Below are 144179 nucleotides of genomic sequence, written 5' to 3' on the forward strand. Positions count from 1 at the left end.
CCTTAGATAGATAATAAGTTAAAAGGCTCAAGCTACAGGAGAAGCCAAGCAAGAGCATATAATGCAATTTCTTGCTAATTGTAGCACTTTTGGAATTACTATTCAAGGGATGAGTTTCACTTGGATTACTCATTATGACAACACCTATAATGATTGTCCAAAGATTGATCCCTTGTGTAGGGAAATTCCACTAGAACAGCATAACTATAAGTGTGCTCTTACTTACAGTATTTGCAAAGCCAACATTGACTTAGACAGTTACATGTCGGTAATCATCAAGTTCAACAGTGAATCAATAAAGTTAAATCCTGCTCTCCTCATGGATTATGGATTACTATATCAACTAATTTTCTCTCAACCAGATCAAACCGATAGATTTGGAAGAAAATTAGCAGTTTGTGTGTTAAATGCCTTCACTAGTGACATTAAATCTATTGAACTCATTATTGAAAGCAAGCCTCCTGAATGGTCAAATGATGGAGGAGTTTATCCTGCTCAACACTTGATCCTTCTCAAAGCCAATCAAAGAAAACATCAATTGTTTGGTACAGAGATCCCTTGGCCATGTACTAAATTCAACCTCAATAAACAAATCAGACATTAGAGGTCAAGAATGATTACAAGAATCTTGATTCTGAGATTTATAGTTCTTCTAACTACAATCTCATTGTTGAAGACAATATTCAAAAGATCATCTCTACAACCGATTTTCTAAAAGTCCCTCGTTTGTTTCAAACTCAATTTACTTATCTTGTTGATAAGTACAAAAAAGAATACGTCATTGAAAAAGAAGCTCAAAAAAGTTTTGAAAATATCTCTTAGAAATGCTCAATTAAGAGATATCAAGAATCTTTTGTACATTTGTATCTTTGTACATTTGTTTCCTTATATTTATCCAATAAAAAAATTGTGAAAAGTATGTAAATAAATAATTATGAAAATATATATAAATCAAAAAGTCATGAATAGTGGTGAATAGTGGTTTTTGTCTACCACTATAACTTTTAAAACAACGTGGAGAAAGGGAAAAGAAAGAGAATTTATTCTCTTCAAAAGCCACCTGAGAAGGAAAAGAAAACTCTTCTCCTTCTGCAGACTTCAAGAAACAAGGCTCCAATTGTCTCTACATGTGGTGATGGATTTCAAAATTTTCTTAAGTATGAAGACTCAAACTCGACTCAAGTCCGAATTTTCATCTATAAATAGAGTTGCAACCCTTTTCATCGGGCAGAACTAGAGAGAACTCAAGAGCCCAAGAGTGCAAGCATAGAGTGTTAAAAAATAAAAAAAAATAAAAAAAATCTTTCTCTTGTAATCTCCTCTTTAAAAAATTCTATTCCTTTGTATTCATCTCTTTAAGTCATCCATTTGTTGTCAACAAGCTTGTATTCAACAACTCTCTGTAATCAAGGTATATTTTCAATAAACAATATTTTTAATTCAAATGTCTATGTTTTATGTTTAAATTTCTACAATAAATTAGACAGATTAGACAGTAATTATTTCTATTTTTATGCTTGGAGATCATTAGACACAATTAATTTGTTGTGTGTATGAACTGTTATATGTCCAAAAAAAAAAAATTCTCTCTTTTGTAATCTCCTCTTTCAAAAATTCTAGTCCTTTGTATTCATCTCTTTGAGTCATCTCTTTGCTATCAACAAGCTTGTATTCAACAACTCTTTGTAATCAAGGTATATTTTCAATAAATAATATTTTTATATTCAAATATCTATGTTTTTATGTTTAAATTTCTACAATAAATTAGAAATATTAGACATTAATTATTTTTGTTTTTATGCTCGAAGATCATTAGACATAATTAATTTGTTGTGTGCATGAACTGCTATATGTCCTGAGTGTGAATGGTATTAGAGCCACATTCTACTTGAGAACCGAGTGGTGTTACAAGTTGGAATAGTAATTAATCACTAATTTAGTCCTAACTTAGTTTGAATTGAATTTCCTGTGAATGGCTTGGTCAGCCTAGATAGCTGTGTTTGAGGGTAGAAGGAGCGTAAGTCCCATGTTGATCCGCTTGTGGTGGTCCCTATTCAGGAAATTATTTGACTTGATTAAGGACAAGGTTGTGATTATTTTATGTGACAATGAGTAACATTATAAGGAAATTAAGTAGAGTTAGTTTTTCCAGATCTCTTAGGTCTAATGATAGTTCTACATCTTCATCAGATAATTCTGCACACACATCACTTACTCAAAATATTATTAATAGTCAAGAAATAAATATAGTACAAATAGAAAATCAATTACATAATTGGTCTATTCCACACATGAAAATTAATACAATATATCAACAAGGAAATTTTGAATTTAATCAAAATTATTCAATTAAAACTGAAGAAAAAACTATCTCTCTTAATCAAAATTTAGAAAGTCTTCAATTATTGAGTCAAAACACTATTAATCATCATAGGAAGAAATTTAATTATATTCATATAGGATTAGTTCAAGTTGCCATAAAACCTTTGTTTCGTTTAAGTCTAGATATTCCTATTTTTGTCTGTTTAAGAGACGCTAGGTCAACAAAATTTACTGATTCCATCCTTAGCATGATTGATTGAAACCTTACAAATGATCCCGTTTATTTTAATTTTTTTCCAAACTTTTCCATGAACATAAATGATCCTAGTATTCTTTCAAGCTTAACTTTAAACATTAAAACCAAAAATATGAATTTTGTAGAAGAAGCCCAAACCATAGCAATAATTTATAGGATATATTATAAAGTCATGACAACTCAATTAAATCTTAGAGTTGTGTGTCAATCTGTCAAAGATGAAACATTATTATTAGAATATAATCATTCAAACCCTTAAACAGTTTGGAGATCATCAAGAAAATAAAGAAACTGAAGACAGCTTTATCAGATGATTCATACATAGACCCTGAGTTAATCCTTTACAGAGGACCTATGGGTCAATCCCGATAAAAGATTTCAAGAATCTTTTGTACAACTATATCTTTGTACATTTGTTCTCTTGTATTTATCTAGTAAAAGAAAAAAAAATTGAAAAGTATGTAAAGAAAGAATTGTGAAGAATATATATATATAATCATCAAAAGTCATGAATAGTGGTGAATAGTGGTTTGTCTACCACTATAACTTTTAAAAAAACATGGACAAATGGGAAAAAAAAAAAAGTTTATTCTCTTCTGAAGCCACCTGACAAGGAAAAGAAAACTCTTCTCCTTCTACAGACTTCAAGAAATAAGGCTCCGGTTGTCTCAACACATGGTGATAGATTTCAAAATTTTCTCAAGTATGAAGACTCTTTTTGAAGGGGTTATTATTGTATCATAACCATAATATGAACAAAATTTTCCTAATTCCTTTTTTTCTATCTTGTTTTTCTTTTTTCATTTGACTCTTTAATTTGAGATTTGTACAAAGAGCTAAACCTTGATTATTGATGAAAGTAATTAATTCTCCACATGTTAATGATTCATAGGGAATTCTTCAATTATGAATATTTCTTATTCTTTGTCTAACATTTTCTGCAAATAAAGTTGGTAAACCAGATATAAATTTTTCTTTCCAATAATGACTTCCACAATCATGTCTTGACATAATTTTGACTAAAAACATATCTTTATACCACTTGCAATCTCAAAGTTTTGGACATCTAAGATTATTAAGGATTTTAGAAGTTCTTTTTGAAAATAAACAGAATCTCCTATAAAATGTTTTGTTATTGCAAATATTAACGTATTGACAACATCTTCTTCATAAGATTAGACTAGTGTTCTTTCTTCTTTTATTATTGTATTTTTTGCATTTAATATATATTCTCTATCATTTTGACTCAAATAATGATCCCACCAACCTTTAAGTGAACCAATGAATCCTATGACTAAGGCACCAACAACATGAAAGTCATAATTACTAGTCTTGATTCTATAAACATTAGTAGCCTCATCATTTCATGAAGTAAATTAATTATTTGATGTTCACTCATTCCATCTATATTCCATTCATAAAAACTACTACTATCATAACTAGCAGCTAATTGATAATTTCTTTCTTCTAATTGAATATAAGGAAAAGAGGGTTTTGAATACTATTTTTTTCTATTTACAAACTTATTAGAAATTGCATTGATTATTGAGGGGTATGAGTCTAGAGACATTTTGAATTGTTCTTCTATTTTATTGATTTCTGATTTTTCTTTAGTTATAGTTTGAATTTGATTCTTATTTTGATTAATGCCGTTAATATTAAGTTTATCTAATCTAAGTTGCATTTCTTTTAACATTGTTTCTGTTGGTGTTGCTAATTGAATATTTGATTTTGCAACATTTATAGGAATAATAAAAGGTTGTTGTAAAATCTTGACAAATGATGATGATAAAGTTGAAGAAAAGTTTGAAGAATATTTTGCATTTGATGTTTCTCCTATCTTCCCTCTTGGGGCATAAGAAAACAAAAATTGAGAAATTTTTTTTTTTGTTGATTTAAATGTTGAAGAGAATGATTTGTAATTTAATTATTACTGAACTTGTGTAATATCTTTGTAAATTATGGGACTTTGTTCATCTTTGGTTCTTGGAATTTTGAAGGGCGAAACAGAAATTGAATTGTTATCAAAATTAAATTGATGATTATTTAAGGGTGGTTGGGAACCTAATTCTAAGGTTATTGTTAAAAAAAAAATGAACATTTTCTGAGTGTTTTATTGCTAATTGATGTCCTTCTTCATTTCTTAAAGTTATAATTTGTTTTCTTTGTTTTCTAAGTAGAAAAAAACCAATAGAAAAAAGGAATTGTCATTTTCTTTTGATTCATATATTTTTCATATTGTTTTCTTAATGCATTTCTAGCTTGAGGAGGAAGTGTTTGAAAATAAGCTCTTTTAGTATTATTATGAGAGGCAAAATAATCTGATTTTATCCATTCTACATTAGGAGTAAAATGAGTCTTTTTATAAATTTTCTTATGAATAATGTTAACTTGATTAGGATACATATCCGAATGAGTAGGTGACACAAGAGGAGATTCTTGTTGTTGATATACAGGAATAGGAATTTTTGGAGTAAAATCGACACCATTTAAATTTGCATTTGAAGTGAAAGGTCTTGCAGACATAAAATCTTGAGTAAATGAATATCTAGAAGTTGGACTAAATTCTATTTGAACAGTACCATCTGTATGTTGTATAATTTTTGAAGGAGTTGTTAAAGGTTTAATTGGTTTTGGATGGGTTAAATCTTTTAATTCCCATTGACCTCCTTAAGTAATTTCATTCCATTGTAATTTTTTAGGAACAAAAGCTTGAGTATTGTTAGGATTATATTGTAATAATAATGTTTCATCTTTGACAGATTGACACACTGCTCTACGTTTTAATTGAGTTGTCATGACTTTATAATATATCCTATAAATTATTGCTATGGTTTGGGCTTCTTCTAATATATTCATATTTTTGGTTTTAATGTTTAAAGTTAAACTTGAAAGAATACTTCGGTCATTTATGTTCATGGAAAAGTTTGGAAAACAATTAAAATAAACGGGACCATTTGCAAGGTTTGAATCAATTTGCTAAGAATGGAATCAGTAAATTTTGTTGACCTAGCATCTCTTAAATAAACAAAAACAAGAATATCTAGACCTAAACGAAACAAAGGTTTTATGAAAACTTGAACTAATCCTATATGAATATAATTAAATTTCTTCCTGTGATGATTAATAGTGTTTTGACTTAATAATTGAAGACTTTCTAAATGTTGATTAAGAGATATAGTTTTTTCTTCTGTTTTAATTGAATAATTTTGATTAAATTCGAAATTTCCTTGTTAACATATTGTATTAATTTTTATGTGTGGAATAGACCAGTTATGTAATTGATTTTCTATTTGTGCTATATTTATTTCTTGACTATTAACAATATTTTGAGTAAGTGATGTGTGTGCAAAATTATCTGATGAAGATGTTGAACTATCATTAGACCTAGGAGATCTAGAAGAACTAGCTCTAGTTAATTTCCTTATAATATTAATCATTGTAACAGGAAGTAATCATAACCTTGTCCTTAATCAATTCAAATAATTTCCTTAATAGGGACCACCACAAGCAGATCAACATGGGACTTACGCTCCTTCTGCCCTCAAACACCGCTATCTAGGCTAACCAAGCCGTTCATAGCAAATTCAATTCGAACTAAGTCAAGACTAAATTAGTGATTAATTATTGTTCCAACTCGTAACACCACTCGGTTTTCAAGCAGAACGTGGCTTTGATACCATTCACACCTAGGACATATAACAGTTCATGCACGCAACAATTTAATTCTGTCTAATGAACTCCAAGCATAAAAATATAAATAATTATTGTCTAATCTGTCTAATTTATTGTGGAAATTTGAACATAAAAACACAGATATTTGAATCTGAAAATATTGTTTATTTAAAATATACCTTGATTACAGAAAGTTGTTGAATACAAGCTTGTTGATAGCAGAAGGATGACTCAAAGAGATGAATACAAAGGACTAGAATTTTTTTAAGAGGAGATTACAAAAGAGAGAATTTTTTAGAACATTGTATGCTTGCACTCTTAGGCTCTTGAGTTCTCTCAAGTTCTATCAGGATTTCTAACTCTGTTGATGAAGAGGGTTACAACCCTATTTATAGATGAAAATTCGGACTTGAGTCTTCATTCTTGAAAATTTTTGAAATTCGTCACCACGTGTTAGGACAACTGGAGTTGAAGTCTACAGAAGAAGGTAAGAATTCATTTCTCATGTCAGAAGCCTTTAGAGGAAAGTAAATTTTCTTCCTCTTCTTTTCCATCACTTTGCTTTTTGAAAGTAGACAAAAACCACTATTCACCACTATTCATGGCTTTTTATTTTTTTTTTTTCTTTTTGCGTTTTATACGCATTCTTCACAATCTCTTCTGTACATATTTTTTTTTTTACTAGATAAATATAAGGAGACAAATGTACAAAGATACAATTGTACAAAAGATTCTTGAAATATTTTATCTGGATTGACCCATAAGTCCTCCGTAAATGATTAACTCAGGATCTACGTCTGAATCATCTGATAAAGCTATGTCTTCAGTTTCTTCATTTTCTTGATGATCTCCAAACTGTTTGAGGGTTTGAATGAGTCCTTGACGATATTGCTCTAAATCAGTAGCGGCTGCTAAGAAGCTTGACATTTGCTTTTCAGAGTTAGGAATTCTTCTTGAGTCGACCCTTGAGAAGAGCTTGTTGAATCTTTTGAATTTGATGATTCTGGCCCTAAAATTATTTGCAAAATCTTTTGTTGACATACAAAATCATGGTTGAATTTGTGATTCATACCTAATTGGTGTCTCAGCTGGTTCGTGTCCAGCTGGTGCTCCTTGATGGCGAGAGTAATCAACAATATTTATAACCTATAACACCATGAACTAGGGTAGCAAATACAAAGCTACTATAGCATAGTGGCTCTAGGATCGTTCCACTGGGAAGGGTACTCAAGTTGAAAATGATACCAATTCAAAGTGAATTGGTGCTGTTTCATTTCAAGATTAGCTTAAGAAATAAAACACAAACTTTGGTTGAAAAAGGTTTGAACTTAGATTAACAACACAACAAGTGATGAAAATAACTTAAGAAGAAAAACATTCCTTGGAGATTCAGGTATACAGGGAGGTTCCTCATGCAAAAGCATAGCTCCGGTCAGTTGGTTCACTTCCTCACATTAGAGAATTAACATAAAGTCAATTCTCTAACAGGTGCTGTACAAATACATCCCTCAATTGGATTTCAGCTTTAATTCTCTCACTGATGCAACTTGCAATGGTTTGAGCCTCTCACTAGCCTTTACTAGTCAAGGTGATCTTTAACCTTGGATTACCCGTCAAAAGCTCGCAAGAGGTAACTAATGGATGTCTCCTAAGAGTCCAAAAGCTTACCAAGTGTTGGCTATTCTAGAAAATCCTACCTTCAAGTCACCTACCAGAGGCTCGCAAGGGGTAAACTAGTGCATCTCCATGGTTAGAGATCACTTGCCTTACCAAGTGTTGGCCCAGGTGACTCCAAGGTGTTTTAAGTTAACTAAAAACATTATAAACCATTCACGGGACACACTTACTCTTCATTCATAACTGAAACCACAAAGCTTCTGATTCTTGCACTTGGAACCTTTCCCGGCAACCTTAACTCCAAGGAACTAAAAAGCTTAGCTACTCATTCTCTGGGGAAAACTCCTCAGAGAGTGCATAACTTAGTAAAATAAGTAAAAACACAATCAAAGAGAGAAGGTAAAGTAGAGCTCAAGCTCAAGCTCTGTGTATTTCTTCCTTTGAAACTTACAAAAGGTTCATCAACCAACACCCTCAGAACAGGCTCCTCAGGCTCCCTTTTAAACCAAAATTACATAATCAACTATTACCTGGATATTTTAGCCAAATTTCTAACTTAAAAACTAAGGAATCCTATCATTGGTGACTTACAAGGAGAATTTGGGCATTTAGGCAACAAAAATCTAATGAAAAATATCTCCAAGTGTCGGTTACAAATATCGGGAAGCATTGAGGACCACTTCGCAAGTGAAAAGTGAGGTTTGCGAAATTTCGCAGGTGCACAAGAAGAGCTGCGAAATTTCTTCATAGCATCCTGCTGATTCAACACCTTTGCAAAGTGGACTTCCATCTTGTGGTGTTTGGCTTCCATCACGGCGTGAAGCTTCAGGGGAAATCCATGGCACTGTGCAAAAAGGCTGCGAAACCATTCCGCAACAAAAGGCTGATTCCGCAGCACTTTTCTGAAGCCTTCCTTTAGCTTGGAGCAGTTGTCTTCCAAAGGCTGTAACTTCCTCATTTCAAATCCAAATTGCATACGGTTTGAGGCATTGGATTTTTGACTTCCTAAGCTTTCAAATGACATATTGTATGCATAAATTGGACATCAGGAAGTGCTCCAAAAGTAGCTGCAGTGACTGTCATCAAGAATGCTTCATGGCTGGATTCTCTTTGCTTCCCCTTTTGCATTTCCACTTTGCTTATGGCAAAAGATGCTTCAAAGCTTTGATTCTTCATGCCTCTAAGCTTCCCATTGCTTGCCAAGGATTCCATATAACTCTCCTCAATCTCATAATGCTTTGGTGATCAAAATACTAACAAAAACACCAAAACTTACACATTTTGATTAGAATTAATTGAAAGGGGCCTTAACATGCTAATTGGGTTAAAAGGCACTAACTACTACTCAAAAGTGTTTAAAAGGATTAATTAAAATCTATCAAATAGCACTTTTTGAGTAGTAATCACTCCCCCCAACCGACATATTGCTAGTCCCTTAGCAATGAAGGAGAGAAAAATAAAACAAAATTATCATAATTTACAAAAACTCCCAAGTAAGGAAGTCAGGAAGGGAATTCAACTCACCTTTGATAAATTCAATTTCAAAATCAAAATTTGAAAGTAAAGCTTGCCATCTTACAAAAATTTGTTTTGAAACTAAATTTTTAACATTATTTTGTAAAATATCTTTTTCAATTTTGCAATCAATTTTTAAAAGAAATTTTTTGTTTATCAAATCACTTTGAAACTATGAAATACATAAGACTATAGATAAAACTTCTTTTTTGACAGTTGAATAATTTATCTGAGCGCCCAACCAAATCCCTGAATGATATCTAACTATATGCATTTGATTGTTATATTCTTGTTTTTATATACCTCCATATCCTAAATTAGATGCATCTGATACTACAATGAGCAATGCATTAGGATGAGGGATGTAAATGCATGGTAAATGTTTGACTCTTGTTTAATTTCTTTGACCAAATTAGAATGATGCTCAGTCCATGCAGGAGCATTTTTCTAAGTCTTTTATATAAAGGTTCACAAATGATCCTCAAATTTTTAAATAATCAGAAACATAATTTAAACAACCTAGAAATCTTTGCCATTGTTCTTCATATTTTATTTCATCAGGAAATTTATCAACAAATTCTATTGACCTTTGAATTGGTTTTGTTTTTCCTTGAAAATTTTCATGTCCTAAAAATCTAATCTTTGTTTGAAATAATTTCATTTTTGGAGCGGGACAAGCCATTTCATTTGCTTTAATGACATTGAAAAACTTTTTTAAATGAACAAAATGTTTTTCTAATGAATCAGAAAATGCTAAAACATCATCAATGTATACAATTATGAACTAAAAATGAGGGTTAAAAATATCATTCATAATATTTTGAAATTCAAAAGGGGCATTTTTGAGACCAAAAGGCATGATATTCCATTCATAATGACTAAAAGGGACGGTAAAAGAAGTTTTGTATCTATCTTCTTCTTTGATTTAAACCTGCCAAAATCTTGATTTCATATCAAATTTTGAATAAATTACAATACTATGAAGTCTTTTGAGTAAATCTTGCTTATTAGGAATAGGGTATCTTATCCATTGTAATACTTTATTTAAAAGTTTATAATTAATGACTAATCTAGGTGCACCTCTTTCTATTTCAGTAGCATTTTGAACATAAAAAGCGGCACAACTCCAAGGAGATTTTGAGGGTTTGATTAATTTCTTTTTTATTAATGAATCAATTCCTTGTTTACAATATTCTAAAAAAAATTCATTCATTTGAATAGGTCTAGCTTTAGTGGGAATTTTAGACTCATCAAAATTTTGAATGTAAGGCAAACTTATCTCATGTTTCTTTCTGGACCGAAAAGCATTTGGAATATCAAAACAAATTTCTTTTTGAAAAAGATCTTGAATCTTTTCTATTTTTTTTTTTTAACTTTATCTTCTAGAAGTTGTTCTTCTACCTTTTTATATTGAATTTCTTTTGATAGAAAATTTATATGAGCTTGTTTTCTTTGAATTAAATTTACCCTTTTATTTATTGAATCACTTTGGACTTGATGTATTTCCTTTTTAGTTAATGGATATATAAAAGGAAAAATTATGGCATTTCCTAATATTGTAGTTTTGACACCTTCATCATTTACTTGAAAATGGTAAAGTATTGTAATAAAAGGAGTTCCTAATATTAAAGGTTTAGTCATATTTTGTACTAATATAAATTGAGTTCTAAAACAATAATTATTTTGACATTTATGAACATTTTGAAGTTTAAACTCTATCTCTAATTTTCCTTTATTTGCAGTAAAAAGTTCTTATCCTATTTTTTCATAATATTTAATAGGAATTAATCCTTCTTGAATACAATTCATATCTACTCCTCAGTCTATTAATGCTACTATTTCCATTTCAAAATCTTCAACTATGATTTTTACATTTGTATACCAGCTTTCAAAATCTATTTTTGATATTGTATTTATAAATGATTCTATCGGGGTTTGTTTATTAGGTATTATTATTCTTGGATCTTGATTATCAGTTGTTTCAGCAAAATCTTGTTTATATTGTATTATATTTATGATTTGTTCATTTTCTAGTTTTATTTGTTTATTTTCTTGTTTTAATTGATCTATTTGCTTTTTTATTTTTTGTATTTATTCTTTCAAGTCTTCAATAGTTATAGGTTTTTGAATCTATTAAAAATTTCATCCATTAAATATTGTTTAGGCTTAATTTCTTGAGTTTTATTTAAATTTTCTGTGAGAATTAAATTTTTTAAGTTTTGTAAATAATTTCTTTGTGTTTCCTCATCTTGTATTTTGTCCATAACATAAAAAAAAAATACTTGCTTATCTACCTTTGAAGATATTACATTTAATGTTTAATTATTATTATTTTTTTTTCTGTATTTTCTACTTTTGGTGTTTCATTAATTTCTCTTGTTGCTTTTTCTATCTTTGATGTTGTTGATTTTGTTGATGTTTCCCCCACCTCTCTTGGGGTAGAAGAAAACAAAATTTGATTAAATTTTGTTTCACTTGACTCTTCTTTTAAATTTTTACTTGACTCTTCTTGATTTAAGTTTTGTTGATCTAATAATTTTTTATTATGTGGAGAATTATCTATTACTTTTCTTGAGGTTACTATTGCAATTCTTTTAATGGGTTTCCTAAATTTGAAAAACCAAAGGAAAAAAGGAATTGTAATCCTTACTTGTTGCATATATTTTTCATATTATTTTCTTAAAGCATTTCTAACTTGAGGAGGAAGTTATTGAAAATATTTTTTTTTTTTTTTTTTGCATTATTTTGAGAATAAAAATAATCTAATATAATCCATTCTACATCAGGAACAAAAGGATTTCTTTTAATATATCTTTTTCTAATGATATTTATGTTTAAAGGAGGTTTATCATGAGAGAAAATATTTGACTCAGACTCTTCTTCAAAAAAAGGAATTTCTAAATCAAAGTTTAACATATTTTTTAGTTGATTTTCTATTTGATTCAATTCTTCATCTAACTTAGAATTATTAAATTTTATGTGATGATGCGGTTGATGATGTAGGTGATGATGTAGATAATGATGCAACTAATGATGCAGGTAATGACTTTGTAAATCTGATTATCTCATATGAAGAACTTTTTAAATTATATGCAGAACTATTTGATGCAGATGTAGAACTATCATGAGACCTAAGAGATCTAGAAGAACTAGCTCTACTTAATTTCCTTCTAATATCACTCATTGTCAGATAAAACAATCACCACTTTGTCCTTAATCAATTCAAATAATTTCCTAAACAAGGACCACCACAAACGGATCAACACAGGACTTACGCTCTTTCTGCCCTTAAACACCGCTAAGAGGCTGACCAGGCCGTTCACAGGAAATTCAATTCGAACTAAGTCAAGACTAAATTAGTGATTAATTATTGTTCCAACTCGTAACACCACTCAGTTATTAAACAAAACGTGGCTCTGATACCATTTATCTCCTTGTATTTATCCAGTAAAAAAAAAGTATGTAAAGAAGAGATTGTGAAGAATGCATATAAAACGCAACAAAAAAAAATTAAAAAAATATTATTATTATTATTATTATTATTATTATTATAAAGGTGAGAAAACTTACAATAGAAGCAAGATAAGACATGGAATGGGAAAAAAAAAAGATTTCCAAAGGGTTTCTACATAGGAAAGAGAGACTGTGATTTTTGAGGGGACAAAGAGAAACCTTTAGGATGAAGGATTTTGAAGAGGATAAGAAGGTAAAAGAAAAGGAAAAAAAAAATTCAAGTGGGTTTTGAGAGAGAAAGAACTAGGCAGAAGACTAGTTTGAGGTTGAGAGAAAAAGAGAGAGAGAGAGCTAAAGAGAAAGTAAGTGAAAAAAAAAAATCTAGAAGGGAATGAAAAAACATAGAGAAGAGAGAACCTGAATTTTCTTCTGGGGGTTTTAAGAAAAGCAGAGGAAAAGAAATAAGGGGAAGGCTTCAGGACATGGTCTCCAGAACGAGAAAAAAAGGTCTTTGGATCTTTGGGAGAAGGATAATAGGGAAAGAAGAAAAAACAAAAATTAGGTTTGAGAGTGGGAAAAATGCAGAGAGAGAAAGACATAACAGGAAGAAAGAAAGAACTGGCATGGGTAGTGGCTTTGATTATTAATTTTTTTAATGGTGAATTCATGGATGCGTAGTGGCTTTGTATCTTAAATCTCCATGGCAGAATTTTTGTGGAGAATCATACATATAATGATCGTGTGTTAGTGCATAAATTCTGTGGAGAAACAAGTTGTAGACATGCTGCTCCATTTGCCACATTGGTGTTGTGTTGATGCTTGATTTTTTGAGGAATTTCAACCACTTTAGTGCGTGTTTTCATGACTGTGAGGAGAAAAGCAACAAGCACATGATCACACCATCAGATTTTAAGACCACCAAGTTGCCACTATGAACACACACACACACACATCAACCACACTTCCACTCTCATCACACATAACTCAGCATGCTTCACTCACATTCAGCACACACTACTTTGTTTCCTTAGGAATTTTTTTATTCTTTTGGTTGTGTGATTTTATGTGATTATTTGTGTTTGTTAGTGATTTCAAAATTCTTATCAATCTACCTTTCTAAAAATTAATTCTCAAAATTTCAAATTTATTTTGGACAATGTTAGGTTATGAAAATTCATGTAAACAATTTTATTCGATATGCATATTTGAAAATAGCTTTAAAATGAATTTTGATTTTGAATATACATGAATTAAATTTCATAGCTCTAATTAATGGAGTAAATGGATAAATTCATAGGTTTTAATAGATCCCTACACACAAAGTTTCTTTTTTTTTCAAAAACATAGTTTTTCGTTGAAATTGTGGATAATTCATTGTACTTTGTATTTGTAAATTGGAATTTGACAACTTAGAAACCATTTAAAATTTCTATCACTATTTCATGACATTCTAGACTCCTTGAACTTATAGAATCTTGCTTGGATCAAATATGGTTTTCTAATTAGAAGATATAAATCAATCTTTCAGAAAGTTCAATTTTCATTCTATTTTTGGCACTCAGTCTTGTTTTGCAAAATTAAATTACTAAATGATCTCTTTAATCTCTTTGAATATTTTTATCTTAATCTAGACTCCTCAAATTTAATTTTTGACACATAAAATATTAAAAAAATATGCTTTCTAGAGAGAGATATGATTTTTCAAATTCATACGTATTGTACATGACTGAAATATGGACAACTGATCAAGTATGGTTTTTTTAAAATTCTTTTGAATGCTTTCTGACCTTAGATTTATTTTTAGTACAATCTAGGCATTTTAAATGACTTGTGTGATTTTTTTTGTATGAATTTAGGTCTCTAGGAATTATTTTTTAAAAAAAATTGAGTTTACATTAATTACTATTTTCTGCCTACTTCTAGACCTTTTGGAACTTTTGGATATTTGGAATTGAATATGTTGTTTAATTGAATGCTTGGATTTTTGTATGCTATTATAGACATCGACGAGAAGTCTTTTGTGATTTAGTATGATCAAATTCCTTTTTTGTGCATTTTCTTGGGATTTATTCTAAAAGATGCCTTATACTAATTGTATACTAGAAGTTTTGCATCATGCCTGCTTTGATGTTTAATTCTAAACTATTTGACATCCCATGAATTTTTGTTGGTTGTTGTATTGTGATATAGACATAATAGAGAGGTTTGTCCTAATTTTTCATGACCAAATGATGTTCCTAGGTATTAATCTATAAATTTTCTTTTAGTAATAGTATGCCACACTTCTTGCTGCATGTTTTAATCACAACCCTTGATTTTTGGAGTTGTATATATGACTTGTGCGAATATTGATGACTCTACATACTCTAATCATTTTTTATGCTATTTAGATACCAATCATGCTGTGATTTCTTTCTTTCATTATTTATTACTATAATTTTGATCTAACCTTCCATGTCTTGTGAAAGCGCATTATGAGTTATCTATTCTATCTAGATACGGTTCTATCCCTTTTTATCCTTTTAGTTTCATAAATAGATATGCTTTGTGCACAAAAATACCCTTACGTGTGGACCCCGCATTTCGACTCATGCGTTTTCCACTCGATGGCGAGCTTGATTTTACTTTGAAAATGATTTTATTCTTTGAAAAATGACTTGGAGTCGCCACTTATTTTTGTTTTATTTTTAAAAGGGTAAACAAAATAAGAAAGAAAAACCCTAAGTGCGACTCTTGGTTTTGGAAAAGGCGATCTACGAAAAACCGGATCGGGCTCGGAGGTCAGGTTACTTATCGGGAAGGTACGATAAAGACCATAGCACCCCTTTAAGTCCCTAAAGTCGAGTCTCTACTGATAAAATGAAGCTGATGTGACAATTGATGAGTAAATCAATGAATATCCTGAGTGATCAAGCACATATGAGAATTGGAACATGTATAGTGAATTATCAGAATGAGAGTGTATGCGTACCTGGGCCATGAGCCATAATGCTCTATCAAGAAACGAAGTTAGCACACAATTAATGAATACGGAATATAGCTCATACATATCGAAGTACAAAATGAAGATCAGACAAAATACATTAAGTACAACAGTTGATAATCAAAAGGGATTCAAACATCGGGCCCCCACCAAAACCCAATTTATTGTTCATGAATTAGTCTTATAAATTTTGTGTTTTGGATTTGTGAAGAATTCATTTTTGCTTATGTAGAATCAAGAAGATCAGAAGTTTATTTAAGAATCGAAATGGAACTAAAACTATTCGAGTGAAAACTGGATTCTTGGAGTTTATTTGAAAATTGGAGTGTTCGAAATTAAATTTAAGAATTGAAATTTTGGATGTCAAATTTGGAAGGGATTAGAATTTTAGAAATTGGAAATTAAATTCAGAAGTCGAAAATTTTAAAGAATTGTTTAAAAATAGAATTTTAAAATAAATAAATAAACTATTAGGATTAAATAAATTAATATGAATATGGAAATTTTCAAGATTAAAAATTTAATTTGTAAATATGAAGTTTTAAAGAATTTGATTCAAAATGGAGTTTTGAAATAAATAAATATATGAAATACTAATAATTAAATAAATTATTGGGAATACGAGAATTTTCGGGATTAGGAATTTAATTCGGAAATCAGAAGTTTTAAAGAATTTGAGTTACAATGGAGTTTTGGAATAAACAAATAAAATAATAGTAATTAAATAGATTAATGTGAATATTGGAATTTTTGGACATAGAAATTAAAATCGGAAGTCGGAAATTTTAATGAATTATTTAAAATGGAATTTTAAAGATCAGAATTTTGAAGTGCCATTTTAAAGATTGAATTTTTGTAGATAAACGAATAAATAAATGAATAAGACGATAATGATAGTGATAAAATTTAAAGTTTGAATTTTCAGAAATAAATAAACAAATAATAATGGAGGATTAAACCTTGATGATAAGAATGAGAAATTGGAATGAATGAATAGATATACAAATGAATAACGTGGTACGAATATGCATGGGAATGAAATGATAAGGAGAAATAATGGGCTTTGAAGATGGGTTCAGGATAGAGGCTACGTGAATTGGGGCCTTTAGGAATGGGCTTAGGTTGAAGAAACCTCAAGGATTGCTTGTGGGCTTGGGGCGACTGGGTGGTGCATGGTGAGAAGACCAAATTCCATTCTATTGGGTTGTATCCTTAGCCTCCCTTTCACATTTCAGGCCTGGAGGTATGCCCCCCAGCATGCATTACCCCTAAACAACCTCCATTTGCCCACTCGAGGATGGCGGAGAACGAGTTAGACGAAAGAAGGCGTCCCGAGATAGCAACGTAAGAGGTGGCAGTAGATTCGACGACGTGAGGGGCGGGTTCGACGGGATCATGGTGGCAGAAACGACGATGGTAGTGGCAGTGGCAGTGGCAGTTTGATCCAATGGAGCAACCGCGGCCATGACTGGCGCCACCCCGGATGCTGCTATCCCTGTGGTGGGATCTCATCACGCGATGTATAGGCTGAAGCCTTACGCTTGCTGGGAAATCTTTCAGGGCTTCGATCACATAACGCACCATATGGATGGAAACCTCTCGTCGCTGCTCCACCCAAGTCTATACCGCCGGGGCTGCTTCACCTAGTACCGCGACATGAGAGCCACAATTCCCGTGGAGCCTCTCAGAATCCCACGCGCTTGCCACTCCGAAAAATTCTGTACTATGAAATGCCTCGCCCTCATCCACTCAAAGACGGAGGAGTCGCTGTTCGGAGACCTGGAGCATTGCCGGCAAGCCTTGGTCGGAGACCAAATCGAAAGTCGTTTCTACAATGAGTTGGGGAGCTGACTTCCATCTTGAGTGTATGGAAAGCATCATCAGATTATCCGATGGCGGGGTTCCAGAGGATCAGATAGTTGGAATCCTAGTGAGTCCCAGGTTCAAGTTTTAGAAATGGGTCAGTCAGAGTCTGTTCCGTTTAAATTATCTCCATCGCGTATAAGAGATAGTATCCTTTTTCCTGGTAAGGTTAGCAACCTACGAGCTGTCAAAATATTGTGTGAATGACTGAATACCTTGGCCTTGAGTTTTGTATATTATATATAGACTTTACAAGGATGCTTTACATGGAAAGCAAATAAAAACAAATAAATTACAGCATGATTCTAGCCCTATACATGTAAACTATAATCTATCAAATAATATATGCTAACTGTACAGAATAATCAATGGAGAAATAAGGAAACAATTGTGGGCTAAAATAAGGAAAGAAGGGTGGACTAAATTAAGGAAGGTGTGGACAGCAAGTGTGGGCTAAAATATGGAAGGTGTGGAGGGCTAAAATAAGGAAGGTGTGAACAGTAAAATAAGGAAGGTGTGGACAGCAAGTGTGGGCTAAAATATGGAAGGTGTGGAGGGCTAAAATAAGGAACGTGTGGACAGCAAGCTGTCCTTTGACACGAGCATCTTGTGAGGGTGCATAGAAGGTGATCCGTTCATGAAGTCACTTCCCCAGTTTCGATAACTTGGCCATCAATGACGTCATTCCCACAACCAACGAGGAACAAAGCAACAAACAGAGGGAAGAAACCACAAGAAACAAAACATGATTTTTATATAATCAAGCTCAGGGATGAATTCATGCATCAGGTGCTTATGGAAGGAGTTAGGGAAACCAGAATAGAGTCAAACAGAGCACATTCGCACACGGACAAGTTCAGCAAAATAAACCAATAATCCATGACATCCAAACCGACCAACAAATCACATCCCGGAATCGATAGAAGAAGTTAGTATAATAATGTCATAACGAAGAAACATGGAGTTCACAGAAAATTTTACCTGAAAGTTTTCTCCTTGAGCAAGGTATCCTCGTCCTCCAACACTTTTCCTCCTCCTCCTTCTGCTCTGGTCCCGCCTGCTCGAATATCTCCCCCCCAAAATATCTCACTCAAGCTAAATATCTACCTCACTGTGCGTCCTCGGAGGGTGGTGTCACCATCCACCTACTCTCTGTCCCCATTGTCCCATCTGGCCGCCCCATTAGCTTAATTTTGGGGTGGTCAGAAAAATAATAAAATAACCCCTTTCACTGTAAAGAGGGATCTACATTACGCTTGATTGTGTTTTCAATTGCTTTGACTAGTGCTTGGTCTCTTAAATAGAATAAAATGCATTTTGTATGATATATATATATATAGATATATCTTACTGTTTGAACTAACTTTGGTGTCTTATGATAGCGCTTAAGTTACGGTTCAAGTACGCATACTATCATTCCTTTATGATTGTGTTGTGAATTCTTGTTTGGCATGCAAGAATAATAGAGTTTTGAAATCACCTTAGCCCATCTAGGTATCCTTAATTAACTGACTAATTGTCATATTTCCCCTCAACTTAGCTAGTAAAGACTTTTTTAGGGCTTAGATGGGTGCTAGCTCTTAGGAGGTACTTTCCCAATAGCTAACTTGATCCCCGAACCCAGACTCGAGTTTTTTAGAAATAAGTTCCAAAAGTCAGGAGTCATTTTAGGGGTTTTGTTCTTACTTGATTTCCCATTTAAAAATAAATAAATAAATAAAAGTAAATGGAGACTCCAAATTTTAATGAAAATATATTTTTTTTCACAAGTAAAAAGTGAGTCTCGCCAGTCGAGTGGGAACGCATCGTGAAAAATATAGGTCCACAGTCGAATGTCTCAAATACCTAAGATCTTATACTAAATGACTCTTCCTTTATCATGACACATAATTAGTGGGAAGGAAGGGCGAGTGGAGACCATTACTCTCTCTTACTTTAGAGGTGGAAAATGACTCACTTAAAAGTAATGGAAATCCTTACCTTTAAGGGGGTATTTCCAAGGTTCCCTATCTAGGCTTAAGTCAATACCAAGGGCTTAGGTTAATTTAGTCCAAAATTGGTCATACTTGATTAATTAACCTCATAGGATCATCTAATTAATTAATTAACCTAATCCAAAGACCTTGTTCACTATCCCCCGTGCAACCTTACGTAATTACCAAAATGCCTTTATACACAAAAGTAAACCAAAAGCCAATCCAACCCTCATAAATCATACCATCAAGGTATATGAGCTCAAGCGAGGACCATTAGGACTCATAGGAGTATTGACTCCCTCAAAATCTATTTCTGAAGTTGATTCAACATCCTACTACAAAGAATCAACTACACTCTAATATCTTATGTAAATAACAAGAAAGTGAAGCTCAGGTTCATGACTTGCTATCTACTACATGGTGACTCCCCATGAACTAGTGTCCATAATCTAACAATGTAATGTTATCACCTATCAAGATTTTCTCTCCAATCCTTGAGTTATAGATTCTCATTTATTATGTTATCAATTAATATATTCTAGCTTAAACAAGTATATGTCAAAATTTCATTAAAGGAAATGTTATAGTCATAGTCTTCTAGATCACATATCCTTTGGATCACCCAAAGGGACACATTGTTTCAAGCCCATGAGATATCATGATGCCTCTATTGAGAATGCGTGTTGCCACCATCTATCAATAGTGACCCAATCCACAAGGATATGTGACCACCTTTGGGTCTCACCCTCGATATCCTCTTAAGGTTGAGAGTCCATGTAAATTAGTTTGGTGAATCACGATACTTGATAACCTTATGTTAGAATTCACCGTAAGTTCTATCTAAAGTGCACCTATGGACAAGAATTTTCACATGTCTCCCCACTTGATGGTTAGACTCGTTTTTTTTAGTGGAAAACTTATTTTTATAAAAATTGGAGTCAGCACTTATTTTAATTTATTTTTAAAATGGAAAATAAAATAAAAAATAAAACCCTAAAGAATGACTCCTTATTTTTAGAAAAGCATGCCTTTGAAAACTGAAGTCTAAGTCCAAAGGTTAAGTTACCTATCAGAAAGGTGCCATAAATATAACATCCCTCTAAGCCTTCAAAACAGGTTTCTACTAAATAGGTTGAGGCAAGCATGACAATTAATCAATAAATCAATACCAAGGATAGTAAAGATGATTATATCTAAAACCAAACAATATTATATTCATATCAAAATATTCATATTAAATGAATCAAGAACACAAGAAATAAAGATAAGTGTACTTGAACTGCAACCCAAAGCGTTTTCATGAAGACATTTAAAATTTAGTTTGACCAATAATACAACATACAATACACATTTCATCCCATTCATGAAATCAAGCATTAATCAACATAATGAAGCAAATATCATGTATAAAGATGTTCAAACACAAAGCATGTCTATTTACATAACAAAAGGGATAGAAAGTGTAATGGACGTACTTGGATATCATACATAACTTACAATGTGTTTACATATAGTTAAAGAGGGTTAGAGCAATTATAATAACAAAATTGTATATCAATCTATAATATACATGACATATATACAACCCAAATGAAATGACAAGAACTCAATATTAAATATCAAGAAAAATCTAAATAAAAAATTGTATATTTCATGCAACCACTATCATAAGTCAAGTCCTCATAAAATGTCAAAAATTAGTTAAGATTTAAAGAAACATTAGGTATCACATAGGGCATACATATATGCGCTAAGAAGGGTACGAAGAATGTTAGGAACCCTCACATTCTTTGTCATTTACTAATTTTTTAGTATTTTTGGATTTTTATTTTTTTGGGCATCAACTCCATACCCCTTAAGTGTAATTAACACTATTTAAACAATATCAAAATCATATAAGGTCCAAAAAAAAAGTGGAGATTTAGAAGAGTATAAAGTAGTATTTTTGGATTTTGATTTTTCCTACCATCAATTTCACACTTTCTAAGTGTAATTAACCTATTTATCCAACATTGAAACCATATGAGGTCCAATTTTTAAATAAAAAAATTCAAAGAGGTGGAGATTTGGGAAGGTACGAAGAGTGTGAGGATTCCTCACATTCTTCATACCCTTACTAATTTTTTTAGTATTTTTGGATTTCAATTTTTCTAGACATTAATTTCACACCCCCTAAGTGCTATTAACTTATTTAAACGATATCCAAGCCACGTGAAATTCAAAAAAATTCAAAGTGGAGATTAGAAGGGTATGAAGAATGTGAAATTGCTAATTTTTTAATATTTTTGGATTTCATTTTATTTTTGGGCATCAACGCCACACCCTTTAAGTGTAATTAACCTATTTAAATAATTTGCAAGCCATATGAGGTCCAATTTTTTTAATTTTTATTTTTAAATATTCAAAGAAGTGGAGATTTGGAAGAGTACAATGAATATGGGGAGTCCTCATATTTTTTGTACATTTGCTAATTTTTTAGTATATTTTCATTTTTATTTTTTCCAGACATCAATTCAACACCCCCTAAGTGTAATTAACCTATTTAAACAATCAAAAATATTTTTTTTACATTCAAAGAAGTGGAGGCTTTGAAGGATACGAAGAATGTGAGGACTTCGTAGCCTTACTAATATTTTAGTATTTATTGATTTTGATTTTTCTAGGCATCAATGTCACAACCCTATAAGTTTAATTAACCCATTTAAACAGTATTGAAACCATATGAGGTCCAAATTTTTTAAAACAAAAATCAAAGAAGTGGAGATTTGGAAGAATTCTCACATTTTTCATACCATTGCTAATTTTTCAATATTTTTGGATTTTGATTTTTTGGGGCATCAATTCCACACCCCTTATATGTAATTAACTTATTTAAACAATATTCAAGTCATATGAGTTCTAAAAAAATTTAAAGAAGTGGAGATTTGTAAGGATACAAAGAATGTGAGCCCTTTTTAATTTTTTAGTATTTTTGGATTTCGATTTTTTCAGGTATTAATTCCATACCCCGTAAGTGTAATTAACCTATTTAAAAAATATTCAAGCCATATGAGATCTAAAATTTAAAAAATAAAAAAATCATAGAAATAGAGATTTGGAATGATACAAAGAATATGAGGAATCCTTACATTTTTCATATTTTTGTTAATTTTTTAGTATTTTTGGATTTTGATTTTTTTTGGGTATTAATTCCAAACCTCCTAAGTGTATATAATTAATCTATTTAAACAATATTCAAGTAATATGAGATCAAAAAAATAATAATAATAATTCAAAGAAGTAGAGATTTGGAAGAATACAAAGAATACGAGGAATCCCCACATTCTTTGTACCCTTACTAATTTTTTTAGTATTTTTGGATTTTGATTTTTTTGGCAATCAATCCAAAAACCTTGAAGTGTAATTATTAACCTACTTAAACATTATCCAAGCTATATGAGGTTCAAAAAAATTTGTAAAACTTCAATCAAATGGAGATGAAGCAACAATATATGAAGAACGCGGTGATGTACCGATGGACTGCCGGGGATAATTGGTTGAGTTATGTCTTTGTTGCTAGTCACTGCCACTTTATGTGGAGGATGAGCACAATACTGATCGACTACCTATGAGCAGCAGTTGAATGATTTCTTTGCCGCTAGCCACTGCCACTATATTTGGAGAATGATGATTTTCCCTTACCGCATGCCACTGCCATTGCAAGGAGAAAACATCAATTCCTCACCTGTTGACAGCCACAATGGAGCCACTCGCACTTTGTAGGGTGGGGCAACTGTAAATGTAGCTACATAAGCAAAATGAAATCAATGAAATGGATGCATTCTCATTGAACTAAAAAACTTACCATTTCTAGAAAAGTCGAAGCAGTAGACACTGATCCCTTTATTTTCTAAAACAACTACAAGGTTTAACATAATATTGTTTCCCTGGAGATTGAAACAAAGAGTTGTAGCATCATTCCTCTCAAAAGCACTAAATGATTAGATAATCACATTATAAGTGCAGAAGAATCCTATAAGAGATATCCTGCCAATCAATAAGTAGACTTCATAAAGCTCTACTCACACTAAAGGCAATTAAAGTACAGAGAAATTCACAATCAGCTTTGGGTATGTAACACGGAATAGATTTTGATTTAAGCAAATTCATAACTTTTGTAGTCATCAAATTATTGTATTGTTGAACCTTTACAAGCCCTTTAAAGGAGTAACATAAATGGTCTATAGGAACATTAAAGGTTCGAAGGTCCACTAACAAGTTGGATAACACTGAGATAAAAAAAAAATGATTTGTTTACATCATAGATATTTCTTGTCACACCCAAGTTAATTGGAGTCCACCAATCCCCTACATATCATCAATTGAACAAATTCACGATTTATAACATTTTTATTAACACAAACGGTATACCTATCATAGAACAACAAAAATCACAAGTTCTGCAATCTAACCAAGTAACAAGAAGTAGAGGCAAACAAGGATGACCTTCATTCATGATAAAGACCAATTAAATTAAAAAAGCACTTGGTTGAGACCTATATCATAGTGATCAAGTTTATACAAATAATTCTAATGATTAACAAAAATAATAACAAAACCAATTGAACTTACCAACAGACATCCACACATGACAAGGTTAGGGCTACACTTGTTTTTTTGGCATGAGATAGTATCTTGAGAACTACGTCGGGTGAAAAGCTATAGGCTGAAAAGGAAAATAAAAAGGCAAAATATAAATTATCAATATTTAGAAAAATTATTTTTCACTATCTAAGAGTTGCTTATATATGTGCTTCTTTTTCTTGTCACATTCTTATGTATCGTGACAAGAAGAATTGTGTTAAGATAGGACACAATTCCATCTTTCATGAAAATACCAAGCATATTGAGACTGATTGTCATCTCACTAGTCATCACGTTCAGCATGACACTCTTTACGCCTTTTGTTCCTTGTTCCATACAAATTGTAGACTTGTTTACCAAGTTGCATCTACTTCTGTGTTTTGAATTTTTAGTTAACCAACTCTTGATGCTTCTTTTAACCGCATTGTAAGTTTGTGGGGGAATATTGGAGTTATTTATTTCTTATATTAGAATTATTATCTTTCCTTTTAGGAGTAATGGTAAAATAGTCCTTTTATTATTATTTTTTTATTGTAAAATATTTAAACTCTATTTGTATTGTACAATTTTTCAATAGATCATAATAAGAAAATCTAAAGTTTCGTTTTCTTCCTTTTCTCTTTGCTTTGATGTTGTACTTTCAACCATGGTCAATAACGATTTTAAACACAAAGGTGGAACCAAAACCATTGTCACTACTGTGATTTTGACTAAAAAAAAAACAATCGTGACATGATGGGTAACCATTAATTTGGTAAATATTTTGGGAAGACATTTAGATTCATAACCTTGTTTCCTTTTATCCAATTACATTGTGCCAAACTCACTTATTTTCCACGCTTGTATCTTCCCATTGAAGACGACATTTAGTTTTTCCTTGACATACAAAATCACGGAGGTTGCCCTTTTTCACCTGCACTTAAACATTAAAACATTGAAACACTATTTTTATTTCATTATATCATAGTCTAGTCCATAAAATACAAGCATAGGCATGTTCAGATTGTATCAGCTAAATATGATTATTGTTATTGTTCCAATGCAAATCACCCATTCAGGTGTATCGCTCAGCCTTGTATTTAACTTCTGGGTGGCGAATGTCATCCTGGCTCTGAACCAATCGAATCTCCAAGCTGCTTGACTGTGGAGCAAATCCAGCTTTTACATAGTCAGCCAATGTCCTCTGCAGAAGCGCCTGCAAAATATTGATAACAATATGATCACAAGTTTTTTAGTTCAAAATCTGTTTCTGAAATAAAATCCCAAATTCATATTTACAATTTCAGCATTCATGGTTCTTGTCTGTCAAATTCTATGCAGTAATAATCCCATTCAGGCACTCAAGGAGAATTTAGATCAGCTTGAAGTTCCAGCAACTAGTTTCCTCCAGTTTGAATTCAGATGAAAGGCTATCAAGAGCTATGGAATATAAATGTACAACCTTTGACAATATGATATGGGTCTGTATCATGTTCTAACAAAAATGCTGAAACAGGATATTAGGAAAGATGGGCCCAAACATGCTTTGGATAAGGAACATAAAGATGATGATTGTAGCACATCATAGTACATGTATTGGTCCTTAATATCATGCTCTAAATAGATTTTTGTTGAAAGCAAGTCAACATGAGTGTAATGCCTGGAGTGTGTTTGGCATCTTTGTCAAGGTAGTAATAAAATTCCAAGATTTTAAATTTCTTTTAAATGTCATCCATACACTTGAATGTTAAACCTATATAAGGAAAGCACATTCGAAATCTTGTGAACATTTCTGCCTAACTGCTAAAAGCTTTTGCATTTAGTGTTACATCACATCACAGATTTTTAACCATGAAAGTTATGAAGAAATAAAGAAAACAGAAGAAGCACAAAGACAATAAAATAAGTCGAAAAAAATTCCACCCTAGCCATTGTCATCAATCAAACTATTTCCTCCTCCAAGGCTTTAGAACAACAATTTAACCTTGTCCTTGAACTCAAGATCCCAATGAATCAGCGAGACCATCAAGAACCTCACAACTAAGGTGAGAATATTACTTAAGTAGGTATAGGAAAGGCCAAATAGATAGCACCATAGATATCTCAACCCATGAGGAATGAGAAATTTACTAGTCTGCCTAAAAACACAAACTGAGTGCATGAACCGTAGACAGAACTAGACAACATTGAGACATTTCTCAGAAATGTTCAAATGCTTCTTTTGAATCTTTTCAATTCATGGATCTCCTGTATTTTCGATTCAAGAACTACAAGCAACTGATTAGTGGGTTGTTTCATAAAATGGTCAGTAGTTTTCATATAAGAGTCAGCAACACTCCCTCCCCATCCCATCAGGAGCCTTTTTTTCGTTGCTAGGAATGTAAATTCTTCTAAGAGAAGGTTCCTCAAACCACACTTCAACAGACTTCTAGAAAAACTCAAGAGATTCCTTCATCCACACTCTTGCTTAACATTGAGGTCTAGAAATCTTCAAAGAAAATGATGTTCTACTTAGATGACTTCTCAATCATAGAGAAACAAAGGAGAAGAAAACCATATTGTTTATCGTTACAGAAGCACTGAGCTCCTAAACTGCCCCTTGCAAATCTTCCCTTGACATATGGTTATAAAATTTCCGATATGGTTTATCAGCAGGATGGCAACATAAACACCAATTTATACAGTGGCAACCTTACAACAATACTTCAGAACCAACCCCTGGGTTTGCAAGCTATAGGAACTTTCACTTCCATTCTGCCCCACAACATGCACACACATACAAACGCTTGTCTTAGTATATCCTTCAACAACCATCTTAATGCCTTATGATCTCCGCTTCATTTTATTGCACAAACAAGTCAAAGCTGAAAGCAATTAGACACCAGGAACTTTGTGCATAAAAAACATGACTATGTTTGTCAATATTGAATTATAACTGAGAAATTTCTGGTCCAAACTTACCACATTTTCTGGTCCAACAAGATAACTGAGAAATTTGATAAAAATAAGATTTAACTTCCCAGAGAGTTTATCCCTTGCTTAACCACCACCTTAAATCAAGGCCCAAAGTATTGCCTAAGTTGTATGCGGAATGATCATTACTGAGATGATTTTGAGACCCAATTTTTTTCAGTTACAGAAATGAATTGGCTGATAGAGCCAAGTTATGGACACTAAGATCAAGCCATTGTCAAGTTGGACCATTCTGTCAAGCTCGTAGAACCTCCAAAGCCAATGTGAAATGCCTATATATTTATGTGAAAAATCATAAAACATGTGGGAGATTTGATTTAATGCTATAAATGGGATTTTGTGATCTGATTTAGTGGAGTAAATTGGGGGATAGAATCAGCTGAATCAATGTTTCTAATTTAGTTTTTGTTTTTTTATTTTTCCTCTTGCATATACTCAAGAGTAGCCCTATATATATATATATATGTTGTAATCCTAAACTTCAGAGATATAGATGGAGGAATGATTTTTTTCTCTAAACTTTCATGGTATCAGAGTCAATTTCCTACTGGAAGTGATACATTTATTTTTTGGTTTCAAGCATCAGAATTTTTTTATTTTTTATTTTATTTTTTATTTTTTATTTTTTATTTTCTGGAATTATGAGGCTGCTGGTTGGAGGATTTGATGTCAAGAATCAGAAAGGAGGAAAATTTTAGATATTCTTCATAATAGGTATCAATGCCTCCATATCAAGTCTCACCTCATGGAACCAGTGATAATCCTTCACTGCACATCACCACTCATAAACTATATGGACTGAATTTTCTTAGATGGTCTCAGTCCATTAAATTGTTTATTCGTGGGAAAGGGGAACTAGGTTATTTGACTGGTACAACAAAGGCCCCAAAAGAGGATGACCCAAGTTTTCAAACATGGGACTCAAAAAATTCCATGATCATGGCCAAGTTAGTGAATTATATGGAGCCGAAGATAGGTCAGACTTAACATGTTTTTACCAACAGCAAAAGAGCTCTAGGAAGCAGTTATGGAAACTTACTCTGATCTTAGGAATTCAGCACAAATCTTTAAGTCGAAATCAAAGATCTGTGAGATAAAGTAAGGAGATCAAGGTGTGACTAAATATTACAACATTTTGAAAGGTCTTTGGCAAGAATGGGACTTATTTTATGGATTTGAATGGGCATGTGCTGCAGACAGTGCCTGTTTTAAGATGATAGAGAAGGAACGAGTGTTTAACTCCCTTGCTGGATTGAATAAAGAATTAGATGAAGTCCGTAGATGAGTCCTAGGTAAAGAGCCCTTACCCTCTATCCAAGAAGTGTTTGTTGAGGTTTGAAAGGAAGAAAGCCACAAATCAGTCATGATGGGAGGCTCTTCTTCAATCCTTCAGAACTCAGCACTTGTTGCAATTGAAGCTGCTGCCAGTGCTGCGGCCAATGCTGGTGATCAAGGGATCTCAAAGAAAGCATGAGGTAAAGGGAAAATAAGGTGTGATCATTGTAACAAACAAAGGCACACCAGATACACCTGCTGGAAGCTGCATGGGAAGACACAAAATCTGAAAAACAGTGGCAGATTTCATGAGAGAAATGGCCAAGGCATGCAGACTGCAACTGAGAGTCCAAAACCATAACTGAAGCATCTCCATTCAGTAAAGAAGAACTGCAACTGAGAGTCCAAAATCCTTTAATGTTTCAATGTGAGGTATACCAACTATTTAAACATCATCATGTCTACTTTCCTACACAACCTTATAAAGAATCTAGGACTTTTGCATTGATAAATACTGACATTTGGGGACCCTCATGCATGGTGACCTTAACCGGAACTAGGTGGTTTATCACTTTCATAGACGACCACACTAGAGTTTGCTAGATTTATTTATTAAAGGAAAAATCATAGGCAAAAAGGGTTTTTTAAATTTTCCATACAATGATAAAAACACAATTTCAAACTCAAATCCAAGTACTTCAAATTGATAATGGAAAGGAATATTTTAACTCTATTCTTAGAAATTATTTACTTACAAATGGGATCATACATCAATCTAGTTGTTTTGATACCTTATAACAAAATGGGATTGCGAAGAGGAAAAACTGTCACTTAATAGAGGTTGCTAAAGCCATCATGTTTACATCGAGGGTTCTTAAAAATTTTTAGGGAGAAGTTGTACTTACAACTTCTTATCTAATTAACAGAATCCCGACTAAAATTTTTGGTTTAAAACCCCTCTTAATCATTTTTCTAAGGTTTATCCTCATTGAAAAATATTTTCTTCAATTCCTCTAAAATTTTTGGATGTACAACATTTGTTCATATTTGCGGGCAGATTCTAAATACAGTAGAATATATATAAAGTGCTGGTAGATTCTAAATAATTTTATATTTATTTCTTTCCTTTTTCTTTCTTAAGTAAAATATGATTTATGTGAGAGATTATATGATAATACGTGGTAGGTGAATAAGATCCCTAATTTATGAGAGATATTTTAGGGGAATCTAATCCCCAATAGTGTATAAATAGGATGTACATATCGTATTCTAATACAATTTTTAACGAAAGTAGAATTTATTTCAAATTTATTACATGGTATCAGAGTTAAGACTCTCTTTTGCATCCTAAGTTTTTTCTTTTCTTAGCCTTAATTGCTGCTGAATTTCACAGCAGTTATATGACCTTCATTGCTAGCATCAGAAATTGTTGATGCACATCTCCTTCCATTGAATTTTATATGACCTCATAAAATTTTCCCCCCTCTCAAATTTACAAAATTATTTTTGATTTGCTCCAATGTGTTCGATAGATCATAAATCATCCGATCTCCAAACTTTGCTCCCAACTTGACTAGCGATAACCCTTCTACAAAATATTAAAATCTGCAAAATCCATTCAAACTCAATGGTCACAATTATTTGGTGTGGCTCAAGTAGTGCGAACACTTTTGAAGGGAAAAGGAAAACTGAATCATCTAATTGGACCTGTTCCAAGTGAAGACGATCCAAAGTTCATTGCATGAGATGAAGAGGATTCAATGATAATGTCATGGTTGTGGAATTCAATGCAACCAGAGACCAGCGGCACATGCATGTTCTTGACGACGACTAGAGATATTTGGGAGACTATTAGGCAAACATACTCGAAAGTGAGGGATGCTCCCCACATCCACAAAATAAAGACCAAGATTGGTGCTACCAAGCAAGATACTTTTGTTGTTACCAAATACAATAATATCATGAAAAGCTTATGGTTAGAATTAGATTACTATCAGAATATTAAGATGAAGTGCAGCGAAGATGCTGCCATGATGCTCAAATTTGTTCAAAGTGAAAGGATATTTGAATTTTTGGTGGGTCTTAATGTGGAATATGATCAAGTCAAGGTTCAAGTCCTTGGAAAGGAAGATCTCCCTCACCTAAATGAAGTCCTCTCCATCATAAGAGCAGAAGAAGGAAGGAATGCTATGCTTGACACTCCAACAACAGAAAGTCCAGGTCTTGTCACCACGAAGCCAAACTCCACACTATTAAACAACAATTGTGGAGGAAGTGAAGTGTCTAGATCACCAATCAACAAAAATGCCTTGTGGTGTGTATATTGCAAAAAACCAAGGCATACCAAGGAGACTTGTTGGAAACTCCATGGAAAGCTGCAATCATTTGGTAGAGGGAATAGAAATCGATATGCTAATCTAGATAGTGAAATGGTCAAGCCCATATTGCTCAATCTAAAGAGAATTCCCAACTAGAAATCTTAACTTCTAATGATTCAAATGATGGTAGACTGAACAAAGAAGAGATTGAGAGGCTTCGTAGCCTTCTAACTTCAATGGATAAGCCTATTGCTTCATACACATCATCTTCGTTTAGGGCATCCATCTTCTTCTTTGCTAAAAAATATGTTTCCTATATTATTCAATAAATCGGATGTTAACGGTTTTCATTGTGAGGTTTGTCAATTAGCTAAATATCATCATGTTCTGTTTCCTTTAAGTAATACAAAATCAATATTCCTTTTCTTGTTAATTCATACCGATAATTGGATCCCTCTTGAGTCCGAAGTCTTTTTAGAGCAATGTGGTTTGTGTCCTTTATTGATGATTGTACTAGGGAATTGGTTATGCCTCATGAAAAACAAGTCAAATGACAGTTTTGTGTTTTTTGTCTTTCCCAAAATGGTTAGCACATAGTTTGGAGTTAAAATTAAAGCCATTAGATCATATAATGGGAAAGAGCACTTTGATCAGGTGTTATCTTCTTTTCTTGAAAAAGAAGGGATAATACACCAATTTTCATGTATTAATTCCCCACAGAAAGAGGTGTGGCTGAACAGAAAAATAAACATCTATTGAAAATCACTCAAGCCTTACTTTTTCAGACAAATATGCCTAAATCATATTAGGGAGAGGTTATCTTAACTGTAGCTCATTAAATTAACCGACTATCCCCAAAAGTGCTTGAAGATAAAACCACTTAAAAATTTTCCACATTTCAATAACTTCAGTAAACTTCCTCCCAAAGTTGTTAGTTTTGTGTCGTTTGTCCATGTCTATCCTCTAAATTGCAACAAACTTGATCCCTGAGTTTTAAAATGCATGTTTGTGGGATACTCTCCAACTCAAAAATGAATGTCACTTTTGCTAAAATCAATCATTTTTTCCTAATACTTGTTTTTGGGGGAAATCTTAGGTGAAGATAAGTTTCTCTCTTATGGGTTGCTTGATTTGCCTAGACTTTCTAAATCCATGCCTCTTTCACCTAAGGCTCACCTATAGGTTCTACCTCCTTGTCACCTAGTCAAGAACCCTCATCAAAAATGGTCAAGGGGGAGTTAATGCGACTGACATGCCATTAGAGGTTTACTCTAGGTGAAAATAGTCTCAATCTAATTTAATGCAAGCTCAACAATCTAAACCTAAGCCAGGTAATAAACACACAAACTCCATTTGTTCTATTGTTAGTGTCATTTCTCCTGCTTCAAATTTGTTACCCTCACGATAACCTCGGGATCAATTTGTTCAAAACGAAGATTCAAAAGAGTTTCCTGATCTCCATTTACCAATTACCCTTAGGAAAGCTACCATAAAATGCACTCAACACCCGATCTCCAATTTTATTTCATTTGAAAACCTATCCCCATCACATAGAGCCTTCCTTACCCAATTAACTCCTATTGAAATCCCTCAAACAGTTCAAGAAGTACTTAGAAGTGAGAATTGGAGGAAAGCCATGGAAGAGGAGATGTTAGCTCTTAAAAAAAAACCAAACTTGGGAAATAGTTGAATCACCAAAGGGAAAAAAACCAGTTTGATGTAAATGGGTGTTCACTGTTAAATATAGAGCTAACGAGACATTGAAGAAATATAAGGCTAGGTTGTGGCAAAGGGGTATACACAAACTTATGGGGTAGACTACCAAGAAACATTTACTTCAATAGCAAAGATGAATACCATTGGTATATTACTATCCTTGGAACTAACTTTGGTTGGTCTTTGCAGCAACTTGATGTTAAGAATGCATTCTTGCATGGTGATCTAGAATAAGAAATGTATATGGAAACACTATCAAGTTTCAATGGAGACTTCAAAAACAAACAATGTGTACAAACTAACAAAGGGCAGTTTATGACCTTAAACAATATACTCAAGCATGGTTTGAAAGATTTGCAAAAGCTATGAATAACATAGAGTCTCGATAAAGCCAAGAGATCATACACTCTTAATCAAACGTTCACATATGGGTAAACTTACCATTGCCATGAACAATAAAGTTATACTGTGACAAGAAATCGACAATCAATATTGCTCACAATTTAGTACAATATGATCAAACAAAGCATGTAGAAGTAGATTAACACTTCGTCAAAGAAAAACTTGATGGTGATTACAACAAAACGGCAGCTTATAGATGTGTTGACTAATGGATCGACTAGTCACCAGTTTCAAATAATTACGTGCAAGCTAGGAATGAACAACATGTATTCTCTAGCTTGAGAAGGAGTGCTGGCAAATTCTAAATATAGCAAAATATATTGTGTATAAAGTGTTGGCAAATTCTAAATAATTTTGTATTTATTTCTTTCCTTTTCTTTCTTTGGTAAAATATGATTTATCTGAGAGATTATAGGATAATAGATGATAGGTGAATAAGATCCTTGATTTATGGAAGAGATTTAAGGGGAATCCAATCCCCAATTGTGTATAAATAGGATGTACATATTGTATTCTAATACAATTTTTAAGGAAAGCAAAAAAAAATTCAAATTTATTTCAATATTCATCAAAAAATAAGAACTGAGCTTGATCTCCATGCACTAAAGTGTATTTTTGTGGGATATTCACATCTAAAAAAGGGGTATAAGTGTTATGATCTTATCTCTAGGAAAATTTTTGTTAGCATGGATGTAACCTTCTTTGAAAATCAACCCTACTTAACCAAAAACACTCTTCAAGGGGAAAGTGTGGTTGAGGAAGATTTGATGACAATGTTTTTGGGAAATGTCTTTACCCATGTGAACATTTGATGACAATGTGAGTCCTAGTCTTTCACATTCTTCTGGTTTGGGTCCTGTTGGGTCAAAAAACTTAAGTTCAAGTTCAACCCCTCAACCAAGTTCTATTGTACTAAACAATGAAGAATTGTTGATAAGAGGAGAATCACTACAGACAAAATCTCAAACTGAGCTTAGTATCTACACAAGGAGGAGAAATAATCAAGGTAATCCAAAAAGTCACGCTCTTGCCACTATCCAAGCGTTAAAACTAGTCATAAGGACCTAGGAAGGTATAGTTCTTGTTCTCTCTTCAAATATAAATACTAATGCTTCTAATGACCTTGATATTATCATTACCCTTAGGAAAGGAACTAGATCATGTGCCATGAATCCTATTTCTAAATATGTGTCATATCATAGGTTATTTAATTCCTTTAGAGACTTTACCACTAACATGTCTTCTGTGGAGATTCCAAAATCTATATAGGATGTTTTAGTTGTTCCTAAGTAAAGAAAAGCAATCATGGAAGAAATGAGAGCTCTTGAAATGAATAGAACTTGAGATTTGGTAAGTTTGCCAAGAGGGAAGACACCAGTAGGATGCAAGTGGGTATAGAAGTTGCAAGGTCTTGAAGTGGTATATTTGTTTCTCAGTGAAAATATACTCTAGACTTGCTTAAACAAACAGGAATGTTGGGTTGTAAACCAACTAAAACACCAATGGATCCCAATAGGAAACTGGGGCAAACAGAGTTAAGCTCAAGTGTGGATAAAGAACGCTATCAATGTTTGTGGGTAAACTGATATACTTATCACATACACGTCCTGATATAGCATTTGCGGTTATTATGGTTGGTTAGTTTATGCACTCACCTATTAAAGAATGTTTTGAAGTTGTGTATCAAGTTTTGAAGTATCTGAAAGGAAACCCGAGGAAAGGATTAATGTTCAAGAAAAAAGGGCATATGCAGATTGAGGCGTATACTAACGCTAATTAGGCAGGAGATAACAACGATAGAACATAGAAGATCAACTTCAAGTTATTGCACACCTTTGTTGGAAGGAATTTAATAACTTGGAGAAACACGAAACAAAATGTTGTAGCTTGAAGTGGTGCAAAAGCTAAGTTTCAAGCCGTTGCTCATGGAATTTGTAAAATCATTTGGTTAAAGAGGATATTAGAAGAATTAAGGATTCCTTATAAGAAACCTATGAAATTATACTGTGACAATAAGTCAACAATTAACACAGCTCACAATCCAGTTCAACATGATAGAACTAAGCATGTTGAAGTGGATAATCATTTCATTGAGGAAAGACTTGAGGGAGGCTTAGTCTATATGCCATATGTTCCTAAAGAAAAACAACTAGCAGATATCCTAACTAGAAGCCTTCAAAAGCAATTATTTGAAGTTCTAGTAAAAAAGCTAGGAATGTTAAACATCTTAAAACTAACTTGAGGGATGTTGTGACTTGATTTAGTGGAGCAAATTAGGGGATAGAATAAGCTAAGTCAATGTTTCTAATTTAGTAATTTTTTTTTTTTAGGGTAGGTAGTGATTATTTGCACAGTAGTATTTATTTTTTTCCTTTTGCATGTACTCAAGAGTAGTCCCATATATATGTTGTAATCCTAGACTTCAAAGGTATAGAGGAACGCTTTTTTTTTTTCTCTAAACTTTCAATTTATGTGTTTTTTAGCAAAAAAAAAATAAAAAATAAAAAAATGTGTACTTAAAAACAATAAAATTTTGAATTTTTAGTATTATCACATACCAAACTAAATGTGTGTTTTTATCAATATTTAAACAATTTCAATTGTGATTTATGTTTTTATTAATTTTTGAAGCCCATCTAACTGTATTTATTTTTCTATAAATGCTCCTTTTTTTTAGAATTTTTGAACTTTTTAACTATTATAATATAATTTTCATGTCACCAATACCAATCCAAGATGTCACAATCTACCATTCCTTCCAAATAATGACTAAAATTGCAACTTGGAGCCATGCCTTAAATATCATAATCCAATGTCATCCTGCAATGTTACTGTTGAGAGAGAGAGAAAGAAGAAAGACCTTGATTCTCATTAATGTAATGATCTACTTACAATTGAGAAATATATATATACAAGGCTAGGAGTCCTAACTACCATACATGTGTCCTACCATATATGTGTCCTATATTAACAAGGAAAGGTTATACACTATAAATACATTATATTCAACACTCCCCCTCAAGCTGGAGCATATACGTCATATGCACCAAGCTTGTTACAAATATATTTAATCCTAGGACCTCTGAGAGATTTAGTGAAGATGTCAGCTAGTTGATCATTTGAATTAACGAAACTTGTAGCAACACATCCTGATGCGATCTTCTCTCTAATGAAATGACAGTCAACTTCAATATGTTTGGTCCTTTCATGAAAGACTGGATTGGATGCAATATGTAATGCGGCCTGGTTATCACATATGAGTTTCATCTGTTCATCCTTTCCAAGTGTCATTAGAGTGCAGAGCAGTCATTTCATCCACCATTACCTGTCGCCAGCCTGGATGGGAAAGAGCTTCATGGGTGCTCTTTGGAAGAGAAACAGAGGATATAGCAGAAACAAAAGCAGAATAGGGTGAAGATAATCGATAATAACTCAAAAAATTGTAAATAGGATGAGGATTACGAGTAGAGCGAGTACCTTTCCGAACAGCAATGGGTAAGTCATGAGGAGAAGGTAGAGTCGGGGTAGGTGAAGCCGAAGGGATAGGAAGTGAGTCAGCAGGTGCCTCAGCAAAAGGGAGAGGAGCAACGACACGAGGGCGACGATAAACCTGAAGTGGTCAAGGAGGCATAGCATCAGGTGGGGAGACAATGGGAATAGGCAAGACTTCAGAAACAGGTTGAGACTCAGAAGTGGTGGAAAAGAATGGTGAGTCCTCAAAGAAGGTGACATCAGCGGAGATAAAGTATCGATGAGTCTCAAGGGAATAACAACGATAACCCTTCTGAAGTCTGGAGTATCCCAAGAAGAGACACTTCATGGCTTTGGCGGAAAGCTTGTCCTGTCCAAGAGTGAGAATATGAACAAAGCAAGTACAACCAAAGACACGAGGAGGAAGGATATAAAGTGGTTGGTCAGGGAAGAGAAGGGAGTGAAGAATCTGATCATGTAAGACAGAGGAGGGCATACGATTAATCAAATAACAAGCGGTAAGAACAGCGTCCCCCCAAAAACGAAAAGGAACATTACTATGGAGGAGGAGAGTACGAGCTGTCTCAACAAGATGTCGATTCTTGCGTTCAGCTACCTCATTTTGTTGAGGAGTATGAGCACAAGAAGACTGATGAAGAATCCCATGATGGGACATAAACGAAGTAAATGGGGCTGAAAAATATTCCCTGGCATTGTCACTGCGTAACACACGAATAGAAATATTGAACTGGGTTTGGATTTCAGCATAAAATTTCTGGAAAATAGAGAATAACTCAGCTCGATTTTTCATTAAAAATAACCAAGTACATCGAGAATAGTCATCAATGAAAGTGACAAAATACTGAAATCCTAAAGTAGACGCAGTCCGACAAGGACCCCAAACATCAGTGTGGACAAGCTCAAAAGGAGACTTTGCCCGATTATTCAAACGCTTTGGGAACGAGACACGAGTATGTTTCCCAAGCTGACATGACTCACACGGAAGCGGCGATAAAGTGGAAAAACGAGGGACCATCTTCTGGAACTTGGAGAGACTAGGGTGGCCCAGACGATGGTGAATGAGGATAGGAGCATCAGTGGAAATGCAAACTGCAGGAGATGAATCCGAGGTGAGGTGATAGAGGCCTTGAGACTCACGTCCTATGCCAATCGTCTTCCCCGTACTCCGGTCCTGCAAGGTCACAAATTTATCAGAAAAGGTAATAGAGCAATTAAGAGTACGAGTGATTTTGCTGATGGAAATAAGATTAAAAGGACATTCAGAAGTATAAAGGACAGAAGTGAGAGGTAGAGAAGGCAGAGGAAGGGCCAAACCAATACCTTTAGCCACAGTTTGAGAACCATTAGCTAAGGTAACAGTAGGTAAAGCAGAGGTAGTAGTAATAGAGGAGAAAAGATCCTTATTACCAGATAAGTGATCAGAAGCTCCAGAATCTAGAATCCAGGGTCCAAGAGAAGATGTGTGGGTAAGGCAGGCAGAGGCATTACCAGGCTGGGCAACAGAGGCAACAGAAGCCTGAGATGCGGAAGAGCTCGGAGGCTGAGGCAGCGGAGAATCAGAGGACTGGGCCACATGGGCAGTGCGAGGAGGTCATCCATGTAACTGATAGCAACGATCGCAAGTGTGGCCAAGTTTATTGCAATAGGTGCAATGAGGACGTTAACCTCTACCTCGGGTACCACTACGGCCTCCTCGAGAGCTAGTTTGAGAAACTAACACAGAAGAATCTGAAGTGCTATCAAATGGCAAAGTCTGAGTGGAGGAGATACGGAGGAGGCGAGCAAACACATCATCCAAGGACGGAACTGATGAACTACCAAGAATCTGATCGCGGACAGGCTCAAGATCCGGACGGAGGCCAATAAGAGTAAGAACCATGAAGAACTTGTCAAGCTGTGTTTGTTGAGCCCCAACATCAGGAGTAAGAGGCATCACAGTCAAGAACTCCTCCTTAAGAGAGGCAATCTGGCCAAGATGACTATTCTCGATGTACTTGGTTATTTTTAATGAAAAATCAAGCTGAGTTATTCTCTATTTTCCAGAAATTTTATGCTGAAATCCAAACCCAGTTCAATATTTCTATTCGTGTGTTACGCAGTGATAATGCTAGGGAATATTTTTCAGCCCCATTTACTTCGTTTATGTCTCATCATGGGATTCTTCATCAGTCTTCTTGTGCTCATACTCCTCAACAAAATGGGGTAGTTGAACGCAAGAATCGACATCTTGTTGAGACAGCTCGTACTATCCTCCTTCATAGTAATGTTCCTTTTCGTTTTTGGGGGAACGTTGTTCTTACCGCTTGTTATTTGATTAATCGTATGCCCTCCTCTGTCTTACACGATCAGATTCCTCACTCCTTTCTCTTCCCTCACTCCAAGTCCTGTTGGCTAAGATGGACAATAGCAGAAGCCACCTTATAAAGACGCTGGATATCATTCGTATATAATCCTTTGGCCTGAGTCCAAAATTTAAAACAAGTTTTGTAGGCCCGAAGATGAAGAAGAATCTTGGGATCAACCGATTGCCATAATACACTACATAACTGTGCATCTATCTTCCTCCACTGTACGCGGTCAACCTCAGGGATATCTGCCTCCTGTGTAATCAAGTGATCCTCATATCCTTGACCCATAAACCAAAGTTCAACAGAGGCAGACCAGGAAAGATAATTGTCACTGCCAACCAATTTCTCCGAAGTAATCATAGGAGATCCAGATATAACAGCGGAAAAAATGGAATTTTTAGTAGTCATATCTACTTATCTGGAGAATGAAGTATGTTTGGATCGAAGAGAGCCCTAATACGGCTTCAAATTGCGGCGTGGCACCACCGAAAAAGGGAGACGGCCTCAGATCGCGGCGTGGTACCACCAGAAAGGTAGAAGAACACTTCCCAAGGCACGTGCAGGGATTGGAGTGGAGAAAAAGTAGTCGAAGCTTCGTCGAAAAGACTGTTTGGAGGGCTGACGGAGACAAAAATCCCCAAAAGAGGTACGTGCAGGGCTCGGATGGGAGAACCAGGGAGGTAGGGAGGCTGGTCGGCGTCAGGCGAAGCTAGAGGAGGAGGCGCGTCGTCGGAAAAAGCCTCACGCGCCGGCGCCTGAGATGCAGCCGCCGGCCGGAAAATTGCGCGTGGACGGCGCGTGGAGGCTCTTTTGGTGTCGATGCCTTCACAAAAGTTGGAGATCTCCTCCAGACGCTCCTTCTGGTATGGTCGGTGTCGGAAAAATACGTTGCCGGGAAGTTCACCGGAAAAGTTCACCGGAAAAGTTCGCCGGAAAATTTCGCCGGCGGTGAGTGGTTTCTGTCGACGATCCGAATGACCGGAAAGTATTGGGAGATGGGGAAGGTGACCGGAATGAAACACGGTTACCGGAAGGTTTCCCGGAGTTGATGACACGGGAAACAGGAAAGAATTAGGTTTTCTTCCTTGGCTCTGATACCATGTTGAGAGAGAGAGAAAGAAGAAAGACCTTAATTCTCATTAATGTAATGATCTACTTACAATTGAGAAATATATATATACAAGGCTAGGAGTCCTAACTACCATACATGTGTCCTACCATATATGTGTCCTATATTAACAAGGAAATGTTATACACTATAAATACATTATATTCAACAGTTACCAATACCTTGTAGGTTCCAAATTTCAAGTCAATCCTCTTATCCTTTTATCTTAATAGGTAAATGCAAATAATATTAATAAAGCGCTAAAGTACTTATCAAAAAAAAAAAAATTAATAAAGCGCTAAAAAGGCACACCAAAGTACACAGGATGATGCAACACTCACCAAAAGGCACCAAAAAGGGCAAGGGAAACAAAAAACTACTCCTTCCCTCAACAAGAACCCAACCAATCAATGAAGTCGAATAAGGACAATGGTCCTTCACCCATATACAACTTGGTCCAATACTTCAAGTTATAAGGAAACCTGGTTCTTAGCCCTTGGTCCAAAAGCTCTTTATTATCAAAGGATCTTCTATTTCTCTCCTTCCAAATTGTCCAAAAAAAGCCCCATACTTTTTTTGTTTCCTTCCAATAAAGGAGTCACACCACCCTAGCAAAGTCTCTTTCACATAAGAAGGCAACACCCAATAAACACCAAAAAGGAACAACAAAAGCACTCATAAAATCCTCACCTTGTCACAATGTAGCAAAATGTGGTCAATATACATCCTCTACTCTAAAGTTGACCTAGTGTCAGAGTTTTTCCCCAAGATGTCTCTTAAGCAAAAAAAACTTGCCTTAGGAGGAACCCACACATTTCAAACAACCCATATTGGAAAAAGCACTAATCTCTTAAGCTCTAGAATAAAGTAAAAAGACTTAACAAAGAAAGTTCCACCTTTTGTCTTCAACCAAATCACATTATCCTTTATGTCTCCAATAACCACCTTACCTTGCAGCCTAAACAAGAAACCCTCCAAACCCTCAATCTGCAAATCATTTAAACGCCTAGAGTACCTAGGGGTCCAAACACATCTCTCATTTGATTGAGTCCACATATCCACCACCCATGCCTATTTTGAGCTACCTATGGAAAATAAGAAAGGAAAAGAAACTCTCAAAGGCTCACCCCTATGTTAAATATCCTTTCAAATTTTACCCTCCTCCCATTACCAATAGAGAAGGAGACTCTACTATTAATGAACTCCCCCAGTCTCCTTATGGCCCTCCATAACACAACCTCGTGCACATCTCTCACTTCCTTAGAAGACCAATCCCCTGCATCCTCCCCGTATTTCCCACAAACAACCTACCTCCAAAAAACCTCCCTTATCGTAACAAAACACCAATTCCGTTACAAAGAAGAGCCTTGTTGAGTGACGAGAGACGCCTAACTCCCAGGCCCTCCTTCCACTTATCTAAACAAACAATAGCCTAATGAGGCTTTTTTTCTAAAGATCCACCACCCCAAAGGAAGTCCTTTTGATCTGTTCAAACTTCAAACTCACTATCCTCGACATCTGAAACGACGACATAAAAGTAGATAAGCAAGCTAGACAAGGTGCTTCAAATCAAAGTGAGTCTCCCCCCTATAGAAATATACTATCTTCAATCCTCTTATCCTCTGTTAGTATAACAACACATTTGACAAGTAAAAAAAATATATATGATTCTCAATAATTTTTCTTTTTATTTATTCCTTTCGATTGACCCCCAAAAGTCGAACTTAGCCACATTGAATTGTTTCAAAATTCCAACTGCATATGTAGGTCCATTCAAACATGAAATTTGGTTGAGTAATTGCCAAGTGAAAGTGAATATACAAAAAGCTAGCACTTTCCCTTGTTGCAAGATTTGCAAAATCTTAAGCTAATTTTGTTAGTTTTTAGGAACATATTTGGACTTAATATCAATGTTGGCAAGAGTACTATCTTTAGCATCAACATGAGTCAGGATCAGATCACTAGGTTAGCCTTGTTGCTTGATTGCAAGGTCTTTGATTTGGCCTCTCCCCTGTCTGGGTCTCCCACTAGGAGAAACTCAAAGGCATGTGTTTTCTAGAATCCGATGATTGAGAAAATTTCACAAAAATTAGATGGATGGGAAAAAGTCTTTTTGTCATTAGGTGGAAGGATAACTCTTATGATCTTATCCAATCATGTTTGTCTCATATCCCTAACCTATTTTCTCTCCCTTTTTAAGATACCTTCTTCAGTGGTGTTAAAGATCAAGAAAATGCAAAGAGATTTCTTTAGTCAAGGGCTAGATGATGCAATACCACATACAGTCCCAAAAGCTTCAGTTAATGGGGGGTAGAGTTAGCCCCATATATGAGACCCAATCAATATTAGTAATTAGCCGATGTGGGACACTGGATTTCCATTTGTCCTTATGTTAGACACCCTAACTTAATTGTTGATGGCCATGTCAACACGTATAGGGTAATCTATAGGCTAAACCTCACACTCTGATACCAAATGATGTAGGACCACATACGCTACCAAGAGCTTAAGCTAATGGAGGCTAAGAGATAGCCTCACATATAAGGCCTAACCAATGTTATTAATCTGTCAATATGGGACATTGGGCTTCTATCCATCCTACGTCACTGAGGAGCACAAGTGAGACCATCTCATTAGTTGGGACCTAGTGTGCGAGTCTAAGGTGGAAGGGGGTTTGGGGTTTGAGAAGATTTCTCTAAGGAAACATGCTCTTTGGCATCAGGTTATTTTTAGTGGCTGGCAAGAATGATCCAACCTTAACACCTATAAATAAGTCAAAGGTAAAGAAATAAAAATAAATAAATAATAAATTAAAATTAAAAAAAAAAAAAAAATATTGAAAAAGGAGACTTTCAGCACTCAAGCAGTTGTATTGATGGTGAAAATTACTAAATAAAAAACCAAAACAGAAAAAGGAATACCTGCAAGCTTGATACTGCAAGCTCTGCTGCTTTGTCAAGATTGTCAGGATATTTCTGGATATCAAAAGAGCAATTATGATTAGAATAATAACATTATAGACAAAACCATTTCAGGAGTTTGCTTTATCTCACAATAGAATTTAGAAGCATTACATTGCTCCATCCAAGTAAAAGTGCAGTCATTAGATCTCCTGTTCCCTACAGGTATACACACATATGAATAAGTGTAAAGCATCTTGTAAAAATAATAAGTGGGAAAAAAGATTGTAGGTTTGGCATAAGATCATTGTGTGATTTCTAGGATAACAGTACAATAGATAATTTCAGGTGCACTTCATATGCACCTCTAGCTAGTACTATTAAATCCTGGGTTAGAGCATAATAGAAATGGTAAATTCCTTCTTTTAATGCAAAAAAAGGTAATTTTAATATATAAATAAGATCTTGCCATCCCATAGAAACAACCATAAAAGTCCCACAAGTGGGAGGAATAAGGAAGAATATGCATACCGTGAAATATGCAGGAATTTTGGGCATCACAATCTTGAATTGGTCAGGAGAATGACCCTATCACACATTTAAGCGTTCAGTGAACATAACCATTAACATGAGAAGCAAATAAGCAACATATATATTTGAGTCATAAAAAAATTGAAACATTAAAATAAGAGTAAATAATCCTGAAATGGCTCCTGAGAAACACACCCGCCCAGAAACATGCTGCAGAACATGCATAGACTTTGGGTAGCACAATCTTGAATTGCTCAAAGAATGGCCGTTTCACATTCAAGGAATAGGTGAGGGCCCAAAACAAGTTATTTCAAGTTTATTATCAGCCTATAAGTAGAGGATAAGAAGGATTCCTATTTGCTTTCATATTAGAATCTCTATTCTTATTAAAATTAGCTTTTCTATTTAGTTTCAACTCTTGTCACTTTGGCTTAGTATTTCAACTAGAATTAATATTTTATTTCCTTTGGAACTAGTACTTTATTTCCATTACATTTCTTGAATTGCTTATAAATAGGGTTGATTATAACAATGCACAGCTTGATTTATATCATTACCAAAATATTTAAAAATTTTGCATATTTTCTCTCTTCTAATTCTCTTATATTCTCTCATCTAATTTCTTCTTCACTTCTCATCTAATTTCCTTCATACATAAATTTCCGTTCTATATAAGTAGTGCTTCCATTCTACATCAATTTGGTATGAAAGCAAATTGATCCATTATAGAAAAAGTGGCATCACAAAAAGTTTCAGAGGTTCACAACCTACAAGCTTCAATTATAGGATCACATATACTCTAAAGACTAATTAGAGAATTGATAAGATATGTATTCTATCATTGAAATTGGTTAATATTTTTACTGTTTGGAAATATTTAATAATTTGTGAGCCTATCTTGAGATCTAATTAGTGAATTTTTTTGAGCTTATAGTCTTTTCTTTAAAACCTTTAATTTTCTTCTTCCCTTCCTACCCTTACCTTAAAAACCAAATGCCTTCATTAAATTTTGATTTTCACATTACATTTTAGTAGTTTTAGATTATCTAATTAATTGTGATTTGTGAAATATATCACAGCATATTCCAGAAAGGAAAAAAATAAAAGTAAAAAAAGCTTGTACACCTATCTCATAATTTTTTCCCTATACTTTCTTCATTTATGGACCATAGTGAATCATCCAATCAAGGACCCAATTTGACTTAATAAAATTCTATAGATCAACTCTATAATGACCTTCAGGCGAAATTTCATTCTGAATTAAACCAAGGCTATGCCCAACTAAAAAACATCAGCTTGAATCACCTACTTCCTACAACTTAACACGATAACCAAAATCCTATCCCTTTAGGAAGTCCAAGATCACGCCAAGGTTTCTTATTCACACCACAACATAAGAGCCTTAGAAGACCCATAATGAAGTAGAGCCCACAATGACACATTTGATAATGATCCTAATGATGAAATAGAAAACATGGGTGAGAATCACCCATTCATGGAAGAATAAAGGCAAGGTTACCATAAGCAACCAAACCATAATCATTGGCACTTTGGTCAGCCTATGAGGAATGCAACTTTGAGACATTTGCAGGGGGCACATGATCAGTCAAGCAATATAACATGATCATTCAAGCAATATAACAAAGGTTAAAGTAGATTCCCCTAGTTATAATGGATGGTTAGATCCTAACAATTTCCTTGATTGGTTAGTTGATCTTGAGGATTACTTTGAATAGTATGAAATGTTAGACACTCCATGCATTCACTTCACCAAAAAGAAGCTTGCTGGTTATGCGAAACGGTATTGGCAAAGTGTTCAATATAACCTAGAGTGTTTAGGTGAGGAATCAATCATACTTTGGGATGAAATGAAACAAAGTTGAGAGAGAAATAGCTTCCTACATATTCCTAGACCAATGGATTAATGTTAGGCAAATATCCTCTAAGGTGACAAGCTGCTTAGTTCACTTTGAGGAACTTCATTTGAGATACAATGTGAGGTAGAAATCTTGAGTAGCTATGACAAAATTCATCAATAGATTGAGAAAAGAAATTAAAAGAGAGGTAAACCTTCATTCTGCTAAAACTTTAGCAGAAGCCTATCACAAGGTTTTAGAGGTTGAGAGATATCTTAGGACTCCAAATGAGAGCTGTATGACTTTTCAAGCCAAGAAGTTCTATCATTCTTGAGTTTTATCTCATAATACGATAAGAAACAACATGAGAGCTACTAGTGGTGTTAAAACTAGTCAATTTTCTCCATGTGGCAGCAACAACTAGTCAAGGAGTGACCATTAATAGAGATGGAAGGTCAATCTCAAGTAATCATTGGTCTAATGATTCTAGCATAGGGTGTCAGCATTGTCATGATAAGAGACATGTCAAGTCATGTACTTAGAATTCACAAGAAAATTAAGATAGTGAGCAAGGAGAAGATGAAGAAGTGCTAATGATGACACCTTCATTAGTGTTATAAGATGTATTTTATCTACTCCAGGAATGACGACAGTGGAAATGCACCTGTATTTTTCACATTTATATCAAATGTAGGGATTAAATTTCCAAGCCCATTATTAATAGTGGCAGCTCTATGAATGTGATTTCTAAAAATACTGTTGTTAGGACAAAACTTCAAGTTGAACCACACCTCTATCCCTATAGAGTAGCTTGGGTAAACAAAACTTCATTGTTTATGTCCAAAAGATGTTTAGGAGACTACTTTAATTGAATTTGGTGTGATGTCCTCCCCTAAACATAACTCAAATTCTCTCAAGTTGCCTTGGTTATATGACCTTAGCGTCTCCCATTATTATAGGAAAAACACTCACCTTATTTCTTTTAGAGGATTGGGGAATTTAGTCAGAGGCACGACTCTTTGGCAAATTGTTTGTCTCACTTTATTGTGAATTGTGTGGCAAGAGAGAAACACAAGGATTTTTTAGGAGAAATGAAGATCGGAAGAGATGTGGTGGGATTTGCTTCACTTCTACTCTTCTCTTTGGGCCTCCTATACTACTGCTCTTAGAGGAGTTCCACTTAACGTTATTCAATTCAATTGGCTTTCGGTTTGTAACTCAAAAGTTTGAGATAGTTGGGGTTAGCCTTCGTGTATAGTTTTTGTATAGCGTGGTGTAAGTATTACTTTGATCAAGTTTTGTACTTTCAATGAAGGACTTCTCATCCTTCTCTTGTACTTTTATTATCAATAATAAATTTTTGTTTCTGATCAAAAAAAGAAGGCATTATCATATTCAATGAAGCATCCTAGTATAGAAGTAAAAAAGTCCTATGAAGACATCATGGCTTTGCTAATAAAGTTATATATTAAATTTCTCAACAAAAGAAAAGGAAAAAAATAAGAAAGTAAAGAGGGGAAAGAAAAAAAGGCATCAATATAGAAACATATGATCCATCAAATGAGACAACAATAGCATCCATTCAAAAATTAGTTTAGACACTGAATGGACCAAATTTCAACCTAATGTTGAAATTTAGAAGCCCAAAACCATAATTGCAACCTCAAATGATATAAAATCCTTCACAGCACATCTTAATATTATATAAAGCGTACCTTTTCTTTCTGATGACTGCCAATGAGGAGAAGATTCCCTTCCATGTTTATGCTTGTTATGACAACCTGGGACATAGTAAAAATTTACATCTTATGCCACAAATTAAGAATGAAAAATAAAAAAGACATTAATAACTTAATAAAACAAGGCTGATCAGTTCATAGATACAAAATGCTTATATACTGTAGTTCTATAGAAGAAGGTTGAGGTTTGCTACAGAATGTGCTGGTTTTCTTAAATATAAGAATCACTCAGCAAATTTACTTATTTGCCTCCAAGGAAAGTAGTGGATGATAGGAGGCTGCATGAGAAGTACAATGTCTGATGAGACAAGTTTACACTAACCAGCATCTGGAGGTTATAAGATAAATTTTGGAGGGAGAAAAGAAAAAGAGGAGGAAAAAAAAAGAAAAAAAAGAAAAAGAAAGAAAGGTTAGAAAGACCAACAAATGAGGAAGAAATGCAACAGCACCAGAAGTCACTTTCTTTTTCCCTCTAGGTTTCATGAAGGGAGAGTTCTTTTTCCAGGCTGCATGTTTCAGAAACCAGTTCCTTAGCAGTGTTATTTTCAATATTGCTCTCATTTTTCTTCATTCTTAGGTTATGTTTGGTTTCCAAAAAGTACTAAGGAAAGAAAAAAAAGCTAAGGAAAATGATTTTCTCATGTTTGGTTATACTATTGAAAATATAAAAGAAAATCAAATACAATTAAAATTAGTTAGAAACTTATAAATTTTCAAATTATTTAATCTTTATATCAAGAAGTTAAAATTAGTGAAATGAGTTTGAAGTAGTAGATAAAAATAATCTATTGATTTTAAATTTAACTTTTATTTACTTCACTTTTTCTTTCGGTCTATTTTTCCTCTCTATTTTCTTTTCCTTGCATTTTCATTCAAATTTTCTAGGAACCAAACATTGCCTTAATCTCTATCTAAATCATATAAGAGATAGATTGCCTTGAGTGACCGATAAGCACCGAAATAGATATCAAAACCTAAGAGTTCTGTGTTTCTTTGCCAAGACAAAAAGGTGAGAGAGATTTCGAGGCAAAACATATTTGACACATAAAATTAAAGAAATAAAGAGTGTATATCCAGTAATGAGGGTAATGGCTAAGTGTATATGCAGTGAACATGCATCTTCAAACTTCACCTAACTCATAACTCAAACAATAATGAACAAATACATTGTCAATGTAAAGTAACAATTATTAGTCAAAGCAAATTTATTAAAATAAATACTTGGCTGCTTTGACTTCAATCATCCAAATAAAAATTATATTTAGATTAATTACTAAAAATAAAATTTAGAATAAAAATTTTGTTTATATGAAAACTAAAACTTATTTTGATGGTTTCTTTGCATTCCTTTTTCTACATCTCAAATAGACATGTTTGCATTTATTTTCATGTCTTATATATTCTATTTACACGCTTTGTTGGGTGAAAATTAGTTGTAAAAATTAAATTAATTCTTTTTAAAGCTTTTTATCTCATATTAAAAGATTAAATTGAGAAAAAAATTATTAATAAAAATGATTTTATCATGTTTGATTTATTTTAAAAAATATAAAAAAAAATATTTTTATTTTAAAATTAATCAAATATAAAACTAATCAAACTCTTATCATTTTTATTTTCCTCAATTTTTGTTTCAAATTTTATAAAACTAAAAAAAAAAAGTATCTATGATCTAATTAATATCAAATCTATTTTTATTTTTATACATTATACTTCAATAATCTTAATTCTCATTCAAACAAACCCTTAAATTTTATTGGTGATTCTAAAAGTTATCTCCTCATAAGGTTCTTATTTGTAATGGGATTGTACAGATGACAATTGAGATAACAGATGTTGAGGATGCAAGAACATGGAAAGGTAATATAGAGAAAATCTTTATTGACATCATGGTAAATGAAGTTAATAAAGGTAACATGCATAGTGGTATATTTAGTACCAACACATGGAGAAGGATCTTATTTGAGGTCAATAGTCAAGGGAAAAGAAATTTCAATTTGATGCAGCTTAAACAAAAGTTTAATAGACTACGTGCAATGCACCGTGAGTTCTCTAATCTTTTAAAGCATATTGGATTTGGTTGGGATGCTAAAACTAACACGGTGCATGCTCTAGAAGAAACCTGGCAAAATTACATTTGGGTAAAAACAACTTTTAAACTAATTACTTTTTAATTTAAATATTTGGTATACACTAAGAGTGAGGTTTTTTTTCCTCTATTAGGCACGCCCAAATGCAAAAAGATTCCGCTCAAAGGGATGCCCAAACGACAACTTGCTAGGATTGATCTTTAATCCATCAACAGCAACCAGTGCCCTCCATTACTCTTCCACCCAAGATCCACCAAACACTGGTGGTTACGATGAGATGGATGACAATTTGGAACATGGTGGAGTGCATGTGGATGTAGATACTGAGATCCCTGATAATCCTCTACGACCAGAGATGGTAGGAGGAGTGACCACCCATTCTGGAAAGCGTGCAACTGATTCTCTATTTGAACGTAGAGGTAAGAAAGAGTCCAGATTAAGTCAAATGGGAGATACTTTGAAAGCTTGGGCTGAGGCATCAAAGGCTAGAACAGAAACATCTTGAGCTAGAATTGAGGCATTGTTGGCTAGAGTGGAAGATATAAGAATGGAACTAGTAGTGTAGGTATTAATGATTTTAGCATAACAAGGTACATGGCAACCTTACAAACCATTGAATTGCTGGATAATGACAAATATTTAAAAGTTGTTGAGAAATTCACAACGCCGGAGTGGAGAAAGATATTTATGAATATGTCTGATGAGAGGAAAAGGGCATGGCTTGATAGGCTTTAAATGTGAATGTTTGGATAAATAACTATTATGATGACATTGTAATATGTACTATTTCTCTTTTGGTTAGAATCTTTTACCATGCTCTTTAGCTTGTCATTGTATGGATGTTATTTATGGTTATGAAACTTATATTATATCTACTTTAATGTTCATTTCGTGTTGTTTTATATTGTGAGTTAATTTGTTCAGTGTAGTAACCAATGGATGATAATAGCACAAGCAGTGGTTCACCATATGAGTCAACTTCATCTTTTGAAGAGGACGATGATTTAGATGAAATTTTTATTGCTCACATAATGAATGAGTATGAGGAAATATTTTTATGCAAGACACCTCAAAGGACATCAATATTAAGTGGTGCACAATTTGTAAGAGGTATGATAGAAGGTCATCCTCAGACATGCTATGAACTATTTCAAATGGATAAAGAAACATTTATGAACCTTTGTGATCATCTTAAGAGACATGAAAACTTACAGGATACATGATTAGTCACAATTGAAGAGACAGTTGCTATGTTCTTACTAATCGTAGGACATAATGTGAAAATGAGGGTTGTAGCAGACCGTTTTCAACACTCCACAGATACTGCCACTTGACACTTTAAAGAAGTTAGACATGCATTATGCCGAGTGGGGAAAATTCTCATACGTCCTAACAATATGGCCAATGAGGTATCTTCATATGTTGCTAGTAATCCTAAATATTTTCCATGGTTTAAGGTAAGTTTATAAAAAAATATTTATAAATGTGAATTTTATGTACATAAATAGTGAAGAATTTCTGAATTCCTTTATTGATCCTTTAGGTACACACCATACACATATATATATACAACTGACTGAATAAGAAAAAATCAATCTAGCTTGATTCTCTCCTAAAATTAGGAAACTGAATCATCCTAAATGATCTCTCCTTCTTTATTCCTAAAATACTTTCCTAAATTAAAAAACCCTAACTTTGAATGCCAAATTTCAACACTCCCCCTCAAGTTGGAGAATATATATCATATAATCCCAGCTTGCAAGTTAAGTCTTCAAAGTTAGGCCTAGGTAAAGCTTTGGTGAGGATGTCTGCGGTTTGGTGCTTGGTAGGAACATAGTTCAATCTAACCGTCTCACTAGTCACCTTCTCTGTGATGAAGTGTCTGTCAATCTCAACGTGCTTGGTCCTGTCATGATGCACGGGGTTCTTTGCTATGCTTATAGCTGCCTGATTATCACACATCATCAGAATTGGAGATGAACTCGTTTGCCCCAGTTCACTAAGAACCCTTTTTATCCAAATCCCTTCACAGATTCCCTGTGCAAGAGCTCTGTACTCAGCTTCTGCACTACTTCTGGCTACAACTGATTGCTTCTTACTCCTCCAGGTAACAAGATTTCCCCAGACAAAAGAACAATATCCAGAAGTGGACCGCCTGTCAATGATGTTTCCTGCCCAATCCGCATCTGAGTATACTTCAGTGTCACGGTTCTCTATCTTTCTGAAGAATAGACCTTTCCCTGGTGTCATTTTTAAATATCTAAGAATCCTGTAGACTGCTTCCATGTGTTCCTCAGTGGGGCTGTGCATGAATTGACTTACAGCACTCACTGCAAAGCCAATATCTGGCCGAGTGTGTGAGAGATAAATCAAGCGCCCGACGAGCCGCTGATATCTCCCCCTATCTACCGGTGTACTTTCTTTCTCGATACCAAGTTTCTTCTGACTATCCATAGGAGTATCAATTGGCTTGCATCCAAGCATACCGGTCTCCTTAAGGAGATCGAGTATGTATTTTCTTTGAGAGACTACAATTCCCTTCCTTGATCTAGCCACTTCCATACCAAGGAAATATTTCAAATTTCCAAGGTCTTTAACTTCAAACTCCTCTGACAAATACTTCTTCAAATTCTGTAATTCCTCCATATCATTCCCAGATAGAATAATATCATCAACATAGACTATCAATATGGCCATTTTCCCGGCATGAGACTTCTTGACAAATAGAGTATGATCAGCCTGACCTTGTTTGTAGCCCAGCTTCAGGACTGCTTTTGTGAATCTATCAAACCAGGCTCGGGGAGATTGTTTAAGGCCGTACAAGGATTTTTGGAGTTTGCAAACCTGATTCTTTGCCATACTTCCTTCGAAACCAGGTGGTATTTCCATGTAGACTTCCTCTTCTAGGTCACCATTTAGAAACGCATTTTTTATGTCCAGTTGTTGCAAGCACCAATCTTGATTGACAGCCAATGAGAGAAGAATCCTGATAGTGTTCAGTTTTGCAACAGGAGCAAAAGTCTCCTGATAGTCTATCCCATAGGATTGTGTAAACCCTCTAGCTACCAAACGAGCCTTGAATCTCTCGACTGATCCATCTGCTTTGTATTTTATGGTGAAAATCCACTTGCACCCCACGGGCCTCTTCCCAACCGGCAAATCTGTGATAGTCCACGTCCCATTCTTCTCAAGTGCATCAATCTCATCTTGTACTGCCTTCTTCCATTCTGAAATTTTTAATGCCTCTTGTATTGTGTTGGGAACCTGAGTATCATCAAGAGAAGTAGCAAATGCTCTGTAAGATGGTGATAGCCTTCATATGTAACATAATTCCCAATTGGGTGATCTGTACATCTCCTAACACCCTTCCTCAATGCAATCGGCAGAGTAGAATCATCAATGCTGGGAATTAACACCTCTCCAGCCCTATCCTCACCTATGTTCTCTTCAGGAAGACTTGAATTGGAGTCAATATATTGGCCACATGTTGACTGTGATCCGTGCTCTAATTCCTGTCTTTTCCTCCTCCTGATGTAAACTTGTAAGTTCTCATTAGCAAGTTGTGGGGCTATAGGTTGAATAGGCATGGGAGACTGGATGGTCACAGGAGATGGCTGGACTGATGACGGTATGGGTGTGGACAACTCAGTGGGCGCGAATTGAAAAGGATTTGGTGACTCTAAGTGAAAAGAAGGTACACCCTCAAGAAGAGACTCCCAAACTTGATGTTCATTCATGCTCTCCCCCTGAACATGAGATTTGGGATAGAAGAAGACATGTTCAAAGAAAGAGACGTCCATGGTGGTGTAAAATCTTTTGTTGGTTGGAGAATAGCATTTGTACCCTTTTTGGGTTGGAGAATACCCTAGGAAAATGCACTTATTCGCTCGAGGAGCAAATTTGCTACGATTTTGAGGATACACATGAACGAATACCGTGCAACCAAATACTTTGAGTGGTAAATCAGAAGAGGCTGCACGGGTGTGAGGAAATTGTTTTAAGAAAAGTTGACGTGGGGATTGAAAGGTAAGCACTCTGGATGGCATACGGTTAATCAAATAAGTAGCTGTGAGAATAGCTTCCCCCCAGAAATAGTTTGGAACATTAGAGGAAAACATAAGGCACCGAGCAACCTCCAAGAGATGTCTATTCTTGCGTTCAGCCACCCCATTTTGTTGTGGGGTGTCAACGCAAGAACTTATGTGGATAATGCCGTGATTTTGAAGATAAGTACTGAGACTACTAGTAAAGTATTCCTTTGCATTATCTGACTTGAGGACTTGAATTTTGGAATTGAATTGATTTTGAACCATAAGATGGAAGGTTTGAAAAATGTGCCCGACCTCTGACTTTTCTTTCATAAGGAAAACCCATGTTACCCGTGTATGATCATCAACGAATGTCACAAACCATCGAGTGCCAGAAATATTTTTTATCTGGGAGGGACCCCACACATCACTATGTACTAGAGAGAAAACAGTCGAAGGTTTGTATGGGATTTGAGGATAGACTGTTCGAGTATGCTTTGCAAACTAACAAATTTCACAGTGATAAGATGCTGGATTTTTATTGATAAATAATTTGGGAAACAATTTTGCAAGGTAAACAAAGCTAGGATGACCAAGGCGATAGTGTAACATTATAATCTCACTATCTTTATTGACCTTAAAATTTGACACAGAATTGAAAGACTCTAACATACTCTGAGACTGTACGCAACTTGCTTGAGAGACTTGGTTTGAGAATTGGCCACATGAGAGGAGGTAGAGCCCGGAACACAGTTCAGCACTGCCAATCATCTTCCCCGATTTCAAGTCCTGAAAAACACACAAGTTTGGATAAAATTTAGTAACACATTGGAGATCACGGGCCAATTTGCTAATGGACAAAAGATTACAATCCAAGTTTGGAACATGGAGAACAGAGTCAAGATATAAGTCTTTAGTAAGTTTTATAGAACCTGTCCCGGCAATTTTTGACTTTGAACCATCAGCAATATGGACGGATGAATGACCATTACTTGGCTTGTAATTTTGAAGAATGGTAGCATCTCCTGTCATGTGATCAGAAGCACCTGTGTCCACTATCCACGACTTCATTCCTCCTCGATTAGCAGTGAAGGCTACACCGGTAGTACTGCCACTGCCAACTTGGCTTAATAGTTTCTGTAGCATCTCCATCTGCTCTTTGTTGAATGGACTCGGCTCGGGAACAGAGGTGCTCTCAGAGTTGGCAGCCACGTGTGCTCTGCCATCTCTGTCAGACCGTGGCTTTGGTTTCCAATCAGCCGGTTTGCCATGAAGCTTCCAGCAAGTCTCCTTCTAATGGCCTGGTTTCTTACAATAATCACACCAAGGCCTATCCCGTTTCTCACGACCTCCACCACTACTATTAAATGACCGAGTCGCAAGGGTAGAGGCATCCAATGTTGGGGCAGGTTGCTCTTTGGATCCCATCATCACTTTCTTTCTACTTTCTTCACGCCTAACCTCTGAAAAAGCCTCCCTGAGACTTGGCAGGGGTTTAATGCCCATGATTCGGCCTCTAACATCATCCAATTCCCTGTTTAGTCCTAGGAAAAACTTGAACAGTCTCTTTTGTTCCACAATTTTCCTGTATGTTGCTGCATCATCAGGACATTTCCATGAGTGAGTCTCGAATAAGTCAAGGTGCTGCCAATACCTTGTGAGTGTGTTGTAATACTGAGTAACTGTCTGCTCTCCTTGGCGGAAGTCATGTAGGGCTGATTCAACCTGAAAAAGTTCTGAAATATTTTCAGAACTTGAGTAAGTTTCTTTGGCTGCATCCCATATGTCCTTTGCAGTCCTAAACAGCAAGAAATTTTCACCTATGTCATTATTCATGGAATTGATAAGCCATGACATGATCATGCTGTTTTCAATCTTCCACTTCCTGAAACCCAGTTCTGTAGTTTCTGGCATGACTGCTTCTCCAGTGAGGTACTCATCCTTTCCTTTACCGCAAATGAACAGCAACACAGATTGTGACCACTGTAAGTAGTTATGGCCATTTAATTTGTGTCCTGTGATGAGAATAGGAGAGGAATCACTACCACCAAGGTTTGGAATTTCAGATCTGCCTCCTAATTCTGGTGACGTGACGCTGGATACTTGTGATGATGTCATTCCGTATTTCGTCATGGACCGGAAAGGTAGAAGAACACTTCTCAAGGCACGTGCAGGGATTGGAGTTGAGGAAAAATAGCCGGAGGACGTCGGAAAAGCTGATCGGAGGGCTCGCGGAGGCAAAAAGACCCCAAAAGAGGCACGTGCAGGGCTTGGGTGGCAGAAACAGGTACGTAGGGTGGCTGGTCGGCGTCAGGCGAGCTTGGAGTAGGAAGCACGTCGCCGGAAAGTGGCTCACGCGCCCTCACGCGCCGGCGCGTGAGATGCAGTCGCCGGCCGGAAAAACGCGCGTGGGCGGCGCGTGGATGGTTTTCTGGCTCCGGTGTTTTTGGAAAAGTTGTAGATCTCCTCCAGACGCTCCTTGCGGTGTGAAAAAAACCGTCGCCGGAAAAGTTCGCCGGAAAAATTCGCCGGCGGTGAATGTTTTTCTGACGACGATTCGACCGATCGGAAAGCGTTTTCTCCCTTGGCTCTGAGAACAGGGACTGATGACCGGAATGAGAGATGGTCGGATTGAGAGATGGCCAGAGAGATTTGGCCGGAATGAATGATGGCCTGAATACGAGGTGGCCAGAAGGGATTAGGGTTTCAGAAAACTGGCTCTGATACCATGAAGAATTTCTGAATTCCTTTATTGATCCTTTAGGTACACACCATACACATATATATACACAACTGACTGAATAAGAAAAAATCAATCTAGCTTGATTCTCTCCTAAAATTAGGAAACTGAATCATCCTAAATGATCTCTCCTTCTTTATTCCTAAAATACTTTCCTAAATTAAAAAACCCTAACTTTGAATGCCAAATTTCAATAAATAGTTTTCATGACCATTGTTTAATTTATTTCCTTAATAATAATAAATGTTTGTTGTTGTAGGACTGCATTGGTGCAATTGATGGCACTTGTATTAGTGCATGGGTCCCATCTGATGGACAAACCAATTTTAGGGGTAGAAAAACAGTTATAACACAAAATGTTGTGCACATGTGATTTTGACGTGATGTTTACATTTGTTAATATTGGTTGGGAAGGAATAGCCAACGATGTGCGTGTCTTTTTGGATGCATTGACTTGACCAGAAGTCAATTTTCCTTGGCCACGTGAAGGAAAATATTATTTAGTTGATTCTGGTTATCCTTGTATATCTGGATTTTTGCCACCGTATCAAAGTGAGCGATATCATTTACAAGAATATCGAGGTAGACGTAATCAACCTATCAGGTATAAAGAACTTTTTAATTATAGGCATTCATCTCTTTGGAATATTATTGAAAGATGTTTTGGTGTTTTGAAGACTTGATTTCCAATATTAAGGATGATACCTTGTTATAAGCCAAGTAGGCAACCATCAATTGTTGTTGCATGTCGTACCCTTCATAATTGGATTCATCTATCAACCTGGAATGATTAGTTGTTTAGAGAATATGAGGTAGAACACCTTTCAGTCCAAGGTGAAGAAGAGAGCACAAGTAGCACAAACCATTCAATTGATTTATCATATGAGAGTACAGCAGCTATGGCAGCTTGTAGAGATCAAATTGCTCAAGTGATGTGGGCAAATTATATCAATGTCAATCCATGACTTATCCTATTTTTAATTTTAAATATTTGTCAATACTTCAGTGTTTTATTAGAATTTATATATATTTGTTAACTTAACTAGTTCTCATTAGTGTTATGTGATGTTTGTTGTAATTTCTAATGATTAAATATTGCTTATATGTCTGTTTCTTTGAATTCGTCAATTCCTTAGTATTCCAACATCAGAAGGGAGGGAACAAAATGGTAAGGACCTTGAAGGTCTCTGTGGAGAGGAAGACCTTCTGGGTCAGGTTAGAGGGTGAGGTCGGAGGAAAATGGTGTTCGATAACAGAGCACAGTAAAGGCTCTGTTTTCGTCTTAGGCTTTGAGGAGGAGGTTAGTTGGTTGATAGAACAGTTGACAAAGGCCATTGAGATGAAGATTTTTATAGGTTTCAACAGAAAATTTAGAGGAAATACCAGAGTACATCTACTGGAGGTTTGCTTCAATGTTCATGGCAGGTTTATAAGATTATCAAAGTTCACCTCCAACAGGAAGTCAACCTTTTTGGTAATACCTGAGGGAGATAATGGCAAGGGATGAGAACTTTTAAAGTCTGCGTTGTATTCAATGTTGGTGGTCCCCTCCTCGAGTTTTGATGAAAAGGGAAGGCAGAGCAGGGAATGAAGGATTTTGCACAAAAATACGGGTCCCTTGCAACGGTCCTATGCGAATGTAGTCAGAGACGAAGGTCCGAGGAAAGGCGGCCTTGTTCCAGTTGGGAGATGGGTGAGGGTAGTGGTGTGTGAATGTCAAGATGGTGTTGTTAACTGGGCTGAGGTCAGCCGGGCCATGGCGAGAAGGCTAGGGCACAAAGGCGTGGTGACAATCATCCCATTCCGGAGGAAATGGATTGTTTTTTGTAGAAACCTTAGAGGAAGCTTTATCACTACACGATTCAAGGATCATCAGGATTAAGGGCGGAATTCCAGTCTTGATGAGAAGATGGACGCCAAAGGAAAATTCAGAAGTAGAGGGAAATTAAAGGAAGGTTGGATAGATTTAAGGGGTTTACCATTTCATTTATGGTTTGAGGTTCACTTGAAGAAAATTATGGAGCAGTAGGGGACGGTGACAGAGAGCAATTGGCGAACATTGAAACTTTTTGATGTAAGCAAAGAGAGGGTGAAAGTGGTAATGAAAGAATGATCGGTTCTCCCGGCTTTGATTGAGGTGTTAGACGGGGGTTGGGACTTCACAGTTTCAGTCGCAGTAGCCGTGAAGGAAGACGGTAGGTAGGTTAGAGAGATGGGTGAGTCAACTCGGCAATTGGCTGAGGCTCACATGGGGACAATTGGCAGAAAGAGGGAAGAGGAAGGTAGATCAACGACTAGAAAGGGGTCCTCTGTTGGGGCAGTTGGTAGAACAATGGAGTGGAGAGGTGGTCAAAAGGCTGAGAACGCTCCTGGGAGGACACATGGAAAGAACAGGACGTCAGTGGGAAACAGCTGGTCCCAACCTCCACTGCATTCGAATTCAAAAAGGCAGAGAGTTGGATCTGCTGGGCCAAAGCAGGCTGGAGGGGTCAAAGCCCAGTCAACCCTCCAGGATGGGTTTTGGGCCTCCAAATATATGACAAGAGCCCATCCTTTTAGTAAGCCCAGCCCACAGTCTGAAATTGACGTGGGCTGGAAGAGGGAAGTCCATGGGAAAGGCCCGATTCAATTGTTGGGCCAAGAGATGGGAGACAATCAAGACAGATATTAGAAGGGCCCTTTTCACAGAGCTTTTCTCTCTGACAAGGGGAAAGTGAAGACAGGCCACGAGGATCCTGAAAATCAACAGAGGGGCTCCGCGATGAAGTGCGGTTCAAGGAAGCTGTGGAATGCTCTGTTTCCATCAAGCTCTGTATGCCAACAAAGGGATCGAAGCCGAAGCGAGCCACTCACGACTGAGAGATCAAAGCCAGTCAGTGATACTCTTCCATTGGAAGACGTCCCCGAAGCGGGAACACAGTTGGTTCAAGGGTGTTCTGAGGAAGGAACGACGCCGATGAAGGAAAACGCGGAGCAAAGGAATCTTCTTAGGGCTCCTTTTCAGTCAAAAGGGAAGGAGAAAATGCGCAATACTGCTAAATGAGGAGACGGAGCAGGTTTTAAGGGTCTTGTGGCCTGTTCTCATAGTGGATCTTCAGTCACGGATCATCATTCTTATCCCGCAACCAGAGAAAAAGGGCTCAACTTTGAAGGGTACTATGGAATGACGGAAGTGGAAATTTTCGAGGTATCTTCTCATCATTTTTCTCAGCCTTCTCTGCCTTTTCATTCTCCTTTCTCTAGCGTGGCTCCTCCACACCCGAGTTATTCTACTATTGATCTCTCCATTCCAGCCTTTCAATCCCAGTTTCCTACGAAAAATCGAGTGTTACATGAAATTTTTTCAAAAAAAGATGACGTTGGGACTTATCGTCTTGGGTTTGTTGGCATTCCTAACCGTGATGATGCGGTGCCCTAGCTGGCTAGATTGAATCTTTTGTCTAAAAGCTTTAATTATGATAAGACCAAACCCAGCTCACCTCATGGGGCCCCTATTTTGGGTACAGTTAGCCAGGGAGACACTGAGTTCTCCCAGATGTGTGGGTTCCAAATTGAAGGTCTTTCCCCTAGCAAAATGGCTAAAGTTTCTGAGGTCTTAAGCTCCTTGGATATTAAGGTGTATTCAAGGCGAAAGAATAGAATTCCCACAGACATTTGAGTTCTGTTGACGTTGGTTAGGAGGTATAGGGTCAATGAGGTGTTTTTATGAAGATCATAAGTTGGAATATCAGGGGGTTGGGATCTAGGAAAAAGAGAAGGGTGGTTAAGGATTTTTTGCACCTTCAGAATCCGGATGTAGTGATGTTTCAGGAAACAAAAAGAGAGGTGTGCGACAGAAGGTTTGTAAGAAGTGTCTGGTCGATTAGGAATAAGGAGTGGGCTGCTCTCCCGGCGTGCGGGGCTTCAGGGAGGATTTTAATCATTTGAGACTCAAAGAAAATGAGCAGTGAGGACCTGGTAATTGGATCTTTTTCTGTCTCAGTCAAGTTCTTGTTAGATGGATGTGGACCTTTGTGGTTGTCCGCAGTTTATGGTCCAAACAGTCCCTTAACTAGGAAGGATTTTTGGGTGGAGCTATTAGACCTTTTTGGCCTTACTTTTCCTTCATTTGTGTGTGGGAGGTGACTTCAATGTTATAAGGAGAAGATCAGAAAAACTAGGAGACTCTAGATTCACTTCTAGCATGAGGGATTTTGATGACTTTATAAGAGAATGTGAATTACACGATCCCCCATTACAAAATGCCTCTTTTACTTGGTCAAATATGCAAGAGTCACCAGTGTGTAAGAGATTGGATCGGTTTCTCTATTCAAATGAGTGGGAGCTTTCATTCCCTTAAAGCCTTCAAGAAGTTCTTCCTAGATGGACATTGGATCATTGGCCGATTGTATTGGATACCAATCCTTTCAAGTGGGGTCCAACACCTTTTAGGTTTGAGAATATGTGGTTGCAACATCATATTTCAAAGAGTGCTTTAGCAGTTGGTGGAGAGAATTTGAAGGAAATGGTTGGGAAGGTCGCAAGTTCATGAGGAAGTTACAATTCGTTAAGGCAAAATTGAAAGATTGGAATAAGAATACTTTTGGAATGCTTAAGGAAAGGAAAAAAACCATCTTGGATGAAATAGCTAACATTGATGCCAATGAACAAGAAGAGGCTCTCTCTTCTGATCTCGCTGTTCAAAGAGCTGTAAGAAAAGGGAAGCTAGAGGAAATAATTATGAGGGAAGAAATTCATTGGAGACAAAAAGTTAAGGTAAAATGGGTTAAAGACGGGGATTGCACCTCAAAGGTGTTTCACAAAGTGGCTAACGGGAGACGAAACAGGAATTTCATCAAATTCTTGGAGAATGAAAGTGGTTAGGTGTTGGACAATTCCGAGAGCATCACAGAGGAGATATTACTTTATTTCAAAAAGCTATACTCGAGTCCTCCAGGTGAGTCTTGGAGAGTAGAAGGTATTGATTGGTCTCCTATATCAGAAGAGAGTGCTTCTAAGCTGGATTCCCCTTTCTCCGAAGTAGAGATCTATAATGTCATCTTTCAGTTAGATAGGGATAAGGCGTCAGGGCCTGATGGTTTCACCATAGCAATGTTTCAAGATTGTTGGGATGTGATCAAGGATGACTTAGTGAGGGTGTTTGCAAAGTTTCACAATAACGGGATTATTAATCAAAACACCAATGTCTCCTTCATAGTTCTTTTGCCCAAAAAGAGTCAGTCAAAGAAGATTACGGATTTTAAACCTATCAGCCTGATCACTTGTCTCTATAAGGTAATAGCAAAAGTCTTGTCAGGGCAATTAAGAGCAGTACTACAGGAGACCATCCACTCCACTCAAGGTGCTTTTGTTAAATGGAGACAAATTCTGGATGCAGTTCTTATAGCCAATGGGATTGTGGACGAGAAAAGGCGATCAAGGGAGGAAAGAGTTGTATTCAAGATAGACTTTGAAAAGGCTTATGACCATGTTAAATGGGATTTTTTGGATCATGTGTCGGAGAAGAAGGGATTCAGTTCTAAATGGAGGAAATGGATAAGAAGTTGTCTGTCGTCGGTCTCTTATGCTATTCTAGTGAATGGTAATGCTAAAGGGTGGGTCAAGGCATCTAGAGGATTAAGGCAAGGTGACCCTTTATCCCCTTTCCTGTTCACTATTGTTGCAGATGTGTTGAGTAAAATGTTGTTGAAAGCTGAGGAAAGAAGTTTGCTGAAGGGCTTCAGGGTAGGTAGAAATAGGTGTAGGGTGTCCCATCTGCAATTCGCAGACGATACCATCCTCTTTGCTAGCTCTAGTGAGAAAGAATTGCAAACTCTTAAGAGTTTATTGTTAGTGTTTGGTCAAGTTTCTAGGCTTAAAGTCAATTTTGACAAGAGTAATCTTTTTGGCATCAACCTTGATCAGAATCATCTCTCTAGGTTAGCCTTGTTGCTTGACTGCAAGGCTTCAGATTGGCCTATACTTTATCTGGGTCTTCCTTTGGGAAGGAATCCAACTGCTTGTGGATTCTGGGATCCAGTGATTGAGAGAATCTCTAGGAGATTAGACGGGTGGCAAAATGCTTACTTATCTTTCGGCGGTAGGATAACTCTCCTACACTCATGCCTATCCCATATCCCTAGCTACTTTCTTTCTCTGTTTAAGATTCCTGCTTCAGTGGCTGCAAAAGTTGAAAGGATGCAAAAGGACTTTCTTTGGTCAGGGGTTGGGGAAGGTAAAAGAGACCATCTTGTTAGTTGGGATGCAGTGTGTAAGCCGAGGGTAAAAGGGGGTTTGGGGATTGGGAAGATTCCTTTAAGGAATCACGCTCTTTTAGGGAAATGGTTGTGAAGGTATCCTAGGGAGAGTACAGCTCTGTGGCATCAGGTCATTCTTAGCATCTACGGGACAAACTCAAATGGTTAGGATGCCAACACTTTAGTCAAGTGGTCACATCGTTGTCCTTGGAAGGCCATTGAACAAGTCTTTCAGGATTTTTCCAAGTATACTCGGTTTGTCGTAGGAGATGGGGAAAGAATTCGTTTTTGGGAAGATTTGTGGTGGAGGGACCAAATCTTCAAAGACCAATATCCAAGACTATTTAGAGTAGTAACAGATAAAAATATTCCTGTATCTTCAATTCTCGGTTCGGCTCGCCCTTGCTTATGGAACTTTAATTTCCGTCGTAATCCAACCGATTATGAGATAGAAGATCTAGAATGCCTCATGCGCTCTCTTGATTATATGAATTTATCCACCTCCGCTTCAGATGCGAGATCTTAGTCCTTATTGTCTTCAGGACTGTTCACAGTCAAGTCTTTCTTTACAGCCTTGTCCCAAATACCTAATTCATCTCCTTTTTTCCCCACTAAGTTTGTATGGAAATCTCAAGTCCCCTTCAAAGTTAAGGCCTTTGTCTGGCTTGTGGCACACAAGAAGGTAAATGCCAATGACTTGCTACAATTAAGGAGACCCCACAAAGCTCTTAGCCCTGACATTTGTAAGTTGTGTATGGAGCAAGGAGATTCAGCAGATCATCTCTTCCTTCATTGTTCTGTGACGTTGGGGTTGTGGCACAGACTATTTCAGCTAGCCAAGATGGATTGGGTTCCTCCGAAAAGCATTTCAGACATGATGTTCATCAATTATAAAGATTTTGGCAAGTCCAAGAGAGGGTTGGTTTTGTGACAAAATGCGCACATAGCTTTAATTTGGGTTGTGTGGCAGGAAAGAAATGTTAGGATATTTGAGGACAAAGCTAGGAATTCAGAGAATCTTTGGGATTCCATTCATTTCCTCTCTTCGTTTTGGGTTTTTTGCTCAGCGGGTTTTAAGGGCATTCCCCTTAACGTTTTACAACTAGATTAGCTAGCAATGTGTAGTTCCAATGGGACGGTGTAGTGTCATGTTATTTTTTTGTGTTGTTTAGTTTTACTTTTGGCAGGAGGATTTCTCATCCTCCTTATGTACTATTTTTTTCAATCAATATATTCATGCGTGGTTTCCTATCAAAAAAAAAAAAAAAAAATTGCTTATAAATTTAATTTATAATTGTAAAAGTAGGATGAACAAAAGACCCATGTGTTATTATGGGTGTGGACGGATGCGTATTTTCATGTTGAAAACACAAAAGAACAATCGTCGTTGGTTTTATCGTTGTCCATTATATCATGTAAGTATATTTAATTATAACATGAAAGCATATTGATATTAGTGAAATACATACATCAAATTTTATTTTATTTTTAATAATTTATGTATTGTAGGAACATCCCCATTGCTTTATATGGGTTGACGAGTATAATCTACAACCTCAACAGCTAGTTGTCAACTTATGACGCCCAATGCCTACGACAAATCCTAAAAGTCGTCTTCTTCTTATTGGTTGTTGTGGGTGTAGCATTGTCATGTATTTTTTATTATTTATCATATTTCTTCTTATTTTAATTACTGCTAAGTGAATGTATATGTTAAGTAAAAAATTATCATCTATAAACTCTAAAACTTTAATATATTATATTAAAATATGATGTTGGTATCATAATACTTATAGTATTTATTTGTGTTAATATTGATTGTGTTAGTATACATATAATTTGAATGATTTTTTTGACGAAAACATGTATTAGTATAATGCATTTATGATTAAAATAAATGTTTTCAAAATGATTATGGAGTTTACCATATGTACAAATATAAATATTATTGAAATTAATATAGTTACACATGGTTACAAAGTTCTCATTTGTTCAAGAAAATTATAATTGGCGTAAAATTTTTAAAATGAAATAATTTTTTTAATTTAAATGAATTGTGCATATAAAAATTATTTATATATTTATAATATCAAGTAACTTGAAGAAAACACTTCATTAATTGAAAAAAAAATAAAAAAACAACTTCCAAACATGTTTTTGGTTTTACTTGTTCTAAAAAACTTTTTTATTAACTCAACCAAACATGTTTTTTTTGTTTTTGAGAACAAAAATTGTTTTCTAGAATTCAGTTCCCAAGCACAATTTTTTTTTTTTCTGAAAACACCAAAAACTGTTCTCAAAAACTGTTTTTCAGAACAATTTTCAAAAACAACCAAACAGGCCCCTAGTTTCTACCTTTCCAAGCTTTACATTGGAATCTATAGAGGTATTTGAAGGTCTATAGCCACTCATTTCTATTTCCTTTAAGAGATCAAGAATACATTTTCATTGTGAAACAACACCTCCCTTCTTTAACCGTGCTACCTCCATTCCAAGAAAATATCTTAAGGCTCCAAGATCTTTAATTTCAAATTCAGCAGCTAGGCACTTCTTCAAATAATTCATCTCAACCATATTATCTCTTATTAGAATAATGTCATCCACATAAACTAACTTTATATCCTAGAGAGTATTTCATAAATAGGGTCTAATATGTTTGTCCTTTACAAAAGCCTATTTTCTTCATAAAGAGGGTGAACCTCTCAAATCAAGCCCGAGGAGATTGCTTAAGGCCATATAATGACTTTTGTGGTTTACAAACCTTTTAGCCAACCCTCTTATCAAAACCAGGAGGTAGATCGATGTACACCTCCTCCTTTAAGTCTCCATTGAGGAAAACATTTTTAACATCCAATTGTTATAGTGGCTAATCCAGATTTGTAGCAATTGATAAAAGAACTCTGATTGTATTTAATTTTGAAATGAGATAAAAGGTTTCTGAGTAGCCAATCCCATATATTTGTGTAAATCCCTTAGCAACAAGATACGCCTTATACCTTTGTAAAGAGCCATCAGAATATCATGAACACCCACTTGCAACCAACAGTAATCTTCCCTTAGGTAGAGTTACCATCTCTCACGTCTCTCAAGGGCCCTCATTTCCTCAAGAATAGCCACCTTCCAATCTTGAATTTTTAGAGCATCCTATGCTTTCTTCGGAATTTCTACGCTAGAAAGTTGAGAGGTAAGTGCAACCATGGAAGATGACAAATTCTTATAAAACATGAAATTGGCCATAAAATGTTGAGTACAAGACCTAACACCTTTTTGAAATGCAATAAGGACATCAAGATCACTAAGAAACTCTACATGTTTAACATTGGAAGAAGAACATGGTTTAGATGGAGGCTTATCTTTCTCTAGTGGTGAGATTAGATCTATTCTCAAGACAAATTCATGGCCTTGTTGTAAAATAGGTTCCTCCATCCTTTGAATATGGTTTCTCCATAATTTTTTTTTTTTTTCTTGGAAACGACACAAAGATATATTGATAGAAAAAGAAGTACAATAAGAAGGATGAGAAATCCTCCCGCCAAAGACAACTAAATTACAAGAAAATACACAGAAAACAAACGAACTCTCTATAAAGGACCAATCCTTATGGAGTACATACCGCTAACCAATCAAGTTGAATCACATTAAGGGGAGTCCCCTTAAATGCCTTGGAACAGCAAGCCCAAAGAAAAGCAAGGAAAACAATAGAGTCCCAAAGAAACTCTGGATTCCTTGCTTTATCCTCGAAAATCCTCGCGTTTCTTTCCCATCACACAACCCGAATTAGAGCAATGCTCGCAACTTGCCACAAAACTATCCCCCTCTTAGAAGTACCAAAACCTTTAAATTTGATGGACATCATGTCAAATATGCTCCTCGGGGGAACCCAATCCATCTTAGCTAACTGAAATAACCTGTGTCACAACCCAATCGTTAAGGAACAATGAAGAAAAAGATGATCTGTTGATTCCCCATGCTTCATGCACAGGATACAAATATCAGGATTAAGGGCTTTGTAGGGTCTTCTCACTTGTAGCATGTCATTAGTATTCACCTTCTTGTGTGCCACTAACCAGACAAAGGACTTCACTTTGAAAGGAACTGGAGAATTCCAAACAAACTTTGAAGGGAAGTCCTGAGAAGATCCAGAAAATTGAGATAATGCTAGAAAGAATATTTGACTGAAAAAAGCCCTGAAGAGGATAATGGCCAGAATCTGGCATCTGGGACCGAAGGAGATAGATGCAATTCATCAAGTGACCGCATGAGGCCTTCTAAGTCCTCTATCTCAGAATCTGACAGGTTACGACGGAAATTTAAATTCCAAGATAAAAGACGAGTAGGACCGAGAACTGAAGAAATAGGAATGTTTTTATCCACGACTACTCTAAATAGTCTTGGATATTGGGTTCCCAAAGGTTGGTCCTCCCACCACAAATCTTCCCAGAAACGAATTATTTCCCCGTTTCCTACCACATACCGAGTAAACAAGGAAAACTCCTGAAAGACTTGTGCAATAGCCTTCCAAGGATAACGATGTGACCATCTGACTAAAGTGTTAGCATCCCAACCATTGGAGTGTGAACCATAAATGCTTAAAATGACCTGATGCCAAAGAGCTGAACCCTCTCTAGGATACCTCCACAGCCATTTCCCTAGAAGAGCAAGATTCCTCAAAGAAATATTCCCAAAACCCAAACCCCCTATTGCCTTCGGTTTGCACACAACATCCCACATTACTAAATGATCTCTTTTACCTTCCCCAATCCCTAACCATAAAAAATCCTTTTGCAACCTCTCGATTTTTGCAGCCACTGAAGCGAGTAGCTTAAATAAGGAAAGGAAGTAACATGGCATATGGGTAAAGCAAGATTGGATAAGAGTTATCCTCCCCCCGAAGGATAAGTAGGCTTTTTGCCACCCATCTAATCTACTTGAGATTCTCTCAATCACTGGATCCCAAATGCCACACGCCTTAGGGTTCCCACCCAAAGGAAGACCCAGATAAAGTATAGGCCAGTCGGACGCCTTGCAATCAAGCATCACAGCCAATCTTGAAAGATGAGGCTGATCAAGATTGATGCCATAAATACTACTCTTGTCAAGGTTGACCTTGAGCCCAGAAATGTGCCCAAACACTAACAAAAGACTCTTGAGAGTCTGCAGCTCTTCCTCCCTTGTGTTAGAAAAGAAGATGGTATCATCAGCAAATTGCAAATGGGACACCCTAGTTCTATTTCTACCCACCCTGAAACCCTCCAACATATTTCTTTCCTCTGCTCTCATAAGCATCCTACTCAGTACATCTGCGGCTAAAGTAAACAAAAAAGGGGATAAAAGGTCACCTTGTCTTAATCCTCTCGATGCCTTAACCCACCCTTTAGCGCTACCATTCATCAAGATTGCATAAGATACCGAAGATAAACATCCACTCATCCATTTCCTCCATCTAGGACTGAACCCCTTCTTCTCTAACACATGATCCAAAAAATCTCACTTCACGTGATCGTAGGCCTTTTCAAAGTCTATTTTGAAGACAACGCCTTCCTCCCCTGATCGTCTTCTCTCGTCCACTATCTCATTCGCTATAAGAACCGCATCCAATATTTGTCTCCCTTGAACAAAAGCGCCTTGAGTATAGTGGATGGTCTCATGTAGAACTCCTCTTAGACACCCTGAGAGCACTTTGGCTATTATCTTGTAGAGACTAGTGATCAAACTAATGGATCTAAAATCTGATATTTTCTTTGTCAAACTCTTTTTGGGTAATAGAACAATGAAAGAGGCATTAGTGCTTTGATTGATAATTCCACTCCTATGAAATTCTACGAACACTCTCACCAAATCCTCCTTAAACACATCCCAACAGTCTTGGAATACTGCAATAGTAAAGCCATTAGGCCCCGGAGCCTTGTCCCTATCCAGCTGAAAAATGGCCTTAGAAATCTCTTCTTCAGTGAAAGGGGAATCCAACCTTAACGCGCTCTCTTCTGAAATAGGGGACCAATCTAATCCTTCAACACCCCAAGACTCTCCTGTAGGGCTCGTGTAAAGCTTTTCAAAGTAAAGTAAGATCTCCTCTGTGATACTCTCGGCATTCTTCAACACTAAGCCCCTCTCATTCTCCAACTCCTTGATATATTTCCTATTTCACCTACCATTAGCCACTTTATGATAAAACTTAGAGTTGCAATCCCCTTCCTTAACCCATTTCACCCTAGCTTTTTGTCTCCAATGGATTTCCTCCCTCAAAATTAATTCCTCTAGCTCCCCTTTTCTTGAGGCTCTTTGACTTAACAATTCAGAAATGAGACCCCCTACCTACTCAATGGCATCAAAGTTAGCTAAATCATTGAGGATACTTTTTTTCTTTTCATTAAGCTCTCCAAAAGAAAACTTATTCCATTCCTTCAATTTGGCTTTAACATATTGTAGTCTCCTCATGAACTTGTGGCCTTCCCATCCGTTTCCTTGAAAACCACTCCACCAAGTTCTAAAGTTCTCCTTGAAATTAAGATGTTGTAACCACATATTCTCAAACCTAAAAGGTGTTGGGCCCCACATGAACGGGTTGGTATCCATAACAATTGGCCAGTGATCCGAGGTCCTTCTAATTAGGGCTTCTTGAAGACCTTGGGGAAAGAGCAGCCTCCACTCATTTGAGTAGAGAAAACGGTCCAGTCTCTTACACACAGGAGACTCTTGCAAATTTGACCAAGTGAATGAAGCGTTCTGAAGAGGTGGGTCAAGCAATTCACATTCTCTAATAAAACTATCAAAGTCCCTCATGCTTGATGTTAGACTAGAACCCCCCAATTTTTCTGAGCTTCTCCTTATGACATTAAAATCACCGCCCACACACCATAACGGATAAGTTAGTCCATATATGTCAAAAAGTTCCACCCAAAAATCCTTCCTAAGTGAGGGACTATTTGGACCATAAACAGCGGAAATCCAAAGAGGTCCACAACCGTCCAAAGCGAACTTGACTGAGACCGAGAAAGATCCTATTACCACCTCCTCAGTACGCAGATTTTTTGAATCCCAAATGATCAAAATCCCACCTGATGCCCCAGACGCCGAAAGAGCAACCCAGTCCTTATTTCTGACCGTCCAAACACTACCCACAAACCTTCTGTCACATTTCTCCTTTTTTGTTTCCTGAATCATCACAACATCCGGATTCTCTAACCTAAGGAAATCTTTAACCATCCTATGCTTATTCCTTGAGCCCAAACCCCTAACGTTCCAGCTGATAATTTTCATGGAAAAACACAAAGACCCTAACCTTCCAAGCCAAAACCACCAAGTCTCAATTACCTGTGGGGCCTCTGTTCTTCCTCCTGGAATACACCTTAATGTCCAGAGAGCATAAAACCTCTCGCACTTTAGCCATTTTCCTAGGGGACAGGCCATCAATAAGGAGATCACCCGATGCGGATACCTCAATATCCCCCTGACTACCTAACAACAGATTGAAATCCTCCTTATGCGACCTGACATTAGACTTCCTATGGGTAAAGCTCTCGGTCATCTGGTTTGATAAACCACACTGGTTCTCCTCCTCAACACGGACAGGGATGTCAACATATTTTAAAGAGTCAACAACACCTTTTTCAGAAATTTTTTTTTGAAATAACTTGATTTTCCGTAGGAGACTAAGAAAGAGGGACTGAATTAGGGAGATGTGGACCAGAGGGACTCGACAAGGGAGAATCCAGACTACAAGAAGGAAAAGAATAAGACTCGGGTGGCTGAGAAGAAGAGGGCTGACATACCTCCAAGTTTTTCGCTCCCGGTATTTCGCAAATCCCCTCAAAGATGAGTCCTTTACCTTTGATTATTGAATTAGAAGGTGAAACCATGTCTGAAGAGCCACGAGGATCGAACCCCACTCGTCCCGTTAACCCTTCTTTGTCTTCTTCGCGGAACGCCGAGGTATCTTCCCTCGAAAAATTACAATGCCTTGCCAGTTTACATCGAAAGAGAGGATTCTCTCTGATTCCTCGTTCCATCTGAAATCCCGTCCCAAATTCCTCTTCCATGTTGCGAACTTCACTAGACGATGATGAACCCCGTAGGAAAAGAGGCTCGCTGCTACTCCGATGTCCCTGTCGTCGATCAACACTTGGAGGGAAGAGGGTGGACCACGTCTTCTTTGAAATTGTCGTCTCTTCCTCCTGCGTAGAATCTCTCATCTAAACCGCGGGAGCTTTCCCCTTTCTCGCTTCGTTTTCTTCCCTTCGAGACCAGACTTCCATACCAGAGGACTTCGTTCCTCCTAAGTTTTGGCCCAACCCCAACAAGCCTATTAACTTACAACCCACGGTAGTGTCTAACAGTGGGCTAGGGTTGGGAAGAGACTGGGCCTTTAACTCAACGGCCCGACCTTCCACTCCAAAGATAGCCTCGGCGCTGGCCCTCTCATCGCCTAGACAAAGTAGCGCGATCGCCTTTGCAGAGGAACCAGCTCGTTGGGAAGAAGGAGACGAAGCCGCTGCAGTCTGGTGGGCTTGAGAAGCTTCTGGGCCAGCTTGAAGCCCACGAATCCTCATCCCACTTTGGGCCCTTTCCGTGTGGACTTTAAAAGAAAGCTCAGGCACTGAGGGCCCAATAAAATTTTCTTCTGTTGGGCCCAAGCTGCTCCTTCCCCGTCCATTCTCCCTTTTGGCCGCCAAACTTGTACTTGAGTGCCAATAACGTGCCCGGGGAAGAAGCCTCCTTCTGTAGCACTCATTGTCCCTAATTCTACCTCGTAGCCCTTCTGCAAATTTTGACGACTGAGAGATGCAACCTCCTGCTTTCACCCACCCGTTCCTGCTACGGGTTGTCTCGGACGTGACAGCGTCGTCTTCGTCATCTTCTCCGGTGACTGAAACTGCTACTGTATAGGTCCAGGCCCCATCTTCCACCTCAAGCAACGCTGGTAACACGACATTTGGAAGCATCTCCACCCACAGCTTCGCCTTCGTCAAGTCCACCAACTTCAAAGTTTCCTTTGCCACCTTCGTTACCCTCCCCCATTTCTTCAAAATGAAATTCAGCTGAACTTCATCCCACAAGTGGAAATGGAGACCTTTCAATACTAACCAGCCCCTCCTGAATTTTCCGTGAACCACCATATTTTCCTTAGGCAACCATTTCCTTATGAGAACAAGCTTCCTTTCACTAAAAGTCTTCCCTGATCATGAACCCGTTCCGCTCTCCTTGTTGAACTCACAAAAAAACACCCCTTGAAAGCGGAAATGGGATTTATGGACACCATTCCTTTCATACCCATCATCCTCGCGATGGCTTTTCCTTCGTGAGTCCAGTCTTGGACTTTTTCTTGGCATTCACATATTACAGCTCTGGCCCATTTTCTGGTTGACAGCATACCTCCAGTCCTAAAACCATCCTCTGCCACCACTTCTGCGTATGACCGTCCTCCTCTGTAAATGTCCTTATTCATCTGGATATCTCCACTCTTCTCATTCGAAGCTCCTCCGACTTGATCAGGATACTCTTGCACTGATAGGATCGCCTTCCTAAGATCTTCCCACCCATTGCCTTTAACGCCCTCGGGGACGACAAGAAATAAAGGTTTCCTTTTTGTAACAATTTCTGTAATTTTCATGAATCGCCCTTTGTTATTGAAACAGATCTCCATCAAGTGGGTCTTAGTCTTGCCCCAAATCTTTCGTATAAATCCCCTAGAAGCCTCCAACTCCACAGCTTTCTTCAAATGCTCCGTCAACCAATCCAGCTCCTCCTTTCCAAATCCTACTGAAACTACGAAACCTTGGCTCCTTTCTGTTACTGATACCCAAGTTCCACCATTCGATCCTTCAAACTCTACCTGAAAGGACTTTTTCTCCACAACAATCCTTTCAACTTTGCACTTCATCATGTTGTGATCTTTAATATATGAAAACATGATGTTTGAGATCCAATGGGATTGCATGTCATCTTATTTTTCTCAAGACTTAGACTTGGATCATACTGCATGCATCTATTTAATTGGATATGTTTCTCCATAATTTTAAGAGGTACACTTTACACAAGGCGCAACCACTCCCTAACTATTGAGCCTTGCTTGCCAAGACATGAGCCTCTTTAAAGAGATACACCTTAGTTACTTTACTTTTCCTCTTTAAGCACTTTTATTCTAGAAATTTTTAACTTTGTATTGAAATTTATATAATTTCATTACTTTTTTATTGAATGCTTCTTTTAAATGTTTGGAATCTTAAATTTTTTTATTTATTGGACTAGATTTCAGATCATATTTTATAAAATAGATAAGCATCCTAGGTCAAATTTCACTTTACTTAGATGCATGGCTTGTGTTGCACCTTACACCCAAGCTATAGAAGACTTTTGCACCTTAGGTGCGCCTTGCGCCTTTTAAAACTATACGTTTCTCCTTTAGTAAACACAAAGCTCTTGATTTTTTTTACATGTATTTTCACTGAATTCAATATTTTCATGATCCTAATCATGTGTTGGCATTAAGGCAAGTTGTCCAAAATTTTCAATAGCTAAATCATTTGTTCCCAAAGTTTGTCTACTAACAACAGACTCATCAAACATGGGTGGCTACTTTTCTGTTTTTTCTGGAGATTTTTCTAAAACTTTTCCTGGAGTTCTTGATTGTTGTTGAACTAATGGCAGCTAGGACAGTGGCTGATCTAACTCAAACACCTCACTAAGAATAAAATCTTCACCTTTATTCACCCCTCTAGGATGATCATGACTAAAATAGGGTTTAGTTTCAAAAAAGGTGACATCCATTGTTACAAACGTTCTTCTAGTACAGGGATCAAAGCATTTATACCCTTTTGATGTTGAAGAATATCCAACAAATATGCATTTGGATGCTCTAGGATCAAATTTTCCATAGTTATGACTATGGACATAAATGACTGCAGTGCAATAAAAAATTTTCAAAGGTAAATTCATTAAAATCTGTGTAGGAAAACAAATGTCGAAAAAATCAAGAGGAGTTTGATATTTTAAAACCCTAGTAGGCATCCTAATGATCAAATACATACCGGTAAAATAACTTCTCCCTAAAGATATTTAGGAACTTTTGTTAAAAAGATGAGTGATTTAACAACTTTTAAAATATGCTTATTTTTCTTTCTGTCGCTTCATTTTGTTGGGGTTTATCAACACAAGAACTTTGATGTATTACGTCATTTTCCATAACGTAGTTTCCCAACAATTGATTAAAGTATTCTATTCTATTATTAGTTCTGAAAATCTGAATACTTGTTTGAAATTGTGTTTTGACCATTTTGCAAAAAATTTTAAACACTTGTGCTACTTATGATTTTTATTTTAGCAAATACACCTAAGAAACCCTTGTATGATCATCTATAAAGGCAATAAACCACTTTTTACCTAAAAAAGTGTCAATCCTAGAAGGTCCCCAAATATCACTATCTATTCCAAAAAAGAGGTTAGAGACTTTATAAGGTTGTGAAAGACAAAATGCACGATGATGCTTTGCAAGTTTGAAGAACCGATCATATGATCAATTGCACTAGAATCTATGATCCATGGGCAATTTGAATCAAGGCTCACAAGGATTGTGGGAAAGATGATTAACTTTTTGGGCTAAGGAACAAGAAGGGAATTGATTTAAAGAGACCTGAGACTGAAGAAGTTTGTACAGATGCTCTATGTGATCCTTAGTAAAAGGAGATGTTTCTCAAGAAGGTTGTTGGCCCCTATTTTTCACTTTCAACTTGGTAGGCACTACACTCCCCGCTAAGTTTTTTCTTCAGGTTTGATGGCTTGTCGCGAATCTTTTAACAAGTGTCACGAGTATGTCAGGGTTTCTTACAATAGTTACACCATGGTCTATCACCCTTTTTAGAATTCCTTTTTTCTTCTTCTTGATCAAATCCCTTAGTAACAAGGGCAAAACTATCAAATTCTGCTCTAGCCCTTGGTGACTCAAGATTCATTATAATGAATCTTGTAGCCTTTTCTCTTCTAACTTCAAAAAAAACTAATCAAAGAGATAGCAATGGTTTCTTCCCTAGGAGTCAACCTCTCACTTCATCAAGGAAATTATTGAGTCTCACCAAGAAAACAAAGACTTTGTAATTCTCTACTCGTTTCATGTATCTCACACTATCCCTAGGGTTTTCCTATTCCTCTTCATAACACAAATCCAACTCCTACCATAAAATCAGCCTCTCGTTATAATTCTCAGCCACACCACGATCCCTTTGTTTAGATTGCCACAACTTTAATTTTAAATCAAATATCAAAGCAAAATTTTCTAGATATGGGTATGTTTCCCAGACTGCCTCCCACACTTCCTTTTTTATGAACAAATAGGGCTTCCCCATCTTCGGCTCCATTGAGTTGATAAGCCAGGTTGTTATCATGGAATTTTCTGATTTCCATGCTGCCAACTTTGGATCATCTGCAGTTGGTTTCTTCACCTCACCAGTTATGTGTCCAAGCTTTCCTCTTCCATCGATTGCTAGCTTCATAGTCTAGGTCCATTTTAAATAATTCTTACCATTCAAATTATGAACTATTAATTGAAGGGTAGAACTAAATGATGAGATATCGAGTTCATTTAGGAAAGCAATAAGATTTATCTGGCCATCCTCTATTGTAACTAAGGAGGATGAATTTTCGTTGGCCCCAGTCATAGTCATCTTCATCATGGGAATTTTTTGATAAAGAGACCATGTTTTGATACCATGTAGGCTTTGAGGAAAATAAATTTTTATCAATCCTCTTTTCTGAATAATACACAAAGGATATAATACAAGTTTATATAGAGACTCCTCCAGCTAGAAAATAGGAACTTCCTTAGAAAATAGAACAGGAAACTAACTCAAAAAAAATCTAACTAAATCTGAATTTAAAAATAAATATCAGATTTTATCCTTTTTCCTAAAAATAACAACAATATTCCTAGATTCTCAACACATGCATATAGAGTAAACTACATAAATAATAGGGTTACAAATGTAAATACCATATTTAACAAATCCCTTCCTCTCCTTAAAATAATAGATCATAAAAAAAACTTTTAAAAGAACTGAAAAGATCTTTGAAGTGTGAGATTTGTGCAGAAGCAAACAACAAACATAGGATAGATCAAAAGTTAAATAGGCCTTAAGAAATTGCGGTCAATCTGAGGGATGATTAGGTGTGAAGAGAATCTCATCAAGATAAAACAATAGACAATCAATCTCTTTACGCTAGGCCAGTTTGTAAAATGCAGGGTTGCCAGTAAGAATCTAGTTACCAAAACAAAGGAGCTCAAGAGATATTTGATGTCATGAAAATAATTAAACGAAAGCAGCTTTGATGCCCTTCTTTGTTTTAAACCTAACAATAAAACCAGTTACTTTAGCAGCTTTGATGCCCTTCTTTGTTTTAAACCTAACAATAAAATCACAGTTACTTTATAGAATTCCTCCAATAGCAAGCATAGGGTCAAATATAGGAGACCCCAAGACCCCAACTTAACCAACCAAAGTCATATACTAGGACTAAAATTATATTCTTAAAACTACAAAACTTCTATAAGAAAAAAATAAAAATAAAGTAATATTCTAAAAACATAAATAAATAAATAAATAAATAAAGAATAGATTCCTTATAACTATATGCTGCTACAATAAATAGATGTGTCACTATTCAGGGGCCCACATCAAATAGGATGCGTCAACAATAAAAGCTCTATACATTCTGTAAGGAAAAATCAAGGTTCATCATCAGGTAGCATCATTAACCATCCAACATAACAACGAAATAATGCATTATGAAAAGTGATTTGATCAATACATCCATCCATGAAACTTGTGATTTTTCTTGTCAAACCCAAGTTCACTCAATCCATGGGAAACTGAAATCTGATACAAGAAGTTCTTTTGTTATTAGGATCATGCAGCATGTTGCTTTATATTTACTTTAGCAACACTGCAGATTTTAGTTATTAATTGCATTTCAGTCATTTTGTTTATGTTTTTACATGCATGCATAGGGGAGAGTGTTTCTTTGTTTTTCCAGGTTGCATCATCTTGAAGACCAGTACTTTGACAGAGTTACATTTTTCAATGCTTTAATTTTTTCCATTCACATTTCTGTTAAAATCAAAATGAATCACCATTAACTTGAGTGATCAATATATACCCTGCATTGAACTACCAAATAACTGTGGCTTATTGATGGTAACTTTTATCTTCAAAAGTTATTTCCTCAGGGTGAAAAAGTAAAATTCAGGAGCCTTAAATGATATACAGATAGGAGGAACAAAAGAAATACAAGACCAAGATGATATGGATGCATATTCAGAGAAATACAAAGCATTCCAGAAATAAAGAGGTTAAATAGGCAATTATATAACAAAACCTTTGAAGGTCCAGAAGCATGAAGAATGTTGCAAGCTTCCCTACCATCTTTTTCAGCCACAATCCTGAACCCAGTAAGTCCTGTCAGAAAGCGCAGTGGAAACAGCAAAGGCACAAGACACAGAAAATAGATATTTATAGTGCAATATAAGACTTATTTTAATTTTTGTCAATTTAAATTCTGTAGATAGCTCAGAGTGGGAATGTAAAAAATGCAGCTAAGAGGAATTTAGAAACTCAAAACCTTTATCAAGTTTCATATTGTATATGATGTGAAAACTATTACATTTAATTTTCTTTGTATGATCTTTATACAAACAAAAATTCATGAAACAAAAATGTTGATAGCAAACAACACAGGCCCCCAGGGAATATTACCCTATACTGTAAATAAGGTCAGTACAGGATGCGGCCCCCTCTTGGCCAGCCTATCATCCCCTATTTTTGGATGTGAATGTCAAGCATCATACATCTCATCCAGAGGCATACAGAAATTTCTGCCATCCATGGTTCAAAGAATGTCCAACTCGGCCAAGTTGTATTCAAAACATCCCTTACTGCAATGACTATGAGGCAGCCACAGAATTTTCCAGTTTCGATGATGAATCAGCCGGTTTAGCTGAGTCATGGACAAGTCACAAAGAGAATTGTGATAGGATACCATGACATGGCCCAGTCACCAAGAAGTCAAGCTTGTAACATCCCTCTTTCAATCATATCCTGATTATAGGAATTGTCATACTGATTTATAAGCCCAATGTAGGACTGATGACATAACTTTGAGCCTACTGCATCATTCAATGTGAAACCCAATGTAAAACTGACACTTTACTATTTCAAGTAAAATTGTTTTTCTTGTAAGAAATATATAATTCCATGGACAATTCTAACATTTAATGACACAAAGGCTAGTCATTGTTATCACCTCCATCATGAGTGGTAATTTACATAATAGTAATGGTATGGTTGAAAGAGTTGTCAAAAGATTAACTTGTTTGCAACTTGTTCACAACTCATTCGAGTAGCAATGCTGCAGTGTCACGACTCACGATTTGCTTTCTGACTTATCCACGACTCAACAGAATCAGCTAATCCAGTACTGAAACTAAAGATGTTCATACAAGTCTCAAACTCATCATGGGAAGTGATATTTTGAATACGACTGATACAAGTTAGCCAATTCTTTAACCCATACCTCCCACAGCTCATAACATGTCTTGCTTCCTGGAGCATACAGCTTCTGAGCAAAAGAGTTGAAGCATAATCAGTGATTGAGAATTCTCCTAAAAATAAAATACACTGGCAGTCATATTAACAACAATTTGCCGAATGCAATTGCCGACCTTTCTGGTACTTCTTAAAATGCATTCGCTCTGATCTCCTCTAAACATGCCGCAAGGACCGGTCAGAACTTCAAACAATGTAGCAACTGATGTTTATCATGTTCATAGGAAAATTACAGTATATAAGAAAACCCAATAAATTTTTTCATTCTCTTGATCTTATTAAGAATACCTCATAACAAATTTTTGGGGTTTTAAGATGCAAGATTCTAGGTTTGTGCAGTAAGGTTTATTGTGTATTATTTATTAATTTTATTTCACCCCAGTTTCATGGAATTTCTTCCAACATTCAATAAAGAATTTAGTGCAGCAAGGAGATATCCGAAAGTATAGAGAACATAAAGTGAACAAGGTCAGATTCAAGAATATTATCATATAGTACCACAAAATACCTGAACCCAGTTAGTAGTTCTGCCTCAAACTGATTAGGAGTCAACATTGAAGCAACTGGAACAACCTAACCATAAAAAGTCTAGTTAGTGATCTTTGCATCAGGAAATAATAATACAGATAAGACAAAATTCATGATCAAACTCAATGGCAATTATTTATTCAAGTTGTTTAAGATATCGGATCTAGCCAACGCAAATGTTAAAATGATGTTAAATCTTGAATTAACATAGACTTGAACCATAGTAGAATTTTAAAACACTAGAGTGAAATAATTCAAATTTTGTATCTCACTTGTATACATGTGAACATAGAACAAGCTTACACACACAATATCCCATGATTGGATTGCTCACCTTCTCACGGTAGATTGCCACTAACTCTGTTGGGACATAGAGCTTTCCGTCATCACCCATCACAGGATCACAAACTTGATAAAAGCCCCAATATTAATGAGCAGAGATGATTAGGCATTATTTTGGATATGATGAGAAGAGTAGGCAGAATAATATAAGAAGTAAAAATGTTCAAAACAATGTTAAACAGGATCTAAAACTTACAAACAGCCATAGTAACACATAAGTTATCAGTTATAGAGAAATAGGAAAGAATGACTATGATGTCGGCCCTAAAATGTTATCCACACCTGCTTGAGTTCATGAACAGAAAACTGAGAACTAGTAATGATCATGGTGCGATATCTTAACAGTTTAGCCCTTCTTTGCCTTGGATCATGTGTCGAAAGAGAAATGCTAGGATCTTTGAGGAAAAGTGGAGGACGGTAGAGATGTTGGGATTTACTTCCCTTCTATTCCTCCTTATGGGTCTCTTGTACTGCAGGATTTAAGCACTCCTCTCAATGTTATTCAACTTAATTGGTGTTCGGTTTGTAATTCGAAAGGGTTGGACAACAATGAGAGAAGCTTTGTTTAGAATCGATATATAGCCATAAATGGACTAATTTTTATATAGATTTCCTTGTATAATGGAGAAGCTTCAGTCATATTCTGATCAGATTCTTGAATTTTGTGAGGAGGACCCCTCATCCTTCTCTTGTACTTTTTATCCATATCCAATATATCTTTGTTTCTGATAAAAGAAAAAAAAAACAAAAGATTAGCCCTTCTTCAAGTAATAATCATATTCTTTCTCCATCTTTAAGGTTTTTCATACTGATGTTGATCTCCCAATTACCCTTCAGAAGGGATTCATTAGTCTACTAAACACTCCTTTCCCAAATTTTGTGCCCATACATTATTGCCTCCAAGATATCCTTTGTTCAGGTTCGAGCTCATGTGGTTGAAGGTGGAAGGCTTCAAAGATTTATTGCAGTCTTTGTGGTCGGGTTTCAGTTTCAGTGGTTCTTATAGCTACATTCTAACAGAAAGGTCAAAAGCTTTAAAGGCTAAGTTGAAGGTTTGGAACAAAGAGGTCTTTGGCAATGTCTTGTCTAGTAAGGAGAGGGCTCTGAATCAGGTGGCTTTGTAAGATTTTGAGGAAGCAACCAGAGTATTGACTGTGGAGGAGCAGAATGCCAGGAATCTAGCAAGGGAATAGTACAAGAAATGGTCCCTTCTGGAGGAAACCTCTTGGAGGCAGAAGTCAAGAGAGTTTTGGTTGAAGGAAGGTGATAGAAACACTAGCTTCTTCCACAAAATGGCTAATGCTCATAGGAGAAGGCATCAGTTAGCTAAGATTAAAATTAATGGGTGTTGGGTTTCAGAGGAGAGTGAGATTAAGGAGGGGGTGGTTCGGGCTTTTCAGGTTCTTTTGTTTGAGATAGGGGAATGGAGACCAACTATCAACGAGCTTTCTTTTGAAGTATTAGGGGAACAAGATGCAGCAAATCTGGAGGTCCCTTTCTTTGAGGAAGAGGTGTTCACAGCCCTTTCAGACCTTAGAGAAGACAAAGCACCAGGTCCTGATGGCCTTCCTATGGCTTTTTAGCAGTTCAGTTAGGATTTTGTGAAGGAAGAGGTGATGGCTTTTTTAGGGATTTTCATGAAAGGGGTCGCTTTGTGAAGAATTTGAATGCTACTTTTTTCATCTTAATCTCTAAGAAAAGGAGAGCCAAAGACCTAAAGGACTTTAGGCCTATCAGTTTGGTGCGTGGTCTCTACAAGTTGTTGGCTAAAGTCTTAGCCAATAGAATTAAGAAGGTGGTCTCCAATTCCCAAAATGCTTTTATGGAGGAATGAGGTCATTCTTTCGTTGTTGAAGAGTAATGAAAGCAGCTTGCTATGCAAACTTAATATTGAAAAAGCCTATGATCATGTTAATAGGGATTTTCTCTTTGCATTCCTTAAGAAGATAGGTTTTGGGGAGAAGTGGATGTTATGGATCAAGTGGTGTATCTCTTCAGCAAGGTTTTTAGTTCTAGTTGATGGTGCTCCAACGGGCTTCTTTCAGAGTTCTAGGGGCCTAAGACAAGGAGATCCCCTCTCACCCTTTTTGTTTGTAATTGCTATGGAGGCTCTTAGTTGTTTGCTTAAGAAGGCTAAGGTTGGAGGTTTTTTACTAGGTTGGAGGGTAAGTGGTAGAAATGGAGATGGAGTGGATATCTTGCATCTTTTGTTTGTCGATGATACTTTAGTTTTGTGCAAACTGAATCAAGACCAGTTGACTTACTTTAATTGGTTGCTTATGTGTTTTGAAGCCATTTCAGGGCTTAGCATTAACCTGGAAAAAAGCGAGTTAATTCCGGTGGGAATGGTGGAAAATGTAGAAGGGTTAGCCCTTGAGTTTGGTTGCAAGGTGGGAGCACTCCCATCATCTTACTTGGGTCTCCCACTAGGTGCCCTTTTCAGGTCTGTGGTGGCATGGGATGGGGTGGAGGAGAGGTTTCGCAAAAAGTTATACATGTGGAAAAGGTAGTACTCATCCAAGGGTGGGAGGATTACCCTAATTTGGAGCACTCTTTCCAGCATGATTATCTATTTCATGTCTGTGTTCTATATTCCAAGAACAACTACGATGAGATTAGAACAAATCCAAAGGGATTTCCTTTAGAGAGGAGGAGCCCTTGAGTGAAAGCCATACTTAGTAGGTGGTCCATTATTTTATTTTATTTTTGATAAATAATTAGTAAGGTGATCCATTATTTGTACAAATAAGAGCAAGGGTGGACTGGGGGTAAAGAATCCTGCTAAGCTTTACAAAGCCCTTTTAGGTTAATGGAGCTAGCAGTTTGCAAAGGATAGGGGGGCTTAGTGGAAGCAAGTTATTAGTGGCAAGTACGAGATGGAAGAGGCAAGGTGGCACTCCAAGGTGGTTAGTAAAGTTAACGGGCAGGGTTGTGGAAAGCCATTAGAAAGAAATGGGAGCTCTTAGATAATAAAGTTGCCTTCTCAATTGGTAGTGGGCGGAGAGTGAAATTTTGGAAGGACAAGTAGTGTGGTGATGTGGCACTGCATACTTCTTACCATGCTTTTTATGCTATTGTTGATTCTAAGGAGGATTGAGTGGCGAATGTTTGGCACTCGATAGTTGAAGGGGGCTGTTGGGCCCCTAGTTTTTCTAAGGCCCTTAATGATTGGGAGCTAGATTTGATGGAGCAGTTTCTCTTGAGTTTGCAAGGGAGGAGTGCGTGCAAGGAATAGGAAGATAAAGTGATTTGGAAAGGATCAAAAAATGGACAGTTTTCTGTTAAGGCCCTTTATTCAACCTTGGAGATAGAAAGTACAATGTTATTTCCTACTAGTGTGATTTGGAATTCTTCGGTTCCCTCAAAGGTGGGTTTTTTCACTTGGGAGGTTTCTTGGGTAAAGGTGTTAACTTTGGATCATTTAAAGAGGAGAGGGTGGTCTTTAGCAAATAGATGTTTCATTTGTCTTGAAAAAGAAGACACCATTGACCACATCCTTATCCAATGTGTCAAAACAAGAGTGTTATGGAATCTTTTGTTCTCCTTGTGTAGTGTGCTTTGGATACTTCCTTCTTCTATTAGAGACACACTTTTAGGACGGCATGGTTCTTTTGTTGGTAAAAGGAGGAAAAAGGTGTGACAAGTAGCTCCTCTTTGTTTATGTTGGACCATTTGGAAGGAAAGAAACAAAAGAGCTATTGAGAATGAGGAATAGTCTATTCGAGGACTAAAACGTGCCTTCCTTTGTAATCTATGGGATTGGTTTAGGTTGTTTTTAATTTTTTATCCTTTTTCGATTGCATATTTTGTGGATTGGGTGGGTTCCTTTTTACGGGGGCATAGTTTTTGTCAGCCCTTCTCCTTTCTTTGCGTTTTTAAGCATTCATTGTATACCCTCCGTGTACTTCAGAGCATTGTTTTGGAGTTTTTTGTTTAATAATACACTCTTGATTTACTCATTAAAAAAAAATTCCTTTGTTCTTATCTTACATGTCTTTCTATTTCAATATCACAGGCCCTTAGAAGCCCTTTTATTACCAACATAAACGATTGCAATGTGCTGATAGAGCTTAGAAAGAGTGGTTTTGAGAACCAGTTTGATGACACTAAATGAAAGAAACTTATGGGGTGCAAATGGTTATTCAAGTCACAGTTATCAACTGTGCAAAGCACAGTACAAGGCACAAGCCTAAAAGAAGTAAGCCATAATCCAATGTACGGTTATAGAATTTAAATGCAATTATATAGAACTGACAAATTACCAGTTAAAATAATATCAAAAATTTTTATAAAATACCCATTAAATATCAAAATTTTGGAACATGCCCCAATGCAATCACAGAGAATTTATCAGGCTAAAATTTGTCATATATCACCCAAAACCAATGATGAAAATATAAAAAATTCAAAGCACTTCAATGGTTGGATTTTACAGAAATACTGGACAGAAATTCCCCCCTCAAAAAAAAAAAAAAAAACAGTGGATAGGAAAAAACTTTGTGACAATTGTTCATGAAACTTTAATAAATGATAAAACATTGATAATACATATATTAAAGTAGGGTTTTTAAGAAATTAATACAACTATAATATAGTAATATTGGATAATAAAAAAATGTACACTAATATTGATATACAAAATGAAGTCTGTATGAACAAACATATATAAATATTTTAATTTTTTTCCCATAGCTTATCATGAATATGAAATTTTTTGGATTTCTCTTGTGCTATATTTGAAATTGTATACATTTGTGTAGGAGGATAGTCAAATATTGGTGAAATATAAATATCCTTAAATTACAGAAATTGCAATGGAAATATCAAAAATAATGTGGATATTCTCATCCTTGCCCAAAACAAAATCTAGATTCAAGCATAAAATCACACAAGGCATCAAATTAAGTAATTACTGCACAGTAGTTTTGCACACCAAGTAAACCCAAAGTTCCAAGCTACAAACACTCTAAAATATTCAGTATTACAAAAGGACCCTAAATTTGAAAGTCAAAATAATGAACATATAACCTCATAAAGTATCATCAATCTTCATCAACAATCATAGAATCATTATCTTTCTTCTCTATCATCAGATCTATAACCCACATTATCTTCTATCTCCTCTGAATTGGCCTCTTCTTCATCTAGATTTACTGCTACAGGAGACAGTCTGGTCTCAGAGGTTGTAGCCATTGCTTTTTGTGTTATGGTGATGTTTGAGCTTGATCTAGCTCCAGTATCAAGTCTAGCCTCCCAACTAGTAGTAGCTTGAACAACATGACCCCAGGCCAAATTATCATCATCAAATACAAACTCATCTTTGTATTATTCTTCATAACCTCCACCTTTCATTCTTGCAACCAACCATTCATTACCTCCATCCATTTTTCAAGCATGAAAGTGTTTTAAGAAGTCCACTGTGGTTTTCAATATGACTAAGTTTAACCCATAGCTAGGAAAAATCATATTCCATTCATCAAGCATAAGGTAGTATAATGTAATTCTGATTGTATAATCTGATGATATTTGTAAAAATTGTCAATGATGCAATTCAGATTTCCTAGTTGAAGAAATACATAGGAAGGAAGTTGAGTTCAAAGAAGTGGATCAGGTAAATTACTTTCCTATCGTCCAAATAAATGCCTCTTTACTTATTAGAGGAAATATGTGTAAATTAGTTTAAAGAAACTGAAATACTAGGATGTAAACAAACGGATACTGTAATTGAGGTCAATAATAGATTGGGTGATGAAAGTGGAACTCTTTTAATAGATTTTGGGTATGCTAGAAATATTTTAGGAAGATCCATCTACTTGTCTTTCACTAAACTGAATATTACTAATGCAGTGAGTGATAGGTGAATATGAGCATTCACTCACCTCTCAATATCTACAAGCCATACCTCAGATAATGCACCCTCCTTGAAGCTAACCTTGTGACTTGGCAAAGTAAAAGAAATAATTAGTAGCAAGGCCGTGCAAAGGCCAAATTTAAAGCAATTTCCTTTGGTATTTGTCAACTTGTTCGGTTGAAGATTCTTTTTTACATAACCATACAGGGGATATGTTTACACATGAGTTTGTAATGTAACAAATTAGTGCTACAATTGACATAACTCATAACCCAATTCATCATGTAGAACTAAGCATATTGAGGTGGATCAACACTTCAATTAGAAAATTCCAATTTGGCCAAATTTGTACACCATTTGCGGAAACCAGTTACCTACTAACAAAAGTTCTGGAGTATATAAATCATGTATTTCACAGCATTCTTAAGGGGCATTAGGGAGTTTGGCATGTGTTAGGCAAATGGGGAGTGTAGAGAGCCTAACTAAGTATAGATTTATATTCTCCTTTTTCTTTTTGCATGCATATACAATAAAGGGTGTTGAGCTGTAGAGACCAGTCCAGCAACCCTCTTTCTTTTATTTTCTTTTCAATTATTATCTGCATCTTTTTCCTTCCCATTGCCCTGACTATTAACTAGTGTTCATCTGTTCTTAGGCATTCAGAGTCAACTGTTCTTCTAATTGCTTTGAAAGAATGGTGCCCATTCTTGAAATCGATTGTTTTTTTCACTCATCTCCCTTACTAGTATCAGAATTATGCTCTTTCCTTGTCAACTGTCCACTCTATAGTTTTTTTCAATTGGCATTATCTTCTAGTAAGTAAAAATGTGCACGTGGAATTTGAGTTGACTTTTTTAGACCACCTTTCAGAAGCTGAACAGGTAATGTACCTCGGTGTAAAGAAATCTCTTAAGGACTGAACCCCTTAACCAGCTTAACATAAGAAATATCCTTTTCATGGTGATTTGAAAGAAGTGATTAATATGCTGCAAACTCCTGGTATATTGCTAAAAGATGGTCTAAGCTGTTCAAATTAAAGAAACCAATCTACGGACTAAAATAATCTCATAGAGCTGTCAAAGTGTAGAAATGCCCATTTGTTCATTAGAAAGAGCTTCCTTAAATCATTCAGCATTTTACATATGGAGTTTGTGTTGATGATATTGGAGACCTAGGATTCATTTAAGCAAGCACCTTAATTTGAAAAGTTTTGGTCATTATGATCCTCCTTTTAGGTGTTAAAGTTCCTAATAGCATCATGGAATTGTCCCCTAACAAAAGATCACCAGCTGAAACTCCTCTAAACCCAAAAAGAAACAGCTTTGATACTAAGACGATGAACTACTTTATTCTTATCCAAAAAAATCAACAACTTGGTGATTGACCAAAGATATAGAAAACTTCCCTTGAATATGATATGAATGAGTACAAGTTTATGAAGGATGAACCATGTGATGATGGAGAAAGATAACAGAAAAATTCTCTACAAGATGAAATAATTATAGGTTTATGACGTGATCTGATATTAAGTTTCCAATTATGTTTGTAAATTGTTTTATCTGTGTTGTAGAAGTTGTATGTTAAGAAATTTGAAAGGTACAACTGGAAAGGAGTTATCTTCCAGCTTGAAAATTAATTAGAAATCACAAATCTACTCCAACAGATTTTCTAAATTTCCAGCTAGGATATACCTTGTATTATCTGCATTATAGTATTCCTACTTTAATATATCTGAAAGGTACAAAACAAAAAGTTATTATGTTCCAGCTGGAAAATCAATTAGACAACATTAATCTTCCGTGGCATGTAAGAAATTAGATCAGAGGTCAACTGACTTTAATACTTCTATCGATGTGGAAGGAAAAACTCAACATTCCACCATGCATTATACTGATTACATTCCCCTTTACATATAGATGATAATACTCATCTATTTTAGGGATATTTACAACTTATCAAAAAAAAAGTCAAAACTAACTAAAACAGAAATGGATTTGGTAACAGATTACCAAATCCCATAAAATCATGGGATAAGAAAGGATGATTTGTTAGTTGTAGATATCCTCAATCTTAGCCCTTAACATTGCTGACAAATCATTAAATTAAATCTTCCTATAATTTTACACTCCCCCTCAAGCTGGGCGGTAAATATTTATTAATCCCAGCTTGGAACTCAGATCATCAAACACCTTTCTCGGTAGAGCCTTGGTAAGAATGTCAGTTGTTTGAAGGCTTGTAGGCACGTACAACATCTTGATTATTCCTTCCTCTATCTTCTCCTTTATGAAATGTCGATCAATTTCCACATGTTTTGTTCTATCATGATGTACTGGATTTTTTTTTGCAATGCTGATTGCTGATTGATTATCACAAAACATTTTCATAGGTTCTTCATCTGAAATCTTTAATTCCTGTAGCACCCTTCTTAACCATATTCCCTCACAAATGCCGTGTGCCATTGGCCGGAATTCAGCTTCTACACTGCTCCTTGACACCACTGATTGCTTCTTACTTCTCCATGTGACCAGATTACCCCACACATATGTGCAGTACCCTGAAGTTGATCTTCGGTCTTGTACTGATCCTGCCCAATCTACATCGCTGAACACTTCAATATCTCTTTGTTTCTTCTCAAAAAATAATCCTTTACCTGGTGTTAGTTTCAGGTATCTCAAGATTCTATACACAGCCTCCATGTGTTCTTCATTTGGATTATTCATGAATTGACTTACCATGCTGACAGAAAAACCAATATCTAGTCGTGTGTGAGATAGGTATATTAGTTTACCTACTAATCTTTGGTATCTCCCTTTATCCACGGGTGCACAATTTTCCTTAGCTCCTAGTTTGGTTGTTGGATCCATAGGAGTATCTGCTGGCTTACACCCAAGCATTCCAGTCTCTTTTAAGAGATCCAGGACATATTTTCTTTGTGAGACAGAGATTCCCTTTCTTGACCTTGCAATCTCCATACCTAGGAAGTATTTGAGATTCTCAAGGTCCTTGATCTCAAATTCTGCAGCTAGAAAACTTTTGGTGGTGCGGATTTCCTCTTCATAATCTCCCGTTAGTATTATGTCATCCACATATACAATGAGGACAGCAAGCTTTCCTGCAGGAGAGTGTTTAACAAATAGAGTATGGTCCGTCTGACATTGGGAGTAGCCATGTTTCTTAACTACCTTTGTGAATCTTTCAAACCAGACTCATGGAGATTGCTTGAGCCCATATAGAGATCTCCGAAGTTTACAAACTTTGTTGCGTGTAGTTTGTGTCTCAAATCCTGGAGGAATTTCCATGTAAACTTCTTCAACTAGGTCCCCATTTAGGAATGCATTCTTGACATCTAGTTGGTGGAGAGGCCAGTCAAGGTTTGCAGCCAAAGATAGTAGAACCCGAACTGTGTTTAACTTGGCGACAGGGGCAAATGTCTCCTCATAGTCGATTCTGTATGATTGGGTGAATCCCTTTGCAACCAGTCGTGTCTTGAATCGATTAACACTCCCATCTTCATTATATTTGACTGTGAAGATCCATTTGCAGCCCACTGGGCGTTTTCCAGCTGGTAATTCTGAGATTTCCCAGGTTCCATTTTTTTCAAGTGCATGAATTTCTTCATACACAGCTGATTTCCACTCAGGTGAGCCGAGAGCTTCTTGTATATTATTAGGAACCTGGATGTTGTCGAGGTTGGCAACAAATGTTTTGAACTTCGGTGATAGTCCTTCATATGACACAAATGTGTATATAGGGTGTTTTGTGCATGATCTTACACCTTTTCTCACAGCAATAGGATAGTCACTATCATCATTAGTTTCGGGATTATAGTTACCTGATGGATCTTCACTTGATCTAGAACTTGGGTCAGACTCTTGGGTTGGCTCAAGAGATGCTTGTTGTTCCATCTCCTTTTGTAGTGGTTTGGATCCTAAGATTTTTCCTCGTACTTCATCGAGATTCTTATTTAACCCAATCAGAAATTTGTATATTCTTTTCCGTTCAATAATCTGTTTATACCTGATTCCATCACCCGGACAGCTCCAATTGTGCTCCTCGAACAGGTCCAGCTGCTGCCAGTAGCGATTGAGTGTGTTGAAATACTGAGTCACCGTTAACTCTCCTTGGCGGAAGTTATGGAGAACACTCTCCACCTCGAACAATTCCAATGTATTCTCATTGTTGGAATACGTTTCCTTGGCAGCGTCCCAAATCTCCTTTGTTGTTCCATAGAGAAGAAAATTTTCTCCAATGTCATTTGTCATGGAATTAATGAGCCATGACATGACCATATTATTTTCAGCATTCTAGACTTTGAACTTTTCATCTGTCTTGTTTGGTTTGGCAGCAACTCCATTGAGATAATCGTCTTTGCCCTTTCCGCATATAAACATCATTACGGAATGGGACCATTGGAGATAGTTGTTCCCATTCAATTTGTGTCCTGTAATGGGCATGAGGTTACTATCTGCACTACTATTGCTGGAAGCCATGGCTTCCTGATTGGAGGTGATTTGGGAAACAGTAGCAGTTGAATTATGTTTGCCGTATTTGGTCATATGAGGGAATTAGGATTCAGAGAATGCTCTGATACCATATCGATGTGGAAGGAAAAACTCAACATTCCACCATGCATTATACTGATTACATTCCCCTTTACATATAGATGATAATACTCATCTATTTTAGGGATATTTACAACTTATCAAAAAAAAAGTCAAAACTACCTAAAACAGAAATGGATTTGGTAACAGATTACCAAATCCCATAAAATCATGGGATAAGAAAGGATGATTTGTTAGCTGTAGATATCCTCAATCTTAGCCCTTAACATTGCTGACAAATCATTAAATTAAATCTTCCTATAATTTTACAACTTCTTCTGGTGAGAATTGGTAAACAGGAAGGTAAGAAGCAAAGTATGGAGTAATTTTTTTTTTTTTTTTTGATAAGTAAAAAGAAGTATATTAAATGAAAAGAGAAAACACAAAAAACCGGTGCCCTCTAAGTATACAGGGAGTATACACACCACCTTCCCTAACTAGGAGCCTATCCAATCTACAAAACTTACAAGTGAAGAATGACTCTCTGCTAAGGAACCCCAGACCCACAACCAAAGATTACATACAAAAGAATATTTCAACCTTTGAAGCGAGAGATCCTCATACCTTTGAAGCAAAATATGGAGTAATGATGCCTAATTCTGTATCAAATTGTCCACAGCTCATACAACCTGTGACTTAAGTGAATAATATGTTGAAAATATGCGGGCTGATATTTCTCCACACGTTGAAAATATCCAGGCTGATGTGCAGGCTATAAATATGCAAGCTAATAGTTATTTCCTAACTGTATTATTGCTGTAAATATGCAGGCTAATATGTAGGCCGTATAATCTCTTACAATGGTGGCTAGACTGATTTGATAGTTTCCTAGAATAATTTCATAGAGCTGTAAATATATCCCTGTTGTAATCTCAATATTTGTATGAATGAAATTGAAATTCTCCGCATGGTATCAGTGCATGTTAGAATTCTGCTCTAAGTCTTTTTCTGGTCTATTCTTCGCTGGAATATGGCAGCCTTCATCCCCCTCTTGATCGGCCTTCATTGTAAAGACTTTCTTTTCTCCTCTTTGATCTGCCTTATCAATTTTTTTTTTTTTTTTTTTGATCGGTAAAAGAGATTCTATTAAAGAAAGAGACACCAAGAAGGCGGCTCAAGAATTACAAACCTATACTCCCTCCATCAAGAAAATGCTAAAAGAACAAAAGGCCCCAAAATACAACCCTAATTAGAGCCCATCCAATCTATGAAATTAACTATAGTTAGAGGGCAATCAACTATGAACAATTTTGTTTCAGCCCAAAGAGAAAGAATAAAAGAGTATTTCAATCTTTGAATTGACAATATATCATCCTTGAAAGCCAAGCAATTCCTCGCCTTCCAAACCGTCCAAAAAATGTGCAGAGGAGCCGCTCTCCATACCTTCTTACACTTTTTGCCCACAAAAGAACCATGCCAGTTTAGAAGTGTTTCTTTAACTATATAAGGCAACACCCAAGAAACCCCAAAAATAGTGAAAAGAAGATCCCATAAAACCTTTGTTCTTGAACAATGAAGAAGGAGATGGTCTATGGTCTCCTCATTCTCAAGACACAAAAAACATCTATTTGCCAAAGCCCATCCTCTTTTCTGCACCTTGTCCAAGGTTAGTGCTTTGCCCCACGTAGCCTCCCATGCAAAAAAACTAATCTTGGGCTGCACATTCTCATTCCAAATAAGGCTTGAAGGAAACCGAGTCGAACCCCCCGCTTCAAGGGCCAAGTATAGAGAGTTAACCGAGAATTTACCACTCTTAGTTTCAGTCCAAGATACCCTGTCCTCCACCTCCTCAATAATTCTGTGACGATGTAACCGCTCCATAAAACTTGACGCTTCTTCTACCTCCCAATCATTGAAAGCTCTTAAAAAGCATGGATTCCAACCCCCCCTTCCCCCCTCCGCCAAGGAATCCCAAACATCTACCACACTTTCTTCCTTATCAACAGTCAGAGCAAATAGAGACGGGAAGGACGAACACAAAGGAGAATCCCCACACCACTTATCCCTCCAAAACCTCACCCTCCTTCCATTACCAACAATGAAGACCAACCTATTGCTCACTAATTCCCAATCCATCCTTATCCCTTTCCACAACCCCAAGCCATGAGCCTCTCTCACTTCCCGAGTGGACCAACCCCCTCTCTCTTCTCCATATTTCCCTCTAATCACTTGATTCCATAAAGCTTCTCTATCATTAGCAAACTGCCAATTCCATTTAGCAAGAAGAGCCTTGTTGAGAATGTATAGATTTTTTACCCCTAAGCCCCCTTTCTTCTTACTCAAGCACACCACCTCCCATCTCACTAGATGAGGCTTTCGCTCCAAATTACCCCCACCCCAAAGGAAGTCCCTTTGAATCTTTTATAGTCTCCGTCTGACTACACTTGGTAAGCACAACAAAGACATTAGATAGATTGGTAAGTTCGATAACGTGCTTCGAATTAAAGTCGTCCTCCCTCCTTTGGATAAGTATTGTCTCTTCCACATTCCTAGCCTTTTACGGAAGCGATCTTCCACTCCATCCCAAACTGATGTTGATTTGAAAGAAGCCCCCAAGGGCATCCCCAAATATGTGGACGGCAAACTACCCACTTTGCACCCAAACTCCCAAGCAAGGTCATCCATATTCTCTACCCTTCCTACAAGAATGAGTTCACTTTTTTCCAAATTTATTCTCAATCCCGAAGCGGCCTCGAACCACATAAGCAACCAACTAAGATAAGTCAAGTGGTCTTGAGACGGCTTACAAAACACCAAAGTATCATCGGCGAACAACAAATGGGATATAAGGACCCCTTCTTCACTTCTCCCCTTGACTCTACACCCCGATAAATAGCCTCCCTCTGCCTTATCAATATTTTCCCTTTGAAAAACTTGGCCTCAATTGCCTCATATCTCGATTAGATTTCTAGTTTTTGTTACCCAGAAATTTTTCCTACACCAACCTGTGGTGTTAATCTCCAGATTTCCCTTCTCTAGCCCCTGTTATCATTTATCACCTTGTCCATAATCATAGCTGATTCATCTTCCTCCAAAACTGCAGTCACTACATCCTTACTTTTCCTACTGAAAACCCTAATTCCCAAATCATAACTTACAAACTCAACGGGCACAATTTTCTTCAATGGTCACAATCTCCAAGTTATTCATCAAAAGCAAAAGGAGGACGGGCTATTTGTTAAGGAAAGTTCCCACTCCTAAGGATGATGATCCTAAGTTGGAGACATGGGAAGCTGAAAATTCCATGATCATGTCTCAGCAACTTCATTCTAGGCAACCAGAAATCAGTAAACCACTTCTCTTTCTTTCAATAGCTAAGGAGATTTGGGATGTTGTCACTCATTCATATTCCATGGTGGGGATAAAGGCTCAAGTTTATGACTTACAAAATCAGATTAACCCTACAAAGCAAGGGTCATTATCTATGACGAAGTACTACAATACAATGGAAGGATTATGGCCAGAATTAGACCACTATCAACAATTCACAATGGAATCCATTGCTGATGCTGTCCAACTGCAGACGATGATTGAAAAAGAGAGGATTTTTTTCTTCCTAGATAATTTAAATCCTGAACTAGATCAAGGGCTCAAGTTCTAGAAAAAAAGAAAAAAAAATCCTTTCCCATCATTGAAAGAGGTGTTTGCCTATATATGTGCAGAAAAGAGTCATATTGTGATATTCAAAAACCATCCATGGAGAATTCAGCTCTTGCAATTCCTAAATCCAATAATTATTCTGCAGCTGAGAAGCAAGAAGGAGATCAAATGAAGACAACAAAAGGTGGTGTGATTTTTGCAACCAACCTCGACACACACGAGAGGCATGTTGGAAGCTTCATGGATAGCTCTCCTCTGCTGGGAAAAATGGTGAAAAAAAGAATGATAAAAAAAAAGAAGAAGAAGAAGAGAAGTCTGGCCAGAAACAAAATCAGTTTTTCAGTGGAGAACAAGAAGAAAGAAACTTCTACAGGCAATCAAGAGTTTAGAGGATTCAATAAGGAACAACTGAAAATATTAAAGGCCTTACTAGACCTAGCGAGCATTCCCATGTCTATGTCTAGATCATTGATTCCTTTTCCATTTTGTTATTTTGACCCCTAGATCATTGATTTAAGGGCCCGAAACCATATGTCTAGTTCTTCTCTTTTTTCTCCAACTATATACCATGTGCATGTCACTAGTCAAGGATTGATTCCCTTTACCAAACCTTAAAATCTCCCCTACATGTTCCCAAATTGAAATGTAATCTGGTCCCAATAACAAAGCTTACCAAATACCTAAAATGCTCATTGACTTTCTTTCCCTCTCATTGTGTCATACAGGACCTGGTAACAGAGAAGATGATTGGGCATGCTCAGGAAAATGGTGGGCTTTACATCCTTGAAACCAGTGGTGGAAATGGCAATATCTTAAGCATGGCCTGTTCATGGAAAGAATCCGATATCTTGCTTTGGCACAAAAGGCTAGGTCATACTTCATTATCTACCATGCAAAAGATATTTCCCTCTTTTGATTCCAATAAATTGTCCTTTCATTTTGATGTTTGTGAAATGGCTAAAAAACATTGAACTACTCTCCAATCAATAAATGAAAGATCTTTGGTGACTTTTAGTCTCATTCATATTGATGTGTGGGGAATATCTAGAATTCCTAACATCTCTAGGGCAAGATGGTTTGTCTTCTCAAACACAAATGTAAGGTTGATCAAATTTTCCATGTTTTTCATCAGATAATTTGCAATCAGTTTGGAACCAAAAGTCCACATTCTTTGCTCAGATAATGGAACAGAATATTTCAATAACGCGTTGATTTCTTATTGTTAAAAAGATGGGATCATTCAACAGTTTTCATGTACTAAGACTCCCCAACAAGGCAAAGTCACTCGAAGGAAAATCAGACATTTTGTTGAACTCTACTTTTCTAAATGAGAGTGCCAAAAACATGTTGGAGGAAGTTATTTTGACAACCACTCATTTAATGAATAGATTACCTCTAGAGTTCTCAATTTTCAAACTTCATTAGAATATTTGAGTTACTTCTTCCCTTTATTTAAGAACTATGGGAATCTTTTATTCATATTCATAGCTAACATTGAACAAAATTTGATCTCAAAGCTCTGAAGTGTGTTTTCTTTGGCTACCCACCAACGCAAAAGGAGCTTAGTGCTATCATCCTCCTACAAAGAGTGTTTCTACCACCATGGATGTCAATTTCATTGAAAATCAACCATATTTCTCACATACTTATCTTCAAGGGGAGAACAGATATGAAGATAAGGATACTCCATATGTTCTACCTCTATTAATAGAGTCTCTACCAGATCTAGATTCTGATTTTTCCTTCAAGTCTCCCATTACATTTAAGTCATTGCCTATACAAGAACCTCCCATTAATCTCCCATTTCCCAAATTGATCCTAAGCCTATTTTTCCAAAGGTGGACTTGTCATTTAAAAACCAAGGGAAGCCATCTCCACTCAAGGTCTACTTAAGGAACAAAAAGCCTATCGTGGACCCAATGTGTGCTCAACCATTGGAATTAGAACCGGGTAATGTTGATTCTACTTCAATTGACTCAAGTGCTTCCAATGATGATTTGTTTCTTCCTATTACACTTGGGAAAGAGAAACAAACATGTACTCAATGCCTCATATCCAATTTTGTGCCAAATCATAAATTATCTCCTACTTTAATTCTTCTCTCTCTCAATTGTCCACCATAGAAATTACTAAAAGTATCAGAGAGACTGTAATCCAAATTGGAAAGAAGCTATGTTGGAAGAAATAAGAGCCTTAAAGAAGAATGAAACTTGGGAGATAGTAAATTTTCCTAAAAGGAAGAAGCTTGTAAGTTTTAAATGGATCTTCACAATCAAACATAAATCTAATGGGTATTTGAAGAGATAAAATGCTAGGTTGGTGTCCACAGAGTTCACTCAAACCTAGACAATATAATTTTGACAAGGAAATGACTAAGATGAAATTGAAAATTTAAGGCAATATTTGGCTTGTGAATTTGAGATCACAAATTTAGGAAGGCTTAAATATTTCCTTGGAATAGAGATGGTATAGTCAAGAATGGGTATGTTTCCGTCCCAATGCAAATATACTCTCAATCTACTCAAGGAAATGGGGATGCTAGGGTGCAAACCATTGGACAACCTAATTGAGCTAAATCATAAATTAAGAGATTGTTCTAATTGACCAAGAAAGGTACCAAAGGCTCGTTGGAAGTCTAATCTATCCCTTCCATACTTGTCCTAATATAGCTTATGCAGTTAAGGTGATTAGTCAAGTTGTGCATGCACCACAAGAGAAACATATGAAAGTTGTCTACCAAGTTCTTAGGCACTTAAAGTCAACACTTGAGAAAGGAATTTTATCTAGAAAAATGAACAGGTGGGTGTGGAAGCCTATACTTATGTAGATTGGGTCAGTTTTATCACAAACCAGATATCCACTAGTGGGTATTACATGTTTATGGGAGACAATCTTGTCACATGGAGAAGCAAGAAACAATTAGTGGTAGCCAAATCAAGTGCAGAAGCCAAATCAATATCAATGGCTCAAGGCATCTATGAGCAACTTTGGATAAGGATGATGTTGTTTGATTTAGGAATGAAACTGAAAGGTCCTATGAAGTTATATTGCAGCAATAACTTAGCCATAAGCATCGCCCATAATCCTATCCATCATGACCAAACTAAAGACATGGAAATAGGTCAACTTTTCATAATGAAAAATTGGACAGTGGAAAGATTTGTATTCCCTATGTTGCTTCAAATGGTCAACTTGCAAATTTTCACACAAAAGGATTTTCTCACATGGAAAATATTTTTGAGGCAGCTTGAAGGAGAGTCTTAAAAATATGCAGGTTGATATTTTACCACACGGTGAAAATATGCAGGCTAATATTTCTCCACATATTGAAAATGTTGGAAAATATGCTCAGCATGTATGAAGACTTTCTAGCTAAGAAATATTTTTTAATTAAGTTTTTTCCTTATTAGTTTAATTAACTGATTCCTTTTCATAAATAGAGATATCCTAGGCTAGAAATAAGCTCCTTCCTTTTTTTTCAGGCTTTGACCTCCTACAATTTGTATATATTTGGTGTAATTCTAGAGAGAAATTCTCAAAACCCCAAAGTCAACAAAAAAATATGAAGGCTGATGTGTAAGTTGTAAATATGCACATTGATAGTCTTTTCCTAATTATATTATTGTTGTAAATATGTAGGCTATAAATTCTCTTAGAACAGTGGCTAGACCAATTTGATAGTTACCTAGAATAATTTCATAGAATTCTATATCCTTGTTGTAACCTCAATATTTGTTTAAATGAAATTCAAATTTCTCCGCATAATACTATGATACCTATCCTCAAATATTTGTGCCTTTATTCTTGCACTAATATCGATTATTTGAAATAAAAAATAGCCTGATATGAAAATGAGGAATAATTTTGTCTCACAAACAAACATATTGAGTTGCATTCAGGGTAGCAACATGGGTGGGTTGGTTGGGTTGATGGTTAACCTAAGCCCATCCCAAATTAAGAAACAATCAACACGAACTCAACCCAACCTGACTTTTAACTTGAGGTACTCAACCCTAGTCTAACTCAACCTCATTTCTCTAAGCTCGGGTTGAGTTCAGGTTGATCATGTTGATTAGGTTGCATAATTCAAAATCCATTTGTAATGGTTTTTAAAATAAAAAAAATTGTTACATACTTATTTGAAAACTTAAATAGTAAATGAGATAAAATCTCAAGATAGAAACAAAAAGGTAAAAATAAATTTATACATTTAAAAAAAATACAAAATATATAATATAATATAATATAATTTGATATTTTTTCTTAAAAATCTAAAAAGAAAATGAATATTATTATATAGGATAATATATATTATAAATATTATAAAAACATTAAATCGAGTTTGGGTTAGGCTCAGGTTGTCCAAACCTTGGCTTGAGCCTAGCCCAAATTGAGCTTAGGTTGAAAAAACCTAACCTAAGCTCAACCTTAAAATTGAAAATGATTGCACAAATCCACTCAACCATCGGGTTGGGTTTAAGTTGGGTCAAGCCAACCCAACCAAGTTGCATCCCTAGGTGCATTGTAAAAAGAAAAACAAAATCAACATCTTCTAAGAAGTCATCCAAACAACTTGAAGACATTATTTTTTAAATAAAGTGTTCTCATTCAGATCTAGAAGCCTTTCTAAAAATACTTTCTACCACATTTATTGTATAGGATTACATATGAATAAATACAAAATAATTCTATAAAAATAGGCTAGGAAATAATGCCTACGATTATTCTATCAAAGATAAATAAAATATGTGAGATAGTGTAAAGTTATTTAGGTTATTTACTTTTCCTTTTCCTTTTCCTTTTCTTTCCTTATTGTATTGTGGGTCCCACTAACATGTATATATATACCCAAGTCCAATATGTATTATTTACAGTTTTTCAATAACAAAAATTAGGGATTCTCCCTTTTCTCTCTTTTCACATGATATCAGAGCCTAAGGAGAAAAAAAACCCTAATTATTTCCGGTTTATCCGTGAATCCATTCTGGGAAATCTTTCAGTGATCGTGTTTCATTCCGGTCACCCTTCCCATCTCTTAAAGTTTTCCGATCAACCGTATCGCCGTCAGAAAACCCTCACCGCCATCAGAAAACCCTAACCGTCGGCGACCTTTTTCCGGCGAAGCCCTTTTCCGACACCGACCATACCATCAGGTGCGCAAGGAGGAGATCTTCAAGTTTTCTCAAAGCACTGGAGGGAGAATCTCAGCCACGCGCCAGCCACGAGCGTTTCTTCTCCGGCAGCCTGAATCTCACGCGCCGGCGCGTGGAGCACTTTCCGGTCACGCGCTTCCACCTCCAACCTAGCTTAACACTGTCTAGCCACCCTCCATCTGTGCTTGTGCCATCCGAGCCCTGAAAGTGCATTTTTTGGAGTTTTTTGTCTTCGGCGGCCCTCTAAACAGCTTTTCCGGCGACCTCCGGTGACTTCCTCTCCACCCCGAGCCTGGCACGTATCTTAGGAAGTGTTCTTCTACCCTTCCAGTAGTGCCACATTTGTTTTTCTTTACTATTTGGTCTCTCACAGCCGCGGATCCTCGGTTTTTCTTCTTTCAGCCGCGATTTGAAGCCGTATTAGGGCTCTCTTCGATCCAAACATATTTCGTTCTCTAGATAAGTAGATATGGCTACTAAAAGTTCCACTTTTTCCTCTGTTATATCTGGATCTCCTATGATTACTTCGGAGAAATTGGTTGGCAGTGAAAATTATTTGTCCTAGTCTGCCTCTGTGGAGCTTTGGTTTCTGGGTCAAGGTTATGAGGATCACCTTGTTACGCAGAAGACGGATATCCCTGAGGTTGACAGAGTACAATGGAGGAAGATGGATGCACAATTATGTAGTGTGTTATGGCAATCAATTGATCCTAAGATTCTGTTTCATCTTCAGGCCTACAAAACATGCTTTAAATTTTGGAATCAGGCGAAAGGGCTATACAAGAATGATATCCAACGTCTCTATAAGGTGGCTTCTTCTATTGTCAATGTCAGACAACAAGACATGGATTTATCTACTTATATTGGCCAGATTGCCTCTCTTAAGGAGGAATTCTTGACCGTGATGCCTCTTACTACTAATGTTGGGGATCAACGAACACAGATTGACAAGTTCTTCATGGTTCTTACGCTTATTGGCCTTCGTCCAGATCTCGAGACCGTCCGCGATCAGATTCTTGGCAGTTCCTCCGTTCCATCCTTGGATGATGTGTTTGCTCGCCTCCTCCGTATCTCCTCCACTCAAAATTTGCCATCTGATAACACTTCAGATTCTTCTGTGTTAGTTTCTCAAACTAACTCTCGAGGAGGACGCAGTGGTAACCGAGGTAAAGGCCAACGTCCTCATTGCACCTATTGCAATAAGCTTGGTCACACTCGTGATCGGTGTTATCAGTTACATGGGCGGCCTCCCCGCACTGCCCACGTGGCCCAGTCATCTGATCCTCAATCCCTTCAGCCTCCCAGTTCCTCCACATCTCAGGGTATTTCCCTCACTGACAGTGAGTATGATGACTATCTCCGCTATCAGGCCGCCAAGTCAGCTTCTGTTGCTTCTGTTGCCCAGACTGGTAATGCTTCTGCTTGTCTTACCCACACATCTTCTCTTGGACCTTAGATTCTAGATTCTGGCGCTTCTGATCACATATCTGGTAATAAGGATCTTTTCTCTTCCATTACTACTACCTCTGCCTTACCTACTGTTACTTTAACTAATGGTTCTCAAACTATGGCTAAAGGTTTTGGTTTCACTCATTCTCTCCCTTCCCTACCTCTCCATTCTGTCCTTTATGCCCCTAAGTATCCTTTTAATCTTATTTCCATCAGCAAAATAACTCGCACTCTTAACTGTTCTATCACTTTCTCTGATAAATTTGTGACCTTGCAGGACCGGAGTACGGGGAAGACGATTGGCATAGGACGTGAATCTCAAGGCCTCTATCACCTCACCTCGCCTTCAACTCCTGCAGTTTGCATTTCCACTGATGCTCCCCTCCTCATCCACAATCGCCTGGGCCACCCTAGTCTATCCAAGTTCTAGAAAATGGTCCCTCGTTTTTCATCTTTGTCGTCACTTGCGTGTGAGTCCTGTCAGCTTGGGAAACATACTTGTGTCTCATTCCCAAAACGTTTGAATAATTGGGCAAAGTCTCCTTTTGAACTTGTCTACACTGATGTTTGGGGTCCTTGTCGGACCGCGTCTACTTTAGGATTTCAATATTTTGTCACTTTCATTGATGACTATTCTCGATGTTCTTGGTTATTTTTAATGAAAAATCGAGCTGAGTTATTCTCTATTTTCCAGAAATTTTATGCTGAAATCCAAACCCAGTTCAATATTTCTATTCGTGTGTTGCGCAATGATAATGCCAGGGAATATTTTTCTACACCATTTACTTCATTTATGTCCCAACACGGGATCATTCATCAGTCTTCTTGTACTCATACTCCTCAACAAAATGGGGTAGCTGAACGTAAGAATCGACATCTTGTTGAGACAGCTCATACTCTCCTTCTCCATAGTCATGTTCCTTTTCGTTTTTGGGAGGACGCTGTTCTTACAGCATGTTATTTAATTAATCGTATGCCCTCATCTGTATTACACGATCAGATTCCTCATTCCCTTCTTTTCCCTGACCAACCACTTTATTTCCTTCCTCCTCGTGTATTTGGTTGTACTTGCTTTGTTCATATTCTCACTCCTGGACAGAACAAACTTTCTGCCAGAGCCACAAAATGCATCTTCTTGGGATATTCCAGACTTCAAAAGGGTTATCGTTGTTATTCTTCTTAGACTCATCGCTACCTCCTCTCCTCTGATGTCACTTTCTTTGAGGACTCACCGTCCTTCTCCACCTCTGAGTCTCTTCCTGTTTCTGAAGTCTTACCCCTTCCCATTATCTCCCCACTTGATGCAGTGCCTTCTCACCCACTTCAGGTTTATCATCGCCGTCATCGTGTCGTTGTTCCTCCCTCTTTGGCCGAGGTACCTGCTGACTCACTTCCTATCCCTTCGACTTCTCCTGCTCTGCCTCCTTCTGCTGACTTACCCATTCCTCTTCGGAAATGTAATCGATCTACTCATAATCCTCATCCCATTTACAATTTTTTGAGTTACCATCGATTATCTTCACCCTATTCTGCATTTGTTTATGTTATATCTTCTGTTTCTCTTCCCAAGAGCACCCCTGAGGCTCTTTCCCATCCAGGCTAGCGACAGGCAATGGTAGATGAAATGGTTGCTTTACACTCCAATGGCACTTGGGATCTTGTTGTTTTACCCTCTGGCAAATCTACAGTTGGTTGTCGTTGGGTACACACAGTTAAGGTTGGCCCTGATGGTCAGGTTGATCGCCTTAAGGCCCGCTTAGTTGCTAAAGGCTATACTCAGGTATATGGTTCTAATTATGGTGACACTTTCTCTCCTGTTGCCAAGATAGCTTCTGTTCGTCTATTGCTCTCCATGGCTGCTATGCGTTCTTGGCCTCTTTATCAGTTAGATATTAAAAATGTTTTCCTTCATGGGGATCTTGCTGAGGAAGTTTTTATGGAGCAACCACCTAGTTTTGTTGCTCAGGGGGAGTCTGGTTTAGTATGCAAGTTACGTCGTTCTCTATATGGCTTGAAACAATCTCCTCGAGCATGGTTTAGCCGTTTTAGTTTTGTTGTTCAGGAGTTTGGCATGTTCCGCAATACAGCAGACCATTCCGTTTTCTATCATCATAACTCTTTGGGGCAGTGTATTTATCTGGTAGTTTATGTGGACGACATCGTCATTACAGGCAGTGATCAAAATGGTATTCAGAAACTAAAGCAACACCTTTTCACCCACTTTCAGACTAAAGACTTGGGGAAACTCAAGTATTTCTTAGGGATCGAGATAGCTCAATCCAGTTCCGGTGTGGTTCTTTCCCAAAGGAAGTATGCTTTAGACATCTTGGAAGAAACCGGTATGTAAGACTGTAAATCGGTAGACACTCCTATGGATCCAAATGTCAAACTTATACCAGGACAAGGGGAGCCTTTAGGAGATCCTGGGAGATATCGGCGACTTGTAAGTAAACTGAACTACCTCACCATTACTCATTCAGACATTTCTTTTCCTGTAAGTGTTGTTAGTCAATTCCTACAGTCACCATGTGATAGCCATTGGGATGTTGTAATCCGCATTCTTCAATATATCAAAAGCACACCAGGCCAAGGTATGTTGTACGAGAACAGAGGTCATACCCAGGTTGTCGGTTACACAGATGCAGATTGGGCTGGCTCACCCATAGATAGATGTTCCACTTCCGGGTATTGTGTTTTTATTGGAGGTAACCTAATATCCTAGAAGAGTAAGAAACAAGATGTAGTGGCCAGAGCTAGTGCTGAAGTCGAGTATCAAGCTATGGCTCTGGCAACATGTGAACTCATATGGCTAAAACATCTTCTTCGGGAGTTGAGATTTGGAAAGGATGAACAGATGAAGCTCACCTGTGACAACCAAGCCGCTTTGCATATTGCATCCAATCCAGTCTTTCATGAAAGAACCAAACACATTGAAGTTGACTGTCACTTCATTAGAGAGAAGATCACATCAGGATGTGTGGCGACTAGTTTTGTCAATTCAAATGACCAACTAGCAGATATTTTTACTAAATCTCTCAGAGGTCCTAGAATTAAATACATTTGTAACAATCTTGGTGCATATAACATATATGCTCCAGCTTGAGGGGGAGTGTTAGATAGTGTACAGTTATTTAGGTTATTTACTTTTCCTTTTCCTTTTCTTTCCTCATTGTATTGTGGGTCCCACTAACATGTATATATACACCCAAGTCCAATGTGTATTATTTACAGTTTTTCAATAACAAAAATTAGGGATTCTCCCTTTTCTCTCTTTTCACAAAATAAGTGAAATATGCTAAGAAAGGAAAATATCCTAGGAGATTTTATGTACAACTATACAATTGTTACAGCTCATATAGACGACTAGAAAAATCTTCAATAATCTGCCACCCAAGTTAGCAGATTTTCCAACATAAAGTGTAACGACCCGCACCCAACCATGTAGATATTGTCCGCTTTGGGCCCAAGGGGGCCCTCACAGCTTTAAAACGCGTCTACTTGGTTAAGAGGAACCTCTACATATATAGCGCCATGAACATTCTCCCCTATCCGATGTGGGACATCACAAATACCCCCCCATGCAGACACAACGTCCTCGTTGTGTCCCATGGGATTGCGGAGCCAAACAGACAAACACCCCTTACGGAGCCAAACAAACCCCCACACCGGGGTCGGGGATCGACTCTGATACCATTCTGTCACGCCCCAAGACCCACTCCAAGGGCGTGACGATCAATTCACACTTTAAACGTGAAGGCTTACAGTGTAACCTGACCCAAACAATTATTTGGTAATTGGTAGCCCCAAGACCCACTCCAAGGGCGTGACGGTCAATTCACACTTTAAACGCGAAGGCTTACAGTGTAACCTGACCCAAACAATTATCTTGTAATTGGAAGTTACCAATTACCAAATACCTGTTCAGAGTAGCGGAACAAAATCTAAAATTCTCAAAATTCAATTTCAAAACTAAAACATCCACTATCCAAAATCCATTGTCCAAATATTTGCAAACTTAAACAATTCAAGTACTAGAACAAATTTCAAAATCTCCAAAACTCAACTTTGATCTAACATAAAATTTGAAGGATCAATATCTAAATAACTTCCAAATACTAAAGGATCCAAATGAACATAACTAACAGTTAAACAAAATCCAACATAAAATCCTAAGTCAAATCCTAATGATGACCATTCCTCAGCCTAGCCATCTCTCTTTACCCGAACTAATAGTACCTAAAAAATTTTCAACAATTGGGAATGAGCTCACAGCCTAATAAGGAATATTAATGTAGTTCATGGATCAAATATTTCCATTTCAAATAGGAGATATCGTTTTTTTTTTTTTTTTCTCATCAAATATCAGAGTTTCAAAAATACCAATATATTTAAATTTCAACCAACCATTTTCATGTCAAATTCAAACACTTTCACATAAGATTCAATCAAATCCATTCAATTTTTCATTACTCTGGTTATCAAATATCAAATGGATTTGATTGAATCTTATGTGAAAATGTTTGAATTTGACATAAAAATGGTTAGTTGAAATTTAAATATATTTGTATTTTTGAAACTCTGATATTTGATGAGAAAAAAAAAAACGATATCTCCTATTTGAAATGGAAATATTTGATCCATGAACTGCATTAATATTCCTTATTAGGCTGTGAGCTCATTCCCAATTGTTGAAAATTTTTCGGGTACTATTAGTTCGGGTAAGGAGTGATGACTAGGCTAAGGAATGGTCATCATTAGGATTTGACTTAGGATTTTATGTTGGATTTTGTTTAACTGTTAGTTATGTTCATTTGGATCCTTTAGTATTTGGAAGTTATTTGGATATTGATCCTTCAAATTTTATGTTAGATCAAAGTTGAGTTTTGGAGATTTTGAAATTTGTTCTAGTACTTGAATTGTTTAAGTTTGCAAATATTTGGACAATGGATTTTGGATAGTGGATGTTTTAGTTTTGAAATTGAATTTTAAGAATTTTAGATTTTGTTCCGCTACTCTGAACAGGTATTTGGTAATTGGTAACTTCCAATTACAAGATAATTGTTTGGGTCAGGTTACACTGTAAGCCTTTGCGTTTAAAGTGTGAATTGACCGTCACGCCCTTGGAGTGGGTCTTGGGGCGTGACAGAGTGATATCAGAGCCGATCCCCGACCCCGGTGTGGGGGTTTGTTTGGCTCCGTAAGGGGTGTTTGTCTGTTTGGCCCCGCAATCCCATGGGACACAACGAGGACGTTGTGTTTGCATGGGGGGTATTTGTGATGTCCCACATTGGATAGGGGAGAATGTTCATGGCGCTATATATGTAGAGGTTCCTCTTAACCAAGTAGACGCGTTTTAAAGCAGTGAGGGCCCCCTTGAGCCCAAAGCGGACAATATCTATATGGTTGGGTGCGGGTCGTTAAAAATGGTATCAAAGCCGATCCCCAACCCCAGTGTGGGGGTTTGTTTGGCTCCGTAAGGGGTGTTTGTCTGTTTGGCCCCGCAATCCCATGGGACACAACGAGGACGTTGTGTCTGCATGGGGGGGTATTTGTGATGTCCCACATCGGATAGGGGAGAATGTTCATGGCGCTATATATGTAGAGGTTCCTCTTAACCAAGTAGACACGTTTTAAAGCCATGAGGGCCCCTTTGGGCCCAAAGCGGACAATATCTACACGGTTGAGAGTGGGTCGTTACATAAAGAGTGGGTTAATCTTCCCTCTTGCGATACCTATGAGGTTGTGCTAGTGACAGGACTTTTAATCTTCTTACAATTGCAAGATTCAATGCTCTTATTTTCATTTTAGGTTTTCCCTTGAGGATAAGGAGCATCTTACAAGTATCCTCAGTCTGCAGCCTGAAACGTTCTCATTTAGATCTAATTACCATCTAATTCATTAACATTAATTTTAATAAAAACTATGTAAAAAAAAAGGGGGTTATAGAGAAAATGGATATGAAATGGACACTAAAAGATATTTGAAACAATTACTAGATATAACCATACATGATATAATCATAATCATATCTCTTAGGAGTTTAGGATACTGAACACATATGACTGGGGTGTTTTACCTCATTTACATCCCATCACATTGTAAGAATGCTGTCATGGGCTGAAAATAAGTCTAGAGAAAAGTGAATTAATCTCAATAGAGAGAGCAGCTAATGTGAAGGAGACTTAAGAGCTAGGATTGTGGGGTATGGGAGCTTCCATCTACCTACTTGGAGCTTCCCCTACGGGCTTCTTTCAAAGTAGAGTCAGGTTGGGATAGAGTGGAAGAAAGGTTCCTCCAAAGACTTTCAATTTGGAAAAGGCAATATATTTCAAAAAGGGAAAGCTCACTTTGATAGCAAGCACCTCATCTAGTTTATTTATATAGTTTTTATGTCCTTGTTCAACATTCCCAAAAAAGTTAGATTAAGGCTTGAAAAGATTCAAAGAGGCTTCCTATGGAGAGGCAAGGCTTTCAAGGAGAAGATGTAATTAGTAAAATGGGCAATTATTTTCAGGGAGAAAAGGAAAGGGGTGTAGGCATTAGATGTCTTTCTTCGCTTAATATGAGTTGACTCTCCTTGAAAAGTGGTGTTAGAGATATGCTTATGAAAGAGAAGCTTTGTGGAAATAGGTCATACATGGGAAGCATGGAGAGAAGAAGAGGGTTAGAGTTCTTACAAAGTGAAAGAAGGATATGAGGTGGGGTTATGGAAAAATATCAAAAAGGGATGGGACTTGTTCAACAGTAAAGCATCCTTCGAGATGGACAATGGAAGCAGGGTGAAATTTTAAAAGGCTAGGTAGTGAGGGGATGAACCCCTATGTGTGTCTTTCCCCTCTTTGTATGCTATAGCATCTCAAAAGAGGCTTAGGTGGCAGACATTTGGGACTATCTAGGTGAAGGGGACCACTAGAATCCTTATTTCTCTGGACACTTGAATGATTGGAAGCTAGACAATATACATGCTATTTTCTCAAGGAATAGTTTTTTTTGTCAAATCTTTACATTATATCCTAAAGTCGGGGCATTCAATTCCTTTTCCAATGGGCATATTTCAAATCCACAAATCCCATCTAAAGCGAGTTTTTAGCTTACAAAACTAGTTGGAGAAATGCATTGACTTTGAATCAGCTTCAAAAAAGAGGGCGGTCATTGGCAAATAGATGCCTCCTTTGTAAAAGAAAGAGGAGTAAATTATCACATTCTCCTACGCAGTGCCAAATTGGCAATTGTTGTTCTCCCTATTCAGCATTGTTTAGTTCCTTTTTTTTTTATGGTTAGGGAGACTCTTTTAAGTTGACATGGCTCTTTTGTGAGAAGAAAATGTAAGAAGGTTTGAGGAACCACTCATCTGTGCATTTTTGTGGACAATTTGACCAGAAAAAAATCAAAGAGCACTCAAAAATGAGAAGAAGCCAAATCAATCACTTAAGTGCTCTTTCTTTAGAAATCTAATGTTATGGGTAGCATGTACATAGAAGAAGATTCAATGCTTTTAACTGATTTTTTTTTTTTCATAAGTTCAATGCTTTTAATTGATTTTGTCAATCGGGTGGGAACAAATTGAGGAAGGGAGTAGTTTTTTTGAGTTCTCTCTCTTTTTGGGAAAGCCTTTTGGTACCCATTGTATAAGTCCTATGTATCTTGGTGTATAATTTCTTTTTCAACACCTATAAAATCTTTTTGCTTATTATCTCAATAAAAATAAGTCAAAAGAATTAGAAAGCAAAATGTTAAATCTGTGAGCAATTACTGCTATAACAGATTTTTCCACAACAAACATCACCTTCACAACTATTGGATAGGAATTTGTTAGTAACACAATAATTTTTTTCTCATCAGGTTTTTTTACTTACATTATTTATTCTAAAATCTGATTAAAAAACAAGTCAACAGGTACTTTTGAAGCTAAGATGACTCAATTGTTAAGAGCATTTGTACACTGATCATCATCATATGCAGCAGTAGCAGTGCCAGTTATAGTTTCTCATTCCCCCTTTTTGAGTCCAGAAACAGAAACTAAATTCCATTTATAAATTATAGCTCAACTACTAAGAAGATCCTCCTTTTGTCCCACATAAAATAATATAATATCTTCCAATACTCTAATGTACATATAAAGCTGGCAATTTCAATATCAGTCAAGGATACAATATTCTGCCAAAACATACCAGACATCCAAAAATGAAATTGGTAAATCAAAAATGACTTATTGTAGCCACAAATAAATCCAGTTCACTGAAAAATCAGGAAGTAACAGAAGAAAAGTTCCAAAAAAAAAAAGGAAACCCTCTCTAACCATGTTGATTATGAAGGGCAATGATTTCAGCAATATTCAATAATCTACTCACCATATGTCAGCTTTGGATTAACAGAACGGAGTTTATGGACAACTTCTAATACCGCGTTCAAAAAAGAAACAGAACCAATATAACCTGAAAATACACCAATCAAAGTTGAAAGCACCACAAGTGAACAAGAAAGCCTCCAAACAAAAAAAATATCACAACAAACAGACTGTAACACAAATGCCAAATTACAGGAAAGAAATTCAGAACATAGAGATATCAAAATAGCATATATTAATGCTGCAGGGTTGATAGCAAATACTGCCACAGGAGACAGGTTCTGAACACAAGTATACTTAATTCTATCAAATGGAGGGATACAGACTCAAGTTAGATTAACAAGGGCGTTGACTATGTTGTAGGGGTTGAAATTTGGAACAATAAAGTGTTCTACGACATTGATTATGTAGTAGAGGTTGAAACTTGAAACAACAAAATCTGCGGCTTTTTAATGTCCAATATGGGACACGACAGCAAAAATATAAGTTGCAAGCCCAAATAAAAACCTTAGTTATGACAATACAACAGTGTTTCCCTACAAACATGCAATTTCTAGCCAGATGAACCTAGCGGCCAATGGTTGCTGAAGAAATAACTATGTCATTTCTATGAGCAGTATTTTTCAATGATATGAGGGAACGCAACAACCATACACACTTTTTTTAGCTGATAAAAATGTGTATGAGAGAGAGAGAGATTGTGTGTGCACATGCAAGTGTGTTTCTCCAGAAACCTTAAGCAAAGTCCATAACCACAACCAATGTACATTCAGATAGCCGATGAGCTAAGTTTAGAGCTCTTAATTCATTGACATAAAAATTACATAATCCTCCTCACCAAGGAAGCCATTAAAAATCATATTTTTGCAAGTCTTCTATAGTATGCATAACTAAGAGGAATATTGAACAAAACTGTTGGAATAGGCAATTATTTTATGTAAATTAGCTGTATATTTACAGTTGTATTATTAACATTGATTTGTATCTATTATGTATAGGAGGTTAGGACATTTTCCTAATTTAGAACTCTATAGGTCAACTACTGTATTCTATATATCTTGTAATATTTTTTCCTAAAAATACATCAATTTTCATCTCTTTCACAAATTCACATGGTATCAGAGCCATTTAGGTTCTTGGGTTTACTGGCAGCCTTCATCATTTTTCTGTTTTAGGTGGAGTTAATAGCGACCATCTGTGTCCTACTTCACAGCCTTCATCATCATTATCCTTTCTGTTTATTTCTCAAGTTGCAGCCTTTATTGCTGTTATTTTTTGCCACCACTTTCTCCCAAATCTTCTTCTCATTCAGTTCCTAGTGTCATATTCTCCTTCAACCATTTGGTGTTATACTTATGTTTGTTTTGTGGTAATTAAGTGAGCTGCAGAAGCAAGAAACAGCATCTTGTAGCAAGGTCTAAGTGTTGAAACTGAATATAGAGTTATGATTCACACTACTTATGAACTAATCTCTATTTAAGAACTTGTTACAAGAATTAGGATTTCCTCTGGGAAAGCCAATGATGCACTATGACAATCAAGTTGCATGTATATTGATAATAATTTCATATTCCGTGAGAAAACCATACATATAGAAGCTAATCGTATCTTTACCAGAGAAGCTATGGTGAACAAGAGCTTGTAACTGCCTCTATCAAATCAGAAGATCAAGTCAGAGATATCTTTACCATAGTTTTAGGAAAAAGAATTTTCAATTGTTCCTAGCTAAGTCTACTAAATATAAGGCTTTATGGTATTCAATATAAAATTTCCTGGCCTATAAGCTAGCTTAACAGATTAAACTTCCAAGGGATAGTTTTTTGAAGTGCAGATAATTAGTTAGACTTGTCATTATTCAGAATTTAGTTACTCTGTTAATTGTGCATATAAATTTAGTATATTATAAGTATGGGTAAAGCACTATTCCTATCACTAATCAGTTTGTTCACCAAAGCAAGATCCACAAGTAGACAATAAGAGAAGCTGAAATAGGTTTAGTTTAGATATGAAACAGACCTTCATGAAAGTTATTACAGAGACTGTAAAAAAGCTTAAAATATTGATGGAAAATAAAATCAAAAGATATTACCAAGGAAGAGGTCACTTGAATGTCCAATCCTACACAAATGACATAATTTCTCTATATTGCAAATTTTAGTACCTTTAACTGGAACAACCAGTTGGGTTATAGACTACTTCAAGTAGGATTGGGAACTACTCCAGGTCATTACTGTGTCAAGCATCGATCAGAATTTAAGGGAGTAACTATTTGAGGAGGCTCAAATGCATGCATTAGGCATACCTTCTTTTTCAAAACTTATTTTCAATGAGTTAACAGCAAGAAGTGAAGCTACCACAGGATGCAAGACCAATTTTTAAAGAATAAATGAGGAAAGCAAGTAAAATAAACATACCTGTTAACAAATGGGTATAGTATAATAAGTTATTCTCTTCCAGGCCTGCTATTAAATCTCCTAGTTGCTGTCCATTCAAAACTTGGCCCTTAAAAGTTGGGTATCCTGCAAGATATTCAAGTTGACTAACCATAATTTAACCTCAATTGCTACTAGGATCTCATGCCTGAACTCATATAGATTGGCAGTTGACCTCGCACCATATTTCAGGCTTCAGAGTTCTGAGACTGTTTGAGTGAAGTATAAGCAGCTTGCCTGTGTGATTTGAGAACTGTACTGAATTGATTGGATCGACATCATAGCCCAGTAGCTGGAGGGGAAAGACAGCCGATTTATTGCCAACATATCCCTAAGGGGAAATAGAAAATGATAATGAAGTTAAGACACAAATATAATCTACCACAAACACATTAAATGTAACTACATAAGCTTATGTTGAAATGGTGTTTGGAACACATGAAATGAATTATTCCATTTTAAATACACAAATCCATCCTTCACAAAGTACATGTAGCATAAGGAAACTATAAATGGCAATGGAAAAAAATCAAGTCAATTCCAGAAAATTAAATTTTTTCTATGCACGTAAAGAATTATCTTAATACACATGCTATTGGACGAGGGGATGGGGATAAGCTTATTTCAAATATTAGGTAAAGCAAGAAAGGATAGTTTTATAACTTTCATTTCCCTATAGTGCCCAAATGTATGAAGGAAATTTATTCTTTTTCCAAAATGATAAGGTGAGCAAAGACATAGAGTAGCAATTGAGAGTTTGATACTTACCAATGATAAGAATCAAACTAAGACAAGCATTGCAAAGTATAATAATTTGCTTTTATGAAAGGGTATGAGTAAAGAAATAAATACTTTAGAGTCACATAATAGTATCAATATAACATAAGCGTTTAACAAGATATGAAGACAACAATGAAAAAGAAAAAAAAAAAAAAAAAAAGGGAATTGATAGGTAAATTTTTGTCACTATTGGGACTTGAGACTAGAAACATCCCACAAACCTTCCCTAACCCTTTACCACTTGAAGGTAGCAATTAAAATTAATCCATCCTATAAAATTACCACATTAAGGATTAAAGTAGCAATGCTCAAGTGGGAAAAACATAATACAAACATGATAAATTCTTAAAAAGCAAAGAAAACACATGGAAATGACATTTTGTAAATAAATATATCATTAGACTTTTATGTGTGCATTTTAGGTTTTTTTTTATATAATGGTTTTAACTATAAGAGGTCAGTCACATTGGATGGTAAGATTTCAGAAGCTTGAGGAAAGAGTTGAGTAGAGTGAGAAGCCAGAAAGGATTGTACAAAGTGGTGGTGGAATTAATAACAAAATTTTTAGGGGAGGGGAATTCCTTTCTCCTTTTGTTAGGCAAGAAGTGGAGCCTTTTATATATAGTATTCCAAAATAACAAATCATACATCAATTATTCTGTGATAACGTTGAAGCCTCTCGAGATGACATGTGTCACAGAGACACAACCACCTCACACCCCCTTCCTTTTCATTTCAGTCAAAATAAGTTTGATACATGTCAACTTTGCCTCAGAAGCCCCCAACTCTAGCCACTAAACCAAAACCCTCAAACCCCTTCAAAAGAAATTCGATAGTAGGTCAACCAACTACCCTACCAAGATGCGTCAATTCCATTTTGGACTAATCAAAGCATATTCCTGACTTGCTTAAGCGTTTAGCATCCAGGCGTTATGCCAAGGGTAACATCTTCATTGAGGATATAGGAGATCATCTAACCAACGATTTGGGAGGGAACTATCAATCTTTCCTAAAATAGGAAAGAAACGATCATCTCTCTTAGGTACGCATGGTGTCACCTTCACCAAGAGGTGGAACAGAAAAGACCACCTTTAGCATCCCTTCAAGAGATGACATTCATATTCTGTCAGCAACCAAATGAGTCAAGTATTTACTTGGAGATAGGCAGATATATCCAATTGTTGTAGCATTGTGGCATTAGAAGTGATGCAGAGAGAGAGATGGACCTATCCATGCATTGAAGCTCAGAGGCAAGGTGCTTCAAGTACCATGTTAATGGAAAACTGTTTTGAACATGTGATATGAACCTTGTATTTTGTCATGTTAGGATAGAGCTCACATGTCATAAGTTAAAAACATGACATGCAATGATTAGCCAATATGGACTTTGCAAAATGAGACATCAACAAACATTATATGATAGTTACTACTACTTAAATTCCTATTCTATTCCCCTTTAAAGTATATTTTTTTTAATAACTAACAAAAGATCTAGGACCTAGTTTAACATGAGAAGTCTCACACTAATAAACACACATGCACATGCAGGCATCCAGTCTTAAGGGCAGCTACTTTGCATAAAAATTCCATACCCAGGGCAATATCTAACTTACCCTCCTAGGTCCAACTTGGTGGGAGTCGTGGGACCGGCATCTTTTAATGGCCTTGTGTCTTATATTAATACCAAGAGAACTTATGCCATAACATGTTCACTATGTGTGTCATCCATGACAATTACAAGCCAATCCCATTTCCAAATTAAATAAGCATTTATTTTCAAGTTTTAAACATGCTTAGGTGCATCGGCACTTGTCCATGTGCATTTCGTCTCCCAAAGTACCTCACATGGACAAAAACCTTTCAAAAGTGCCTCTAGTGCAATGTCAACTCCAGTTACCTGATGTAACTTTGTTCTTTTTCTTCATCAAAAAGAACAATTGATTAAAAATGAATTGAAAGTAAGAGAAGGGTGGGGTACAAAGGTATTCTGCAAGAAGAGGGTAAAAAAGGAAAGTGCACAATGATAACAACATCCAAGAAAGGCCCAATGCAAAGGGACAAAAACAAAAAGAAAAAGGGAAGAAGAATAACTAAAAAATTCAACTCAAAGAGGAACGAGATCCCCCCACAAAAACCTCAAACCTTGTCGCATCTCACTTAGACACACAATGTTCTTGAGCCTTCTATATCTATTTAGTGTAAGTCAGTCATGCACATCAACCTTTTCAAAAATCTGAACAATTACCCATACTTCCTACCTTAGGAAAGGTAGAAATTTATATTTGGTTTTAGAATACAACACATTTTTTTCTGATAGGTGGTTTTAGATACAACACTCCATTTCAAGTAATTCCATAATTGCATTAAAATGCATTAATAAAGTGTACTCCACACTACAGCTCAAAGAGAAAGATTGAGAGGAAGTAGCAACTCTCAGTGCATAGGCCCACACCTCAAGAATGCGACACTTGGATGTTCACGACTTTCTTAGTAAACATTCAACTTCTTCCTTGCTTAAGACCAGAGTGAGTCTACTTCCATACAATGAATAGCCAAAGCAGGAAGTACTGCATCTCCAAATAGGCTGGATGCTTGGGATTGGACCATGTCTAGAAATACAAAGAAGACAAGGGTGTTTCAGTTTCAATTAATATCCCCATCTGTTCACAAATTTTGTGCATTCTCCCTCCTTTATTGACTGATTCTCTTCTTAGCCAGCTTTTACTCTTCCCAAGTTATCAGAAGGATGGTTTCAGCTTTCAGAACACTAGTACTATCAAGTGGCAGACTACAGTAACAAAACACCTTGTGTTTCCTGTCTGACTTTACTCTATGAATAGTAGCATGCAGGTGCATATTTCAATTCACAATCAAATAAGACAGGTGATAAACTTAAAACCCCCTTATTAGTGAAACACATCCCCTCCTCTGGCTGTGAGCCATCCAATTATAGAACCATAATTAAGATGGAATATATGCCCATTTGGCTTAAAAAAAGCAAGCAACCTTGCATAAATTCTATTTAGATTATGCCACAACAGTATTCAACTGAGACCAATAGACAGGTTACTTTACCCAAGAGAAAAGTACAGCATTTCCACACAAATGGAAAAAGTGATTTTGGTCCACAACAGAGAGACAAAGCTGTCCAGTTTTGGTTCATATCTTCTTCTATTCAAATTTTATAGCTGGTTCAGTTAAATTCACAATGCAGCCCACGCATCCATCACTGTATACCTCGTTAGTTCTATAACTAAATTACAAAACATAATGTGGCAAAAATCATACTTTTCCCTAGTCCTTTGGACCACAATTGTTAACTCATAAATCGTATCTTATCATATATGCAAGTTGTTTATATGGTGAAAAATAAATTTATATATATATATATATGTAGACATATACAAATATATCGAAAGCATGAAGTATACATCAATATATAATTAACTTCATGAAAGATATTAGGATTTATTTTTTTTGATAGGATAAGATATTAGGATTTATAGATTTTAACCTTTATCATACCGTATAAAAACATTAAATACAAGAGCTTTGAAAAGCTCAATTCAACAAAATATGAGTTTAATGTATATGTTCATCACAAAATTAACAAAAATAAACTTTTAAAATTTTAAAATATGATTTATAGTTCCAAATTTTAACTAGGCATATTTACTTATATTTGTTCCAAAATTCCAACTTTTTACAATTGACATCATTCCTTTCCCAACCCACAAGGAAAATGAATAAATAACCAATATAATGTAAACATTCATATGATTAAAATGAAAATTTTCCAATATTCTTTGTAAGAATAAATTTGCTTAACTTCCAACATGGCCTTTGACAACAAGAATGTAGATTTATATTGTTATATTGCATACCAAATCATATATCATATATGCATTATAAGATATGCTTAAGATATGAGACAAATTGCAATACATATCAATTTCCATGAAAAAAAGATACTGCATTTATCATAAGTTTTTAACAACTATGTTTTGGATTACCCTGCTTTGTAGTTATTTTATAATTGTAATTAGTATAAGCTGTAAATTTAGTAAGATGGTCAAAAAACTGATATATATACATATACATATCTACACACACACATATTTATATAAAAGATTAAGAAATCTGTTCCATGTCAATGTATTTCTTCTGTTTCTGTTTGTTTCTCTTCCATTATTTGAGATGCATACATATTTCAGACATGCATTCTCCACCATAAAGCATCAACCCATATCTCAACAAAGATCGCAAAACTATGCTTATCAATTACCACTTAATCATTGATTATTTACTCAGACAAGAAGATCATTCCCCATTCATTTTCCTCAATCACAGATCAAATATAATAACCAAAAACAGATATTCCATTCAACTAAACCTAAAAATAAATATCGAGTAACATAAACAAAGAAGCTAAAACATTTCTTTATAGGAATACAAATTATTACTCAAAACAATGCAAACATTCCTCATTCATTCTTCTCGATCAACTATACCAATAACAGCCAAACACATGCACACGATTCAGATTACATTTAAATAACAAGTTAACAAGAAACCAAAATAAAATTTGTATAGATAAAACACAGGAATCCAATTTGGTCATGAGAAACCCTTGAAATAAAAGAATGTAAAATATAAAAATCCTTTTCTACTAACGTAAGACTTGTACAATTATTCCATGTATCCTGGTTGGTTCTCGGAATAAAAGAAAAACGAGAGAAAATAAATGGAAAAGCTAGCGGAAGGCTCTTCTCCTTAATCATTTTCTTCCTTTCCTCACAATCCACAAACAGCGTGCACAACACGGAACAGTCAAACTGGAAATTTTACTTTTCCTTTCAACTTTCCCGAAAACCAACCAGACGCAAATCCCATACCTGCACAGTATGAGACTGAATGCTGAGAACTCGTCCAGTCTCCGAGGGCAAAGCAAGCGAAAGGATCGGTGGCGCCGTCATTAACGATTTCTTCGAGAAGCTTATGTACCTGGAATTCCAGTTCCAGATTAACCGAATAAAGAAAATCGCAAAGGAAATCAATGAAAAAAAATAAAGCGAGTTTGGGGATAGCCATTCACCGGAAAAAGAAGATGCCCGAGATTCTCGCCGGCTGCAGACGGCTCAAGAGCGGAGACCGAGAACGTAGCATAGAGAAGGCTTAGATTTGGTTTGATTTTGGAATTTATGGTGTGGGAATACGTGGTAAATTTGCGAAATTGCCACTGGCGTTTTGCCGTTGAGTGCGAGCAACCAGAGTCGAAAATAGAATATGGGTGTTTTGACTGGGCAAGGGCGGTTTGGGGATTTCGATGCATGAGCCGGACGATTGCTTGGGCCAAACATGTACTTCCTTGATTGGGCCAGACATGCACTTCCTGACGCAGGGCCAAACTTCTAACCATCACCCTCTAAAGGTTGTTCTTTGATACCCACACCGCTACCTACCCACATTTGACTCCAATAATAAAATGACACATGTAAAGTATATATTATTAAAAAATTTATAAAAACTTATCAAATCGATAAAAATGACTTGTTGGTGAAATATAATCACATGCATTTGATATATATCTAAATATTACAACTTTTTTATAATTTATTATTAAATATCAAATATAATTTGGTATTTAATACATTACCTAACTCTATCTAAAAAAAAGAAAATTCTACCAACTACTCTTATACTCTCATTATTCATATATAAAAAAATGGATAGTAATTTAATATGAAAATTAAATAATTTCAACTACCAAATTACAAAATATGTAAGATATATTTTAATGAATCAAATTTCAAGATCAAGTTTAAAACTTTTTGAGAGAGAAAATTTAAAATTTGTATTCTATGAAGAAGATGAAGGATTTCAAGTTATTACAAGTGACAAATGTAATATTTGATATTTTTTTATCCAAATATAATTGTTGTAGGAAGAAATGTGATGTTAAATAACGATTTTAGAATTTTTTATGAGTTTATTATAAAATTGTTATCAAATAGTTATTAATATTTTTATATAATTTTTTTTTTTTGTTCATAGATTAAATTTGAAGATGAAGCTTTATATGTCTTGAAGAAAACATTATACAAAGGATGTCAAGTGATTACAAGTGTTAAAAGGTAACATTTGATTTTATTTTTTTCCATTTACATATAACTATTGTAGGTAGAAATGTCATGTTAAATGACATTTAAATATATAATGATTTATAACATCTAGATTTTTAAATTTTTTTTCTGAGTTATTATTAATCAAATCGAGAGCATTTAGTCATTTGTTATGAAATTGTCATTAATATTTTATAAGAGATGGTACGAACATTGTAAGAGATGGTACGAACTTTGTAAGAGATGGTAGAACTTTCTAAGAGAGTGTACGAATTCTGTAAGACAGAGTACGAACTTTTTAAGAGATGGTACGAACTTGGTAAGAGATGGTACAAACTTTCTAAGACAAGGTACGAACTTTTTAAAAAAAGGTATGAACTTTTTAAAATGGGGTACAAACTTTGTAAGAGAGGGTACGAATTTATAAGATAGGGTACGAACTTTGTAAGACATGGTACGAACTTTCTAAGAAACGGTACGAATTTTGTAAGAGATGGTACGAATTTTGTAAGACAGGGAATGGACTTTGTAAGATATGGTACGAACTTTGTAAGAGAGTGTACGAACTTTGTAAGAGATGTACGAACTTTGTAAGAGATGGTACGAACTTTCTAAGAGATGGTATGAACTTTCTAAGAGATGGTACGAACTTTCTAAGAGAAGGTACAAACTTTGTAAAAGATGATATGAACTTTGTAAGAGATGATACGAATTTTGTAAAACAGGGTACGAACTTTCTAAGACAGGGTATGAACTTTCTAAGAGATGATACGAACTTTCTAAGAGATGGTACGAACTTTCTAAGAGATAATACGAATTTTCTAAGATATGGTACGAACTTTTAAGAAAGAGTACGAACTTTGTAAGAGAGGGTATGGACTTTCTAAGAGAGGGTACAACTTTCTAAGGGAAGGTACGAACTTTTAAGAGATGGTATGAACTTTGTAAGAGATGGTACGAACTTTGTAAGACATGGTACGAACTTTGTAAGACATGGTACGAACTTTCTAATAAAGGGTACGAACTTTCTAAGATGGGGTACAAACTTTGTAAGAGATGGTATAACTTTGTAAGAGAGAGTACAAACTTTGTAAGAGATGGTACAAAGTTTCTAAAAGAGGGTACGTATGAACTTTGTAAGAGATGGTACGAACTTTCTAAGACATGGTACGAACTTTCTAAGAGATTGTACGAACTTTCTAAAAGATGGTACGAACTTTGTAAGATAGGGTACAAACTTTGTAAGATAGGGTACAAACTTTGTAAGAGATGACACAAACTTTGTAAGAGAGGTATGAACTTTATAAGACAGGGTACGAACTTTCTAAGGAGGGTACGAACTTTGTAAGATATGGTATGAACTTTCTAAGAGATTGTACGAACTTTCTAAGAGATTGTACGAATTTTGTAAGAGAATGTACGAACTTTGTAAGAGATGGTACGAACTTTTTAAGAGAGGGTACGAACTTTCTAAGATATAGTACGAACTTTGTAAGAGATTGTACGAACTTTGTAAGAGATGGTACGAACTTCCATAATTTCTTTAAGAGTAATTTTTTTAATTTCTTTTAAGAATAATTTCCATCATTTCTAAGCTTAATTAGTATCAATAAATATTATTATTGTATTTCCATGTGGAAAAAAATTTTAAAAGTTTGAAAATTTGTAAAATTTTCGAGGGTAAAGAGAATGTGACGAAAGGTGCTAAGAATGTGAAGATTCCTCACATTCTTTATACCATTCCTCACATTATTTGTACATTCTACAATTACTTAGTGTTTTAATTTTTAAATTTTCTTAAAAATAATTTTCATCATTTCTAAGCTTGATTAGTATCAATAAATAATATTATTTGTATTAAAAAAAAATCGAAAAATTGTTAAATTTCAAGCTATGGAGAATGTGAGGTAGAGTATGAGAATGTGAGAATTTCTCATAATCTTCATACCTTTTCTCACATTTTTCGTATCCTCTATAATTTTTTAGTGTTTTAATTTTTAATTTTTTTTAGGATAATTTACATTATTTCCAATTTTAAATTTTTTAATTTTTTTTTGTAACAATTCTATCCATAATAACTCAAAATAATATTATTAAACTATGTTATTGTTATTTTAAGTTAAAAAGTAAATATGAAATTTTAAAAATATAAATAATTTAGGGTATGAAGAATATGAGAACGATATGAAAAATGTGATAAATACATATTTGGTACTTTCATCACATTTTTCATATTGATTTTTAGAAACTCAAAAGAGTATTAGTAATTTATTTTATTGTAATTTAACTTTAAAAACCTTAAATTCAAAAAATATAAAATTTGGAGAGTACGGAAAAATATTAGGACAACTAATTATCTAAGCTTTACATATGATTATCAAAATATTGAATTTTAATGAAAATACTCATTTCATATTAAAATATTACCATATTCATTTTTATGTTGAATTTAAATGTTTAATAATTTGTTAAAATAAAATAATGTAATAAAGTTATATGATGATTTTTTTTGTTAATAAATATGTTTTCAAATTTTATATCATTTTTATTTTTATTTTTTTCTAATTCTATTTTTATCTCATATTTATTTTATTTAAACCCAAAATTGTTGAGAATGGAGGAAGAAAGAAGGCCTCAACCGGTTCTTCCCTTAACTGGTCAAGTGGAATTTTTATTTCAAATTTAAAATGGATGACCAAGATGTAATCTTGAACATCCAATGGCTTAGAAAAACTTTTCGGTAGGTACCAAAGAGGTACCCTAGAATTTTCCCCCTCTAAATGTCTTTCCACACCCCACGTTCGCAACCGAACAAAAGCACTTTAGCAATCAAAAGATATAATTGTCGTCTTCATGCATTCTCTCCATAACCCTGTCAATATTTGAAAGAAAAATATTATCACAAAATAATGGAGAGATAAGACAATGTACCACATTGCTTTTCTAACATTTATAAGGGATGACATCTTTTAGTTTACGGAAATTATGCTTAAGGGGTTGTTGGGGTTGAAAATTAGTATTAAGGGATTTACTTTGCATTATTAGTATAAAAAGTTAGATAAACTTGTGAAATTGCTACAGGGATATGAGAGTAATTATCAGTAAATGGCAAAAATACCCTTAAAAGCCTTACCCTTTAAAAATGAGGTCATATCATTAGTAAATATGACTTTGAAAACCCTAAAATCTATATGACCTTTAAAAATCCTAAAATCTCTCAATCCCTTTCTGACCTCTTAAGATCTTTCAAGCTTCAAATCTTCTCAAAATCCAATTGACATCCCTAAAATTTGTGAAAGTCTCAAATCCCTACCTACCTGCCTCAAATCTCTTGAACTTTTAAACACCAAATCTTCTCAAAATCCAATCGGCATCTCTAAACTCTATCATAGAGCACATGAGAATTATATTCGAGGCAATATTGAACCAGGTAAAATCCCTAATTTCAATCCACTATTTGGTTCATAAGAAAATTGAAGAGCAAAAGTGTAGGGACCCCTTCCCCTGATGACACGTGGCACACATTTCTATCCGGATTATCCCTATCTGGAATTCCCCAAGAGTACACGTGACGCGCTTCTCCTATCTGGACTTCCTAAAATGAGAAGCACACGACACTCACAAACATCACATCCGGACGACCGCCATAGTACATCCGGACAACCGACATAACCTATTCGGATATGTTTGTCCGGATCATTGACGGAAGTAAGCAGGTCTTGCACGTCATTCCAACAGCCCACCATGGCCCACATTCCGTCACCTGCAGAGTGAAAGGACAGGAATGAAGTGACAGCAAGTCACTTCCCACGATCTTTGACAGTCGCGACGCCTCCCACGTCTCTGTCAGCAGCCCGTAGGGTGATGATGGCTCTGCCACCACCTAGTGGCATCATGACAAGCCAAAATATCTCCCTACCATTAAAGAGGGAAACAGATCTTCTGGTACTATATATATATGAACCTTAGCACAAAGAAGAAGGTAAGCTTGTTATACCTAGTAAAAGGCCAACTGATTATTCTCTCTAACATGGCTGACAATTCGGACACCCTATCCGGATGCCTTTTGCAGGAACAACTAAACCAGGAATCTATATTGGTTGAGATCGTGCGTCCACCCATTTGGCAACTACGTGGATCACCAGGGACGCGAGGCCTCAACATTGGCGCTGTCTGTGGGAACTTTTCGCTGATTTAATCACCGACAAAGATGGCCACACCTTCTAGAAGTCATTCATCTGCTAGAGGAGAGGAAGATAATTCTGAATGACGCCTAGCCATCGAAAGAAGGCAGTTGGCGAGCGAGCGACAACTGCAGGCTCTCCTCCAAGAGACAAAAAGGTTAAGAGAAGAAAACGCGGTATTGCGTATCCAAGCTTCATCGACGGGGCCTCCCCGCCGTCAGCGTTCAAGAGGTCAGGTAGCAAACTCAAGGCTTGACCCAGAATCGATATACCCAGGGACAGCATGAGCAATCCCTGAAACATGCAACATGAGGCCACATGAGTCACACACGCCCATGCATCGAGCCCCCCGTGAGGAAAGCTCGGATTCTACTCGTTTCTCGTCTAAGAAACAACGCGACAGGAGACCCCAGTTTTCGGGCGCGATGCGTGCGAGACTGGGCCCCCAGGAGCCTTGTAGGCCAAGGCCGTCAGTAGCCACAACTTGGGGAGAGCACCCTGACCCCATGGTTACTCCTATTGTACAGAACGTTCCTTCGCACCGTGACCCTGTAGTCACTCCTATGGTGCAGAATGTTCCCCCGCACCAAGCGATGCGGCAAGCTGGGAGAAATCCCCCAAACGAGCCACCCATTGGCTCCATCAGCAAAAGACTGGACGACATGCTCTCCACGCCTTTCTGCTCTCATATCATTCATTACGAGCCTCCAAGGGGATTCCTCGTACCAAAATTCTCCACATACGATGGGTCCAGCGACCCCTTCGACCATATCATGCATTATCGACAGCTCATGACTCTCGATATAGGCAACGATCCGCTCCTATGCAAAGTATTCCCCGCCAGCCTACAAAGGCAGGCTCTCTCATGGTTTCATCGTCTACCTCCCAACTCTGTTGATAATTTCAAAGACCTATCGGAAGCCTTCGTGGGACAATATTTATGCTCCGCTCGACATAAGCAGAATATCAGCACTTTGCAAAACATAAAAATGCAAGATAACGAATCCTTAAAGGAGTTCGTGAAACGGTTCGGTCAGGCCGTACTACAGGCAGAGGCTTACAGCATGGACGTTGTCCTATAGATCTTCAAGCGAAGCATTTGTCCAGACACTCCATTTTTCGAATCACTCGCTAAAAAGCCTCCTACGACGATGGACGACTTGTTCCAATGAGCGAGCAAATACTCAATGCTCGAAGATGACGTACGAGCAGCCACCCAGCAAGTCTTGGTTGCCGAACAGGCATCCAGAGGGGGTGCCCAAAGAAGTGCCAAACTTCCGGATCGGCCAAGGTCGTCCGATCGAAGGCAGGAAGGGCCAAGTCGCTCGGAAATGCCACTCCTCACACCTCTTTCCATATCCTATGAGAAGCTCATCCCTGTAATCCAAGGCATGTCCGACTTCAGGTTGCCTAGACCCCTTGGAATGGACCCATCCAAACGTGATCATAGTAAGAAATGCGCCTTCCATAAGGAGCATGGTCACACAACGGAGGAATGCAGGTGCCTCCATTATTTGGTCGAAAGGCTCACAAAGGCGGGACATTTGAAGCAGTACCTCCGCTCAGATGCCGGAGGAAGAGATGCTTCCCGAAATCACAACTTTGGAGCCCCCACGGCTTCGGCCGCCCCCAAGGCCATTATAAACTATATTAATGGAGGTCCATCGGATGAGGAGCATGACTCCAAGCGAAAGAGACAGAGATTGTTACGGGAAGCATTAGTGCGTGAGCGTACCAATTCCATCCGGCCTGGGATAACTGGGAGGGGCCCTCGCCCTATAGATGGGACAATCATTTTCCCACCAGTGGACCCCACCCGGATATTGCAGCCGCACCGCGACGCCCTCATCCTGTCCTTAGAGATGGGAAATTTTGACGTAAGACGCATCCTGGTTGACCCGGGCAGCTCGACCGATCTTGTACAAGCATCGGTCATTAGCCACATGGGACACAATCTCATAGGCCTCGAAAATCCTGGACGAATTTTGTCCGGATTCAACGGGGCATCAACTACTTCCTTGGGAGATATTATACTACGGTCCAAGTGGCCCAGTCACTCTCAATGTACAATTTTCGGTGGTACAAGATTTACCACCCTTCAACGTCATCTTGGGGCGCACATGGCTGCACTACATGAAAGCCATCCCCTTACCTATCATCAAAGGGTAAGCTTCCTTACCAAGGATGGACAAATCGACCTATACATCAGCCAGTTAGCCGCTCGCCAATGCTACCAGATAGCACGAGAAGCAGGGACTAGTCAGGAGAATGAACCCCTCCCTGAGCCCACTCATGCACCTGACCAATAGCAATCACTGTGTCCGACGGACAAAGATCCCCCGGTGGCGGATCCCTTACAAACAGTCCAAATTTCGGAAGAAGGTACTCATCTTATACACATCAGTTCCCTCTTGACGCCCGAAGAGACCCGGAACATTCAAAACGCCCTCCGACAAAATCATGATGTCTTTGCATGGGCGCATTCTGATATGAAGGGAATTCATCCCTCTATCACCTCTCATAAGCTTAACGTCTTGCCAACAGCCAGACCCATCCGGCAGAAGGTTAGACGTTGCCACTCGGACAGACAAGCGATTATCCAGAATGAGATTGACAAATTACTAAAAGCCAGGTTCATCAGAGAAGTAGATTACCCGGACTGATTAGCAAATGTTGTGGTAGTGCCCAAAAAAGAAGGCAAATGGCGGGTGTGCGTCGACTACACCAACCTCAATAATGCATGCCCAAAAGACAGCTTCCTTTTGCCGTGGATAGATCAAATTGTGGACTCCACTGCTGGGCAAGGGATGCTCTCTTTCTTGGACGCCTTCTCCGGATACCACCAAATCCCCATATCCCCAGCTGACGAAGAAAAAACAGCATTCATAACGCCACACGACCTTTATTGCTACAAAATCATGCCATTATGACTCAAAAACGCTGGTGCCACTTATCAGAGATTGATGACGAAGATCTTCAAACCTCTGGTTGGCCGCACAGTGGAGGTGTATATTGATGACATCGTGGTCAAAAGCAAAACCCGAGAGGAACATACCATCCACTTACAAGAGGTCTTCCAACTCTTAAGGGAGTATGACATGAAGCTAAATCCTTCTAAATGCGCCTTCGGCGTAAGTGCTGGCAAATTCTTGGATTTATGGTCAGCCAAAGGGGGATAGAAGTTAGCCTGGATCAGGTAAAGGCAGTCATGAAAACACCACCCCCTAGAAGCAAAAAGGAATTGCAGCGCCTCACGGGCAAGTTTGTCGCGTTAGGGCGTTTTATAGTTCGCTTCACTGATGAACTGCGACCCTTCTTCTTGGCAATTCGCAAAGCTGGAGCAAGTGGATGGACGGACAGCTGTCAAAACGCTTTCGAAAAAATTAAGCGTTGCCTCATGCAACCACCCATTCTAAGCAGTCCCCTCCCCAGAGAAAAATTGTATATGTATTTGGTTGTGTCACACTAGGCGATTAGCACTGCTCTGTTTCGCTGCCCCTCACCCAAGGAGCAGAAACCTATTTACCATGTCAGGAGAGCGTTAGCAGACGTAGAAACAAGGTATTCAAAGATGGAGCTAACAACCTTGGCTCTTCGAAGTGCCGCCTAGAAACTCCGTTCCTACTTCCAAGCCCATCCGGTGGTGGTGCTAACTAACCAACCCCTTCGTAACATCCTGCACAAGCCAGACTTAACCGGAAGAATGCTTCAATGGGCCATAGAATTGAGCAAATATGGAATTGAGTTCCAACCCAAGTTGCCCATGAAAGGCCAAGTGATGGCTGACTTCGTGCTGGAATACTCCCGAAAGCTTATCCAGCACAAGGAACCAAGCGAAGAAGAATGGTGGACTTTGCGAGTCGATGGAGCCTCCCGATCGTCAGGATCCGGGGTAGGGCTCCTGCTACAATCCTCAATAGGGGAACACCTAGAGCAAGCCATCCGGCTAGGGTTCCCCGCCTTTAACAATGAAGTAGAATATGAGGCCATCCTATCCGGATTGGACCTCGCCCTGGCTCTATCCGTCTCCAAGCTCCGAGTCTATAGTGATTCTCAACTCGTGGTAAGACACGTCCAGAAGGAATACGAAGCCAAGGATGAGCGCATGGCGCGATATTTAACCAAAGTAAGAGACACCTTGCAGCGATTCACCGAATGGACGATTGAAAAAATCATGCGGACTTAAAACTCATGTGCCGACGCCTTGGCAGGTATAACTGCTTCCCTTCCCATCAAAGAAGCCATATTATTGCCGGTATATGTGCAAGCTAAACCTTCCGTCGCGGAAGCCTCCACTTGCAACGCCATTGAGGCAAACGAAACAGACGACAAAGGCTGGATGGAAGTCATCATAGAATATCTCCGGACAGACACCCTGCCCGAAGAACCCAAGCAAGCACACAAGATCCGGGTGCAAGCCGCCCGCTTCACCCTGATTGGGGGGCACCTATACAAGCGATCCTTTACAGGTCCCTACCTCAGATGCCTAAACCACTCAGAGGTGTTGTATGTATTGGCTGAGTTGCATGAGGGGGTATGTGGAAATCATTCTAGCGGTCGGTCCCTGGCGCACAGGGCCCATTCGCAAGGATATTACTGGCCCACAATGAAGAAGGATGCGGCAGCCTATGTCAAAAAATGTGACAAATGTCAAAGACATGCTCCCATACCACATGTGTCGTCAGAAACATTGAAACCAATTTAAGGCCCTTGGCCCTTCGCGCAGTGGGGCATGGACATAGTAGGACCCCTCCCAACCGCAGCTGCCCAAAAGAAATTCCTGCTCGTCGCCACAGATTACTTCAGTAAATGGGTGGAAGCCGAAGCATTTGCTAGCATCAAAGACAAAGATGTCACCAAGTTCGTATGGAAGAACATCATTTGCTGCTTTGGAATTCCCCAAACCATCATAGCCGACAACGGTCCACAGTTTGATAGTAAAGTTTTCTGGAATTTCTGTTCGGAACTAAACATCCGGAACTCATACTCCATACCACGTTATCCTCAAAGCAATGACTAAGTGGAGGCCATAAACAAGACACTGATAACTACCTTAAAAAAGAGGCTCAAGCAAGCCAAAGGAAAGTGGGTGGAGGAGCTACCCGGCGTCCTATGGGTTTATCGAACCACACCCGGACGTCCGACAGGAAACACTCCCTTCGCCCTCGCATACGGTATGGACGCAATCATTCATACCGAAATAGGACTACCCACTATCCGAACCGAGGCATGAAGGTAGGATGATGCAAATGTAGAGTTAGGAAGAAACTTGGACTAGGCAGACGAAGTAAGAGAAACTGCATCCATCCGGATGACAGACTATCAGCAAAGGGCATCAGCTCATTACAATCGCAAAGTAAGGCCCAGAAGCTTTAAAAATGGTACGCTGGTATTTAGAAAAGTTTTCGAAAATACTGCTGATATAGGGGTAGGAAAGTTCCAAGCCAACTGTGAAGGCCCCTATATAGTATCTAAGGCAAGTGAAAGTGGAGCTTATCATCTACAAAAGCTAGACGGAACCCCATTGCAACGACCATGGAATGTATCTAATCTAAAGCAGTATTACCAATGAAAAAAGAGACAAAAGATAGAAACGCAATTTGAATAAGTATATTTTATTGATACTTGTGAAAAATTACATACAAAGAGGTCTCCGGACTACAAAGTACAAAGAGAAATCACAGTAAAATTACAAAAGAAAAGCTCTCATTTGGTGGGCTTGTCGCGCGACTTGTCCTCCTCGCTCGGAGGAATCGAAAGGACGTCCCGTTTAATGCCATGTTTTTTCATACAGCAACAGTAGCCGAAGAAGTACATTTCGTCTACTTGCTTCTGGTAGTCCGCTTCGAGTTCCTCCCTTTCCGCAGCAAACTCACCCTCTAGCTCTTCTTTTTGCGCTGATAAACGCAACTGCAAATCTTCTCTCTGCTTCTTTTCAATAGACACCTCTGTCCGGAGTTGTCTTACCTTCCCCCTTAGTCGAGCCATCTCCTCTTCCGCCTCGTACAGACGGGTGTCCGTAGATTCCTCCCGAATCTTTGCCTTAGCAAGCTTTGCCCGGAGAGCCTCGTTGTCCTCTCGAGCAGCGGATAAACTGGCTTCGGCCTGCTCCAGTCTCAAGCGCAACTTCTCTTCATTGTTTTCGCTGAGAGACGAAGGCCTTCGTATAATCAGCAATTCGCAGCAAGTCAGAAAAAAGATCACGTTGTTGAGTCATGCCGCGAATGTCACTCACCAGCTGTAGAAAAACACACAAACAAGAAGAGCAAAGTTACAAACCATGCGACAAACACATCAGTATGGTGAGAAAAATCAACAAGTAAGCTATACCATTTCCACTGCTTCGAACATTTTTGCTGAAGGCATAGCAACATCTGAGCCGGATGGAATCTGTTTCAGCCTCTCTTCCAACTCCGCATAGCTGAAAGGGCTAGCGGGGATGCAAGCTGCATCATCAACAGGACTCCCCCCTGACGAGACATTAGGGTGTGACTCCTCCTCCGGATTCAGGGCCCCATCATTCTCGCAGGCTGGGTCTCTTCGGGTGAAACCCCATCCGGGACCAGCACCGGGGTGTCTGGGTTCTCTTCTTCCATCTCCGTCTCACTGCCCTCCGGGTGATCCTCCTGGACGGATGAGCAGCTGACTTCGATGGTTTCGAGAAAACACTTCTGGAGCCGCCCAATGAGGCCAGACTTCAAGTCACGCGCCGGACACGACCTTCTTGTAGTTGGCCCCTTCACCGGTACAGGGGCAAGGGGGCTTGGCTTGCAAGGAGGCAAACCCTGACTTTCTGCCCCCATTTCTTTCGTTGGGGGTGCTGAAAGAGGCAGTGTTCCAACACAAGAGGCCCTGGTTGTATTCGCATCCGGATGAGGAGAGTTGGACTGATTTACTGAAGTCGCTTCCTCATCCAGAAGGGCCAACCGACCAGCCATTGCTAATGAAGGCCCCGAATGGTTTAGGCCCGCAAGACGACCGAAGCCGCTTGAAATAGAAGGCAAGACGGGGTGATTCGGCTCTCTTATTGTTATTTCCTTTACAAAAGTTGAAGGGGGTGGTACAAACTCCTTCGGGGGAGTTGAGACTTTTATTTCTTTTCCTTTATTCAAAACCAACTTCCTCTTCTTTTTCGCTGGAGCACCAGCAGGTGGAGAGGACGCGGGCCGTTTGTCACCAGGAGCCTTCCGCAAAAGACCTTCTTGCATTTTCTTCTCCCGCTTGTTAAGATGGGCTTTGCGTGACCAGGCATCTGCCTTCCACGCCGCCGCGTAGAATGGAAGGTCTTTAAGAACAAAATGCTCCCCAACCACCACCTCTTTGGACAACCGCCTCGGGAGAATGTTCAGCACGTACGGTTGGGGCTCCTGGGTGACCGAGCGGAGATTCCGTGTGGACAGAAACATTTCACAACTCTGCTCGCCCACCGTAATATCAAAAAGCCTGTTCAAACGATCGAAAATTGTGCAAATTGAATGACTTTAGATTTTGAAAGATCAAGAAGGGCTAAATGAGGAAATAAGTGAGTCAAGACTCATTGAACGTAAGGAAAGGCAAAACAATGATATCATGAGGTTGGAGGATGATAAATGAGCATTATGGAGTAAGAAAGAAGGCAAGAAAGCATGGGAAATGAGGCATAAAGCAAGATTGAGCTGCATGGAAATTAGAACTCAAAAATCTGATGACATTATATACTCTGACTTTGAGGACAAATTTGGAGCACTTTCTGGAGTCCATTATATACATACTATATATCGTTTCGAAGCTCGGGAAGTCAAGAGTCCAACGCTTCAAACGGTTTACAAATCGGAGCTGAAATGAAGAAGTTATGGCCATTTGAAGACAACTACACCAAGCTGGAGGTCATTTCGAAATGATTTCGAAATTCAACTTATGATTTCGAATTCAACTTGTGAATTCGAAATCCACTTCGAAATGACACCAATTTCGAATTCACCCACTGCCACTTTGATGTTCCACCTCCTCCACTTCGAAATGACACCAATTTCGAATTCACCCACTGCCACTTTGATGTTCCGCCTCCTCTACCTCGGGAATTGCATCTAAAGCACTCCATCCGCCCTAGGTGGACCCCACACGACTAGGAATCACCATTTTATTATTTTTAATCATTTTTAGGAATTTATTTTGTAATAAGTGGCCAATGAGAGTGTGCCACATGTTAGGTAATTAAGGATATTATATAAACTCTCTCAATTCTAGGTTTTAGGGATCTTGGATTTTTTCTGGAGAGTTTGACATTGAAGGTGGAAGAAGACGAGAACTTTGGTTTGTTTTCTTTTTCTTCTCTATTGAATATATTGTTTTTAGTTTCTTTTGATTCAAATTATGGATTTTTACCCTATTATGGATTGTGAATGTGACATCACCCCCATGAGAGGCTAAGAGCCAACTTGGGGCTTGAAGCATGAAAACCAAGGGCTAGGAAATCTATAGGACAATGGGTAAATTTCTATAACAATGAGATTAATTATTGGTTGGATGACAATTTATTATTATTTTTATCCTATCCTTGTGAGTTCGTTTAGGAATAATACGGTAGGTTATTACTCGATACTAGTGATTCTTGGTAATTCTTGATCATTTGTTTTCCTCGTCTTACCAGCCATTATTTGCCCCTAAACAAAGCTATAAGGAGTAGGAAGGATTAAAAAGCCAAATCTTAAATTGATAATCAATCTCATTATTTGATGGTTTTAGGAATCTGTTTTAAAAAGGAAAAATTAGGTTTCGGATGCAATTTGAGTTATAGAACCCAACTTGATCGCGAGTGGCCAAGGATCCAAAAACCTAAGATCATATTACTTAAAATACCCTTGTTTTCTATAATTTCTATACCCTAGGTTGGATTGTGGAAAACCCCAAACTTGAATCAATTGAATTTAAAATCAATATTCATTTTCTCTTATTAATTGAATTTCTTTTACTTGGTTTCACATTATTCACTTATTGTTTTTCACTTAAGGATTTAAACAAAACAATTCATTTATTCTAGTATTGACAATTTTCATAAGCCAGTCATTGAGAACGATACCCGGAATACTACAAAAGCCGTAGTGACTCTTTCTCTAGTTTTTCTTGACCAGGGTTACTACGTAAAAAGGCAAAGTATTTGGTACAATAGAGAATTTTTGGTCAAGAAAATGCATTGCTCTCAGAACTTTCGATCGAGACGGCCTCTCCATCCATAAGTTCAACAGACACACCGTTGGGGATGCAGAACCGTTCGCGGAACTCCTTCACACTCAACTTATCCACAGGCTTCTCGGCATGAGCATCGCCGGACAAACCAGATGAGGTGGCTTCTTTGTTCGTAGACATTTTTTAGCCTGAAGCTGAAGTGCAATCTGCATGGAAGAAGGCCAACAGTCAAACACAGTAACCTAACCTCACAAGCTTAACTCTACCACAAAGAAAGATCGACAACCCACAAAAACTACAAGAGGGCAACAGAAATCCTCAAACACACCCAAAACACAGACAAAAACCCCTCGGAAAAAAACCCTGGAACCCAATATCAACACTCAGTCGCAAGCAACTTGCCCAAGCAAGCCAAAAACAACCAAACAAAGCGGAAACAACAAGGAGAAGACAAGAATAGCGCACGTATCGAGTGTAAACTGGAAAAATAGGGTTGAAAACCGCAAATGCAGTCACCGTCACGACGCGAATATTGCCGGTAGAAAACCCTAGAGCTTCACTCAAAAACAAAGATACGCAGAAGGTAGAAGAAACAATAACAGAGAAAACGCAGTAGGAAAAAGGCAAGAGGAAGGCACAATCTGCTATTTATAGGAAGACAACCCCTCGGTATCCCAAACGCTCAGCTACGCTATCATTGAAACGACACGCTGCCTGGAAATACCCAGAGACGACGACTCATCATAAATACTCTTCTGTCTCTTCGCCCTCTCTCGCCACGTGGCCCAATGAGCACAAAAAAGTAACCTCAGTTTCAAAAACAATTATTTTTTAACCCGCCCATTCTGCTCAGGCAAAATCGACAGGTTAAAAGGAGGGCATTGTAGGGACCCCTCCCCTGATGACATGTGGCACACATTTCTATCCGGATTATTCCCATCCGGAATTCCCCAAGAGTACACGTGGTGCGCTTCTCCTATCCGGACTTCCTAAAAGGAGAAACACACGACACTCATAAACATCACATCCGGACGACCGCCATAGCACATCCGGACAACCGACATAACCTATTAGGATATGTTTGTCCAGATCATTGACGGAAGTAAGCAGGTCTTGCACGTCATTCTAACAGCCCGCCATGGCCCACATTCCGTCACCTGCAGAGTGAAAGGATAGGAATGAAGTGACAGCCACGACGCCTCCCACGTCTTTGTTAGCCGCCCGTAGGGTGATGATGGCTCTGCCACCACCTAGTGGCATCATGACAAGCCAAAATATCTCCCTACCATTAAAGAGGGAAACAGAGCTTCTGGTACTATATATATATGAACCTTCGCACAAGGAAGAAGGTAAGTTTGCTATACCTAGTAAAAGGCCAACTGATTATTCTCTCTAACCATGGCTGACAAAACCATCGGAGGGTGTATTCGGACACCCTGTCCGAACGCCTTTTGCAGGAAAGATTGAACCAGGAATCCATATTGGTTGAGATCGTGCGTCCACCCATTTGGCAACTACGTGGATCACCAAGAACGCGAGGCCTCAACAAAAAGAATTGTGAATTTTTATTTTTTTTAATACTTTTTTTTTTTGTTAGAGTGAAACTATTGACCATCTTTTAATATTTGATTTGATTTCATTTATTAAAAAACATAATGATCCCATACCAATGGTCATAAAATCTAAATCTACAAAAATGGAACCCTTAAACTTGAGGAATGATTAGTATTTTAATATAAATATTTTACTTTAATTTTACTTCTTTGTTCTCTAATTTAAATATATGTTATTGTTATCTACATCGTATTTGGAATGAAGGGATTTGAATGCAAAGAAAATATAATTCATTTTAAGATAAGAAATTCCTCGTAAAGCAATTCCCACATAATGTTATTACTATTAGAAAACAAGTTGCTAAGTCCTTGCAAAAGCACTAAAATTCCAACCCCACAAAGCACTCAATTTGTGAAAGGGACATGGGAGGAACTCCTTATGTCTTAGCATACTAGAGTGTATGAAAGAAATGAAATATCTTAATTTTAAATTCCCTTAATGGTAATAGATGCCAAAAAAAAAAAGTATAATATTATATTAATTATTATTTTTGCTTTAAAAATGCTAAAATCATTTTAAAAACTTATCACTTTTTTTTTATAAAAAAAACAATACATCTTAGCATACCAAGTACCAAGGAAATGAATTATTATAATTTTAAATTACCCTTAATGGTAATAGATGCAAAAAAAAAAAATATAATACAATATTAATTATTATACTTGCTTTAAAAAGTGGTAAAGTCATTTAAAAAACTTACCACTTTTTTAAATAATAGGTCTTAGCATACTTGAGTATGAAGGAAATGGATTATTTTAATGTTAAATTCCCTTAATGGTAATAGATGCCAAAAAGAAATATTATTTTAATTATTATATTTGCTTTGAAAATGGTAAAATCATTTAAAAAAAGCTTATCACTTTTTAAAAAATAAATGGAAATACTAATTATTATATTTTCCATTAAGGGAATTTAAAATTAAAATAATTCATTTTATTCAAGGAAGATAACATTTTATCAACACTTTAAATTCCAAAAAAAAAAAAAAAAAAAAAAAAAAACTCACTTACCCAACTCAAAATAATGAAAATAACATTTTACCAACACTTAAAATACGAAGGAAATGAATTTGATTTTTCAAATTCAATCGCCCCTTAAAAACCAGCAATAGTGATCCATTATTCAATGTCTTTTTATAAAATAAAAATAAAAATGGGAAATGAGTCAACCAAAGGATGTTGTATTGGTTCTACTTGAAGTGAAATTTGATGATTGTTTTAAAGAGCTGCCCATGGTGCTAGTTATGTTAAGTACATGTTTTGGTCAAATACATATATTATGTGTAAAATTATGCACTCTAATAAAACACTATGTATATAGATGACAAATTTAATTCCTATTAAATTAACCATTTATCTATATTGGTCCTTACATGCATGCAATGAATATACATCAAAATAGGTATATCTTTAAATCATTATGATTTATATCATATCCCAATAATAACATTATGATTTGGTGCTCTAGCGTAGTTTGAATTAACCATATCATTTGGTATGGATTAGTATGTAATTAGATTGGCTTCATTTAAATTGTGACTAGAATATCAGGGTGTTATTTTTTTAACATTTATTTACATATTTGGTACTTGTTCCCATATTTGTTTAATCTTGTAATATACTTATAACCCATCTTTGGTATATCAATGCAACTCAGTTAATTTCATTGTTGTTTCTTATTTCCTAGCTTGGTATTATAGGCCATAGAGCTTCAAGTAAGGTCCTTCTACTGAATTTGTTAATTTTTTTTTTCCAAGTTAATCCCACTAGTAAATTCAACGTCCTTTCCATTCTACTTTTGAAGGATACATTGATAATGGTTGTTAATAGTAACCTTCCAACTATAACAAAATGTTCATCTTTCTCATATGGACTAATAAGAAATTACCATCACTACACTAATATTATATACCAAGTGTACAAGGTTTCTATCCTAACTGTGCATGTTAATTTAGTTGATTGTACAAGGGGTGTACAATGGTATCCTTTGTGAAGCAATTTCATGAACTTTCCTTTTTGAACAAATCTCTTACTCATTCCTCTCAACTTAAGTCCTCGATATGGACTAATAGGAATTACCATCACCGCACAAATAATATACACTAAGTGTATAAGGTTTCTACCTTAACTATACAAGTCCATTTGGCTAACTGTACAAAGGGTATACAATATGATCATTTGTGAAGTAATTTGAGAGTTTTTCTACTTTTAACAACTTTGTACTTTGTTTCCCTCATTTTACGCTTTCCATTAAGACTAATAGGGAATTAGGATGATTGTACCAAGGTTTTTCACCATGTGTATAAGGATTTTATCCTATCTATACATATCTATTTGCCTTACCGTACAAGGGGTGTATAATGGTATCTTTTGTGAAGTAATGTAATCTAGTGCAAGTTATATACACAGTTTTGAAGTGTTGATAGTCACATTTGTTTTGTTAAGTTTCGATTTATTTATTTAAAATTGCTATTGATTAGTTTTCTATGTAATAGGTTAATGGAAAGGAGAAAATAAATTTTTGTTATGTTCTTAAAAGTGGTGAAATTATAAGAGATAACAATGGACAACCAACTTATATAAGTGGCCTCAATAAAGATGTGAAGATCCATGATGGAATGTCATATGAAGAGTTTGTTATTAGTACGTGTGATAGGTGGAAAATAAGTAGAGAATGGATCAAATTTTACTACACCCTCAAATATAGTTTTAAAATATTTCAAGAATTGGAGGATGATTCAAATATGGATGAGTTGGTCACACATAGTGATGAAATTGTCCATGTATACATTGTGCATCCATCGACAAATGGGGACAGTCAAACATCTCTCACAAAGAAGAAGTAATTTGGTATTGCAATTTAGCTTTTTGGAAAACTATTACCATATTGCCATTTGATTGTCTATGTTTAACATCTCCATTTTGTTGTACTATGCAGTTGCATTGGGAACATAGGTCATACGTCTATTGCTTCTTGTGATGCAACATGTTGTTGTTTAATGCAATTAAGAGGTTTTGCAACTAGGTGTGCAGAATATGGAAACAAACCTTTGGAATTTGAACGGTATCGTGATGAGATATTAGGCTTGGGGCATACTTTCAAAGGAGTTTTTCAATGTAATATACTTAATGTCAATGGACGAAAGGTTTCACTACAAATATAAGAAGAATTCCCCCAAGCATAGGTCAATTAAGTGCCTTGTCAATAGATTCCTTTGGAAAATAATAGCTCTTGTTGGAACTGGGAATAGAATATTGCGAGTTCACACTTATAGTGTCTAATAGAATCACTCAACCCAAGATGAGTGTTCCTCACAAGTAAGCCTTAGTTCCAAGAAAGGTGTCATTGTTGTTGAGTAAGTTTTGAGGTCAACTCCAAGTTATCTCCTCCATCAAATATGCAAAGATTTTGTAAGAGAACATGGAATTTAGTTTACCTATAACCAAGCTTGGAGGTTCAAAGAGAAGGCAAAGGATCATATCTATGGTGTTCCAAACTTATAACAATTAAAACTTATATAATAATAAGAATAATTGTTATTAGTAAAAGTTTTACTTTTATTTAAGTAAATAAAGTAAATAGATGGTTATAATAAGATTTGGAAGAAATATGAGTTTATGAAAATTTGGAAATTCATTAATTTATATTATTATTTATTAGGAATTTAAAAATAATATAGGTGATAAAAAATAGCAATATAAGAACTTTGTTGTTTAGGATTGTCAAACCTATAATTTTAGATAAATAATCAATAGTAATAGTTATTTTATATATATATCATATTAGATGAAGAGTAAATTCTTCATAATTATCTTTTTCCAACGTTTTGTAGTACTTCTTTGAGATAAGGGGAATTAATGCATATTTTATAAAAATAAAAATAAAAATTGTTTTTATAGGTTATTTTGAAATGTGTAAAATATTATTTCTTTGTTTCTATGCATGGATCAAATATATTTTGCATGAAAAAAAAATATTAAAACATTTTCTTTTGTTTATGTAAAAAAAAAATGTGGAGATATATGTTTTAGTAAGTTTTGGATAAATAAGATAAAGTGTTTGATTCTAATTTGTTTGGCTGTTGTCAATGGGATATAATTGATTTGACATTTATATTTTTTGGTGAATACTATAATTGGTTTGGACCCAGCTTCTAGGGTTTTGGTTAGAGGTTATTAGTACTAGTCGTGTTTGGTTTTGACCACCTTAAAAATGAATAATTTGAGGCTAGCCACTCATTTGCAAAGTCTCATCTAACTGGACACCATTTGTTGTTTGTTAATTAGAGTACAAATATTTTGGGATGTTGTTGACTTGAATATGATATGAAATTATTTTGAGATAGATATAAAATGTTTGTTAGAAAAGTTTTGGATGCTTAAATATGTTTGAACTCAAAAGTTTTATGAAAAAGGATGTACATTATATCTCATATTTGTAATTATTATTGAAAATATTTGATTCATGAAACTCTATTAAGATTTCTTATTGGGCTTTGAGCTCATTCTCCTTTATTGACAATTTTTTAGGTACTCTCAATTCGGGAAATGAGTGATGGCTAAGTAGGGGAATTTTCTTTATTAGGAACTTTGGTTCAACTCTATTTTTTTGGACATTGTTAAATGTTTAAACTTGATTCACAAATGAATTATTTGGGTTTGGAGTTATTTAGATTACAATACTTTAGTTAATGTGTTGGTTTTAAAGCTAAGATTTAAAGATTTTAGAATTTTTGTTCTATTACTCTGAACAAGAATTTGGTAATTAGTAATTTTCAATTAAAAGATACATGTTTGTATCATTTCCACTTTGAGCCTTTAGACTTGAGATGTGAAATGATCATCATGCCCTTGGAATGGGTTTTGGGGTGTGACTGAGTAGTATTAGAACACTAGGTTATAATTTTGTTGGGAACTTATTTTAGATTACTTTGGGGATAAATGAGTGATGCACAAGATTTGAAAAATCGAAAAAAATTGTCAAAATTTTGGCAAAATATCACTTATGGTGGTGGTTGAAACGAAATCAATCCTCGATTATTGATTGGATGAAAAATCGCTCAAAAATCAATGAAATTGGTAATATTTCAAGAAATTGTCGATATTTCGACAAAAATTATCATGCGTGAGGACACACGTGTGAAAGAAGAGGAAAGTCAAACAATAAAAAAAAAAAAAACAGTCAATATACCACCAATTTTTCAACAATTCTTTTTTTTTTTAAATGGATTTTTTTGGTATTTTTTCAAAAATCCCATTTAAAAAAAAAGAAATTATCCATGTTTTTTTCATTATTTTTTTCCAATTTATCTTATTTTAAATTTATATTGCCCTTTATTTTATATTATCATTTTATTTTTAATTATTTTCATTAATCATATTTAAAAAACTTACTATTGCTTCACTTTAATTTTTTTATATTTATCCTTCTAATTTTATTTAATTTTAAATGTTTTTATGTTAAAATATTAAAAATATAAATTTATTAAAAATTGCTAAAATATAAAAAAATTAATGAAATTCTAATATTTTATAAATTAAAATTAATTTGATAAAATAAATTATTAATATAAATTTTAGTAATTTTAATTATTTAAATAAATTAATGTTAATAGCAAAAAATTGTCACCACAATTTTATAACAAAATTTTCGAAATCAAATCTCAAATAAAATAATTTTTGTGAATCGATTTAATTTTTTATTTAAAATGTAATAAAATATGTTTTAATAAAAGTAGTTTTTAATTTTTAAAACAAGTGAATATAAATATATTAAAGGAATTTAAGTTAATTTTTCTTAAAATTTTTTATAAACATTATCTTGGATCATAGCTATGTCAATTACACTTACAAAATAACTTTAATATGTATATTTTTGTTTATTTTAATCATTTTTTAAAGTTTTTCTAAACATTTTCATGAATTTTTCATAATTCCTGTCTCACCGATATTTTTGTCAAAATATCCACCGATATTTCTTATATATATCCATAAAATCCAAGTGTCGATATATATGCATTTACCAATATTTCAAACCTTGGTGATGCATTAGTTTAAGCTTCAACTTTATCTTTTACAAATTCATATTATTCCTTATAATTCTAAATTGTCTTATTGGTTTCTTAGTGACTAATTTAGTTATACCATATGCTTTATGGACACCATGCCACTAAGAAGACTAGCATCTTCCAAAAACAGTCAGGCTAATGATGATGTACCTTCTCCACTTGAGGGTTTGCCTCACATGAATGCAAAAAGGCTTTATAAGTATCTTGGGACTTTGGCTGGTTTGGTTGAGCTTCAGGCTAGAGTTGTTGAGACTAATGTTTAGGGACAATCGTCATCTTTTAGGGGCAATTACTTTGATGACTTTAAGAAGTAAGGTTCTCCTTATTTTTTCTAGCACTTCAAATCTAATAGAGGTAGAGGCTTTGATTCTTAAAATAGAGAATTTTTTTTATGTCATAGGTTGCTCTAAGGAGCAAAAAGTCTCTTATACAACATTTATGTTGGACAAATAGGTAGATCATTGGTGGTGTATGACCAAAAGCCTTTTGGAGGATCAAGAACCTATAACATGCAAACAGTTTAGGGAGACTTTCTACAAGAAGTACTTCCCTGATAATATTAGACAATAAAAAAGTGAGAGAGTTTGTTTGTTTCGAATAAGAGGATATGACTATGGCCTAGAATCAGGCCAAATTTACAAAGTAATCATGTTTTGCCCCACAGTTGATTGTTATGGATGAGGAAAAGACATTAAAGTTTTATGATGGATTGAAGCCCTGCTTAAACAACAAGATATCTATTATGAAGTTGAGTGTTTATTCAAATGCTGTGAACATAGCCCTTATTGCATAAGAGGATAACAAGGAGCTTCATCGGTGCATAGAACAACAAAGGAAGAGGAATAGGAGTAATGGTGCTCATGATAACCAAGCACATAAAATGTATGCTTCAATTGAGAATTGGAAAAGGGGGAAAATAGTACAAAATTCATATGTGATTTGTCCTAATTGTGGTAAAAAGCATGAGGGTAGGCCATATTATAGAGATATTGAAGCTTGCTTTGGTTATGAGAAGTAGAAACATATGATTAGGGATTATTCAAAGAATAAGAAGTTTATGACTCGGAAGCCTAGAGAGGAGAATAAGGAGGATAAACAAAAGCTTAGGGCCTAAGGACAAGTGTTTAATATAACTCATTGAGATGCTCAAGTCACTTTTGTTGTGGTGACAAGGACTATCCAAAACCATACTTTATTTGCTAGAGCCCTAATTGATCTAGGTTTGACACACTCTTTTATGTTAGTATATTTTGTCGGTTTGTTGGGTATGTCTGTTGCTAGCATGGACTTTGATTTGATTGTTGCTCTCTTATTGAAGACTTTGTTGTGACCAATAGAATGCTTAGAGATTGTCTTGTGATGATTGGTTATAGGGAAATGCTAATTGACTTAGTACTGCTTAACCGTCAGTATTTTGATGTAATTTTGGGGATGGATTAGTTAGCTTCCTACCATGCCCCTGTTGATTATTTTGATAAAGGGTGACATTTAGCATTCTTAGTTAGTCTAAGTTCAGTTTTGAGGGGAAGCATGTGGATAAACCATTGCATATGATCTCAACATTATGAGATAGTTCTTTGATCATGAATGGTTGTCGAGGCTTTTTGGCTTATGCGGTGAGCAATGAAAATGATTTAAAGTTGGAGGACATACCCATTATAAGGGATTATCCTAATGTCTTTCTAAACAATTTACATGACATGCCAGTAGAAAAGGAGATGGAGTTTACCATTGATTTGATACCAAGAACAACTCCTATTTCTAAGACTTCATACAAGATGACACCTATAGAGCTTAAGGAGTTGAAAGTTCAACTTCAAGAGTTGTTAGATAAGGGTTTTATTAGGCTCCATGTTTCACCTTGGGGAGCTCCTATTCTATTTGTGAAGAAGAATGATGGATCAACAAGGCTTTGTATTAATTATAGGGAGTTGAATAGAGTGACGGTGAGGAATAAGTATCCTCTTCCTCAAATTGATGATTTGTTTTATCAACTTGAAGGTGCGGGTGTGTTCTTTAAGATTAGCCTTTGGCCTTGATATCATCAATTGAGGATCAAAGGTGAGGATGTGCTTAAGATTGCTTTTCGAACTAGATATAAGCGCTATGAGTTTTTGGTTATGCTTTTTGATTTGACTAATTCATCTGCTGTTTTTATAGATTTAATGGATAGGGTATTCAAACCCTATTTAGATTAGTTTTGTTTTTATGAATGATATTTTGGTGTACTCAAGGAGTGGAGAAGAGCATGAGCACAATTTGAGTATTGTATTACAAACCTTAAAGGATAATCAGTTACATGCTAAATTGAAGAAGTGTGAGTTTTAGTTAGGCAAAGTCTCTTTTCTTAGGCATGTGATAACCAAGGATGACATCACAGTTGACCCTAGAAATGTAGATGTTGTAGCAAATTGGAGAAGACCTAGTACTATGACTGAGATCTGAAATTTCTTAGGACTTTTTGTTACTACAAGTAGTTTATTGAGGGGTTCTTGCCCTACTTGATGGGATAAACCTAGATCTTTCTGTTTCCCAAGCCCGGATCAGGTTAGGAACATGCATAACTATTCTAGGCCTTTTCTAAACCCTATGCACAACGAAAAATAGCATTTTTAAACTTTAAAGGGATTCAGAAAGTGCTAATGAAAACCAAACCTTAGATTTTGACGTTCTCAAATCAAATCCACAAGGTGAAGTTGAAGAATGATATCACAGAAGTCTTATAAACCCAAAGTCTTTTGTCCAATGACTTGAACCTTGATTTTAACACACTTCTAGTGGGGATGGAAAATGACTCTCTAGAAAAAACTATGAGAACCCTAGGGTATGTTTGGTTGTTGTTTTTGAAAACTGCTTTGGAAAACAGTTTTTGAGAACAATTTTTTTGTATTTTAAGAAGAAAAAAATTGTGTTTGGGAACTGAATTCTGAAAAACAATTTTTGTTCTCAAAAACAAAAAATAAAAACATGTTTTATTGAGTTAATAAAAAAGTTTTTTTAGAATAAGTAAAACAAAAAACATGTTTGAAAATTATTTTTTAATTAATAAAGTGTTTTCTTCCATTAACTTGATATTATAAATATATAAATAATTTTCATATGCACAATTCATTTAAATTAAAAAAATTATTCCATTTTGAAATTTTTACATCGGTTAAAATTTTCTTAAACAAATGATGACTTTGTAACCATTTGTAAGTATATTAATTTCAATAATTTAAGGAAGAAGAAAGAGTTTACGGGTGCAGGTGCGGGTGTGGTGGAGCTCACCTTTCTGGAAACACAAAAAAAAAACTAGGAAAACACAAAAAGAAGAAAGAAAAAACACGAAAAACAATCTATTCTATGAACAATGAAAAAACAATAAAAGCATTTTTTTATTATTCTCAAAAAAGTGGTTTTTGAGAACACGAAAAACACAAAAAACAAAAACACACCCCTTTCCCCAAACAAGTTTTTTGTGTTTTTTGTTTTGAAGAACAGAAAACGGTTCTTGAAAACAAGAACCAAACAGGGCCTAACCCCTAAGGGGGTATTTATAGGGTTTCCTATTGGGTTTAAGTGATTTAAGTCCACTAAGGGCTTAGGTTACTTAACCTAGCCTAAAACAAGTCTTAATTGATTAATTAACCCAATAGGGCCTACTAATTAATCAATTAACTCAATTTAGAGAGCTTATTCACTTACCCCTATGCAGTTTGCATAATTACCAAAAATGCCCTTATGCACAAAAGTGAACCTAGAGTTAATCCAACCATAATAACCTATGCCAACAAGGTATATGAGCTTAGAGCGGGGACGATTGTGACCCATAGGAATATTTGCTCTTTCTGTGGACCCATATTTTTCACGTACATTCTTACTCGATGGGCGAGACTTGTTTTTTTTTATTTGGTAAAAATTTGATTTTTAGAAAAGACTTGGAATCGCCACTTATTTTTGTTTTATTTTTTTAAAGGAAAAACAAAATAAGAAGGAAAACTCTATGTGACTCTTTATTTGGAAAATGCATATTTGCAAAAATCGAGTCCAGATTCGAGGATGAGGTTGCTTATTGAGAAAGTATGGTTGTGAGCCGTAGAATCTCTCTAAACCCGTATACCTACGGTCTTTACTAAATGAATTGAGACAATTGTAGTAATTGATTAATTAATTATGAATACCAAGAACAGAATGATACAAATATATAAAAAAATGATGATAAAATCTAATAACAAGAATGCACAAAATAAATGACAAGAGAATTATGCAAAATAATTTATTAAACTAATTAATTTAAAAAAATAGTTTTCAAGAAATTTCAAATGATTGATTTTGAATTAATGATTTCAATTTATTTATTTACAAAATATTTTCTTCAAGCGATTTGATTCAATTTCATTTCTATTCAATTTAAAAAAAGAAAGTTATTTACACTAATTGTATCAAAATAATTTATTACAAAATTTCAATTTGGCGACAAAAATTATTTTTACTTGTTTTTACTAAAAATGAATGAATTTTTACAATTTTATTTACAAAAGTATTTTTATTTATTTTCATTTAAGAAAAGTGATTCATACAAATTATTTAAATAAATATAACTTTATTTGCAAAAGAATTTTTAATTAAAAAAAAAAGAATTGTATAACTTCATTTACAAAAATGTTAAAGTTCAATTCAATTTTATTAAGAAAATAATTTCTACAACTTTAATTTGCAAAAATAACTCTCATCATATTCTCATTAAAAAAATATAAAAAATAAAAAATATTTAAATCCTCTATTTCTAAAACTTACTTTTAATCCCATTTTAATTAAGGAAAAAGAATTTATTTAAAAAATGGACAATTTTATTAAAAATTATTTTTTGGGACAACTTTATTTACAAAACAATTTTTAGACAATTATTATTAAAAAAATTTTGAATTTTATTAAAAATAATTTTCTAGATTTTCCTAAAAACACTTTTCTGAATTTTTATTAAGAAAACTTACTTTTATTAAAAAGAATATTTTATGAACTATTATTTTATTAAAACATGTTTCCTGAATTGTTCCTCTTATTTAAACAAAATTTTTGGTTTGTTTGATATTTAATTCTGTACACAACGAATAAACATATACAAGTAAATATTTACATAAACCAATAAAATAGAAGTGAGAAATAAAATGTGTACCCAAACAAACTTACAACAAGTTCCACGTTTTCTTATAGCTTTCCGAGTTTCGTTTTCTTTCATGAAATTAAACGTTCCACATGTCATAAATATGTGCTCAACCAACAAAATTGTGGAATAAACCCATGCAAAAAAAAGAAATAGTCCAAATGTAAATATAAAAAAATGTACAAAATTTTAAATAAATATTCAAACTCAAATTCAAACTTCAAATTAGTCCAATAAATTTCACCAATTAAAAATGGACCCAAATTAAAAAATATAATTCAATAAACATATTCCAGATGTCATAAGCCCTAGTCCAAAATTTTCAAATTAATGGTCAATTTATAAGCATCATCAACTAAGTCCAAAATATGACAAATCATAATAAATTCCATTAGGCCTAAATTTAATATCTTATAATTCAGGTCTAATTTAATATACAAACCCAAATCCACAACCAAAATCAACCCAATTTAATATGTAAACCCAAAATAACATCCAAAGTATACGACAATTGTCTCATGCAAAATTAAATAATTCAAATGAGCAAAACTCCATATAAATTATCAATCCATCCAACAATTTTCATCAACAACAAATGAGTCTAAATTTCATATTAATTAACAAACCCAAAATATGACAAATAAAAATAAATTCAATTAGCCTAAATTCAATATCCCATAATCCAAGCCTAATTTAATATACAAACTCAAATCCACAATTAAAATCAAGCTAAATTTAATATGCAAACCCAAAATATGTCACAACATTATCTTATGCCCAAATTAAATAATTCAAATGAGTAAAATATAATAACTTATCAACCAATCTAACAAATTTCACCAACAAGTAGCTCAAATTCCATATTAATTCACCAACAACAAATGAGCCCAAAATTCCGACCCAAACCTCACAAACAATTAAATCAAAGCAACAAACAAAAAAATAAATATAAAATAAAATAAAACAGAACAAAGAAAAGTATAAATAACTTACCTTTTTTTTATTTTTGGAGACCATAATAGAAAGGTGAAATATTGGCAGTGGGTTGAGAATGAGAAACAAAAAATAAAATAAAAAATAATTGAAAGAGAATGAGATGGAAAAAAGAGAGAAATAATGATGAAATGAGAAATGGGTGTAAGGGGAAGTGGTCCCCAACTATCAGAAATGGCGTTGGCATCACGTTGTTGATAG

General features: G+C 36.1%; 2 protein-coding genes across 6 annotated transcripts; one reads left to right on the forward strand and one right to left on the reverse strand.

The window, feature by feature from the left end:
- Nucleotides 1–25202: 25202 nt before the first annotated feature.
- On the reverse strand, nucleotides 25203–115947 carry LOC117904443 (pyridoxal kinase). 5 transcript variants are annotated; one of them, XM_034817036.1, is made up of 14 exons: nucleotides 115783–115947; nucleotides 115583–115691; nucleotides 110090–110238; nucleotides 109890–110014; nucleotides 107480–107563; nucleotides 78467–78540; nucleotides 78113–78177; nucleotides 77573–77617; nucleotides 76379–76442; nucleotides 46897–46962; nucleotides 43326–43382; nucleotides 42948–43013; nucleotides 42816–42869; nucleotides 25203–25478 (listed from the first exon to the last, which is right to left on the reverse strand). In XM_034817036.1, exons 1-14 carry the CDS (start codon nucleotides 115851–115853, stop codon nucleotides 25338–25340), a joined length of 1170 nt encoding a protein of 389 aa, XP_034672927.1. In that variant the 5' UTR covers nucleotides 115854–115947; the 3' UTR covers nucleotides 25203–25337. The 5 variants fall into 5 exon arrangements, with proteins under 5 accessions (XP_034672927.1, XP_034672930.1, XP_034672928.1 ...); XM_034817039.1 differs by having other exon boundaries at nucleotides 109890–109994; nucleotides 110145–110238; nucleotides 115783–115943; XM_034817037.1 differs by having other exon boundaries at nucleotides 42969–43013; nucleotides 115783–115943.
- A 6233-nt stretch (nucleotides 115948–122180) lies between these two features.
- On the forward strand, nucleotides 122181–123302 carry LOC117904054. Its single transcript, XM_034816581.1, has one exon. It carries the CDS (start codon nucleotides 122181–122183, stop codon nucleotides 123300–123302), a length of 1122 nt encoding a protein of 373 aa, XP_034672472.1.
- Nucleotides 123303–144179: the final 20877 nt, after the last annotated feature.

Source organism: Vitis riparia, chromosome 17 (assembly GCF_004353265.1).
Source record: "Vitis riparia cultivar Riparia Gloire de Montpellier isolate 1030 chromosome 17, EGFV_Vit.rip_1.0, whole genome shotgun sequence".
Classification (NCBI taxonomy): domain Eukaryota; kingdom Viridiplantae; phylum Streptophyta; class Magnoliopsida; order Vitales; family Vitaceae; genus Vitis; species Vitis riparia.

Bases quoted from the DNA above. Each gene is read 5' to 3' on its own strand.
- LOC117904054 (XM_034816581.1), top strand. From the start codon at position 122,181: ATGCTCGAAGATGACGTACGAGCAGCCACCCAGCAAGTCTTGGTTGCC.
- LOC117904443 (XM_034817036.1), bottom strand. From the start codon at position 115,853: ATGCTACGTTCTCGGTCTCCGCTCTTGAGCCGTCTGCAGCCGGCGAGA. The intron at 110,239-115,582 runs GTATGGGATTTG...ATTTCCCCTTAG, and splicing joins TTCAGTCTCATACTGTGCAG to GGATATGTTGGCAATAAATC. The intron at 42,870-42,947 runs GTGAGATAAAGC...TTTGATATCCAG, and splicing joins TAATGCTTCTAAATTCTATT to AAATATCCTGACAATCTTGA.